Source organism: Cryptomeria japonica, chromosome 10 (genome assembly GCF_030272615.1).
Source record: "Cryptomeria japonica chromosome 10, Sugi_1.0, whole genome shotgun sequence".
Taxonomy (NCBI): domain Eukaryota; kingdom Viridiplantae; phylum Streptophyta; class Pinopsida; order Cupressales; family Cupressaceae; genus Cryptomeria; species Cryptomeria japonica.
In genome coordinates, this window is record NC_081414.1 from 852,515,757 (window position 1) to 852,659,935 (window position 144,179).

The following is a 144,179-nucleotide window of genomic DNA, read 5'->3' on the forward strand; positions in this document are numbered from 1 at the left end:
TCGTCAGTTACCCATCGCAACTTGGTGACTAACCGCTAGCGGCAAGCGGTAGAATGAGACAGTTAAGGCAAACAGTTGAAGTGAAACAGTCCTCAGGTACTAAGCTCATCAAACAAACTTGGGTTGTGATAGGTATCAAAAGAGACACACCAAAAGCAGTGGTTTCATCGACATGAGGTTCATTGAAGAAATTAGACAGGGTCCCATCGAAAATAAAAGGTATCGATGAAACTGTAGAATCGATAAGACCTGGGAACAATTCATCAATCAGGAAGTTTGGCTAAAAGATAAAGGGTGATCCGCCAATGAACCAGAAGAGGATACGTGGCACATATGGATGCACAGCAAAGGGGATAATTACTAAAAATAATAAAAGGGAAGTATATTCTCAGCTTTATGTTATTTAAAAGTGCATTTAAAAATAAAATTTATTTATATATAAATGAATGCCTTGAATATACATCTTAGGGTAAAGTATTGCTTTTTATATAAATGGATGTTATATTCATAGAATTATTTTCTTAAAATATAAATACTTTGGTTTTACTGGGCTATTTTAAACCAGTATTTATACGAAGATAATTGAATTTTCAAAATCTAAGGTGGAGTATACCTAATTTTCAAACCAAGGAATTTGATTGGCTTATCTTTGTGTGCAGAAAATAATGAGAAGATAATGAATACTTGCTAAGCAATTTTATCGAGGCAAAGAATACAAGACACATTATTAAAGCATCATTTAGTATTTTTTGGGTTCTCATTTGTAATTATTTACCAAATGGTGTGTCCTTTGGAAGAAAACTATCTGTAACTCCCTTATGTGTATGAAAGGGTGTGTCCTTTCGTATATGTCTTTTGATTTACATACTTATAGGGAGTCATTTTTTATTTAAAAAGGAGAAGTGATAAGAAGGACATAAAGTTGTAGGGATTGAATATCATTCTGTATCAGAGAAGTCTATGGGAAGAAGAAGTATCATTTTGTGTAAACAATCTGTAATGAAGTATTTACAAGTGTAGCTTATGTATGCAACTATTTCCTAAAGATTAATATAAAGGTTCATTGTCTCTTTTTCCAAATATTGTGTACACTTTTGTGTTGATGAGTTATCTTTGTCCTCTTGATAAATTTGTTCATAGATTTTCTATGATGTGAACCACATGTCATTGCATTAAATGAAAGATTGAGTTCTTATTGTTTGTTTAACGCATACTGAACTTTCATAGTTGATGAGAAATTGTCTCTTGAGTTGATAAGATATTTTGTCCATAGAGTGTCATATATATCCCCAAATAGAGGCACTGGTTTGTTATTGATCTTTTAAGGTTTTGATCTATATGCATTCAAGGTCCTTGATAAAGAAACATTCTTCCCAAATCCTATATGAACTAATCTATGTAGATTATATTTAAGTCCTGAAAGCAATCTCATTTTCAATATACATTCACAATCATTTCTTTTCAAAGCATTCAGTTAAAGCACATAATGAAGAATAGTTGCGAAACAATAATTTGCTAGTTGTGTAAACTTGCTAAAAGGTTTAAATCCACTATAAATAACCTCTTTTTGTGCTTAGGAGGAAAAGGAATACCCACCTACGTTCAGTGGAGCCTAAAGTGTAGAGGGATTTGGTCTTTGACCATCATTGTTCGTTGGCCAAGGCCGATTGGACTACTTAAGGATTTGGCAAGTCTTTTGGTTTTCAAATCTATGGTTTTGGGCACCAATAGATTGGTGACTTTGTTGGGGAGTTTTCATACATAGTTTGACATTCACTTAGAAGCTCTAGTGTTTTTTCATTGAAGATTTGATAAGTTTTGTTTTCCCCATCCGAGTCACACAATAGATTGGCGACTCTACTAGGGAGTTGTCATACATAGTTTGACATTCACCTAAAAGCTCTGGTATTTTTCATTGAAGATTTGATAAGTTTTGTTTTCCCCATCCGATTCACACAATAGATTGGTGACTCTGCTGGGGAACTATCACACAAAGTTTTCAAAATATTTGGTATTTTGTTTCAGAATCTACTGGAGGAGAGACCCCAGAAGATCAGTTAAGTTGGTACTATTTCATCATAGGAGGTGGCGACTCTACCTAATAAGAAGTTTTATTTCAATTGGTGACTATACTAAGGGAAGAGACCTAAAGGGAGATGAAAAATTTCCTTTTTGAAAATGTTTCAAAGAAAGCCTTTTATTCCAGATGGCATCAGGCCATTGGATCTCAGGGGATTTCAATGTATTCCAAACAAGTTGATCCCTAAGCTTTCACAACTTATACCAAAATTCCATGGGGAATATTATGAATCAACAATTGATCATTTTGATGTATTTTATGCATTTATAAAAGATTATGGGGTTTATGCAGAAGATTATGTGATGAAATTATTTGTCAGGACTTTGAAGGACAATTCAATAGAATCTTATTAATCACTTCCTACACATAGCATCTCATCATGGAGGGAGTTGGAGCAATAGTTTCTTAATGTGTTTTATGATGCGGGTGAAGAGGGAAGTATGAGCTATGAGCCAGAGGAGGACCAACAATACATAATAGAAGCAGAAGTCTATACTTCTCATTTGGATGAATTTATTGATATATAAAAATAGGAAGATGAATCTACAACACAATTATTTATGAGGATGTTCAATATATACACAAAATAACCTTCAAACATCAAGCCCCCATTTTCAAGAAAAATGCATGAGTTGGGGATTTATCATGATCCTTAGATAAGGCTTCTACTTGAGATTTTATATGAAAACATGTTAGAGAAAGAATCTGATGATAAAGAAGAAATTATGGATTTAAGCATGGAAGAATTCATATGTGTAGGTATAGACATAAATAATAAAGAGGAAACATTCCTCGGTCTAGAAGAAATTTTGTGTTTGTTAGATAAAGAATATGAACGATATGTTCAGAAGAATGATCCTAATTTTTTTCATAATAAGCACAGTAATGGATTAGGGCACATTCAGGGTCTAATTGATGAAGAAAATGATTATTCCCAAGAAAATAATACATCAGAGGAATACTTACACAGTGAGGAGTGTAATAGGAAATGTGTCCTTGAAAATCCTTTTGAAATTTTTTCAAATCCTCAATATCATGAAACTCCACATGAATGTAAGGAAATGATTTTTTGTGAATCATTTTTTAGTCCCTCTAGTGAAATTATTGACTATCCAAGAAGTGAAGGCAAAATAGATTTACATTCAGTATACAGACATGAAGAAACTTCAGCAAATAGCATTTATGAAGATATTGTTCCTGAAAATAAAACATGTGATGGACTCCAGGATGATAAAACATTTGAAGAGGATGTGATAATAATCTTAATGAAAAAATGTATGTAGTGGAAGGGACTTCACTGAATGACGACATTATTGAAGAGAATGATGACTCTCAGGAAAATTCCCATGAAGGTATACCAAACATTTCTGTGTTTTTGGGTCCATTATTTGAGAAGGATATAGGAGAAGGTATATCCCGAAGTAATGTTTCAGAGACTATGAGAGAAAAGGAAATAATATATGAGAAGGCAAATGTGATACCTCAGCACAACGTTGTTAAAAATGATATGTATCCAAAGTCTCTTTGTGAGAAGGGTAAAATATTTCCAAAGCATAGGGAAATAGAAAATATGTTTGAAGGTGATATTTGTTCAAGTTCTCATTTTGATAAAATCACATGTGATAAAGATTCCTTTGTGTGCCCTAATTTACCAATTAAGAAAAATGAAATATCTTTTCAAAGTAAGGAGGTGGTAAAAATGAACAATATGGGACATAATCTCAAAGGGATAAATAGTTTGAATTATTGTAACAGGGGTTGTGTTAATTCCAATATGGATATTGCATTGGGAGGCTCAAATATGTTTCAAGAAAGAACAAGTAGACTAAATTTTATTTTTCCTCCAAAGAATGTAGCTTATGTATGCAAATATTTCCTGAAGATTAATATACAACATTCATTGTCTCTTTTTCCAAATATTGTGTACACTTTTGTGTTGATGAGTTATCTTTGTCCTCTTGATAAATCTGTTCATAGATTTACTATGATGTGAATCACATGTCATTGCATTAAGTGAAAGATTGAGTTCTTATTGTTTGTGTAACACATACTGAACTTTCATAGTTGATGAGAAATTGTCTCTTGAGTTGATAAGATATTTTGTCCATAGAGTGTCATATATATCCCTGGATAGAGGCACTGCTCTATTATTGATCTTTTAAGGTTTTGATCTGTATGCATTAAAGGTCCTTGACAGAGAAACATTCTTCCCAAATCCTATATGAATTGATCTATGTAGATTATATTTAAGTCCTGAAAGCAATCTCATTTTCAATATACATTCACAATCATTTCTTTTCAGAGCATTCAGTTAAAGCACATAATAAAGCATAGTTGCAGAACAATAATTTGCCAGTTGTGTAAAATTTCTAAAAGGTTTAAATCCACTATAAATAACATCTTTTTGTTCTTGAGAGGAAAAGGAACACCCACCTAGGTTCAGTGGAGCCTAAAGTGCAGAAGGATTTGGTCTTTGACCATCCCTGTTCGTTGGCCAAGGCCAATTGGACTACTTAAGGATTCGGCAAGTCTTTTGGTTTCCTAATTTGTGGTTTCGGGCACCAACATATCATAGACAATCTCTCGATAAGAAATAAAGGCTAGACATGACCGACAAGATAGGGTGACAAGGTCATGCAGGGAAAAGACTGACTCAAGAGGAATCAAAAAAATCGTGTCTACGTCTTAAGAGGCCAAAATGGATAGTTTTGTGATGAACATATGCTATCAATTGGATAAGCTACTTAGAGGATTCACTCAAATAGGTTCCCTAGGGAAGACAAACTAGAAATAAGGCTAGAATTGACAATTCAGTGATAAACATACGTTGCCAATTGGATAAGCCATTGAGAGGATGTTGGCATTCTATAATCTTATGAGAATAGTTGATGTTGTCATTGATGGCAACCAACTGGCAACCCACCAATAGTTACTGACACTAGCAATAGACTTCTACATTCACTGACAGACACTTCACCGGCAATGGCAATAATGGATACCGGCACTCAAGCCAACATGGAATAAACTTTTGTTTACTGTTTTTATATTGTAATTATCTTTTGTAAAATCCAACATGGAATATTGTAAAAGACTCATATATATCTATGAGATCTTATAGGTCATTTTGTATGTAGTATATGAGAGAGGATGATACATGCTAGTCGATATTTTTGTATAAGGTGATATAGTTGACAACGAAGGTTTTGGTAATGGACTGAGCTTAAACCGGTACTGAACCTGGCATAGTTGATGCTGATCTTAAGCAGTACATTGTATTGGATTTTGATAATCCATTTTGTAAGTCAGTGAGACCTCTATTTTGTGATTGAGCAGTGAGCTCTAGGCTGCTATATTTATTCATTGGCTAGTGAGTGAATATTGTGGGTCACAAATCCCACCGAGGTTTTTCCCATACCGGGTTTCCTTGTTAAATATCTTGTGTTATGGTGTGTTTTCTATGATGTCTCTATTATTCTCATTTACTGTATTAATTCTTATTTAATGGTACATTGTTTTGGGATGCAAAGTTCTTAATAAGGTTAAACCTTCTGCTAACCGGTTAGAAACTGATTCACCCCCCCCCCCCTCTCAGTGTCTTTGGGACTATCATTGATTCTAACAATTGGTATCAGAGCTTGGTCCTCTATTTTCAAAATCCTAACAGCTTGAGGAAGATTCTTACACCGGTCCAAATGGAGAACTTAAGGAAACAATTGGAAGGAACTCTTGTAGATTATTATGTAGAAAAAGTGAAGAACATTAGTTTGGAGGAAGAACTTAAAACTACTCAAGAATTCCTTTTGGCACTTCAAAATAACCTGGTTATTGTAAAGAACAAAAGAAAAGAACTTCATATGCAAATGAAGAATGAGGATGATGAAAAAGAAACTCTTGGAGAACTTGCAAACAAGTTGAGACAAGAAAACAATACTATGAAGAATGAAATGCAAGATATGACTATAAGGTTTTGTAAAGACATTGAAGACAGAAAGAAAAATGAAGATGACTTGACTAGAAGACTCAATGATGCTAAAAATGAAAATCTAGAACTTAGTCCTGAAAATCATATGTTGAAGACAGATCTAATTCACATTCAATATGATAAAACTGAGCTTATGAGACAAAAGAAAATTCTAGAAAATGAGTTGGCTACTGCAAATCAACATAAAGAGAAATTCAAGAAAAGTTCAGAGGAACTTGATGACATGTTGAAAAGTCAGAAACCTAATGGAGATACAAATGGACTTGGATTTGAAGTTGGAGAAAGTTCTAGTACTGCAAACAATCTAGATCAGAACAAACTGGTAAGATAACCTAGTGCTTATAAGTTTAATGGTAAATGTTTCAATTGCAACAAATATGGTCATAAAGCAAATCAATGTAGATTTAGAAACAATTAGAATATTAATGCACCCACTATTCAATGTTCCAAATGCAACAAAGTTGGTCATAATTCCGAAAATTGCAGAATGAATGTGAAATGTTATGTTTGTGGAAGATATGGACACTTATCTAATCAATGCAGAACACAAACTGACATAGGATATGGAAAGCCTATTCAGAGGAATAATGTGACTTGTTATACTTGCAACAAAATTCAACATATTGCAAAATTTTTTGGAAGCAAGACCTCACCGGCGAATAATAAAGGATCTAGTTTGAAAGGCAAAGAAAAGGCAGATGAGATAAAGAAAGAATTTTCAAAATAGTGGGTTAGGAAGAGAGATCAGAATGTTGATGAGACTATCTCTATACTGGTAGCACAGAGTAAACCTCCACTAGTAGGAGAATCTTCATCCAACTAAGAAGTAACCCTTTGGGGGTATTGCAGCAAATTGAAAATCATGTAGATTACCCTCGGTCGATGGTGAGAAGATAGATTTCATCTTTACTGGCAGATGTGTTAAGTTTTCACTTAATTGATGAACATTTAATGTGGTTGGTAATAGAAAAATCATTATAAATCATCCTATTTCCCTCATTTTTGATTCACCGAGCATTCAAATTAGCAGAGAGTGCGAAAAAAGAGCGAAGGCATTCAAGGTGAAGGTGCAGAGTGATTTCTTTCAAGCATTCAAAATACTTTAAGGCAGCTAAAGATATTTTTCAATGGCTTCTTCTTTTGCTCCTAAATTTATTCAAAGCCCTACTATTGTGGAAAATGTGAAACACCCTAGGCCCATATTTAAAATAATTCCTGAAGTAGCTAAGCAAGATGATTCCATAGGATCATTTTCAAAAATTCCTAAAGGTGTAGCTTATGCTGAAGACCCTAGGATGTATATTCATTACAATATAGAAGAATTGGGTTCTGAAGAGTTGATGAAAATGTATACTAAGGTAATTTGTGATGAACATGGCATGGTTAAACCTGAGCACAAGATTGTAGAAACTCTAGGTTTTGTGGAAATATTGAACATTCCCCAATTTCTGGAAGAAATAGTGAGAATAGTTTTAAGTAGAGAACATGGAGAATTTCTATGGTTGGATTATGTCTGCAAAATAACCCAACAAGAAATTAGGGCAGTGACTGGTTTACCCTCAACTGGCAGTAGACCTGACAAAACAAAGAAAGTTCCTAACAAGAAAGTGATGACCCTAACAGGAGAAGCATCTGACAATAGATCACTAAGAGAATGATATCAAAGACATCAATGTGAGATTCATAAGTATGGTGCTAGGTTACAAGACTACACATGCAAACATGCTTAATTTAGTTTCTAGTCTTTGCATTAACAGTGCTTATGAGATGGTTAAAAAAAATGCAATGATAGATGTGTGTGAATGGCTCAAAGATGAACTCATTGATAATTTGAAAAAGATTAAAGGAGATAAGAAAGGGACATTCCTCTTTGGTAATCATTTGGTATGTTTAATATTGTATTTCACTAAGGAAATCCCTGTTACAAGACCTAAAGACTTTGGATATGACATACTGGTAGGAAAACAATTACAAAAAGATTTTACTGGTATGGGAACTATAAAGGACAATAACATAACTGAATACTTTAAAGCTTTCCAAGAAAAAAGGAAAGCTAGAGAAAGATTACCTCAGAGTGTAGTGGACAAATATGACAAAGAAATCTGTTTTGTTATCAAGAAGGGTGAGACATGAATGGAAGTTGTACTCCCTAGGACTGTATGGGTGACTGAAATGGGATATGAGGTAGATGCCAACATTATTGAGACTTATGCAAAAGCTTTGTTAGATGCATCGAGAGAACCATCTGAACAAGTTTTTGGTAGTGCTGAAACTATTAAAAGTGGTGTACAAATACTGAAGCAAAGAAAGAAAAGAGAAAAATATATTAGGGATGTGTCCAAGAAAGTACAGGAAATCAATGAAAATGTAATGAACATCAGTGGGATATTGGCTAGTGATCTTGAAGGACTACAACCGGAGGCACACATTTCACCGGTTGGCACATCTTCTAACAGTGAGAAAACAATAGAGTTAAAGAGAGTTGAGAAGAAGAGAAAATCTCCACCAGTACCCTCTCCTTCACCCAAGAGAACAAGGACTTTAAGGAAGAAACAACAGGCAGTAAGGGGACCACCAAAGAAGAAACAACAACTTGTTACTCTTTCCTTAGATAATTTATTGAGTGAAATAACTGATGATGGAAATTTGGCCAATGTACACCAACTGTATAACACATTCAATGATTTAGACAGGAAAAGCATTGAGAACATTATAATTTTACATCTAGATATGTACAAAAAGGTTTTAATTGAAGTAGTGGATGACTTACCCAATGATCTATATAGGAGATTGGAGGCAAAAAGAATTGCAGTGATGGAATTAAATAAGAAACTAAAAGTTGAAAAACTTCTAGTTGTACATCTAGTAAACTCAAAAGAGGAAATTGATGAATTAATCTCAAAGGCTAACCGATCTATTTTTGCCAGTGTTCACCAGTGAGTAAGTTTAATGGCAGGTAGAGTAAAAGAGATTGCAGATGAAACTGCTGATAACTGGGATATATTCTTTGTGGAGAAGGAAAAACAAGAGGAAATGAACCGGCCAAAGAAAACATTCAAAGTATATCAGAAGGATAAGGACAAGGGAAAAGATAAATTTGGTGGTATTCCAAACATCAAGATCAGTGACAATATACCGCCACCTTTGGATACTGAACCGGTACATACTAATGATCCATCAATTATTGACACTGAATGTGTCACACATGATGACACTAATCTTGAATCTGAGATACTATTCACCATGAATGTGGACACTCAGAAAAGTGAATATTATTGTGGACAAGGATAGTGTAGAGGTTAAGGATGACAATGTTGACTGTGGCAACATGGCTGAGAAACTGATAGAGACTATTGAGGTTGAGATCCCAACCCAAACAGAGCAATCATTAGAAACAAAGAAACCTACTGAAGGAACAGATGCTGGCACAAGGCCACTGGAGACTGAGATAGGGACAGTTGAGCATACAGAGAAACCTATTGAGGCAGAGGTACATACTATGGAAGAGAAAGCGACAGTCACTGTGACATCAAGGTAGTCTGAGAAACCCTTGTTAGTTGAGATGCAAACACAGACTGATCCATTGGAGGTAAACACAAGCAAAATAGTTACAACTGATAGAAGCACATAGGTATTAAAGTCAATTGGTCAGACATTCGACACATCATCAAGTGAATTCAGACCTACTAATGTAACAGAGGTACTCCTGGATTGAATAAAAAAGATAACGGATTGCAATGCTTTGGCCTACAAAGAAATTGATGACACTATACCAATTCTTAAATTGATTGCACCGAAATGTAACATAGATCATGTTAAGGATTCTTTAGGTAAGTTGGACACATTGTCCAAATTCATTGCTGATAATGTAATAACGGTTGATAAAGTGAATGAGGACATAATAAAGGATAGAGTTGAAAAGGAGAAGAACAAATATTTTTGATGACACCATAAAGAAGTGCACTGAACACCTGAATACATTATTACCGACACTGAACTCTACAATTTCGGAATACAAAGAACTGTATAGATAAACATGCAAACCACACATTCTGACAAAGGATATAGACAAGGAAATCAGTAAAATGCAGAAAGAAATTGAAGACATAGCTGATATTATAATTGGCTCATCTGGCCACATATCAGTTTTTGAGCAAGAAATGGCATGCTTTGAAGAAAAACTAGAGAAACTTGAGAAAGAAAAGGCAAGGATAAGGTCTCAATTCAAACAACTGAAAAATAAACTTGGTCCCAAGTTGGACAATCTTATATCTCAGGGAATGGAAATATCCAAGGCATTACTTCAAGGAGAACGATCACCGGAAGAGCACATGCATAATATTACCGGCATGATCCAATAGATTGAGGCAACCTTAAATGACAACAAAAGGCTTATGAAAAGTCTTAATTTGGTTTTAGTAGATATCTTTCAGATTGTAACCAACTGGTATAGACATTGAGGTGAAATTTTTTTTTTTGCACTCGTTTGACAATTTTTTGACAACCTTTGTCATTGATGTCAAAGGGTTAGTAGTTGAGAGAAAAATGATTATTCAGAGGAGATCATTTGCTCAAGGGGAGCACATCTTTTTGGAAACTTTTTGGACTTCATTTTTTGGAACAATTTTGGATTTTTCTCATGAGTGTTGCCACCAATGCCAAAGGGGGAGATTGTTGGCATTCTACACTCTTATGAGAATAGTTGATGTTGTCATTGATGCCAACCAACTGGCAACCAACTGGAAATCATCTGTCAACCCACCGGCAGTTACCGGAACTAGCAATAGACTTCTACATTCACTGGTAGGCACTTCACCGACAACGGCAATAATGGATACCGACACTCAAGCCAACATGGAATAAAATTTTGTTTACTGTTTTATATTGTAATTATCTTTTGTAAAATTTAACATGGCATATTGTAAAAGATTCATATATCTATGAGATCTTATAGGTCATTTTGTATCTAGTATATGAGAGAGGATGATACATGCTAGTCAATATTTTTGTATAAGGTGATATAGTTGACAACAAAGGTTTTGGTAATGGATTGAGCTTAAACCGGTACTGAACCTGGCATAGTTGATGCTAATCTTAAGTAGTGCATTGTATTGGATTTTGATAATCCATTTTGTAAGTCAGTGAGACTTCTGTTTTGTGATTGAGGAGTGAGCTCTAGGCTACTAGCCTTCCTGCATGTGCAGGCCCCTCATTGTAAGTAATATTTATTCATTGGCCAGTGAGTGAATATTGTGGGTCACAAATCCCACTGAGGTTTTTCCCACACTAGGTTTCCTCGTTAAATATCTTGTGTTATGGTGTGTTTTCTATGTTGTCTCTATTATTCCTGTTTATTGTATTAATTCTTATTTATAGATACACTGTTATGGGATGCAAAGTTCTTAATAAGGTTAAATCTTCTGCCAACTGATTAGACACTGATTCCCCCCCCCTCTCATTGTCTTTGGGACTCTCATTGATTCTAACAGAGGATTTACTCAATAGGTGCCCTAAAACAAGCAAGTTTGCTAAGCTAAGTATAGGATAAGTTGTCAAATTGATAAAATCCGGCGAGTGCTCTAGCAAGATAGGATATAGTGCAATGTGATAAACATATACACTAGGATGAAATGCCATGTGATAGACATAATCACTAGGATAGAGCTTGATGAGCAACACCATGTGATGGACATAGGTACCACTAGCCTAGGATAGGATAAAAAGTGACACTATGTGATGAACATGAGTACCACTAGTATTGACATGATTGATTTGATTGGATGTAGGAGTACTTTCCCTAGATTGAGTCTAGAGAGTGATTCCCTTTCACACAACAATTATGAACATATTTGACTATCGAGGACCATTCCATGATCAAGGCAATGTAATTGGGGCACATTATGCATATGCATAAGATTTGGGTAAACACAAGGTTGTTAACTGCTTTGGTAAAAAGATGGTGCCATGAGGTTTGCAGGAGGAGACAAATGAGATGATTCAAGGGTTGGTTCTTCAAGATCTCAGATTCCTTTGAGGCTAGCTAGCTCCAAGGGAGGGTCTTCATCATATCTCTTTTGGATCTCTTTTCGTATCAATTTTTGTCTGATGATGTAGACACCTTTGGGTGATTTTGTAGCCATATGAGATTTTGACATCATTGGATCATGACACTTAATACTTTTATATATATATATGAGATAACTCATTCATTGCAGAAGTTATATGCATGTGTTCCTATGTGATGAAATACAATGTGTTTTTGTTCTTTTCTATTTTTATAATGAAAATGTGAATGTATTAAATATAGATGAGTATATATGGTATGGTAATTTGTGGTGTATGCAGGATGTTATGTGGTTATGATTTCTATATTGTATGTATGAAACGAGATATGCTAACATATGATGATGCAGGTGCAAACTACATGAAATGTAGACATTTTTGGTGTGTCATTATACCCAGTCATGTGATAGTAGGCTACACAGACTCAGGGAAGGACAATGGAGGTCGATCACAAAAGGGGGATGGATAGAAGGTATCGAAGTGAAAGAGGTTATTGTGCTTTATCATCATTGAGCTTTATTATGGAAAATAGGTTATGACAATCTAGGTATAGGTTTGACCCAAAAAGTCATTGTACCCATTTGCATGGAGATGAGACAGTCACAAACAAGGAATACCCTAGTGCACACTAGACTCACAGTATCATCATATCCTTGGACAAGTCATAACATTACTAAGAGACAATCCACAGAGAACTAAACAATAGGTTAACATATCCCATCCTTTCCTTTCTAGTCAAATACATCTCGAAGATAAAATCCCTAGTTAGAGACATCCCAAAAAAGCTAAAGGACATGTCACCAAAAGATAAAATCAAAACAAAACAAGACTTGACACCAATTCACAATGAAATCTTCAAGTTTTTTGTGTTTCTTACCACATATGATAACATGTTTGATTTGGTCACAATATTGGCATCCTCATAAAGGAAAAATTATACTGAAAATCATGTTGCTGCCAAAGTTTGCTGAAAGATTTGATTTGTTGAAAGCCCACTATTGCTTGTGTCTCATCAAAAACTAACTGAATCCATGAAACTAATACTTTATTATGAAGAAGAATGGAACATTATTATGGATTGGTGATGCAAGTGATCTTTTATTGTGGATTGTGTGCGAAAAGGAGGAATGAAAAGATAATGCTCCTCAAAACATGCGATGTTCAGGGTACCACTTCCATCACTAGATTTTGGATTTTGCCCCAGTTATAGATTGGACTGGATTTATTATGGAAGGGAAGGGAAAAAAGGGAATAGATTATTATGAATAGATAATCAATCTTACGTAGATCAACAACAAGCCACGATGGGAATGGGTAAGTTTATTATGGAGGCGTAGGTTGTGAGTCTATGCAAGGCAAAAGGATGAAATTGAATCTTGAAGGAGGAAGAAGCAATGTCTCTATACATGGTGATAGACTTATAAAGCACTGAGAAGGGGGGGCTGAATCAGTGACAACACAAACAATGTTGGCTTGATGATGATTGAAATGTATTCATCACTTGTTGTCATTGATGAAACACACTCACACACACATATGATTACATTGACTACCGACGTAACTTCAATTGGGTTACAATGTCAACCAGTATGTTTAAGCTTATCTCTAACTTGTACTTTGTGTCAATCGGTATGTGATTAAGAGACAACCTGTCGTTACACTAAGTTAGCATCAAAATGAAGATAAAGATGAAAATGGAGATCAAGCGGAAGATTCCAGGACAACGGATCACATGTTTTGTTGCAACCAGTATTGATTGTTCTAACTTGTATCTGATTTTGTGAGGAGTTACTAGTACCGACTTCTTGACGATCATTTTTGTGATGAGTTATGATTACTTATCTAGATACACTGCACCTAGGAAATTATGTTTTGATTTCCTTAGGCCAACATAAGATTTGAATGTCTATTTAAAGACATCTTAGTGAATCATTTCAAACTGATAGAGAACGATGGTATGCGAATACTAATATGCATCAAGAGTGAAAGATTTTGTTCAAGAGTGATAGGTGTTAAGATGAAGAGTAGTGTTGAATTTACTCAGAAGGATATGATCAAGCAAATATTGTACTACTCAGAACAGATCAATATATTCTTCTTGTTTTCTAATCATTACAATAGAATCAAATCCCCTAATTGGGTAAGCTCTATCAGGCTTCATTATACAAATCCTCTAGCAAGGTGATCCATTAGTTTGGATTCTCAAATCCTCCAGTGAGGTTACTCCTAATAGGGTAGTACACTTAACAGGGTATAAGCTTCTAATGAAGCTTGGGATCTCTAACAAGATTTGCTCCTAGCAAAGCAGTTTGTAAGGCCTTAACCAGTCAGTTATCTATTACTGCAGATAGTTAACTTGTGAGTTCCATCTCACCATGGTTTTTACCTATTTGGGTTTTCCACATATAAAACACTTGTGTTATGGTGGATGCTTTACTTTTTGTGGATGTTGTTTTATTATTTTGGATAGCATGTATTTTGTTTAAATGCTTGGTTAAGTTCATCTACCGGTTAGTGTTTTAAGTAGTGTTTTATTTGGTGTCACTGATTCACCCCCCCCCCCCCCTCTTAGTACTTTTCAAGTCCATCAATTGGTATCAAAGTCAAACTTCTTTGAACCCTAACTACTTAGAAGGGAGTCTTGAAACTACCATGGGGGATAGGAGCTACTTTGAGATGGCTAGAGAGCTAGAAGCTAGTAGAAATGAAGTTGAATCCCTTATGGGCAAATTGAAAGCTTCTCAAGTCAAAAGGAGAGAGCTATCTGAAAAACTGTTAGAAATATCTGATAATAGTTCTTCAGATGAAGCCAACATTGAAGCTTTAGCAAAAGAAGTTGAAAAGGTGAATGGTGAGAAATTGAATTTAAGGAGAAGCTAGAAGGTCTCACTATCCGCATGAGTCAGAAACTGGAAGCTAGAAGAGCTATTGAAGATCTTGTCAAGGTAAGAGATCAAGATATTATAAAGATCAAACAGGAAAAAGACACTATGCATGAGAACTAGATTACTAAAACAGAAGAAAACGAGAACCTAAAGCTAGATCTTGAGTTGGCATCATCTCTGAAAGAGAACCTGTCTAAGCATAATGAAGATCTTGTCAAAAATATTACTGAAGCCAACGAGAAATTGGAAAAGTTCACTAGAAGTTCTACTATGCTGGAAGAATAAATTCAGTCATAGAGAATGAAGGGTGATATCTCTGGACTTGGTTTTCACACAACTAAAAAGGTGAATCCTCCGGTACAAAGAACAAAACTGCTCCCAAAGTCAATAAGACTACCGGTAAGAAGGTTTTTAAACCTATCTTCTTTGTTTGTCATAAGCCTGGTTATACTGCAAATGTCTATAGAGACAAACCTAACAAAAATGCAAATTACAATAATAATGCTAGGTATGTGTCTAGAAAGTTTGAAGGTCATTGCTACACATGTAGAATGTATGGGCATAGACATATTGAGTACAAATATGGAGCAAACAATGTTGTACCACACATGCATCCTAGACCAAATGGTGACTGGATAAGGAACTTTGATAACTGGTTAAACATGAACTAGTAGAGATCCTACAACAACTGGTTCAGTCCATTCGAAATGGAAAAGGTAACAAATGTTGTTTGCACATTCTGTAATAGCTTTGGTCATGTCGCTATGAGTTGTAGAAGAAGAATAGGAAGAGGAAATGCAAGACCTTGGAGATCATCCGATATGACCTGTTATCACTACAACAAATAGGGGCACTGAGCAAAGTTTTGTAGATCAAGAAATAGCAGACCGATCAACTCAAACAAGGATCAAAAAGGCAAGCAAAAAGTTGATGTTGAGGAAATCAGAGAAGATATGAACTGGAATTGGAAGAAGAAAAGTGATGATTTGCTTGGAGAAGAAACTATTCCTTCACCAAGTGAAGAGAACCCAACACCGATGACTTAAGCCTGTTTAACATGGATAAGGGGAGCTTAACGGTAAAACATCTCCAGACCCCTTGTAAAATGAGTGGGAAATAATTTTTGAATTTTGAATTTTGGTGACTTTTTGTTGACATGTTATCAACCGGTATTTCACTTAAGCGGTGAAATTAGATTTTGTAACCTAAAATGCGAGCATTTATTACAATTGGTAAAAAGGGATAAAAACAAGTTTTACTTTATCATTTTTACCCCAACTCTTTTGAGAAAAGAAATTTTAAGCGATTGTAGAGCCGAACAAGATTGTCTTGATGTCGATTGGTGAATTGCTTTGTGATTAGAGAAATTAAGTTGAATCAAAAGTTGCAGAGCGGTGAACGAGTGTGCATTTGGGAATTTCAACCAGGAAACAAAGCGACGTGCAAGAAATAAGGTATTTCTTTGAGTATACTACTTCAGAATTTTCTTATCTAGAATGGCATCTATGTCTAAGACTGTAGAGAGGTTGATGATTGTGAGATTTTGCCAAGATCAGGAGGCAATGGAAAGGACAAATAAGAGAGACAAAATAGATGATAGAAATAAACTGAATTCTATCAAGATGAAAATACTGATCAACTGGATCATCAATCGTTCAATTACATACAATGTAGACGAGCCTGCTCATATAGGCAAGGCTTATGGATATGTGAGCACACAAACATGACATGTGGCTCAATAAGAAACAAGGGTAGGTAGGAAATAGGTGTGGGTAGGTAGGAGAAACAATATAATATTCCACATGAGGTGGATCACCCACTGAATGTGGAGTGTAACAACAAGATCAACACCATAAAAGGTGGAAATTATCCTACACACACTATCCCAATGTGGCACAAACACCCAAGTGTCTCATACCCAAACTACTATGAAATGCATTTCCTAAGTAAACTTAAGTAAGTGTAATAATATCCAAGATGAATAATTATTTACACCAACACCCACCCTTAAGTGCAACTTAGGGGAATGCACGTAAGTCTATAATGCAACTAAGCAATACAAGATGTGTCCCGGCTATGAGGCCATGTTAGGTACCCATGTACAAATGAAAATGCATGAAAACCAATGCAATGAAATCTCTCACAAAGTGGGGAAAGAGAGAAAAACCCAATGGGAAAAAACCCTCTCCCAAAAGAGAGATGAAAACTATACAATAGAACTCTCATAGAAGAATGTGAGGAACAAAACCCCATGTGAGGAAAAAGTCCCCCCCATATGAGAGAAGAAGAAGAAGAGAGACTAGGAAGCCCCCCCTCAATGTGGAATCTGCACCAATGATAGAAGATCGATGTATGAAGAAACTACTCCATGAATGTCGAACCACATTGCTCCCCTTAGGAAGAAACAAAACCAAAGGTGTATCCAAAAAGTCTCCCCAACCATGAAGGAAAGATGAAGAAAAAATACTCATGATGAAAGGAATCTCTGAAAACTACTCAAGTGTTCCCATGTCGATGCTGAAAGATACCCCCTCAAAAGGTGGTAAACTATGCCACACTACTAAAAAAGGTACTCCAAGATCTAGTAGAGATGGATGTAGAACATGTCCCAAAGACTCACATGTCTCCTCAAAAGATAAAGAGACCTTCTCCAAGTGTTGTAAAAAAGTATCCACAATCATGTCAACCTCTAACGATTGATCATGTAGAGAATGCAAGAGAGGGCCAGAGTGATCCCTCGCAATAATCAAAGAAGGATCATCTTCATCAAAGAGAAGATGAATGTCATCAATGGTGTCTCCCAAATCTATAATGTAGGACTCCATAAACAAACCTGCAATGTCTGTCAAGTAGGCATCCCAATCAATTGAAGCTGGAAGACATGAAATATCCTGCTACACTGAATCATAAGAAGGCAAAACTGTCACACTAGCTGCATCATCAGGTGTAATAGGTGGTGTGATATCAATAGAAGGAGATGAAATGCAAGGCTCAAGAATGGGGTCACATGTGAGAATCCCCAAGTTCAAATGCCCAAAGTTCTCCTCAAAATATGAATCATCAACATAGGAAGAATCAACCTCATCAATAGGACCAAAATCTAAAAAAGAGTACAACCGAGATGAATAATCAACCACTCCAGTCGCAATGATGGCTCCACTCTCCAAGTCTCTAATGATAACTGAATCAGGTGTGAACTCCACAGTTTTCCTAGTTGCCCCATGTGTGATTTGATAGATGGAAAGAATATTATTTGTCAAGTGGGGTACACACAACACATCATTGAAGAAGTTATCCCCAATGAAAAAATATGCAATTTCAAAAAAAACGGCACCTGAAAAAGGAGTCCATATGAGCCCAAACGAAGCCTCCAAAGTTGTAAAAATCAGGATTTCATTATTTCTGAAGAACTTGTATTCAAAAATCAGAAAAATCCTACACCACTGTACAAATCACGAAATTCTACCCCAAAACAAAAAGAATTGCTTGAAAAAACGAGTCCGGATGAGTGAGATATCGCTATTTGAAAATTGCTTGGAAAATTATAATTTCTGGAAAATTTTCGTCATAGCGTCAAACTACAAATGCCTCTAGATTTGGCCTCTGAAGTCCGATTTGGATGAAACAAAAGGAAAAAATGACTTTCTTGGACCTCCTCAATCCAATGGTGACCTTATATTTGACCCATCAACCTTCAATAAAAACCTGCAATAGAAAACTCCAAAATGCAAACCCCAAATAGCATCAAATTTCTCTCAATTGGCAAACCAATGACACTCTAATGGCTCTGATACCATGTAAGATTTTGCCAAGATCAAGAGGCAATGGAAAGAAAAAACAAGAGAGACAAAATAGATGAGAGGAATAAACTATATTCTATCAAGATGCAAAATATGATCAACTAGATCATTGCATAGTTATCGCTATTTGAAAATTGCCTGCAAAATTATAATTTCTGGAAAATTTCCGCCCCAACATCAAACTTCAAATGCCTCTAGATTTGGCCTCCAAAGTCCGATTTGGATGAAACAAAAGGCAAAAATGACTTTCTTGGACCTCCTCAATCAAATGGTCACCTTAGATTTGACCCATCAAGCTTCAATAAAAAATTGCAATAGAAAGCTTCAAAATGCAAACCCCAAATTTCTCTCAATTAGCAAACCAATGACACTCTAATGGCTCTGATACCATGTGAGACATGGACCAGCTCTGATACCATGTGATATTTTTCCAAGATCAAGAGGTAATGGAAAGCACAAATAAGAGAGAACAAAATAGATGATAGAAATAAACTGTATTCTATCAAGATGAAAAATATGATCAACTGGATCATTAAGCATTCAATTACATACAATGTAGATGAGCCTGCTTATATAGGCAAGGCTTATGGATATGTGAACACACAAACATGAAATGTGGCTCAATAAGAAACAAGGGTAGGTAGGAAATATGTATGGGTAGGTAGGAGAAACAATATAATATTCCACATGAGGTGGATCACCCACTGAATGTGGAGTGTAACAACAAGATCAACACCATAAAAGGTGGAAATTCTCCTGCACACACTATCCCAATGTGGCACAAACACCCAAGTGTCTCATACTCAAACTACTATGAAATGCATTTCCTAAGTAAACTTAAGTGTAATAATATCCAAGATGAATAATTATTTACACCAACAATGATCAATGCTGAGCTTGAGGAATCTCTAAAGGTAGATGAAATTACATCTTATAATGCATTGTCGCAAGTCCCGACCGGTGTTGTAATTACGTCTTACAATTGCAAGCTAGAAGATTTAGGAACTCTACACATCTATACACAGCTGAAATCACTTTGTGATAAGAACAAAAAATTGAAACAAATTATGCTAGGATTTTAGAAAAAGGTTTTCATAATGCTGCCTACTTTCTTGAAGATTTTGAGGATGAACACATAAGAATCATTTTGAGTTGAGTCCATGGAGAGAACATGTATTTAGAAAGGACTCATACAATAACCAAGGAATCTATTAGAGCTGTAATAGCTTATTTCTCAACCGGTGAAATTCTTGTGATAAGAAGAATTTCAAAAGATACTGTCTTCAAATTAACCAGTTCTACATATGATAAGCATGCTTTTTCTATCAACAATATTAGAGACCCTGCAGTGAAGCTAGCAGCAATGGTGATAGGCTACCAGGTATTTTACTCCAATAGACTTAACAGTGTTCCATCTGCAATAATTCATACACCACATAAAATGATAATTTATAATGCAAATTATGATATCTGTGAAGCCATTAGAAGTCAATTATTTCAAATTTTGGAATCCATTACAAAGGATAACACTCAAAAGTTCAAATATGGTCAGCTATTACTAGGATTATTTTCCTATTTTCAGAACTTCCTACCGGGAATTGGGGATATTGAATAGTCCAAAGACCTACCGGTCAATGCACAGATAAAGAACAACATTAAGGCTATAAAGAATACTTTTTCAGCTACCTTGAATAAGTATTTTAATGAATTTCAAAAAAAGATGAACATGAGAATGAGGTTACCTGAAGATGTGATAAAACACTTTACAAAAGAAATAACCTTCATTGTTACCACTGACTTTTTCTTGATGCAAGCAATTGAGGCTAGAGAGGAAGAGATTGAAGATATGAGCTATAAGGTTAATCATGATTTACTGGTTGGCTGTGTTAATACCCTGTTAGCATCACCTAAAGATAAACAAAAGGCAAAATTGGACATTGTAGCAGTCCAAGGTGTACCATGAGAAACTGGTACTATACCTGCAACTAAGGAGAAAGGAAAGAAAAAGAAGTTTGATGAGAATTCTCCTATGAAAAAGACCACAAGGGTGACTCAGAGTGTCCTAACCAAGAAGGAACCAACACCTAAAGTATACGTAAAGAAGGAGAGTGCACCAAAGAAGAGAAATTGAAAATTGATTTTGCAACCAGAGTCTAAGGGTACAGATTCTGAAGAAGAACCAAACAAGGAAAAAGCAACTGGAAGAACACCCAAGAAGGTAAAGGTAGTGCCGAAGGCAACTACACCTATAGATATTGCTACCTACAAACTTGACACAGTTTTTGAGAGAACAATGAAGTCATTGGGAAGAAACAGGTTTGACAATGTCAAAGAATATTATGATTCTTTCACTGAAGATGAGCACAAGCAAGTAATCCAACTGGTAATAACTTATTTGGGTCATTACAATAGATTTCCGCATGACTTGGAAAAAGATATTTCAATCTCTTTGTATAATACTCTTTTAGATAAATGGGAAGAAGCTATTCAATTGGAAAAGCAGATTTTTGATTAAATATTTGTACAATATTTTTCCAACTTATCATCGAATGCAATACAAAGCATATTTTGATTTTAAAATGAGAAGATTGAAGCTTCTTAATGCAAAAAGGGAAGTTATTGTCTGAGACACATCACCTAGCCTATGTAATCAAACAGAGGGAATAATGCATCCACTCTGACTATAAGGATGATACTACAAATGACGTTCCTCGATCGGAAATGGATGAAGAGGAGATTGTTCAACCTAACATAGTCTATCCAATCAAGAAGAAGGATGATTTCATTATTCTTGTTGATGAAGATGTTCAGAACATAGTAGACCTATCTGAAGACACCACTACACTAGATATGGAGCCTCCTACAAATATTGAAGTATATGTTACATTACAAGTAGATCAACGGGCTACTCAACTAAAGAGGACAATGAACCAGAAACAAAACAACTGGAGAAACCCCAAACTCCACCGGTCATTGAAAATACTCAAAAGGAGTCTACTGAGAAATTTTTCACTTAGTTACCTATAGAGAGAACATAGCAGAACACAGAGAGAGCTATCATTTAAAGTGTACCTCCTGAACCCACGAAGCAGAAACTACTTGAAGATGATGATGATGACTCTAAGTATTTCAGGACCCATTGATATGAACACTTTGAGCGCATCTGAAATGATGAATATTGCTAATGTTATACAATTTCAAGCACACAAGAAGAGACTGAAAGAGCAAAGGATTGAAGAAGAGATAATCCAAAATGCAGTAGAAATTTTGTTTGGTTTACTACCAGAAACAACTGTTGCACATCTTCCTACACCCATTAGCAAACTTGGTTAGTTAGTTGCAGATGCATCTGATCAAATCAAGTCACTTGAAGATGTTGCTCAAATGTCTACTGAGAAGAGCCACAAGAAGAAATATGGAGATAAATTGGCAAAGAACATTGAAAGTGGCAAAATGGCTTTATCTAATAATGGAAGTCTGTTGAAGAAAGCTATTGAATCTGGAGGAAAGTATCTTGCCTCTACCTCCAATGTTTCTTTCTTTTACTCTGACATTTCTAAGAGTCAAGTTGAAACTGAGCAAGAAATGGAAAGAATATGCAAGGCATATGTCCCACTCCAGGACTCCATTCATGCCTTTAACCGGTCTGTAGATGATTTGCATGACAGATTGGATAGGAATGATATTGAGAAGGCTAAGAGACTCTGATCTATAAAAGAGCTCAAGAGTCTGCTCACCTCACAGGTCAACATTCTTCAGAGAGCCTACTCCAATGCAGAAGCTATGCTTGCTACTCCTGAAACTTGCATGCTAGACTCAATGGAAGAATTCCATTCCCAGTTGATGTCTACATTTGAGTATAATTCTAACATACTGGAATCATGGGAAAATTCTTTATCACAGATGAAGAAGAACTTCAATGATATTTTTATGAGATTAGGCAATGCATGAACTTTTCTTAAGTTTTAATATATGTTGAACACTTTGATACAAATTTTCTATATATATGTATATATTTTACTTTATCATTTTGGCATTATTGTCAAAGGGGGAGTAATAATATGTATGTGTGTTTTTGTCATAACCCTTAATTTTCCCCTATTTTGTTATTTGTAAATAAATTGAAAATATAAGTATATATTTTGTTATATGATTTTTTTCTTTAAAATAAATAAATAAATTTACTATGACTTGTTAGGAAAATAAAATGAGTATATTAAGTACTTGTTTATAATGTGCATGTTTAAAAATAAGATGTTGGAAAAAAATAAAATAAATTTAAAAAAAAATAATATTTCTTTTATTAATTTCTCATAATTATATAAATAAATCATTTTCGAAAATAAATTTTATTTATTTATAATTTAATTATTTTCTTTGAAAAATAAATATAAAATAAATAAATATATATATATATATATATATATATATATATATATATATATATATATATATATATATATATATATATATATATATATATATATATATATATATATATATATATTTTGATCAAGTGCTTTTGACTAGAGCTATGAACCAGTGAGATCACAAGGAGGACCTCATCTCCAAATCAAGGGCCAAGGCATCCTCTTTGAAGCACCCTACACAGCTCGAGAGCACAACTCTCAATTTTCTAGCCAACGAACGGAGAGTAATCGACCAACCAGCATCGAGGGGACCAAGAGCACACTCCAAATTTATCATTCACTCACTCCTCGGCGTGCACCACCAGCGAACAACCTCTCCGGCCAATTGTTGTCTCCAGCCAAAGAAGACTTATCTACCAAGTCAATAGACTGGTGTAGCGAGAGACAAACGGATGACGGGGGCAGAGAGGGGTCAAGCCCCATGCATTGAACTCACGACCTCCACCAGGGGAGGCTTGCAGCACTACCGCTGCACTATTGGGTGTACCACAAAATAAAATTATATATTGTTTTAATATATATATTTTAAACTAAATAATATATATATCTGATTTTATTTTAATAATGATATATTTTAAGTTGAAAAAAATGAAAATAAATAAATCTAAATATATAATGCATTTTTCTTTAAATAAAAGAAAAAGTATCTTTATTAATTGTATGCATGTTTTAAATAAAATAAAACCAAAATTTAGTAATATTGAAATAAGAGAATGTTTGTTTTTAAGAGAAAGAAATTATAAAAAAATAAAGTAAAACATGGCTGCCATATTTAGGCTTAATGCTTTTAAAGCACACAAAGCAAACAAAATAAAAAATGCATATCTTATCTAAACTGTCATGTAAGGATACCTCTTAAATCGACATTTTAAATGGCCAATAAACATTGAATATACACTATATTTGAATGATAGTGAAAAGGATTAAGTTAGTGGCTACTTTATAATTCCTCTTATATTAAACACTATAGTATTCAAACCTTATTAAGGAGAATTATAGAAAATTAAGAGTTTTTAAAGTCATTATGGATCATAATAAGGATTGATCTCATTAAGATTATGATGTGTTATTCAAGATTGTTCCTAGAACTTGAGTCAACTAGTAATAGATTCGATCATGTTATACACTTAGCTAGCTATGGAGTGTATGTGGGTAAAACCACATTGCTTTAAGATATGGAGATATTAATTAATCAATAAGTACTTATTAGAAATAAATGAAATATTGATATTATATGCTAGTATTTTTGTTATGATGATTGACTAATAGAGATGGAGACTTTAGATCAAGAATTGAAGTCTTAAGCTAGTATCTTTTAGCATTGATAAGATGTTAAATTTTGCCTCCCTTACTGATGACATTTGACTCACTAAATTTAGTCTATAATATCTTTTATTAAACAGTGTGATTGAATTAGATTTCAAATCTTTAAGGGGATATCAAGAAGATATTGTTGTTCATAATGCACCTGAATACCTTTGAGTGCTTTGTTTAGTTTATGTTTGAAGGTTTCTAGTTTGAAGAAAGATGAAACTAACATATTATTATGTGCGCAATATAAACTGTTGTTCACCAAAAGTGATAAACCAAGACACCTGCAAATCTATCTATGAGATAGTCGATCTCAATCAATGAAACACCTCAGGGCTTGGACAACATAACATAGGATCCTAATGATCCTCCTGCACTTCAGGTTCTGCTAGACCTAGGGGGGGACACCCTTTTGATGCACTGAATACAACAATCACAAACATAGGACTGCATCAACAATGAGCAGATAAACCATTCCACAAGCTCACCAAATTAGGAACACACTACAGATTGGCTAGATCTGTATAAATCATAAATAAAAATAGAGCTTGGAATGAGAAGAACACACCCCTAAACATAAAGGGAAATAGATTTATCTTTTAAATTGTTTGATCTGAAAGACATCCCCAAACTTGTAAGATTAGTGCCTTATCCAAGGGCAACAAAGTCACACATCAAACTATAAATGAAACCTTATACTACAAATCCATCTTCATTATTAAATATTCATGCATTTAATGCCTTGCATAAATGCATTACTTAGCTCACTCACAGAAAATATCAAATCCAGACACTATATTCCATTATTCATGATTTATTACAGAATTTAAATTCTTCCTTGAAGAATCCCTGCAAACAATCACAATTACCTCCTTGAGATAACAAATCTCATCCTCCTTGAGGATCTGATCTGAATATAATGAAAATACAAATCCAAAGACAACTTCTGTGTGAATTTGTGCATGCCTTACATACACAAGAACCTGCAGCTAAGAACACCTATAGAAAAGAATCGAACTCCATTACTGAAAGGATAACCCTTCTTTGTACAATCTGGAAGAATACTCAAAATTGGAAGCCATGAAAAAATGGAGCCATTCTCCAAATTTCTAGAACCCTTACAACTGAGAAGATTTGGGAATAAAAAGAGGAGGGAAGAAAATCAAATCTGCAACTAAAAATATCAAATATCTTCTCTCTAACTGAATTTTACTCCCAGCCAAACTGCTCCCAAAGTATCTCACATTTGTCAAAATTAACCTCATAATCGGATTCCTTATTCTGAGAGCTTTCCAAAAATATATAACACTTTATACCTTGGCCAAAAATTGAGTCCTGGGCGAATTAATTCCCCAATGTGCTCAATCATTTAAATTTTTCGAATTTAAATTTAGTCAGAACTATATCATTTATTCATTTTAAATTTGATTTTTGCCTCCATTTGGTCCTGACACTTTTGCCATGTGGCGGGGTTTGATTGGCTGATGGGGTAGACCAGATGCCACTTGGGATGACACCTCATCACTGCCACATCATCTACTTTGTCACTACCACTTAGCCACCACGCATACACCACCTCAGCGCCACGTCATCGCCACCTAGGTGCCACCTGTGTGCCATGTCACTGCCACCTCACCAGGACTCACCTGCTGGACCGCTGACTGTAACCGCCACTTGGCTTTCGCAACTTTGCGGGGTGTAACTCGTGTGCATCTTCCTTTCACGAAATAGCGCGAGCTGTTGATCTCTCTCGAACTTGCTCACTCGTTAACCCGACCTTCCTCTACAAAATTTTGCCTATCTGCCTTGGGAAGCATACATACGTTGGGTCCACCTGGTCACCACTCAGTCATCTCCTCCATCGCCTCGAGATGCGTGCTCACGCGTGGGCCCGCCTTGGGTGCCATCGGGCACCATCCATCAAAAGCCTTTATGGCTTTGACATATTACTACAGTAAGGATTTTCTTATAAACATTAAAATATCCCACTTCCCAGCGAATGTGGGATATTATGTTTTGCCTGTAGCTGCACTTTGAAGTTTTCTGCCTGGGTTTTAATGGCATCTACTTGTTTACTTGCCACATTTGAGGGAAGGAGGACTACTGAAGGATGCCAATGTGCCACGCTTTAACAGAGAGGGAGGACGTTGAGGATTAATTCCTTGCCATTTTCCATGTCCCTCCCCAATCTTCTACGCCTTCTTCAAAGCACCAATCCCAACAATCATTATGGTGTTTTCTTTATAGTTTTCGATTTGCACCCCCCCCTTTCTTCACCACGTGAACAGCAAAATCTTCTACAAACTACTTTAGCCACCATGTGAGCCTGAAGGATTGATTTCATAATATGTTGAAACACTTTCAAGATCTCCTTTATGCCACGTGAGGGAGGGAACTACTGCTGCAATTACCATTTTGTTGAATGGTTTTTATGACCTATATCACATGATCTTAAAATTCTTCTGGAACTCCTTTACCAATCCTCACGTGAGATGTTGGGAGGGCTGATTTCATCTTGTTTTGAAATATTTTCCATGGCCTCCTTTATGCCACGCACAGCTTGGAAATCTACTCCAATACACTCCTTCGAAGAGGTGAAATCTTTTCCCATTGGGAATGAATTCCATCATAAAAATCAGTTTTTTATGTATTCAATCTACAAAGAGCTCCCTTTGTAATGATTCTTTTGTCAAATGGATGCTTCATGTTTAGTCCATTAAAATGAATTGTGCTTTAAAAGTCATTGGTCCGCTAGAAGATAACATGGCTGGGAACGTTGGCACTAGACCTGCCAATTGCAAATCTGGAAAATGACTGTAAATTGTATTTGATGGGGTTTCAATGTCCTTTCAACATACTCCAATTCCATTTCCATGCAGGAAGAAGGAAATAGCGGTGGCTGCCATAAACATTTCCTTGAAATTTATCAAATTCCCTCATCATTGCCACACCAAAATGGGGAAATTTGGTTTACCCTTTTATATTGGCCACTTACCAGGAAAAGGAAATGGCACCAGACAGGTACATTTGTTGTTGATTTCCATTGCTAAAAGTATTTAAATTGCTGAAGGCTTTAAATGCTTTGCTTTCTTAGCCATGCCATGTGAGGGAGAATTGGTTGGGCATTTGCTTGGAAATTTCTGAGTTTTAAATTCATAGAGGCTGCTGGTTAAACATCACTCTTACACCAATTCCATTTTCTAATGTCTCTATGCTGCACTCCACTCAACCACGTGAGAGGGGATTCATTAATTGTTGGTATTTTAAACACCCACCAAATTTCATGTGAGAGGAGAAGGGTGTTGGCTAGGCCTTAAGCCTGTTGGTTGCTTTGGCTTGGGTTTTATTTTAATTCATTTAATCATTTTTCCACATGGAGAAAGGGGTCACTCCTGCTAATATCATTTATTTGCATATATTCCCTTTCTAACCCAAAACAGTGGATCCCCAAATTGCTCTCATTCAAAATTACAATAAAATAACTGATTGCTCATCTTGAATGAGCTTCCAGCAGCATCCTTGATATTAAAACCCTAATTTTCCATATTCAAATGTACATTTGGTGTTGGAGTCTCTCTTCTCTCTCACTATCCGATTGGCGAATTGCAATCGAGCCAATATGGATACACATATATTGCTAGGAAAAAAGAACATTTCACCATTAAAATTAAAGCACAGACATGAGCCAGGTCGGGCCCCAAAGTGGGTCCGACTAAAAAAAATTTCGTTTTCATGCAACTGACCCCTGGAATACTTCACGGACCTCAAACATACCTCTGGAAATGATCCGCATCTCTTTCGGATCATTAATCTGCATTTTACAACCTTCAGGCAATTACGCCACAATTTTTGCATTTAATCGCGAAGACGTAATTTTCAAACCTATCAAAACATCTTTCTGGAGCTCGCCATCTGATAGGGGTGTCCTCTGATATACAAGGATGACTTCTACCAAACGGTTTCTCAAGATGAGTCCCGAGCGAAGAGATAATAATTTCCAAAAATGCCCAACTGGCTTTGTCAACACTGCGGACCTGATGAAGTCAATGTCCTGGCAACACATGACGCCTTTCTCAAAAATATCAAATGACCTCCGTAGGCCCTCAAATTCAGAACATAGGTACCTTAAAGTACATATTAAATCTTTGAATCCTCAGTTCGATCACCAAATTGACAAGATGCAAATGGTGCACTCACCAAAATAGCTACATTAACTGATATAACACTGAAAGTACGAATAACTGCATTTGATGGCAAAATGAGTTCTTTTGAAAACCGATCAAACGGATTGGTAGAGGCTTGACATTTGAAACCTAGCTCATCATTTATACTGACACTAGCCCAGAATAAAATTTTTGACATGATGCTCACTGTGGCAACTTTTACACTTGTGTGAAACAGGGCTCCGACTAGCTGTTGAAACAGGGACTTGCCAAAACACACAAACTGCAAATGGAATTGGCTATGAAAATTGAACAAATGGATTCGTCAAGACTTGAAATTTTGCAAGCTGACTCACATTAATGCATAGAATTGAATCCACTTTGAATTTCTCCATGATGATCAATAGGGCAAAAGATGTAATCGCTCAAAGAAGGCTACTCAATAAAATCTACATTTGTGCCTAAAATGCACTTCCAGCTCACCCCTCAAAATGGGTACCTCATAAACTTATCCAAATTGAAATCTGAAAGTTTCACATCACTGAATAGGCCAAATGAAAGGCGTGGGACATGAATCCCGAGCCTTACCCTCTGAAAATCAACTGGCTCCATTTTACCCCCTTGCTAACTAGGCCATTCAAACTGACTTATTTTAATCATTCAAAAATGTAGAGCAAAATTTTGAAATGGGCCTATAAACTTGACTCAGTTTTAATCAGTCCCAACAATGGCTCTGACTGGGGATGGTTGATTGCGAGATCAACACAAGAATCCAAATATCTTTGGTTAAGTAGACCACCCAAAAATGGATCCTTCTTCCCTTCTCATCTCATTTCAAAAACAGGGCTTCCTTATTGTACCCAAACAGCAGGGCACTTTATTGAAAACCACATAATTGAAAGCAAAGAGACTGTACAAAATATACAAATTATAAATGGCCCAAGGCCATCAAAACTGAAATCAATTCTTACCTCTGTCAAAAACATGATTTTCTTTTCCACAAACCGGAGGTAAGTTGAGATCATCATTCCAATCTGCCTGATCAAAAACACTTCCACTTCTAATCAGCTGGTCATATAAAGCATAATCATCAACATGTTTATAATCATGATATCTCTGGAAATCATACACATGCTGAGAGGATTGGTCACTAGGTGACATAAGAGTGCCATACTCTTTACCATTCTTTCCCAACTGAAATGAAAAGTAGTCTAACTCATTCTGAAAGTTGAAAACATCAGGCACATCTATATTACTAGTTTGCACAAATGATGAACACTCCTCCACAATGATGGCTTGCAAACTAGAGAGGAAAACTTCCTCATAACATGACTGCACTTCAGCTTGTTGATCACAAAAACTATCAGCATTTTGCACACATGAAAGTACATGATTTTTACTTGCCAATGGTTCATTTCCTCCTTGCAAATCTAAGAAAAACACCCCAGATCTATCATGTCCTCTAAAAGGTAGATCCTCATAATGCATATCAAAGCTAGAATTCATATCAACATATGAACCTTCACTATCATACCTATCAACCATATATGCATTATCATTTTGTCTATCAAACATAGGAAAAGAATCAACATCATATGTATCATTTTTTACACCCTCAAAAACATCATCAGAATCAAAACATATACTGAGTGGGTATGAAAGATTGGGCACATTTTTGAATCCATGTCTCTGAAAATTAGCAGCTAAGAGTTCTGAAATTTGCTCACTACTTAGTGAACCTCCTTCTTCGTTTTCCTTAGCTTCATCCTCTGAGCTGCAAACATTGTCCCAATCTGATAAAGGTATTGGATCTGCAGTGTTCATGTCCCTATGCACATTTATTTCATCATCACAACAACTTGCATCTGCATCATATCCTTTATCACGCTACTCATAATGTGTTGCTACATGTTGCAACATAGTTTCATAACTGGGGTTGCAAACATATTGTGGATTGAAATCAACAACAAGGTGATCTACATCATTAGCATCTGAAACCTCAATGGGCTCATGATTAGTTGAACAATCACTGTTCTCACAAATTTCTTCTCGCTCTGAATACACATCTGAACTTTCATGATGAGAATAATCAGATTCAGCATCATAGAAGGTATATCCACTCACGGATTCATCTCCCTCATTATTTTTAATCTTGTGTATATTTTCAGATTGGTTACTTTCAATCATATCTATCCATTCTTTAATAGATTCAACACATTGTTCTCTAAAAGCAGTAGACCAATTAATTGAGTTAGGCTCATAAAGCTCTAAGAATATCTCAATTAAAACAGACTCAAGGGGTCTATTATCAGTTGAAAGCTCATTCAATGCAGCTAAAAATCTTTCATAAAAGACATATGATGATTCTCCTTTACTTCTTAGCCCTACTTTCCTTTTTAACAACCAGACAAATCTCTCTTGGATCATTTGAAGACATTTTTCAATTTCTATATTGATCTCTTTCAAATTTGACAAAGGATTCACGGATCTAGGAACTACATCTGGATCCATCAGGTTTTATAACAGTCACTGAACCATTATCATGACCATGCACCTTACTATTTTTTTTTTAATCTTTTCAAAAACCTTGCAGTCACTAATTTCAAAACTACATGCTTCTTTGATCATATAACTGAAATTTGTTTCAAAAACATGAAGTATGCATACTACAAATTTCTTTTCCTTTTAATGGTGACTTTTTCACCTCATAAGGAACATGAATTGTCTCATTAATACTTTGAGGAATACTTGGAGTAAATTTGTTGCTACTCTTCACTGCACTTCTGACTGGAAATTTGAAGAACTCGTCCAAATCTCAGGTTCGTTCTTACAGAGTCGCCATCTCCCTGAAGAGGAATAAAATCTAAACACTGATCTTCACTTTGAAACACTTTCAGATTTCTAGGTCTCACACACACAGCAGAGTCACATAATATTTTTCAAATGTCTTAGCAACAAGAATTTCTAGGGTAAACACTTCCAAATTTGAAAATGACTTTCAGATTTGTACACTTTTAAGACTCTTCCCCAAATGAATTTTAGCTAGACTCATGGGTTTGACTGCAATCAACAAGGTTACTAGAACTTTTCTCAACCTTACTGAATAATGCAATTATAAAACACTGTTACATCCCCAACAGAGTCGCCATTTTTGTTGTTCACCAAAAGTGATAACCCAAGACACCTGCAAATCTATCTATGAGATAGCTGATCTCAATCAATGAAACACCTCAGAGCTTGGGTAACATAACATAGGATCCTAATGATCCTCCTACACTTCAGGTTCTGCTACACCTAGGGGGGGACACCCTTTTGATGCACTGAATACAACAATCACAAACATAGGACTGCATCAACAATGAGCAGACAAACCATTCCACAAGATCACCAAATTAGGAACACACTACAGATTGGCTAGATCTATATAAATCATAAATGAAAACAGAGCTTGGAATGAGAAGACCACACCCCTAAACATAAAGGGAAATAGATTTATCTTTTAAATTTTTTGATCTAAAAGACATCCCCAAACTTGTAAGATCAGTGCCTTATCCAAGGGCAACAGAGTCACACATCAAACTATAAATGAAACCTTATACTGCAAATCCATCTTCATTATTAAATATTCATGCATTTAATGCCTTGCATAAATGCATTACTCATCTCACTCATAGAAAATACCAAATCCAGACACTATATTCCATTATTCATGATTTATTACAGAATTTAAATTCTTCCTTGAAGAATCCCTACAAACAATCACAATTACCTCCTTGAGATAACAAATCTCATCCTCCTTGAGGATCTGATCTAAATATAATGAATATACAAATCCAAAGACAACTTCTGTGTGAATTTGTGCATGCCTTACATACACAAGAACCTGCAGCTAAGAACACCTATAGCAAAGAATCGAACTCCATTACTGAAAGGATAACCCTTCTCTGTACAATCTGGAAGAATACTCAAAATTGGAAGCCATGAAAAAATGGAGTCATTCTCCAAATTTCTGGAACCCTTACAACTGAGAAGAATTGGGAATAAAAAGAGGAGGGAAGAAAATCAAATCTGCAACTGAAAATATCAAATATCTTCTCTCTAATTGAATTTTACTCCCAGCCAAACTACTTCCAAAAAATATGACATTTGTCAAAATTAACCTCATAATTGGATTCCTCATTCCGAGAGCTTTCCGAAAATATATAACACTTTATACCTTGGCCAAAAATTGAGTCTTAGGCGAATTAATTCCCCAATGTGCTCAATCATTTAAATTTTTCGAATTTTAATATAGTCAAAACTATATCATTTATTCATTTTAAATTTGATTTTTGCCTCCATTTGGTCCTGACGCTTTTGCCACGTGGTAGGGTCTAATTGGCTGATGGGGTTGACGGGACGCCACCTGGGATGATACCTCATCACTGCCACGTCATCTACTTTGTCACTGCCACTTGGCCACCATGCATACACCACCTCAGCACCACATCATCGACACCTAGGTGCCACCTGTGTGCCACATCACTGCCACCTCACCAGGTCCTGCTTGTTGGACCGCTGACTGTACCCACCACTTGCCTTTCGCAACTTCGCGGGGTGTAACTCGCGTGCATCTTCCTTTCACGAAATAGCGCGAGCCGTTGATCTCTCTCGAAATTGTGCTTTAAAAGTCGTTGGTCTGTTGGAAGATAACATGGCTCGGAATGTTGGCACTAGACCTGCCAATTGCAAATCTAGAAAATGACTGTAAATTGTATTTGATGGGGTTTGCATATATTCCCTTTCTAACCCAAAACAGTGGATCCCCAAATTGCTCTCATTAAAAATTACAATAAAATATCTGATTACTCATCTTGAATGAGCCTCCAGCAGCATCCTTGATATTAAAACCCTCTAATTTGCCATATTCAAATGTACATTTGGTGTTAAAGTCTCTCTTCTCTCTCATTGTCCGACTGGCGAATTTCAATCAAGCCAATATGGATACACATATATTGCCAGGAAAAAAGAACATTTCACCATTAAAATTAAAGCACAGGCATGAGCCAGGTTGGGCCCCAAAGTGGGTCCGACTAAAAAAAATTTCGTTTTCATGCAACTGACCCCTGGAATACTTCATGGACCTCAAACATACCTCTGGAAATGATCGGCATCGCTTTCGGATCATTAATTCGCATTTTACAACCGTCAGGCAATTACGCCACAATTTTCGCATTTAATCACGAAGACGTAATTTTCAAACCTGTCAAAACATCTTTTGGGAGCTCACCATCTGACAGGCGTGTACTCTGATTTACAAGGATGACTTCTACCAAACGGTTTCTCAAGACGAGTCCCAAGCGAAGAGATAATAATTTCTGAAAATGCCCAACTGGCTTTGTCGACACTGCGGACCTGATGAAGTCAATGTCCTAGCAACACATGACGCCTTTCTCAAAAATATCAAATGACCTCCGTAGGCCCTCAAATTCAGAACATAGGTACCTTAAAGTACATATTAAGTCTTTGAATCCTTAGTTCGATCACTAGACTGACAAGATGCAAATGGTGCACTCACCAAAATAGCTACATTAACTGATATAACACTGGAAGTATGGATAACTGCATTTGATGGCAAAATGAGCTCTTTTGAAAACCGATCAAACGGATTGGTAGAGGCTTAAAATTTGAAACATAGCTCATCATTTATAGAGACATTAGCCTGGAATAAAATTTTTGACATGACGCTCACTGTGGCAACTTTTACACTTGTGTGAAACAGGGCTCCGACTAGCTGTTGAAACAGGGACTTGCCAAAAGACAGAAACTGCAAATGGAATTGGCTATGAAAACTGAACAAATGGATCCGTCAAGACTTAAAATTTTGCAGGCTAACTCACATTAATGCATAGAATTGAATCCACTTTGAATTTCTCCATGACGATCAACAGGGCAAAAGATGTAATTGCTCAAAGAAGGCTACTCAATAAAATCTGCATTTGTGCCTAAAATGCATTTCCAGCTCACCCCTCAAAATGGGTACCTCATAAACTTATCCAAATTGAAATCTGAAAGTTGCACATCACTGAATAGGCCAAATGAAAGGCGTGGGACATGAATCCCGAGCCTTACCCTTTGAAAATCAACTGGCTCCATTTTACCCCCTTGCTAACTAGGCCATTCAAACTGACTTATTTTAGTCATTCGGAAATGCAGGGCAAAATTTTGAAATGGGCCTATAAACTTGACTCAGTTTTAATCAGTCCCAACATATACCAAAGTGTGATATTTTGTGAGCTTCTTATGATTGATTTAAAGGTATGTTTAACTTACTTATCAGAATCACTAGCCACGATGTTCTCTCCTTAAAAGACTCATGTAATTAATTAATATCTTAGAATGATGTGAGTGTATTGAATTTATGTGGCAGAAAATCATCAATTAGAAAATCATGGATGCATTGTTGTGATTCTTTGTGTTTGAGATGGAACTAAGATCTGGGAAATGATTTTGAATAGTTAAGAAACGATTGATGATCCTGTCTTTGTATGTGCACTATACGCTTCTTGTGAGTCATGACATTGTTACATTAGTGTAGAATATAGATATATCATGTTAGTCGCACAATTCCATTACTCTTTTCAGTATCACATTGTTAGTCTTCCTCATGCTGGGTTGGGTATCTTTCATGTCATGAAAGATTCCGGGGAAGTGTAACTACTTCATGGTAGGGTGGAAATGCACTCCGCCAATGTTCTCGTCCATGGGGTGCACGAGGGACATAAATGTTGGGAGTTCCTAATAGGGTGGTCATCATGATTTGTTTCTTACACATTTATTGTTTTTGACCTTGTGGTTTAGTGTAAAGGTATATATTTCCTTATGCTTATCTTGTTGTCAGCTTATATAATTTCGTATATCTAACTGTGTATATCTAGACACGTGGCAATGATATATTCTGAATTATGATTATTTTGTGAATTATATTATTTTGAAATTATGGTGTTCTTTACAGTTTTTGAAAATTTTGTATTTATCCATGCATTAAGGGGGAGCATTGCATTAGAGGGGAGTATGAGCACGTGTAAATATGTTGTGTATGCACTCTTAGCAGTATTGTATTACTCTAAAATTTTCTAAGTGTCGCCATCAATGCCAAAGGGGGAGATTGTTGGCTTGATGATGATTGTAATGTATTCATCACTTGTCATTGATGAAACACTGTCACACACACATATGATTACATTTACTACCAGTGTAACCTCAATTGGTTTACACTGTCAACGGGTATGTTTAAGGCTTGTCTCTAACGGGTACTTTGTGTCAACCAGTATGTGCTTAAGAGATAACTTGTGGTTACACTAAGTCAGCATCAAAATGAAGATAAAGATGAAGATGGAGATCAAGCGGAAGATTCCAAGACAATGGATCGCATGTTTTGTTCCAACTAGTATTGACTGTTCTAACCAGTATCTAATTTTGTGATGAGTTACTAGCACCGACTTCTTGACAGTAATTTTTGTGATGAGTTATGATTACTTGTCTAGATACACTGCACCGAGGAAATTGTGTTTTGATTTCCTTAGGCCGACATAAGATTTGAATGTCTATTTCAAGACATCTTAGTGAATCATTTGAAACTGATAGAGAATGATGGTATGCGAATACTAATATGCATCAAGAGTGAAAGCTTTTCTTGAAGAGTGATAAGTGTTAAGATGAAGAGCAGTGTTGAATGTACTTAGAAGGATCTGATCAAGCAAATATTGTGCTACTCAGAATAGATCAATTTATTCTTCTTGTTTTCTAATCATTACAATAGAATCAAATCCCCTAACCGGGTAAGCTCTAGCAAGCTTTGTTGTACAAATCCTCTAGCAAGGTGATCCATTAGTTTGGATTCTCAAATCCTCCAATGAGATTACTCCAAACAGGGTAGTACTCTTAACAGGGTATAAGCTTCTAATCAAGCTTGGGATCTGTAACAGGATTCGCTCCTAGCAGAGCACTTTCTAAGGCCTTAACTAGTTAGTTATCTATTCCTACAGATAGTTAACTTGTGAGTTCCATCTCACCAAGGTTTTTACCTATTTGGGTTTTCCATGTATAAAACACTTGTGTTATGGTGGATGCTTTACTTTTTGTGGATGTTGTTTTATCATTTTGGATAGCATGTATTTTGTTTAAATGTTTGGTTAAGTTCATCTACCGGTTAGTGTTTGAAGTAGTGTTTTATTTGGTGTCACTGATTCACTCCCCCCCCCTCTCAATACTTTTCAAGTCCATCAAACAATACCACTTTAAACACTGACTGGTAGAAATACTTAGGAAGTTTACTAAATACTATGCATGCAATCCAAAATGATATTAAAGCATCCACAATAAGTAAAACATACACCATAACACAAGTGTTTATATGTGGAAAACCCAAATGGGAAAAACCACGGTGAGATGGGACTCACAAGTTAACTATTTATAGTAATATGTAACTAATTGCTTAAAGTCTACAAAAGTGTTCTGCTAGGAGTGAATCTTGTTAAAGATCCCAATGCTTTGTTAGGAGCTATACCCTATTAAAGGTGGTACCCTGTTAGGAGTAACCTCAGTAGAGGATTTCTAAATCCAAACTAATGGATCACCTTGTTAAAGGATTTGTACAATGAATCTTATTAGAGCTTACCCGATTGGGGGATTTAACTGTTGTAGTGATTAGAAAATAATAAGTGGTGTGATCTAGAAGTATCACAACTTGGTTGAATAGATCCTCTTCTGCTCAATCAAAACTACATCATTAACATATTTTGCAATCCATTCAACAACTTAACACTTCTATCTTTGTATACACCATATCTCTAAAATAGTTCATCATAATGTCACTATATAGACATTGGATTTCATGTCGACTTAGAAATCCTATCAAATTTTCCTAGGTGCAGTGTATTTGGACAATCTGATATAACTCATCACAAATTGCTGCCAAATTTGTCAGTTAGGGGTAACTCATCATGACAGATGATAACTCATCACACAGTCAATGAATACCAGTTGCAACACCGATATTGGTTAAGAGTTAACCACTATCAACATGTAAACTGATTGTCCTTCGTTTGCTTCTTTGATGGTCTCCGTTGAATCTCCAAGTAGGTGTCAATTCATTTTAGCATATACTGGTTGTCAACATGTACTAGTTGGCATTCTCTAAACTATCATAAACTAAACTTCCAATAGTGATTGCATGTGAGGCCCTACCCCGACTCAGTTTGACATTTTTAGTTATTTGCATATTGAGACTATTATGGATGCTTTATTTTATGCTTTATGGATTTAGAACCTATATGATTCCATGATTTGGATCACATTGACATATGTTGATGCTTTATTTTATGCTTGATGATTATGAAACTTTATATGTTGCTAGAATAGAATTACTTTGAAATGGTGAATGTCATTATTGGAATTGCAGGACTTCATTTTGATGATAGGAAAATGATGCTTATTTTATGAATGGTTCAATTTTGAGAATTATGTTAATTGCTTATGTGGAATCGAATTTGAATGAATGAGATATTGAATTATTGTTGCCAAATGTATGAGTGTTTGATGTGCAATGAAATCCATGTATTTAATTATGTATAATTGTGATTATTTGGAACTACTAATGTGTTAATTGAGATGCGCAGGAAAATTATCCATGTGACCATGGAATTTATATGGAGAACCAAACCTAGACCAATGTACGTTTGTTAAGCCAGGGGTTGTCTATTTGGAGAGACAACACCCTGTTTGTAATGTATTTTATTTGTGAAAGTAAATGATGCATGTGTGTTAATTTGATTTTATGTAATTGTGTAAACCTACAAGAGACAAATTCCATGTGTGATTTTTATATTGTATTTTATTGTGTCACTTGACACATGTGATGATTAGTGTCATTGATTTTGACTTGTCTCTTGGAGGTTGTTTTGTTTCTACCAAAGCCATTCAAACAAATGAGTGTGGTCCCAAATTTGCCTTGGGTAGGGAGTCTTGGGAATGGTCAACTTAGGTTTGACCCGTAGGTTAACATCAGTTGGGTTTCTAAGGGGTTAAATGGACTCCTAGGGTCAGTTTTAGGGCTTTTCCAAAGGTCCAAAGGGTGTACCTATGGGTTAGGGGTATTTTGAAACATGTGACTACTCCCATGTGACTGTTTAGTCACCTCAAAAAGTGGTTTTTCCAAGGTGAGCGAAAATTCAACTTAGAAGGTTCCTCCTAGGATAGACAACCTTCCCTTTTGATGTCAAACTCTCTTCCCCATTCTCTCTCACCTTTTCCCTTTCCAGTTTTAGTAATATGTAAGAGGTTGGGAAGGGCAACCAATGGGAACTCTCACCTCACCCAAGGGGTTGGGAAGTGTTTGAGAGGCCTTCTTAGGCAAGGATTAGGGACTTAGTGAGTAATCACCCACTCTCCATTGTTGGAGATTATGCAATTTTTGAAATTTAGTTGTAGGATAGAATTTTGGTGAAGGGTTGGTGGAAAGTTTGTGTGGATTTGGGCAGCTCATCCCCAACTAAGTCTAACATACCTATTGGCAGATTAAGGTTGGTTTTATTTCCTTTTGTTTATGTTGTTTATGATGTTTTTTTTTGAAAGAAAGAAATGCTCGTTGAAAGAGATGGGTATATGTAATTTGTTGTAGGAGAAAAATGTAAGTTTTCATTTCTATGTTCTTGTTTATGTGCTCTTGTTTTGGGAGTGTCCAAGACCTCCTACTATTGGGAGAGTAGGATGGTCTTGGGGTGGAAGGAGTTTGACAGCCTTGGGTGAGAGGCTCTCCTTATGGAGAGTGATCTCAAGGGTGTCCTTTGTGACCCTTGTTGCATAGCCTTGTGTATGCATTTGGGGGTCATAAGGGGAGAATATATGGCTTTTATGCTTTTGGGGGGGCACAAGGTGTGGAGATGAATTTTTTGTTGTATTTTGTATTACCATGAGGTGTCTTAAGAAGTATTATGCTTGCAATCTCCCCAATGGTACTTGGTCCACTTCCACCAGTGGAAAGTTCATCACAAGTTGTGGTGAGAGAGTAGCTTGGGATGGGAAAATGCATGTTGAGTGTTTGCCTTATTTGTTGTGTTGGTTGTTTGTTTTGGTTGTTTGTTTGTAACCCGTCTAGTGCTTGGTTCTCCAAGCTTGGGGGTGGCTTCTAGTAAGCCTAGGCTGGGAGGTGAGCTCTCCATGGTCAAAGTTGTATTTTTATTATAGGTTGCTTGGGATGGAAAAGAAAGGAAAAGGGATTAGTTTCTGTTCTAAGTTGCAAAAATAGTTCAAAAAGAATGTATTTATTTATAGTAAGAAAAAGGAAAGAGAAAGAGAGTTATGCTGTATTTATTTTCAAAAAAAAAAAAAATGTATTTGTTTTATGCATATTCCTATGGAAGGGAAATATTAGATGGGTTTTCAAACCCACTTGTATTATTATTTACTTTGTATTTAAAATTGCTAAAGAAATATATTTTTCCTACTTTGGTTAGTTTTGCAAAAAAAAAAAAAAGGATGGAATATATGAACTTGTATTTAAATCTGCATTTTTAGAAAAGAAAAGGAAATGATGTTGTTGCATTTTTTTGTGTATTCTGCAAATAAAATTTAGTTTGTTATTACATGTTCTTTTACGTTTTTTTTTATGCTGCTGCAATAAAAATAAATCTGTCATTTAATTTCCCATTTAATGCAGAAAATAAATCTTATTGTACTGGCTTATTTTATCAAAAAAAAATAGCATTTAGTTTTAGTTTTAATTTGTTTACCAGAAAAGAAAAAATATTAAGCATATATTCCTTCAGCCTTTTGAAGAGGAGGATATTTTTCCCATTATTCAAACCATAAATAATATTGGGAAAATCTTTGTATGCATGTTAGAGATATACAAAATATCAAACTCATAAGATGCCTAAATGAGTTATTATTTATAAGCAAATATATATATATATATATATATATATATATATATATATATATATATATATATACACCACCTAGTTATTTAAATGCTTCATTTTGAAAATCTGTTTATTTAAAAAAAAAACAGTGATGTATTTACAGATTTAATAATACAAAAAAAAAGGAAAGAGAAAACTAATAAACTTGTTTAAATAAGTCATTCAAATATATATATATATATATATATATATATATATATATATAATTTATTCATTATATGTGAAGTCTGCATATTTCAAAAAAAAAAAAAAAACTATATATTTTCTTACCTTTATATATATATATATATATATAAAATTTAAAAAAAAAAGAGATTTAAAAAAAATGTTTGCAAGAGGAATGTGGGTCACAGCCTTGGGCGACGACACCCACAGTCTGCGGGAGCCTGTAGCTGTGGACGGTGACGTCCACAGACTGCGGGGGCCGCAGCTGTGGGCAGTGACGTCCATAGACTGTGGGAGCCCGCAGCTGTGGGCGGTGACGTCCCCAGGCTGGGGGTCACCGTAGCTGTGGGCAGCGCTGTCCGCAGCTCGCGGTAACCCCCGCACCGCCTCCCTTCCTCCGCCATGGAAAAAGCTTCCGGTTCGGCCCTGCACTCCCGCCATGGATAAAATAAAGAACGCCACTCCCTCCTTTGGCCGCCGACCTACATTCACACTCACACACACACTCACAAGCCCTAACCCAATTTTTTGGGTTAGGGCAAAATGCTAATAGATAAAGAATAAAAAAAAAGAAAATATGTGTGTATGTTATAACACACAAGCCCTAACCGTAGTTTCGGGTTAGGGCAAACACACATAGGTTTTAGATGAAATTATGTGTGGGGGTGGGTGTTTTAAAACAAATTAGGGATAGTCTATGACATTGGTTGAATTCTTTTATAAGTAAATAAATAAAATAAAGAAAAGAAAACCTTCCCCCCTTTTCATCTTGGAATATATATATATATATATATATATATATATATATATATATATATATATATATATATATATATATATATATATATATATATATATATATATATATATATATTCTTATAAATATATATATGTAATCAAATTTTATATTTATATGGAATCCAAATGGTTAATGGTAAATTAGATAATGCACCTTTAAATTATTAAATAAATGTAGGAGCTTTTTAATAAAAAGATTTTAAACTCCTTGGAAGGCTAAACCCTTGGGGAAATAAAATGGGGCATGTAGGGTCAAGTTGGTCCCTTTCTAAATTTTAAATTTAAAGGCATTTAATTTCTGGAGATTTTATTTAATAGGGTTGTTAAATAACTAGGACAATTTACTTAAGGCCCTAGGTAATTAAAGAATTGTAAGAGATTATTGGGCAATTAATTTTAGAGATTATATATTAAGTTTGAGATTAATCGCTAGGGAGTCTAATTATTTATTAATGGAAGATTAGTGATAACTCTTTCGGAGAGATATTAGCTTGCTGATAACTTAGATAATTTTATCACCAAATTAATTTAATTGTTTGATTCACTCAAAACATAGTTAAGACCAAACTAGTGTGCATTATTTTATTTAAGTTAGTCATACAAAGTTAAGTATTTATCAAAAAAAAATTATTCCGTTTGTGCCCAAAAGTTTGGGCATGACATTGCAATACAAGTAACTTTAGAAGCAATATCGGTTTGTCTAAGATTACAATGACAATGTGAACAACACATGAAGTCATTCATTACAATCATCATCAAGCCGACAATCTCCCCCTTTGGCATTGATGACAACACTTAAAATTTTTTACAACTTTACAACTAAGTGTGGAATTACAAAAAATGTACAACCATATTTCAACTCCCCCTTAAAAATACACAAAATTTTCACAACACACATACATATTTCTACTCCCCCTTTGACAACAATGCCAAATTGAAAAGTAAAATACATATATATATATAACAAAATTTGCATCAAGAGTTTACATATACAAAAACCTAAAAGTATGTATTAAGGAATGTTCACTTCAATTTTCAAAAAAATATTATGAAAAGTAAGCTTCATTTGAGAAAAATCATTTTCCCATGTTTCCATTAAGATTTTAGTAATCTCTATGGTTGTCATAACCTATGCTGAAAATTCTTCCATTGCATCAATTGTACTCATCTCTAGAGTAGCTAGAATTGCTTTTGCATTGTTATAAGCTCATTGCAGGATGTCCACCTTAGATCTCAATAATTTCTTTAACTCCTTCAGGGATCAGAGTCTCTTTTCCTATTAAAAATCATACAAAGCTAACCGATTTTGCAAATCATCCATTGATTTGCCAAAGGCTAAGACTGAATCCTGTAAAGGTATGTAGGGAGTACATATATTTTCTAGTTCTAGTTCTATCTCTTGTCGCCTCTTAACTAAATTAGTATAGAAAAATGAAATATTAGATGTGTAGGCTAGAATTCCACCTCCTGTCTCAATAACTTTTCTCAAAAGATCTTTATTTAGGGATAAAGCAATCTTCCCTATATAAATATCTTTCATTATATGTTCACCTCTTTTATTTTTGTAGTTTTTCTTTTATTTTTGTAGTTTTTCTCAGCCATAGTCTGAGCTGCTTCCTCAAGGGATTGAGTTGGTTAGAACAATCAGCAACCAATTGGCCAAGCTTGCCAATAGGAGTTGACAAGCTCCCTATAGCAGTCTTTGGTAGAAGACTTGACAAAATTTCTTCAGCAGTTTGGATGGTTTCTGCTTCCTTCCTTTGTTCTTTAAGCCTCTTCTTCTAAGCTCCAGATTGAATCACAGTTGCAATCTCCAATAATTCTGATGCACTCATATTGTCAACATCTATAGGCCCTTGAAAATTGCCCATTAATAGAACATTTCATCATGCCTCCTGCTGTTGCCCTAAGGCCGACTGCTACTGCCGTCCAACCTCCTCTTTGCCTAACTACTACATCCCCTGGCATGGTTGTTGTGTGTGTTGTAAATGGGGCCTCTATGGAGGTTTCTGTCCATGCCTTGGTGAGGGGTCCGAGGGTTCTTTGCCTCTCACCTTGGTTGCTCGTGTACCTGTTGATATTATGGAGGACGACGAGCATCTGACGCCCTCTAATATAGATTGGGATGCCTGTGGCTTGGGGCTTGTGGCTATTACCATGTGCAAACCCTTGGTTTTTAGGGTGTCTGCTGATACTGAAAAAGGAGATCATCCACAACTCCTCCGTGTTTGGATCTCATGGTCTGATTTGCAAGTTTCAGGGCTTTTGGCCAAGCTTTCCTCATCTGCACACTTGGATTTACCAAAGCTGGGAACCAATCTTAAAAGGTTTAGTTAACATTTTTCCTTCAACCAAGGGCTTTTTCATTGCTAAATTTGAACATACAGTGGATAGATCGAAAATTTTATGTATTAATCCTTTCAGTTGGGAGGACAAATTCATTTTGATGGTTAAATCCTAGTTCTTGGGTTTTAACCCATCTATTGATTCATTTAATGAGATTCCTATTTGGGTTAGGCTCCCTAACCTTCCCCTTCATCTATGGATGGACTCTCTGCTAGAGGAAGTGGGGGAGGCTTTAGGTGAATTCCTAATGATTGATAATGATTCTTACCAAATTTATCATTCTACTTATGCTCAGATTTTGGTTAACATTGATGTTTCTAAAGGGCTTCTAGTTGAGATAGAGATTGAATCTTCCTTGGGATCTTGGGTCCAACCGCTCGACTTTGAGGGTATCCACTTTAGATGTCGAAAGTGCTTCCAGACTAGATGTATGGTGTGAAATAGATAAAAATAAAAAAATATATGCTTCTTGGTGGAAGGGTGCCTCCTCTGAACACTATTTTGTTAAAAAGAAAAGCTTCTCCTAGATGGTTGCACAGGTTCCTCAGGTCGATGGTATTGTGCCTCTGGTTGCTGCCTCTGTTTCTGGTGTAAATTTGCCACAGGAGTGTGTGGATGCTTGTGGTGGCATCCCAACTGGTTTGAAAAATGTTGGATCTTCTCCTTCAGTGGATGACCTTCTTGCTTCCCAAATTGCTAATGGATCTTTGTCTGATTCTCCAATTTCTGTTGTCCCTGCCTCTCTAGATGCTGGCTCTATTTCTCTTGGTGATGGGAGGTCCTTTATTCTAGACCCATCCTCTTGGAAAAAGGCTATGGCTAGGGTTGAGGAGGGATGGATTACAGTTAAAAGTAAAAAATCTAAATTGTCCCAATCCTCTTTTGATATGACCCTTCATTCCCACAAGGGTAGGTCAAATTATTGATCCATCCTCGTTGGGTTGGGGCTGTTGGTCTTTTGTAGCCCACTGGTTTTTGGTGGGGGTCCTTCTTATGTTGTTCCCCTTCTTTTGTTTGGTTGTGTCGAGTCTCATTTGTGTTCTGTTTCTTTGAGTGGACTTTCAAGTTTATCTTTCTGTTCGGGTTGCAGGTCCTTCTAAAACTTGTCTTGTATAGGGTTTCTGGTCCCTTAAAAACTTTTTTTCCTTAATCAAAAGAATCTATAGGCCCTTTGATGCCTAATGAGTCATCATCATCATCATTCTAGTGCTTGACTAATGCCTTTTCTAGTTCAGTAGATTTCTCCTTCTTAGTTTTCTCTTGATCTTTCTCCTTTTCTTGTTAAGAGGACTTTTCTGCAACTCTTTCAATGGTTTTCTCTTGGGTAGCTTGTGAAACCGGTGGTAGTTGTGTTTTCAATTGTTGATCTTTTACCAGTGGGGGTGGAATATCCACACTTGGTTGAGTTTCTGGTATATCCATTGCATTAACCTGTGAAACAATAATAATTGGTGACTGCTTATCTGGTTCAATAATATTCCTAGACAGATCAATGGTATCCAATACATCATCAACAAAAATTATTGGTTGAGAAGTAGTGTCATCCTTCTTTTTGATAGGATAGACAATATCAACTTGTAATATTTCTTCCTCATCCATTTCTGGACTCTCCACAGTATATTGTTCATTAGCCCGTTGGGACTCTATCTGCTTATGCATTATCTGAATGTCCCTTTCTATCTGATGAGTCTCAAATTCAATAGATTGCATCTTTCCACTTATTAAGCTTAATCTCCTTGTCTTAAAAGGAAATTGTGTTTTTTTGTTATCAAGCAATGCAATTAACTCATCTTTAGACAAATCAAGAAAATATTGAATAAACACATTATCAATAATTTATTTTTCTTTGTTCACAACTTCTTCCCATTTATTCAAAAGAATAGAATATAAACAATCAGAAATTTCATTCTTAAGATCATGAGGTAATCAATTGTAATGACACAAATGGTTGATTACCTGTTGAACAATGTGTTTCTACTGTTCTTTATCAAATGAATCAAAATATTCTTTAACATTATCAGGCCTATTCCTTCCTAATGTCTTCGCCATTCTCTCAAAATTAGTCATAGGCTTGTAAGACAAAGCACTAATGGGAATACCTTGCTGAGAGATGGCTTCGACTGGTTTGTCCTTCTTTTTATTTGCCTTCACTTTCTTTGGCTCCTCCTCAATGTCAATATCAATAGATTTTGCTTGAAGAATCAGTTACCGACCTCTCTTCTTCATTGCAGTCTACTTCTTTAAGTATACCTTAGGTGTCGGCTCCTTTTTAACTTGGACACTTCGTGTCACTCTCGTACTCGTTGACATTGGAGGTATTGTCTCAACCTTCTTCTTTTTCCCTTTACCACTACTAGGTGGAGCACTACTGGTTTTAGCTTTTGCAGTTTGCTCCTCAGCAGTATCCAGTCTTTTCTTCTTCTTGTCCACTAGAGATGCCAACAGGTTATTGGCATAACCAATCGATAAGTCATAATTGACTTCATAGCTCATGTCTTCCATTTCATCTTCTATGGGTTTAATAGCTTCCATCAGACATAAATCAGTGATGACTATGAAAATGATGTCCTTAGCAAAGTTTTTCACCACATCTTCAGGTAGCCTAACCCTCATACTCATTTTCTTTTGAAATGCATTTAAGCCCCTATTCATTGCAATAGAGAAAGTATTCTTAACAACCTTAATATCGTTATTGATCTGAGTAGTTAGTAGTAGTTCTTTAGACCATTCAATATCACCAATTCCTGGTAGGAAATTCTCAAAGTAAAAGAATAAAGCAATCAATAACTGACCAAATTTGAACTTCTGACTATTGTCCTTCTCAATTGATTGTAGATTAAATATTATTTGAATCCTTATGGCCTCACATAGGTCATAATCTATGTTCTCAACAATCATTCTATAGGCTGTATGCACTGTTGCAAATGGCACACTATTCATTCTATTGGAATAGAATATCCTGTAACCTATAACCATAGTAGCCAGTTTAATTGTTGGGTCCTTAATGTTATTAATAGAAAATGCACGCCCATCAGAGGTTAACAAGGTTAAAGTGGTTACAGTCTCTTTAGACATTCGCCTCAGCTTGGGAACTTCACCAGTTGACCACACTAGTACATTCGGAGCTGATTTCTGATGGCCGTTTATCTGATTTGTGATGAATTTTCATCGAAGTGCCAACAAAATCCACCATCGAAAAATCGGCATCGGATTGGTCGACAATACCATGCCCGTCAGAAATTTGACAATCCAATGGACTCTACCGATAGTCAAAGAAGTCGTCATTTGAAAGCTTGGTATTCATCGTAATTCCGACGATGATAATTTTTATTAAAAAAAAAAATTATCATCGATATAAAAGAGCCATCGAAGGAAGGAAACGCCGATGAATTCCAGAAAGGACTCACCAAAGATAATAACTTCATTGACAAAAGATATCGAAGAAAGTAGAGAGGGTCTTCATCGATGGGAAAAGTTATCGAGGAAATAATACTATCGGTGCAACATAAAAAGGACCCACCGAAAGGAGCATTTTCATCGAAGGAAAAATATCGATCAGACAAAAGGAAGCTACATCGATAAAAGATATTGATGAGGATATAGGTTTCGACGAGGTTAAACTCCATCGACAAAAGATATCGAAGAAAGTAGAGAGGGTCTTCATCGATGGGAAAAGTTATCGAGGAAATAATACTATCGGTGCAACATAAAAAGGACCCACCGAAAGGAGAGTTTTCATCAAAAGAATAATATTGATCAAGCTACATTGATAAAAGATATCGATGAGAATATAGGTTTCAAGGAGGTTAAAAGGCATGTTCTTGATAAGTATGGTTTTGCTGATGTAACTTTAACGGTGAAGAATGATAAGGGAAAATAAAGAAAAGCTTTGGTGAGATAATAGACTCATTCATCGACGGGGCATAGTGATATCGATGAAAGAAGTATTTCGATGGAAAAATAAAGGAGGACACCGAAGCCCAAGGTTTCTTCGATATAAGACCCGATGGATATCAAATATGTTTCGATGAGGAGACATGCATACTGACCGAATACAATATTTTGATGAAGGGAAAAAATACTTGATTGAAGTAATATTCGAAACAAAAGTATTGTTGATATAAACAAAGAGATCGATGGACTAAAGAAATAAATGATCGAAAGACATATCCTCATCAAAATGATTATTTATTGCCACGAAAATATAAACAAATCCCAGGGAAGGTCACATTGCCATTAAATTCAAACGTGTGCTCGAGTGACCATTGTCCAAATTTCTATTACTAACTGATTAAATACGCCATAAGTAGTGGATCAACCATCAAAGGACACAACATTAAGGAATTCATAGGAGACAAACATAAAGCTCAGTAATTCCAAGTAAGTTGTTTGCACATAGACCTCTTTTTTAAAATTCAAATGGAATCATCATCTAAAACTAATAAGACCAGAAAGGGAAAAGAACCTATCACTATAGAAGAAAAACCTAAAAGATAGAAAAGGGAAGGGAGTTCTTTGGCCCAGGACTTGATTGACCAGTGGCCATCATCTAGTTTGAGGTCCAAGAAGATTAGAGCCAATGAGGAAGGCCTGGAGGACCGGTTTGAGGATCTTGGAGACATATGGACAGAGTTGACAGGGTATGAATTATTCATATATGGGTACAATAGAAGAGTTGCCCCTCAACCTATCAACTATTTATGGTGATTGAACTTAGGAAGGTTAGATGTGGCTAATGTATTCATGAATGTGGAGCTCATGAAGGCATTGGCAAACAATTATGACCCTAAAACCAAGACCATATATAACTACATGGGTGAGCCAATTCTTGCAATCACAAAGGAGGTTATTGACACCGTGTTCGAGCTGGATTGGGGATTTGAAGAATTGATTGACCTCAAGAAGTTAACAAGTGAATATTTTAACCTAGAGCACATTTACAAAACATGGAGACTCCCTATACATAGACCTAGGAATGCAGGGTCCTTAGTGTCACTAGGTCAGGATGACAAAGCTCTCTATGATGTCAACTCTTTCCATCCATATTTCAAGTATACCTATTACTATGTTGCCCAAGTTCTAGGGATAAAAGCCCATCCTTTGATGGATATTGCAACCATGGTCATTTGTGTCGATTTGCAGTCTAAGGACCCCCACTTCTTTGATTTTTCTTCTTATTTTGTTGAGGTTTTGAATCATGGGTTAGAAAAGTTAAAGGGGGATGTCATCAATGTTCATTTCAAGCATTATTCCTTACTTATGCATATTCTATTGTATGTGGGCCAAGATGAAGGGTTATGGCCAGAAGAGTTATGTGTCACGACATATGACAATGCTGGGATGAGAAAACTAGTGCAACTATGGGTGTCTTCATGGGAACAGAGGTATGTGAATAATCAATATTGGCATTTTAAGGAGTTCTTTGTCAAGCCATTATATAGATTGTTGGGATGCCCGTGCGATCATGCCCTTGCACCAGAGGTTCAAAGATTCCTAAGACCAAAAGATTTCACTGAAGATCCCTCAATTGAACACAATTGGGGAGATTGGTATTGTTTTTCAGACTGCACATAAGTTAGGTTATACGGGTTCAAAGGGAGACCATACTTACTACCACTTACAATCCCTAATAGAGTGGACTGTCTAGAAATTGTGAGGCAACTATCAATAGTGAGTTCAAAACATCTGACAAGCCATAAAAAACAATCAATTGTACCTAGGTTGTTAGTATTTTCAGATTTTATTGTGAAAAGTTCAAAGAGTTATGGCCTACTGCAGACAAAATTGGATTATTATGGCATGGATATGGGGGATCCAAGGCCCAATTTTGATCCTGAAGGATACATAAGGATAGCCCAGTCATCAGAAAAGCTGAAGGCTAGAGAGCATAAATCTTACCTACCAGATGACCTCATTAAGAACATTGGTAGAGAAGAGGCTAGAGTGAAGCGAATAAAGTTTGAGAAAGCAATGCAGGCTTATTAATGGAAGCTTTTTAGAAGGAAAATGGATGAGAACGTTCTACAAAAGATTGAAGACCCCTTGGAGTTGGCCAACAAAGTTATGGAGTATGAATTGGAAATACTTGAGGGAGTCATGCCTCATGTTTTTAGGGATTACATTGATACTATTAGGAATACAGAGCCTTTGGATCATATGTCTCCTTCTTCCACATTTGGCATCATTCCATTCACTCCTCGAGAGGATTACTCTCTTGGTTATGCAAAGGATACACCGATAGACTTGGCAACAGGACAACTGAATGTCTGAGAAGTGGCTGACATTAGATTCCTAGAGCATGAGGATTTCATTGCCGATAGTGACTTCATTGCTTCCAAGGAGTTCACCACATTCCTCTATCAACATAAAGGATCTCAAATTAGGAATAACATGAGAAATAATGAAGAAGAGCAGTAGCTTCAAAAGTTACAAGAGGAGATGGATCTTGTGATGAGAGAAATGACACTTGAGAAGGGAAGATAGTTGCTTAAGGAAGTTGGTGTGCTATTATACTCTAGATGGAACATGAACTCTACCTTGTTGTTTGATGGATTCCTTAAGAAATAGCACCCAAGTAAGCAAATGATGCCGAAAGAGATTGATAAACTCTTTAGAGGATGAGGATATGATCTAGATCAGAAGGCTCTTCTACAGTGGGCTATCTATCCCAAAGATAAAAGACCTATATTGGTTGATACAGAAGAAGATTTTGGACATTTGATGGTGTAGTAGGTTGGGAAGACTGACCCTAGAGCAACTGCCAAACTAAATTTGGATGTCACTAAACTGAACCAAGATTAGATAGAGTTTCTAGTCTGAGAAAATTCTACATACAAAAGCCTATATGAGAAAACCGATGAAGAAAAATAGAGGCTACAAGCAAGATTGCTTCAGATTGATACAGGTACCAGTCAAATAGGGATGACATACGGTGTTGATAGAGATGCCATGGATGCCTTAACAAACACTATGTATTGGAGGAACAGGGCCAAAAAGACATCTCGGCAACTAAAAAAGGGACAACAAAAGATGGATAAGTTAGTTCTTGAGGTCATTGAGCATAGATTCAAAAGTATGATGCAGGTTGCCGAAATCTATTAGAAGACATACATTGGAACAGTCAAAGCTTTGAAAGAGCATGAAAGGCTCAGGTCTCAGTTGGAAGGATTGATGAATGATAACTGTCTGATGAATCCAGGTGAGAAAATTGAAGTCGAGGCTCACTTGAAGTCCCATGATGAATTGGAAAATCAGTTAAGGAAAGAGCTTCAGAGGCTGGACAATGGGAATATCCCTAGGGTGCCCTCTGTTTACAATAATGGTGAGTTAGTATCGTTGGAATAGTGAAAACAAGAGTTTAGTGATGAGAAGAATCGAGCAGTAGCAGAGTTGGATCGGGACAAAGAATTGTCACTTTGTGTTAACAATATTCTATCCAATCATTTCTAGATAGAAAGCAACATGAGGACACTAAACAATGACGTTCTAATGTATAAAAATGATAAGTACATTGAACACATAGGAATGCTGAACTTGTTTATCTTCTAGTTTGTTAACAAAAGTGCTAATTAATAGTTATGTGCTGAAAAGCCACGATGCTTGGTGACAATGCATACCCTCATATAAATGAGGGAACTTTTGTAACAATAAGGATCATTAGAGAAGAAGTAGAATATAGCCTCAGGCTTACTATTGTACCATTTTGTGAACATACATAATATAATCAGTAATCAGTCATCTTTCCTTTGTGTATATGTTGTGGATTACTGCATCTTTCTATAGGAAGTTGCTTGTGATATTATCTAAAGGAGATAAGGTTACTTGTGTTATTCCAATAAAACTCTGTGTTTCATATTTTGGATTTGAATAAAAGATTTACTTGCGAATATAGTTTTGTATATAGTGCGCATGCATATTATCTCAACCATGGTGCGCCTGCATATGTATATAGTTTTTTTTATAGGTGGAAAGCCTGAGGTTCAATGTCGAACATGGCTTCTCTGATACCATATGTAATATTCCATTAATTCTTTACTTAAAGAAAATAAATTGTGATCTATATTAAGATAAAAGATTGAGCATTTCAAAATAAAACATAACTACTTCAGTTGAAGGAGAAAACTAACTAAATATTCTTCAACATAATAGGAATCTAACTAATTTATCTAAAAGGAAGGTAATCTTCTAACGATAAAAAATATTGAACAAATATTATTAAGCTAATCAATATGCAAAAGGAATTCAAATGGCAAGTTTCATTTTTGAGGGAAGAGATAAAGGTTCAGAGGTTACAATTCATTTAACTTTCCAACTAAAACTTTTTGCATCAAGCCTCGACATAGTTTGGAATAGGGAGAGCATCATCAAGGGCTTCTCCATTCAATCATAGACTTTCCAGTCTCCCATGCCCCTTCCAATTGGAAGAGACCCAACCCTTCATGAGGGTGCATTCTAAGGATTGGGTCTCTTTTACATCTAGCCATCTGATCTTGGTGTTCAAAACCTACATGCAACTAGTCAGTCACACACTATAGGTAACCCCTAACTACTATGACCATCTGACTAGTAGGTGTATCTAGTTCATGTGATCTAACAATCACTTAGATAAAGCATCACCATATTGGCCAAGGTTTTAACATTGCAAGCACCAATGCATTGCTAGTGTTCACCTCCCTTGCTCGACTTGTACATCCAATTCTTGAGCTCAACAAACTCACTAGTTACCAACCATCTAAACAAGCTATCTGCTTAATGTGTACTAACAATAATGGTTATTAACAACCATCATATGATAAATAGCATACACTTGAGCCAACTAACTCATTGGTTTACTAACCAACTATCTAGCAAACTGCTTAATGTATACTAAGAATAATGGTCATAAATGACCATCATAAGATAATTAACATACACTTGAGTCAGTTGATTCATTGGTTACAGAACTTCTAGGTTTAGTTGATCCAATTCATTACATAATAGTCTCATGTCTACTAACATTAACAGTTTACAAGGACCTTCATGGGATTGTGACATAACCTAACAAGACAACTGCTACAAATCCCCTATCTCTAACAAGCTTCAACTGTCATCATGGAATTAAACCTAATACCACATTGGCTCCCTTATTTAGCTAAATTAACACATCATATTATGACAAATAAAAATTCGATTCTAATATATTTTTTTTTCTTTCTATATTCCCAAAAGTATGCATCTAATTGATGATAAGAATCCTTCTTCAAGTCTTGCAACCATGGAGACTGGTTATAATCTAATTATAACCTATGTGCATTCATTCCAAGATGAACCATATTCGGTTGAACTATGAGTAAAGAGTGGAAAACAAATAAACATAGAATAGCTACAAATTATAGCAAGGTATTGTGACTATAAGATAGAAACCATCCTAGGAGCCTCCAATATATCAAAAGTTGAGAAAGTAGCAAGCTTACTATACAAAGACAATGATCACTATAAAGTTGTAGTCAAGTTCTAAGCATTGATTTGTGGGAACAAAGGGTTTCATATGGGGATAGAGCGGTCTCATGAAATATCATGACATTCATAATCATAATCTAAAGAGTAGTCAAATCTTCAAGATAGATTAGTGATAGTGCAGTCATTCTGTTGAGCATCAAATCTGAATTAAGTAAAATAACTTGATTTGAGAAATTAAATCATAGAAGCCATTTCTCTTTGGAAGAAATCATCATTTTCATTGATACAGTAATAACCCATAAGTTATCGAACAAGTGTAGAAGCATTCTATCGAAGTATCTAGGATTCAAACAGTATCGATGAGACCCAGTGATGTCTCATCGATATAAAAGGGGCATCGAAGAAAGAAAATGCCAATGAACTTCAAAAAGGACTCATCGAAGACAGTAACTCCATCGATAAAAAATATCGAGGAAAGTGGAGATGGTTCTCATCGACAAGAAAAGCTCTTCAAGGATATAACACTATCAGTGCAAAAAGACTCACCGAAAGAGATGATCCCACCAACAAAAGGTATCGAAGAAAGTAGAGGTGGCCCCCACCGATGAGAAAAGGCTTTCGAAGAAACAATATCATCGATGCAACATAAAGAAGATTCACTGAAAGAAGCATTCTCATCAAAAAAGTGATATCGATAAAACAGAAGAAAACTACATCAATGAATGATATCGATAAGGATATGAGTTTCAATGGGAGGACAAAAGAAGTCACCGAAGTCCAAACTCTCTTCGAAATGAAACCCAGTGGACAGTAAAAAGATTTGGATGAGAATATGAGTTTTGAGGAGACTAACAGGCATGTCTCCAATACACATGGTTTCATTGATAGAAGCCATCTCTCTTTGGAAGAAATCATCATTTTCATTGATACCGTAATAATCTATAAGTTATCTAACAAGTCTAAAAGCATTTTATCAAAGTATCTAAGATTCAAATAGTATCGATGAGACCTAGTGATGTCTCATCGATATAAAAGGGGCATCGAAGAAAGAAAATGCTGATGAACTTCAGAAAGGACTCATCGAAGACAGTAACTCCATCAATAAAAGATATCGAGGAAAGTGGAGATGGTTCTCATCGACAAGAAAAGGTCTTCAAGGATATAACACTATCGGTGCAAAAAGACTCACCGAAAGAGATGGTCCCACCAACAAAAGGTATCAAAGAAAGCAGAGGTGGCCCCCACCAACGAGAAAAGGCTTTCGAAGAAACAATATCATTGATGCAAGATAAAGAAGATTCACCTAAAGAAGCATTCTCATCAAAAAAGTGATATCGATAAAATAGAAGAAAACTACATCAATGAATGATATCGATAAGGATATGAGTTTCGATGGGAGGACAAAAGAAGTCACCAAAGTCCAAAGTCTCTTCGATATGAAACCCGGCGGACAGCAAAAAGATTTCGATGAGAATATGAGTTTCGAGGAGACTAAAAGGCATGTCTCTGATACACATGGTTTAATCGATAGAAGCCATCTCTCTTTCGAAGAAATCATCATTTTCATTGATACCGTAATAACCCATAAGTTATCACACAAGTCTAAAAGCATTCTATCGAAGTATCTAAGATTCAAGTAGTATCAATGAGACCCAGCGATGTCTCAACGATATAAAAGGGGCATCGAAGAAAGCAAATGCCGATGAACTTCAGAAAGGACTCAATTAAGATAATAACTCCATCGATAAAAGATATTGAGGAAAGTGGAGATGGTTCTCATCGACAAGAAAAGCTCTTCGAGGATATAACACTATTGGTACAAAAAGACTCACCGAAGGGGATGGTCCCACCAACAAAAGGTATCGAAGAAAGAAGAGGTGGTCCCCACCGATAAGAAAAGGTTTTCAAAGAAACAATATCATCGATGCAAGATAAAGAAGATTCACCAAAAGAAGCATTCTCATCGAAAAAGTGATATTGATAAAACAGAAGAAAACTACATTGATGAATGATATCGATAAGGATATGAGTTTCGATGGGAGGACAAAAGAATTCACCGAAGTCCAAAGTCTCTTCGACATGAAACCCGATGGACAGCAAAAAGATTTCGATGAGAATATGAGTTTTGAGGAGACTAAAAGGCATGTCTTTGATACACATGGTTTCATCGATACAACTTTATTGGTGGAAGATGACAAAGAGAGGATAAAATGGGCTTGAGTGAGACAACAGACCCATTCATCGAAGGAGCATAGTGATATCAGTGGAAAACTATTTGAAGTCACCGAAGCCCAGGGTTTCTTTGACATAAAAAGGGACTGATGGATACCAGATAGGTATCGATTAGGAGATGGTAATACTCAATTTGTTTATCTTCCAGTTTGTTAAACAAAAAATGTTTGTTATCAGTTATATGCCAAAAAGCCACAGCGCTTGGTAATAATGTATACTCTCATATAAAGGGGGGAACTTTTGTAACATGAAAGAGAATTAGAGAAGGAATAGATTATAGCCTCAAGTGGTTTACAATATAGAGGATTATTAAATTCATTCAAGTGGTTTAGTACAATATAGACATTGAAGTAGAGCTCATAAGAAACAGTAATTGACAGACTCATCGAGAGGTGGTGGGTTTAAAAATTGTCTCATAAGTTTACACAATAAGTCCTAAAGAAATATAAAGACTCTATAGCCCAAATAGTGAAGAAAGGCACTGGTCATCTATAGAATACAATTCATCAGTTCACATTTCATTTTAAAGCAAAAGGAGTAGCTGAGTAGGAAATATAGAGTAGACTAGAAATAGTGTATATACATAAATTTCAAGCATAGAAATTGAATAATTTCTACAACAACAATCTTGAACTCATCTACTATATCTCCATCCTGGGAATTTATGCCATTCCGAGATAGGAGGAAATCATATCAAGATACTTAATCTACTATAAAAAGCATTAGTCATTGAAAACAACTAGTGAGTACATACCCGCCTAGGTCCTGCAGAGTCTAAAGTGAGAGAGTTAGTAACCAAGTAGGTTCACTCTATAAGTTGGCCAAGTCAATTGGAGGGTTTGATCATAGGAGTTGGAATTTCCTTAGAACCTATCCAATCTATTGATTTGAGACCCAACACATTCATTAATTGTTTTGGACATTTCAAGCTATGTTTTCCTAATAGATGGTCAAGTATAGAACAACAACACTCAGAAAATATAGTCTAGAGAGATTATAGTCTACAGTAAAGCTAGTAGGTAGTCATATGGCCTAGTACCAAATAAAATGACAATAATCAAGTCTACTGAGTGAAAAAGAGCAGGGTATAAGTTTCTAAAAGGTCTTTACAAACCTTAACAACAAATAACACATTATTGTTGCAGCATTGTCAAAACTTGACAAGAACAACACCTTATTACCTCAAGAGGCATAGCAGTCATAGGGAAACTCATGTCAAATGTGCAAATAAATACAATAAATAATCTTAGTTTATAGCCCTATAGCATCATAATGCAGTCCTTGACCAAGTATGCATACAAGAAACATCTAATTATATTAAGGCACAAGCATCAAAGTCAGAGGTTATGACAACTAGTCGAAAACATCAAGTACAAAAAGTTTAGTCTCAGCACTAGAACACAATTTGCAACATGCATTAGGAGTTGTCCTCCTTACAAATAGTGCAGCATTAAAAAGGTATTATCAAAGCTACAACCACAATTCAAAGAGGAAGCTTACGAAGATAGGACAAAGCTAGGTACAGTCATAAGTCAAGGCAAATACATAGTTGAAACTCAGTCCAAAATAGTGAAGAAGTGCAACAAATGACATGAGAAGTCTAAAGAAGTATTATAGAAATCATGAGTCAAGGATTAATGAAGAGATTTTTTGCATCCATGATACAATCTCAAACACACTTTTTACCGTTCTCTTGGTGATTGTGCCCAATTGTGTATGTCTTGCTTATATATGAAAATGGCATTTTGTAGCTTTCCACCGACCATGTATTTGAGATGTCTTTGATCTAGATATGGCATGAGCTTAGTCATAGAGTGAGACTAGGGAGTTGGACCATGTCAACCATGGTGCACCTGCATGTGTATATAGTTTTGTGTATTCATTAAAGATTTTCATTTAATTTTAATCAACTAAAGAGCAATATTCATGACTTACAAGTAATAAAAAAACTTACAAGGATGAGGCATATTCATTACTTACAAGTAATAAAAAAACTTACAAGGATGAGGCATATTCATAACTTTTGCAGTCCCACCTTGGATATCAACACTAGAAGCAACTCATATTGTTCGTGTACAGACAAGACAATATGGGAGTTCATTATACCTAGCAACTTGTGGTGTTGTTGTTCGTGTTGGCTCTATTGGACCCTGCAATTAAGATTCAATATACATTATTCAATAAGATTAACTGTGCAACATAATGAAATATTGAAAAGTGTGTTACCTTGTTGAGCTTCGCTTGGTTTCAAGAATAGTTTAATATTCTCTACTTAACAGGGCCAACAACATGAAGGTAGAAGCTCATTTGGCCCCTCCCCCCCCCCAACATCACTCTAAATTCCTTGTTAACATCTTATAACATTCATTCATTCATTCTTTCTACCATTAATAAAATATAGCATTCATTCATTAATATCACATAACATTCATTAACACATAACATTGATTAACAATTATTAACATGCAACATTCATCAATATTAATTAACACATATCATCCATAACCATCAATTAGCACATAATTACATTGACTAACACATAAAAATCAGTCATTATCAAATAAGTTAGATTACAATCATTTATTTCTTTGTTTTTTATTTGAAGCTATGAAAAGACTAAGTGGAACATCGGTTTCTTCATCATTTCCCCCCTCTGTAGATGTTCCACCAACTGCTCATGATCTCAATGTATGCCTAGTCCTATACTGAGGACGAGGACGCTGAAGCGAAGGGGGGTCCTTTGCAATAACAAAGAAAAGGGTTAAATTCAAAAAACAAATTATTATTGTTACAAGTATTTCATTAATCTAGAGAACATAATTGTTGTGCTCTTTACCTGATGGGGCCACATCATTTTGTGTAGCCTCAACCTCAACATGCTGAACACCCTCTAGATCATCTAGAGTTGAAATACTAAAGGTTACATTAATGTTGAACACCAATTGCAATTATATTTGTTTAAAGCAATAACAGTGGTCCTCTTTACCTAAGTGGGTAACATCACATTCTTGATGTTGTGTACCCAGATCATGCTCCACTTGCTCACCACCGACTACATGCTCTAAAATATTAATAAAAAAGGTTACATTAATTACTACTCTAATTACAAATTAAGATGTTTAATTGTATTACTAGCTAAATAAATAACTTTGAATAGCAAATGAATGCCTCCACTACTAGGATGCACATCCAGACCTTCATGTGCAGGTGGTGTTTCACAATTAGCAAGCTGCATTCCAATGACATGCACATTGTTATCATTGCTTGCTTATTTAAAACAAATATAGTCACTTTATGTTGGAACTCAACATCAATTAGATTATTGGTAAAGTATTCAATTTGAAACAACTTCCATTTAGCATATTTACCTATGTGATTGATGCACTCGAATGTTGTGTATGCCCACTCAATTCTTGTAGCCAATCAGCCATGATTGAATAGCCTTGCTGGTAGGCAATTCTCTTGTCATCTTCTATGGGTGCTCTATTGAATTCAGAGCCTTGCATTTTTGCTTGGTACCGTGATTTTTTGCTTGCATTGTTTGATAAAAAAAAAACGTTTACAATTTATTAATATTTTGATGCAATATTTCGTTTACATGAGATACTTACAATTCGTGCAGCAAGTTTCATGTAACCACTAGAGCCGAGTTTGTGTTGCCCGTGCTTTTCTTGCCTTGTCTTGGTTTCCTGTGACGTGTCACTCAATCTATAAAAAGTTTGAAATATGTTAGATTATATAAATATAAAGAGTAATTAATTAGTACATAATTACATTCTTAATAGTATCCCATACCTTCTTCTGGCATCTAGTGGTGTATTTCCTTTTTTCCTTTCAATTCTCTCCTTGGCATCCAAAATCAGGTCCTTCCACTCCCTCTCTGGAATCATGGGGCGATGCTCGTACTTTAGGTTCCTCTCCAAATGGGTCCTGTATTGGTCCGTCGCATACTTTAGATATGTGCCAGCTTTTTCAAGGAGCTTGGTTTTGTCAAAGGTGTCATTTCCAAACCACTCAACCATTTGGTTTGTCAATTCATCTTTTAACCTTTTTTCTTGTTCATTCCACCTTTTAATTCAAAAACAAACCTGTTAGATTTAGAAATGAATTGAAGCTACATTTATTACACTTCAAGAAATGGATCAAAGGAAAAGTATTCTAGCAATAATATGTAATCAAAAGTTGATTAGGGTTAGTTAACATATGATGTACCACCTTTTACGTATGGTGAGCCCAAATATCTATAATGCAGTGTCACTAAGATGTTTATAGAAAATATCATTGCGTGCAAAAAATTCATGGGATCATTAGTCCAAAATGAGTGATCATAAAGTAAATTACAATTAGAGTATATATAATAATAATTTTAAAGTACCTAGAACCTTTTGTATCTTTAAGGGAAGCATTTCTTCGTTGCTCACCACCAATGTGGCCTGCAACGTTCCCATACTAGCAATACAAGAAGATCCAAGAAATGATGGTATGTTATCAGTAGTAGTCACCTCTAGCACATCCTCATGTGCATCTCCTCCTACAAAAAATGAATCCACTATGAAATGGCATTAGAATTCAAGAAAGAACACTTGAAGGGGAATAAACACATGACAGAAGATAGAGCAAAAGAGGGATCTACCAATAGTGGGCGGGCCAATATGACGTGCACTAGAGGATGTCTGCATGCTACGTGTTGCTGACATTGCAGTCGGCAATACAGGTGAGGGTAACCTCTGATGAAACATTTGTAGAGTAACATTGACAGCACCTAAAGAATAATACATTAAATATATCAAACATTAAATATATGAAAAGTGCAAGAATTGTAAACAAGGATGAACCTTTATTTTGAAAATTGACAGTATCAAGTATGATGTGTTTTGGGTACTCAGAGTGATAAGCCAAGCAAGTGATAATACAAGAAAATCATCATCACCTGAAGATCCTGCAACACCCTGATCGTGGGAACGACTTTCATGAGGGTGGATAAATTTCTGTAAAAACAATACATACATATTTTAGTTAATGACATAAAAGAGAATAAAATATAAATCATTATTGAACTTTTGTTATAATTAAATCTTTCATTACTGCTTACTTGCAAGTTTTCTGCTACCTGAAACAATAATTCCACCCTTTGTTGTATCTCATCAGTGGTAGGATGCATGACTGCCAAAGCAACAATCTCTTTTCTAATTTTTATAAGAGGCATTTTAAAGAATTTCACAAGGTTTGTGAGATCTTCAGGGTCATCATTGCTTAATCCTAATGATTCCACATCCCTAGAAAGGTGCTCAGGTATTGCAACTCCCTTTCCCTTTCCCCAAACATCCGTTTGTATCAAGAGTATCATTAACAATTACAAAATTAGTATAAATCACTAAAAAAAGAACATAATAATGTAACAGTTTGCTTCTATCTAATTTGTACAATTACAATGAGGTTTACCTGCTCAGTAGAAGTGTTGCAAGGTACATCTCTGTCTGCGATATGTGATGGATCCATGTCAGTCTGTGACAAAGAAAAAATATAAAAAACGTTAGCGAAATTACAGAGTACACAACATGAACAACATGAACTTTGTAGACAAAAAGAGTATTAAATAATAAAAAGATGTCACCAAAATCATTGTAAATTTTTTAATTCCTTACCTCTACTTTATGTAGACTATGCAGGATCCTCAACTAAATGGTCACATAAATAGTCACACTCCCTATCTCCATATCCATATTAAAAGGTGCATCATGAATTAATTATGTAATGGCATTAGAATTCAAAACATAATGAATTAATTATGTAAAAAAAAATCTATCAAGAAGTCAATATTAAATAGATAATATACTAATCGCATACCTCATACATTTCATTCTTCATCATCATGAACATCAAGGTCATCATCACCAACATAATCATCATCATCGTCATCATCATCATCATCATCATCATCATCATCATCGTCGTCGTCGTCGTCGTCATCATCATCATCATAATTGTCTTTGCCATCATCATCACCATCATCACCATCACCATCACTACCATCACCATCACCATCACCGTCACCATCACCATCACCATCACCATCACCATCACCATCATCATCATCATCATCTTCTTCTTCTTCTTCTTCTTCATCGTCATTGAGAAACTGTCGATCGTGATCATCATCCACTTCATCTTCTACTTCTTCAGTATTTTCTTCTTCGGTATCTTCTTCTTCGGTATCTTCTTCTTCCATCACATTATACTTTATCGGCCTTCCTCTTGGATCATGTCTAACAACAAATGACCAACCCAGTTTATGTGGAACCTCTGAGTAAAATACTTGCTCACATTGGCTTGGAAGAACATAGGGCTCATCCCCAACTGGTTCAAATGACCTTGTATTTAGCATTATAAAACCATTATCATGTTCAATAACAGTTCTATTAGGATCATTTTTATTCAATTGCAGCTTGTACCATTTGACAATGAACAAAACTAATTTGAAGGAATTAAACTCACACTCAAGTATATCATCCAAAATGCCATAGTATCGATTTTGAGACTATTGAGGATGAATGTCATTTCTCGATGAAATATTTGTCACCTTTGCCAAAATCAGAAGTTTTCTTCCTATCATCCAACTTTTTTATGCGAAATTTATGACCATTGCAGCACATAGCATTGTGGTGTTTGACCTGTGATATGTCAAACATGTAAAATTTATTGCATTGTGAGTTGATAAACATATGGGTGATTAATAAATTTATACGTACCTGTTTATCTCTTAAACCATATGCTAAATCAATTTCCCTTTGCATAACATTGGAATCTCCATTACGATGTGCTTGTTTAACCAATGAAGCCACACCTTCCCATGTTAATGTGTGTCCAGAATGTTGACAATGTTCAATCCATACCGTCATCCAATCAAGATTTTTTGCAATATACAAATGTAGTGCATCCCACTCTCGACCAACTGTACAAAAAATAAATAGATGTCTTACAATCGATTTATTTTGAAGATTAAGAATTAATTAACTACAATAACATCTTATAATTACCTCTCACTTTCCTCAATCTACCTTTCCCCGTCAAGTACTCCCCTTTGAATTTGTTAATGGTATTGGGATCCCAAATGCGATCCACATGGATCTTTGCTGCAAACTTAGGAAGATATTCAGAAATGTACACCATAGTCTGGTATACCATATATCCCTCCACCATAGAACCCTCAGGATGTGCTCTTTGTCGAACCAAAGCCTTAAAAAATTTCAAGTGCCTCTCAACCATCCACATTGACCTAGTGTGTACAGGTCCACACAATTCAATCTCCTCAACTTGGTGTATGAGGTAGTGTTCTTGTGCATTGAAAGAGCTAGAGGTAGACACAATTGCATTTCACACATTAAATGAGGATGTTTTCTCTTCCAAAATTTTATATCATCTTTATGGATTTCTTTACATGACAACCACCTACAAGGTATTCAAGATGCAAAAAAATATATTACATAAGAAGTAAAACAAATCGCAAATATAATATCTATACAACAAACTAAACAAATATCACTACTTACCTCATGTATTTTCCAAGATCATATATGACTTGCTTGACATTATTGTCAAAGTTGTCTAGGAGAGATAGAGGTAGAACGTACTGCAACAATTATAAAATTATATTTTCATTTTTTTATAACATAATGAAAAGTACATGTACGCACAGTACTTAAATACATACTAAAAACACAAGAACATGAATTACCTTAATGAAGGTATGCCAATCATGTGTTTTCATCCCTGGCCCAAATTCACTTATCTTTGATATGAGATTGTTTATGTTCGTAGCAAATCCTGTGGGAAATCAAATTTTTCATATGACTTATTTTATAGCATTGCTTTGGTAGTCCGTTAATAACCAAGGAAGATCACTTATATTAATTTGGTCTCCATGGCTATTTGATTGAATGACATTTATCATTGCATGATTGGAATCTTGAATGTCACTACATATTTTGACAATTTTTTCTTTGTCACGCCTTCCATCCAATATTTTCCATAATGTCTCGGTTATATTCTTTCCAATATGCATACTATCAAACAAATGAACAATTTGTAACTGCTCGTAGTAGGACAACCTACTAAATTGTTGGGGATAACTTTTTATTCCCTTAGGAAGGTGGTCATTTATGCCTTCACAACCTTCATGATCATCAATCACATCATCCGTAAACAAAACAAAATAGAAAAGATGTTTTATGACAAACCAATAGATGGAATGTCATTACCTTGACGATTAATTTTATTATATTCCAACTTCCACTGGTGAGGTGTCATTCTTTGTGGCTTTGATGTATTCTCTTCTTTCCCATTGAAAAGATGTTTTTCAGTATTTTGATACTTATGATTTTTGTGGAGAAAGTGCCTATACTCATCAAACACCTACTTTCCTAAACTTTTTGAATGACAAGATTTCATCTTTGGACCACAAACAGGACATGCAAATTTTCCCTTTGTTTGAAGAACTACAAGATAATGTATAATTGGATTAAATATGATAATTTTTTGAATTATAATGTTCATGCACAACTTAAACACTATAACATACCACAAAAATGTGTTAGCCCTAGGGCATCGTGTATTGTCCATAGAAGCATCACATGGAATTGAAATTGTCTTTGTCCTATTGGTCTAGAGACATCATACATAGTGACACCATTCCATAACTCCAGCAACTCATTGATAAGAGGCTTGATATATACATTCATATCTTTAACTTGGTACTTACCTAATCGAATGAACAAAAACATTACATAATTATTATGACCATTTTACTGCAATATTTATAATTAAATTTAGATGACTATATTTAAATGATAAAATACCAGGAATAATCATTGCCAACATTATGTGCTCCCTCTTTATTGACATCCATGGAGGAATGTTATTGTTGATAACAAAAATAGGCCACACTGAGTAAACAAATATCATCTCTCCAAATGGATTGACACCGTCTGCTGCCAATGAAAGCCTGAGATTACGAGGTTCTTCTTTAAAGTGTGGCCACTTTTCCTCTATGTCCATAAATGCTGAACCATCCGCAAGCATTCGAATAATGTCATCTCAACTTCTATTGTGTGCATGGTAATCCATAAATTTTGCCAAGCTAGTACACTTGAATAATCATTGCATATGTGGAATAGTGGGAATATAGCGAAGAACCTTGCGAGGAACCCTTTTTGTTATTTGATCTATTCGATATCTACTAATATGACATTCAGGGCATTCAATTCAAAATTCATGTTGTTTGTGATATATAATATGATCATTGGGACAAGCATCTATTGCTTGATACTCCATTCCAATATATTTCATAACGACAGATAATTCTCAGTATGAGCGAGGTAGAATATTTGATGGTGGTAACAAAAACTTACCTATCAATCTACAACAAAAAAATATAATCTGTTATAATAAAGAATATTAATGGTACAACATGATTCACAGTTTATTATGACATATATGACATACCTTAACATACGTGACATTGTTATGTTGGATAAACCATTCATAACCTTCAAGTTCACCAACAATAATACAACAGAGAGAAGAGTTGCCTGCGAGCCTTTGTCAAGGGCCACAGATGCCTTCTCAAGTAGAGGGACATCATGAACAACATCAAGGTCATCTTCATCATCATGATCAGCTGCGCAAGTACTAAATGAGTCATGGATCAATGTATTTGTACCATCATCTTCAATTGTGTTTTCTGGCTCATGATCGTCATCTTCCATGGGATCATTATCTTTAGCTTCGATATTCACACCTCCATGTTCGTCCACTTCGAAAACCATATTCTCAAGGTTGTGTTGATCCATACCATGTGCTCCAAGGTGCTCAATCTATATAAAATTGATATACATAAATAAACCGTGATCATGATCTCATCATCACGTGATTTATTATATATATAAATTGTCAAAATGATATAATGAAAAATTTACCAATGGATGATAATCATGTCCACCTTCAATGTGACCATGCAGCCTACAATGTTTCTTCGTTGTTTTGATTAGAAGTCTTCTAGTCTTTAACCCCTTACAAATTTTGCACAGACAATAACATTTTCCATCACCTTTTCTTTTCAAGTTAGACCACAATCTAGCAATTGTCTCCTTATTTTGTTGTTCGTTGATATTGTCTGACATGGTCTTTCTTCACGGACAAGAAAATAGAAATTATCATCATTGAACAAAGCATCTTATTGAATTTAGATTTCTAGTTTGCTTATGGTACATCACATAGTGTGGAAAACAAGAAATACTCAATAAATAATAGGATTCGTTGATCTACTATTATCACAATCTGCACTTGGCCTTCAATATTTTCTCCTCCTAACACTGTTTATCCATTACCTGTCAAGTATAGAACTCTAAAACCCGTGGCTATTAAAATACATAAGACAACATTGTAGCATCTTATAATCATCTATTATAAAACCAAAGCACTTGGGAGTGACTCTTTTGTTTGTCACAGTCCAGGAAAATGGTGTCTACTGGAGCCTTGAATAACTGACTAGAAAGATTTTTAATTCCTTTTCTTTTTCCTTATGATTTTTTCACTGTCACTTCCATCCTCCGAGTCAGATGCCCTCGCACTTTTCTTTCTTCTTATTTTTTCATACTCATTGTCATGCTTTGAATTATTTTTCTTTCTTGGTGACTCTTTACTGCTCTCACTGTCAGTTTCAGTCTCAGAATCTGAGTCTAATGTATCAGAATCTGATGAACCTGATGAACTAGAAGAATCATCATTAGAGGTAGATTCATCTGACTCAGGAATAGGCTTTTGCTGCTGCATTACAAGCCTTGGCATATACTTCAAATACTCATGTAAACTCTCAGTGATACCACCAAGACCAACAGAAGTAAAGAAATTGATAGCAAACTGTGAATTTTTGGGATTGTCCTTTGGAGAAATTGAATCAAAAGACTCCTGCATTGTTGGATCGTTCAACCTTTCATTAGGCAACAATATACCAAGCTACTCTGCCAGCTCCTACAAGAGAATCTTTATAAAAATATGGGTAGAGGAAGTAGTATCTTCCTCTGTCTCACGTATATAAGCAAGACAATGCCATGGAAGAGCATCTGTGCCACGTAAGTGGGCAAAAAAACTTTGCAACATTACATAGTTTATTTGTTTCTAGTCTACGTGTCATAGAATACTATTGTACAAAACACTTATCAAAAAATTCCTAATAAATTTTATTGATCATACAAAATCTTTGCCCAAGAAGACCATAATAATGAAGGTATGTTCTCTCTTGACCAGGTTCAAGCTTGATCTTTAGTAGCTTATGACTAGCTTCCTCAAAATCAACACTTGACATGATTGTCAAATAAATTATATGTCTTAAATTGACCAAGTTTGTCTCTGTCTCATCCTGTATTCTCAGTGCTTCATCACCTTCCTCTTCATCATCATCATCATCATCATCTAAATCATCACCTGAATCTTCTCCCCTTCTACTTCATCTGAAGAACCATCTCCAAGGATATCTTTCTTTAGTTTTTCATAGGTTGCCTCATGCTCTAAGATATCAGGATTTGGCTTGAAAACATCCAAACCAGCTTCTTGATCAAGTTCACCTTCTAGGAAAACTTCATGTGTTAACTAATCTGGACGCACAGCTAGATGACCCTCGAACTTAGCTTTGCGAATTGCAAAAAGGCCTTCAATTAAAAACTGTACTCGTTTGTCAATTTCCCCCTCATGGAGAATACCTCTAAATCTTTCAAAAATCCCATAGAGACCTTTGGGTGAAAGGTCTTGCAAAGAACCACATTCTTTCATGAACCCAATAGCAACCTCTACACTGTCATCTGTGGGGTTCTCTAGTAAAAGGGTGAGAAGCTCCAAGGCAATGATCTCATGTGCAATTTGTTGATTCATTAAATGAGCTATGAATTTAGCTACTGCTATCAACATGTGCTTGTCATTGCATTTGTATGCCCTCTTAAGCTGCAAAATAATTCTTTGCAAAAGAAGATTGCCAACTTCAGGAAATTTTATATTTACCACAGCAACCAATGCAGCAAAAACATCTATAAATACAGGGGATGCCATTTGGGATTTCATACAACACCTACAAAATAGACCCCTCCCACGGATGAGATTCTTTGCAAACAACTCTAGAATGATGTTCTTGATGTTAGATGTATTTACCTTGTTTACTAACCCATTGATACTCTTCCGAAGGGCATCCCATGTCATGCGCTGGTATTCCACACTGCTCTTGTCTTCCACATATTTTATCATTTGAGATAGCTTAAATGGGGGAATGTAAACACCCCCACTTCTTCCAACACCCTTCTCAGTTCCTCTTACATCACCTTCACCATTCCCATTCTGAAATGAAGCAGACACAACACCATAAGTTTTCACTTCCATTGCCTCTTTGTCCCTCTTGTTTCCAAAAGCCCCTTTACCACTTAATTCGTGCTTATTTTTGTACATAAACCCATCAGGAAGCATGAGTTTTTGCATATAAGCTCGCCCAAATATTTGATAGTTATTTTTTATCAAGATTCCCTCAGGAGCTGGCAAATCTTGCTTCCATACTTTAATTTTGTTTTTTCAAAGGACAATCCTAAAAATCCATGCATTGCAGACAACTTTTTATACCTTTGTTGGTTGTGGTGGCATCATAGAGACTTTACATCAATAAATGAAGAACATGTCAATGCTTTTAATGCAGTAGTAGAAGTCTATCTCTTATTCAATATCTCTAGTGAAACCCCCATCATCTTTTGTTGGAGTAGAATTTGTTATATTCTAGAAAGGTTCTTGTCCTTTGTTGATGGGATACTCATCTACCTCAAGAAATAACTATTCTTTTCTCCAACAAGAAGTGGAACTAAATGAAGATCTAGCACCATGAAATGAATCCTCTAAAAGATTACTATAGTTAGTTTTGGTAGATAATGATCTGGGTGAAATACTAGTGTGGCTTTAGGAAACATTATGTACTAGCTTAGCATACTCTAACAACTTTGGTGTGACATGCTACATCCAATTAGGTCTCCATCAATATCTCTGTTGTGTTTATGGATTGGGATTCAATGTACTCTTTTTATACACAGATTTTACTTTCAACTGAGGAGGTTTGTATGTACTTACTTGTCTTTCAATTGTATCCCTATTTCAAGAATTTCTTCTATCAACAAATCATTCGTTGTAAGTTGTACAAGTGGAAGCTTAAACATGCCTTCCATGCTAGCCTTGTTGATACGTTCAACACCATCTTGTGAAACAAATCTTTAGAACTCCATTTTTCCGAATTGAAGAGTGAGTAGTAGGGACAATCTAGGACACTTATAGAGGTTTTGCAAGAGAGATAAATAGACCTAAATATTAAGGCTTAATAATGATCAATAGGTAAACAGATAAGAAACTCTCAATATCAAAATGACTTTCTCAATTACCTTTACTAGAAATGGATAGATCTGCTAATAATGGCTTTATGACTGTATGTCAACTTTAGACTCAATCCAAGAAGAGCTAGAACTAATATGCAATATCTAGATTAATGATCTCTATAATATAACAATCCCATAATTATGTTTCCATGCATCTATACCACAACACAAACATCATGCTAGTGTCCAGCCGTAGCAATTGATATCCTAATTATAGAATGTGAAATATGCACATAACTATGAGTAAAGATTAAGAAAAAAAAAAAAAGATGCTTATTGCAAACATAAATGACTAATGGACAAGAATTGAATTTATTGTAGATAGTTTCAAATATCAAATTCACTTATTTTTGTGCATTTAGTAACTCATGTACTTGTGGCCAACCATTTATCTCTTTCATAAATTAAACACTTATTAATAACATTAAATGGCTGAGTAATTATGTTTTAGTTGAAATTGAAAATAAAATATTTTATTTCAGGACACCTCACACTATTCCCTATCATATTATAGACTCTCGGTTTTGTTAGTAGTGGTTTGATGTCTTTGGAGCTGATCATTGCATTTTTTTAGTTATGTTTGCCAGCCTACTCCCAGCCTGTGCCAAAATGGGAGCTTTGGAACAGGGTATGGACATCCATCAAAGCATAAAAGATAGAGAAATTTTGTCAGATGTAGTTGCAACTACTCTGTTAGCATGTATGCAAAATGTGGAAGCATAGACAAGGCATGGGAACTGTTTGACAGATTGCCTCAAAGAAATGTGGTTTCCTAGACTGCAATGATTGTCAGATATGCACAAAATGGATTTGTTGAGAAGGCTTTAGAAACTTTCAAGCAAATGCAATTAGCAGGTGTAAAGACAAATTCCATGACCATTGCTACTATCCTCCCTGCCTGTGCCAGAATGGGAGATTTGGAATAGGGTATGGACATTCATCAAAGCATAAAGGATAGAGGAATTTTGTCAGATGTTGTAGTTGAAACTGCCCTGGTAGACATGTATGCAAAATGTGGAAGCATAGAGAAGGCACGTGAACTGTTTGATAGAATGCTTGAAAGAAATGTTGTCTCATGGATTGCAATGATTGTTGGATATGCACAAAATGGATTTGTCGAAAAGGCTTTAGACACTTTCAAGCAAATGAAATTGGAAGACATAAAGACAAATTCAACAACCTTTGCTAGCATCCTCCCTGGCTGTGAAAAAATGGGAGCTTTGGAACCGGGTATGGACATCCATCAAAGCATAACGGATAGAGGAATTTTGTTAGGTGTTTTACTTGCAAATGCCCTACTTGACATGAATGCAAAATGTGGAAACATGGACAAGGCTCATGAATTCTTTGATACGATTCTGCAAAGAGATGTATATTTTTTGCAACACGAAATTAAAATCTAGGGCAATTTGAATCTACCTCCTGCACGGGATTGCAAGTAATGCCCCAAATGCCTTGGACGTGGGTTTGATGTTCTTGGGGGTTGAAGTCGCCACGAATGCCTACGCGGGATTACAATGTTCACAAATGAATTTCCCTCTTCTTTTTTCTTTTAAGTAATGGCCCTTGAAAAAATGAAAATTCTCCTTGCTAATGCCTTCTTCGTCGAAACCAAATGGGAAATTTCCATCGAAATTACGACAAACACAGCCATTTTTTCAAAAAAAATCAAATTTGGCCACAATATACCTCTTCTTTCCGAAACCTCAGTCAGAAATCTAGTCCAAATGTATTAGTGCCAAAAACCAGTCACAACATGGATCACTTCCTTGGTTACGATGATATGATGAAAGAATAAGGATCTGGTACAATACTGAGAGGGGGGGTGAATCAATATACTCAAAAATCGATAATAAACTTTCAATCTCAAAATAAACTTATCAACAAATAACTCTATCAAGATAATGTCTCAAAGATTACCAACATCAATCAATCATCAACCGGTTTGACTGTTATACCAACTTAATAGTAAACAACTTCAATCCTGTAAACATCAACAATTCTTAATCAAATATCAACATATTCATCTCTCATGCTTCCAGTTATCATACTGTAGCGTCGTAAATTGTACGCACTTGCTAGGGTGGTACAATTTCACACCTAGTTTAGCACCCACCTTGGCGCATTTTGCATCTTGCATTGCATTTCCCTTTTAGCACTTAATTAATCAAATTAATTAGGTCTAAGGTCCTATTTCATCATCTTCCACATTATAAAATTGGGCCCTTTTCATTAAAGTGTGCCCCTTTCATTTTAATCTTCCAATACATCATTTAATCAAAAACCCTAATTAGGTCCTATTTTGAACTTGGGGGCTTGATTTCGGGGGTCAAAACATCTCGAAATCACTTGTAACTTCGGGATTCTCTCTAAAATCATCATATCCGACAGTCCTGAAAATTTGGTGAAAAGTTGTCGTGACCATGGCGCTCGGAGTGCAACATGGTCCCGGACATTTTTCCCGAAATTTTAGGAGCGCGATCCAATCATAAAATAAAGCTTAACCCCAAGAAATTGGTAGGATATTCAATCTCTAGGTCGGCCAAAAGATGAAATTAAGATCTAGGGTTTCATATATAAGAGCTCTCTTTCTTCATTTGAAAGGATCCGAATTTTGGTTTTCAGGACCTCATATGTAGTGAAAGGGTAGATCTTTGAAGACTTCAACAATATTCAACATCCTTCTATCAAGCATTTATCAATTTCATTCATCCATTTTAGGGCTTGGAAGACATTGAAGAACAATAGGAGATTACCAATTGAAGATTGGCTTGTACTCCTCCCTTGAGGGTTGGGTATGATTTCATGTTGTTTTCATGTCTTTGCATAAGCTTAAATATATCCTTTATTCATGCTTTACATCACTTTGCATCTTGATTTAGAGCATTTACATTATCATTTACAAGCAATTAGGGTTTACTTTCTAGGTTGCTCTAGTTTGCTTTCTTGCATTTAAGGACCTTGCACACACACTAGGTCTGCACACACAATACATTTTACAATACAACTTGGCTATTTGTGGAGGTGGAAATCACCGAAGTGGGGGTGTGACTAAGGCAAAACCCTATATAGCCGCCCAAACACCTTTTCAGATATAAGTGCAGGTTTCAGGACTCGGACGACGTTGCAGGTCGCAAATCCGGGAGAAGCAGACAGAGACAGAACAACACACCAAGTTTCAGCCCAGAAGACCAGGACAGGGGCATGGAGCACCTTGGTCCTGCCAGGACAGGGGCGCTGGGTGCCCTGGTCCCTGGGACAGGGGTGCTAGGTGCCCTGGTCCTCCTGACAGACAACATTTTCAGCATTTTTGACAGCTTTTCCAGAGTGCAAAAACAGCAGTTTTCGGAGCCGTTTCAGGGGCAGAATCAGGACAGTGGTGCCCGCGCCCCCATCCCAAACATTTTCAGTCAGATTTTAACTCCGGGTATGCATTTACATTCTTGTCTTGTCCTTGTGTTTACAGCTTTCCATTGTTTAAGTTCAATTCTGCAATCTTGTCATTAGTTCATACTTGCATTTTGGGGTTAGGAATTGAACTTGCATCATTTTATCTTTCAATTACAACAAAGGAATAGAAATCCTAATAGGTAGCCCGTGGCTCTCTCTTCCACAAGAAGAAGTAGCCAATTGTGTGATACCTCTAGGCTCTTTCGTATTCCACAAGTGTGTGGTTGAAAGTGAGATTAGGGCATGTTTGCTTAGTGTCACTTTTTCTCCCACACATTTTGGTGAACCCGACGTGAACTCCAATCTTCTCTAATTCTGATTTATGTTTTCAAATTTGAGTGTTTATGCTATTTCAAATTCAAATTTGTATTTACAAGTCTTAATTTCTTGCAAGATTCAAAAATTTAGAGGAAATTTTTCAATTCAAAGTTGAACTTGTGGATAGCTTAATTGGGATCAATAATTTCAAATCTGATTTAGGAACTCATTTGAATCATAAATTTCATTTTCTAAATCTACATTCTAAGTGCTTGCATTGGTTAAAATTAAACATTTCCTTCTATTTTGCATGTGTTATCATTTGAAAGGGAAAAATTGTTGTCATGATGCATTCATTTCATAGATGTGATAATGGGTTAGCTTCCCTTGTTTCAATTTTTCCTTCTCCTAAAGAACCTCCCCCCATCTATAACAACATTTTAGTGCCTAAAAGAGTTTCTTATGATCCCTTTGAGACTCTCCCATGCTCTACGGATGAAGACTTTAAGAGTGATCTTGACAATTCTCCTAAAATGTGCCCTTCCTATTTAGCTATCCTAGAGGAAGAGAATGATATCATAAACACCTTTCTTAATGTTACTTCACCTTCCCTACATGATGCCTCTTTAAGTGAAAAGGTATTGATGGACATTGACTTATTTTCTCCTAAAGTTGGTCCTTCCAATGGGGGCACGTTAGTGCAACAAGAGGTTATGAACACTTCTTTCAAAGATCTCCTTCCTAAGCATGAATCTTTGGAGAAATATGTTCATGTTCCTCCTAAAAAACACTCCCTTCATGAGGATCCTTTTGTGCAAGAAGATGATATTATCCCTACATTTCCTATTGATGGCATTTCCTTTTCTAACAAAATTCCCACTAGAGATGATGAATTAATGATAAATGCTTACCCTTCTCCTAAAGTTTGTCTTACCCATAAGCATCCCTTAGAGAAATAAGATGAAATAATAAGCACTTTCCTTAACTCTCTCTCCCCTAAAGATCATATTGAACATATTTTGAGGAAAGAGGATGAGTTTAACACATCTATTGATGCCCTCCCTTCTAAGGATGAGGAATTAATAAACAATGTTATCTCCTCTCCCGAAATTGACAATACTTCAAACATTCCTTTCAAAAACTTCACTATTTGGGATGAACCATTGGAAGAAGGTGTAGATTATTCTCTACCCCGTGAGAGAACCCTAGCCAAAGGGGATGAAATCAAGATTGAAAACTCCCTTGATAGTTTCTCACCTTCCTTGAATCTTAATTATTCTCCCTCTAAAAATAAAGCATCTCCCTCTCCTCAATTTGGTTCTACTCATAAGGAAACCCTAGTTCAAAGCAAGATGGTTAACATTTCTTTCAGAGATCTCCCTCTCAAAGGTGAGACTTTAGAGAGTAATGTTGATCCTTCTCCTAGAGAGTTTATTCCCCATGTAGATCATTTGATGATAGAGGACGATATGACCTTTCCTCTTCCTACTAGAACATCAATGCCTACCCCTTGTCTCTCTCCTAAAATTGATTTAATCCGTGATGAGATTTTGGTGCAAGAGAAGACCATCAACAATTCTTCCAACACTTTTTTTCATTCCTCTAAACCATCCTCAATCAATTTGATACATGTGAATGAAACACCTAACAAACCTCTCTTCACTGTCCAAGGTGCTTGTCCTTCTCAAAATTCTCAACCTTTAAATAAGCCTATCTTAGTGGTTCAAGGTGGTTATGCTAATGATTCTTTTTGCACTCCTAAGAAACCTATTATTACTGTGCAAGGAGGTTATTCTTCTAAGAGCCCTTATGAGTATGCTAAACAACTAACTAGAGAGAGTTATCATGCGGTTGCTCATACCTATAACACAAGAAACAATAGGCAACCCAATCCTCCTCCAGTTATCCCCACTTCGCTTCCTCCTTCCCAACCTATTCTTCCTCAAGCTCCTCGTATTTCACAAGTTCTTGGTAAGGAATATGATCTCATAGAACAACTTAAAGCTACCCCTGCTAAGATATCCCTTTGGGATTTGATCCAAACTTCTTCTGTTCATCATGGAATGTTACAAGATGCCTTGAAAGATTTGAATGTTCCTCCACCTAATACATCTAGTAATATGGTGTCTTTGGTTAACTCTGTGATGAATCCTAAAGCTCAAATTGTGTTTACTCAAGATGAGTTGCCTACTAGTGAAATTCAACATCAATATGATCCCTTGATGATTGTGGTTATCATAAATGACACGGCTATAAGATGAACACTGGTAGATAATGGCTCTGGCCTTAATGTGTGTAGCATTAATCTATTGCATAAGATGAATGTAGATACATCCCTTATTGAGCCTGACTCTCGTCCCATTCGAGGCTTTGATAATGTGGCTAAGTCTTCATTAGGTATTATCACCCTACCCATCACAGTGGGACCTGTTACTTTGCCTACTCCTATCCATGTTATGTCGGGAAATCTAACATACAACTTGTTATTAGGGAGACCTTGGATTCACAATATGCAAGCTGTCCCTTCTACATTGCATAGACAAGTTAAATTTATTTATAACAATAAGACATATACCTTGATAGGTGATACTAATCTTCAAGCTTGTTTGCAAACATCTAAGCCTTCCTCTTCTAGTAATGACTCTTTGAACAAGATACCTATGGATGAATCATCACCCTCTAATAATCAAAATTCTTTGGATGAGTCTAAAGCTCCTGAAGAAGATCCTTCTCGACTTGAGTTTACACATGAAAAGGCTTTTGATCCTGAGAAGGCTCTCGCAGAAGACGATTGGGGATCCCTTGATTTTAATCCCACCTTTGTAGGTGAATATAGGGTTCCTCCTAGAGATCTTAAAGGTAAAAAGAAGGAAGAAACTAGAGATCAATCAGTCTTACTTGAACCTATGAGCAATAATTTTGTGGCCGCTTCTCAAACTTCTTCTCCTCACACTTCTAATGCTGAAGGATTTGATTCTTTGTCTTATGAAAAACCACCTTCTCTTCTTGAAATGGTTGATCGTTATGGTCGTGGTTTTTTCATTTTTGCTAAGCATGGGTATCATGGAAATGGTTGTGGTGCTCATGAACAAGGGATAAAAGTTCCTCTAGAGACTAATTTTCACAATTATGCCTTTGGACTCGGCTATAATCCCTGCAGACGTACCAAAGCATCTAAAAGACCATCTCTCAATGTGAATGCTATATTTAGTAGTGATGATGATCTCACTTCAACTAAATCATCTTCTACTTCTATCAACTCTCATTCCCCTCATAAGGAAATCTTGGCGATGAACAAATCTCTTTATGACTCCCCTCAAATTTCTAAATCCACTTATGAATCTTTATCTCCTATTCATCATAAAGTCCTTTCCTCTAGGGATAAGGCTCTAATAAATTACACTCATCCCTCTTCTAAGATTTCTTGTGACTTTTCTTCTTCAATTTTTATCACTTTATACATGTTTTTGATCTCACTTATAGTTGAGCATTTAGCATGTCATATTCAAATACCTCATTCAATCCATCATGTCTTTAAATAACATTAATGGCTATTATGTTGCTCATCATTATGTGACATTGGTAGCTCATTTACTGGGGGCTCATTGTCATTCATGATGGTACAATTTCAAGTGCAATCATATTTTTGAAGCAACATAATAGCCTAATTTTCTTATTCCTATGGGGACAAGAGTGATTTCATACATCTCTTCTTTTGCTTATGTCCAAATCTCTCCCTAGAAGATTGTGTAAGTCCTTCTCATTTTCCTTACCCTTGGGGAGGCAATAATCTTTCCTTATTTTTATCTAAGGATCCACTTTTTCCTATTTTGTGGATGGTGTGGACTTTATTACTAGATGTTATGCCTTGTACGCATTTGTTGTTGTTTGTTCAAGGATTCTCTCTTACAAGAGGTGTAAGTCCTTGACTACAACCTCTTTTGAACTTGGTAAACTACATCCATAATGAATTCACTCTCCCAATTGGGTTAAAAAGAGCGTCATCCTTCATTAAGAATTACTTTCACCTCGCAAAAGAAGGAATTATTGCATTCTTATTCTCTTCTTTGTCTTATTCTAGAAGATGTTATATTTGTCTAAGACAATTCCTCTCGGGGATAGGTGTCTTTTGTACAAAGATCTCTTCTCCTCTAAGGATCTCCTTTACACATACTACAAGATATCCCTTTTCATCTATCTTATCCTTGCTTAAAGAGTGCAAAACTCTCTTGCTTGGATCTATGACATGGTTGCATTTTTGGGGTATCTTCTTTTGTGATGAAGGTAGGTATCCTTGTTCTACTTTGCCTATGACATAAACATTACACTTTTTGAGCAATGGGTCATTCTCGGAACCAGAGCACAGACTCTTAGAGCGAGATGTCTCCATTTTTCTTTTATACAAGGTGATTATTCTCGGAACCAGAGCATAGACTCTTAGAGCGAGATGTCACGCTTTTGTACTATACATATACAGGTTGTAGCATACTCGGGCATAGACTCCTATGAGGTGCTTCTAACCTCACTTACACACACATGCACGAGGTTGAGTAGCGGCATAAGGCTAGACTTTCTCACTCTCCTCCCTTACATGGATCACCTAGACAGACTCTAGGGGCTAGTTTTCCATGTCCTTTTTCCCATGGATCACCTAGACAAGATCTAGGGGCGAGAAGTCCATGTTTTCTCTCTCACTATTCTTCTCATGGATCACCAATGTGTGTATTCATGCTTTTTTCCTTTCTTTTCTTCTCTTTGCATTTTGTTTCCATTCACATCCTTCATCTTGTGTTAGAGATCTCTCAAATCCTCACACTCTTTGTTGTGTTGAAATTGAGATTTAGTCCTCTTTCTTACCAAATGATTCTCCATTAGTTTTTGATCTCATATCAAATCTTCTTGTGAGCATTTGTCATCAATATTCTTTAACAATTCGAAGTGGTAAACATGATACCCTGTTTCAACTCACTTAAATTAGCAAGCCGAAATAGGGGGGGGCATATAGCTACCCTCAAATTTTCATCACCTTCCTTAGTAAGCATTAGGTGATTTTGTGATCTAACATGTGTGTTTTGTAGGGTGCGGTTCCTAACTGTGTACTGCAGATACCGCTGGGGGCTTCGTTCGACAGACTTATGGATATATCCTTTTTCAAATAATGTTTACATTTCTGTACTTTAGCTTGCATATGCACGTAGTGTTCATATGACCGCTAAAGTGGGGGCTAAATGTAGCGTCGTAAATTGTACGCACTTGCTAGGGTGGTACAATTTCACACCTAGTTTAGCACCCGCCTTGGCGCATTTTGCATCTTGCATTGCATTTCCCTTTTAGCACTTAATTAATCAAATTAATTAGGTCTAAGGTCCTATTTCATCACCTTCCACATTATAAAATTGGGCCCTTTTCATTAAAGTGTGCCCCTTTCATTTTATTCTTCCAATACATCATTTAATCAAAAACCCTAATTAGGTCCTATTTTGAACTTGGGGGCTTGATTTCGGGGGTCAAAACATCTCGAAATCACCTGTAACTTCGGGATTCTCTCTAAAATCATCATATCCGACAGTCCTGAAAATTTGGTGAAAAGTTGTCGGGACCATGGCGCCCGGAGTGCAACATGGTCCCAGACATTTTTCCCAAAATTTTAGGAGCATGATCCAATCATAAAATAAAGCTTAACCCCAAGAAATTGGCGGGATATTCAATCTCTAGGTCGGCCAAAAGACGAAATTAAGACCTAGGGTTTCATATATAAGAGCTCTCTTTCTTCATTTGAAAGGATCCGAATTTTGGTTTTCAGGACCTCATATGCAGTGAAAGGGCAGATCTTTGAAGACTTCAACAATATTCAACATCCTTCTATCAAGCATTTATCAATTTCATTCATCCATTTTAGGGCTTGGAAGACATTGAAGAACAATAGGAGATTACCGACTGAAGATTGGCTTGTACTCCTCCCTTGAGGGTTGGGTATGATTTCATGTTGTTTTCATGTCTTTGCATAAGCTTCAATATATCCTTTATTCATGCTTTAGATCACTTTGCATCTTGATTTAGAGCATTTACATTATCATTTACAAGCAATTAGGGTTTACTTTCTAGGTTGCTCTAGTTTGCTTTCTTGCATTTAAGGACCTTTCACACACACTAGGTCTGCACACACAATATATTTTACAATACAACTTGGCTATTCGTGGAGGTGGAAATCACCGAAGTGGGGGTTTGACTAAGGAAAAACCCTATATAGCCACCCAAACACCTTTTCAGATATAAGTGCAGGTTTCAGGACTCGGACGACGCCGCAGGTCGCAAATCCGGGAGAAGCAGATAGAGATAGAACAACACACCAAGTTTCAGCCCAGAAGACCAGGACAGGGGCGTGGAGCACCCTGGTCCTACCAGGACAGGGGCGCTGGGCACCCTGGTCCTTGGGACAGGGGCGCTAGGTGCCCTGGTCTTCCTGACAGACAGCATTTTCAGCATTTTTGACAGCTTTTCCAGAGTGCAAAAACAACAGTTTTCGGAGCCGTTTCAGGGGCAGAATCAGGACAGTGGCGCCCGCGCCCCCGTCCCGAACATTTTCAGTCAGATTTTAACTCTGGGTATGCATTTACATTCTTGTCTTGTCCTTGTGTTTACAGCTTTCCATTGTTTAAGTTCAATTCTGCAATCTTGTCATTAGTTCATACTTGCATTTTGGGGTTAGGAATTGAACTTGCATCATTTTATCTTTCAATTACAACAAAGGAATAGAAATCCTAATAGGTAGCCCATGGCTCTCTCTTCCACAAGAAGAAGTAGCCAATTGTGTGATACCTCTAGGCTCTTTCGTATTCCACAAGTGTGTGGTTGAAAGTGAGATTAGGGCATGTTTGCTTAGTGTCACTTTTTCTCCCACACACATACCTTATCAAAATAGTTAAGTAGTTAATCAAATCAACAAATAAGATCATAACCACAAAAGCATTCACCACTAGACACAAATATTTATAAGTGGAAATCCCAAATAGGTAAAAACCACAGTTAGATGAGACTCACAAGGATAGCTATCTAAACTCTTCCGAAGTTTTCCTTGTTAGGTGGCAAGCCTGTTAAAGCTTTACAATAAGTCCTGTTAAGAACTAATTCTGGTTAATAATCACTCGGTTAAAGGATTTACAAATATGCCTTGATGAAAAGAACAATACCTTGTTAGGAGTAACTTCGCTGGAGGATTTGAGAATCCAAACTAATGGACCACCTTGTTAGAGGATTTAATAAGTAACCAAGCTTGTTAGAGCTTACCTAGTTAGGGGATTTTGATTTCTGTTTTAATTGTTAAAAACAACAAGTTTTCTTGATTTGTCTGAATAACACTACATCTGCTTGATCAGATCCTTCTTAAGCTTCAATCTACCTTTATACAAACTACAAATCCATCCATCAGTTTGGCAACCACACACTTAGCTAATTTTTGCCAACTTTGCCAACACTTTTTACAAACAACTTCATCGACCTTAAAAACAAATCAACTAGGTTGGTAACACAACAAAAAACCTAATTCTCATCATCGAGATTACAAACAAGTCGGTACAATCTTGACCATTATAAATCATAACAATCTCTTCACATTTATCAAGAAAATTCCAACCGCTCCATGATCACCATTTCATCGGACTTGTAACTCATCACACACTATGCATTTGATGCAATCCAGTTTGCTCCTTTCCAAGATAACAAACGCGCCAAATCAGTCTAAACTTATCCTCATACAATGATCACATGTGTCTCCATCATTACCAATCAACATAAACCAACAAACTTGATCGGTTGGGGTTTAACACAAAACACCTGGTAGGGTTTACCAGTTTACATGACATAGAAATGTTTAACCTTATACACCGGTATAGCTTAAAAACTACCATATACTTGTTTACAAAATCTTCCACAAAGTTTATCATACTGGTTACAAGACAAAAGAAATATCAATAGTAACATTAGCAATATTATGAATATGATTCACCGGTTCAATTGACATCAATGACAACATATCATTAATCCAATCTATATGCAAAATGCCAATAATCTCCCGCTTTGGCATTGATGGCAATATAAATATCAATGCCTCTGATTGTTGATGTGATTGGTGAATAGGAATCCTTGTTTACATTACCAAGTATTCACCATGCTCTATTTGTCTTCAGTCTGTCACTGATTTACCAAATCAGACACATAATTCTTCTCCTCAATCACATAATTCTTCTCCCCCTATGACAACAATGCCAGAAAGAAAAGTAAAATATGTAATATCAAAATCTCACTATGCATCAACATACTGCAACTTGATGCTCCCCCTGTGGAATACATCCACTCCTTCATCAATCCATGTAAAATTCTGCAAGTGGTTCAGGGACTGATGCAATCAACATCATCCTCAACTAACTTCATGAAGAGGGACAACCCCCAACTGACTTCTAAGATACTCAAAAGTGGTCTTAGGTAGAGGTTTGGTAAAGATATCTACAAGTTGCTCCTGGGTAGAGACATGCTCTAAGATAACATCTTTACTTTGAACTTTCTCACTCAAAAAGCGATACTTCAATTCAATGTGCTTAGTCCTAGTGTGCAAAACAGGATTCTTAGAAATATTAACTGCACTCGTATTATCACACAAAATCTTGATAGGTTCTTAGATCTTCATCTTAAAACCTTCCAAAATGTGTCTCATCCAAATAGCTTGTGTGCAATTTATATAAGCTGCTAAATACTTAGCTTCAACAGTAGATTGTGAAGTACAACTCTTGTTTTTACTACTCCATGAAACTAGCCTTCCTCCTAACAAGAATGCTCCACTGGTAGTACTTTTCTGGTCATCAATATTTCCTATCCAATCAGCATCAATGTATGCCTTCAAATCAAATTTTCCACCATATGGATACCATAACCCATAGTCAACTGTTCCTTTCAGATATCTAAAGATTCTCTTGGTTGCTATTAGATGTGCTTCCCTTGGATTTTTTTGAAATCTAGCAACAATACCAACTGCGTGAGCAATATCTGGTCAACTATGAACAACATAATGTAATTTTCCAATCATTGACCTGTACTCCTTCTCATCTATAGACTTAGATGCATCTTCCTTGGACAATTTACAACCTGTAATCATTGGAGTTCTAACAGGTTTACAATCACTCATGCCAAAAGTCTTCAAAACTTCTTTCACATACTTGGATTGAGTAATGAAAATACCATTCTTCATCTGTTGTATTTGCAAGCCTATGAAATTTTTTATTTCCCCTACTAATGAAATTTCAAACTCATTCTTCATTTCATTTGCAAATTTGTTGCTCATGACATCATTACCTCCAAATATAATGTCATCAACAAATACTTCACAAACCAGTATTTTATCTCCTTCAGACTTGAGATAAATGTTTCTGCCATCACTGGTTCTTGCAAAGCCTATCTTCATCAAATGTGTATGAAGCCTTTCATACCATGCTCTAGGTGCCTTATTTAATCCATAGAAAGCTTTATGCAATTTTCATACCATGTCTTCTTTTGTCTGTCAATGCATAACCATCAAGTTGTTCTATATATACCTCTTCTTCCAATATCCCATTTAGAAATATAGACTTGACATCCATCTGGTATACCTTGAACTTCTTGTGAGCTGCAAATGCAAGTAATGTTCTTAGTCCTTCCAGTCTTACTACTCGTTCAAAAGTTTCTCCATAATCATCTCCTTCTTCTTGCACATAACCTTTGCATACTAATCTTGCCTTATTGCGAACTACAACACCATCCTCATTTAACTTGTTTCTGAACAACCATTTAGTACCTATGGCATTCTTATTTACAGGTCGGGATACCAAGGTCCAAGTGTAGTTTCTCTCAATCTGATCCAATTCCTTTTCCATTGCTTTCACCCAATGATCATCACTAAATGCCTCCTTAGCACTTCTAGGTTCAAAGGTGGAGATCATGCAAGAGTTATCTCTAACTCTTCTTCTATTAAGTACTCCAACATCCTTATCCCCAATAATCTGCTTAGGACTATGATTCAGTCTCAAATATCTAGGAATAACATGATCATTCTCTGTAGGTTCAGCTTCTTCATCATCTTTTTCCTCTGAAATTATCTATTTTGGTTGAACAAGTACCTCAGGATTTTCCTTACTGATTTTATATTTAACTCTTTTAGGTTCTAAAAGCAAAATGCAAGGATCTTCATTCTTTCTCTTTGAACTGGCTACTTGTGAAACTTCAGGACATTCATCTACACGAACATCAACACTCTCAACAATTTTTTGAGTCCGGTTATTGAAATATTCGTAGGCCTTACTCTTGGTGGAATAGCCAAGAAATATGCCTTCATCAATCTTAGCTTCAAACTTTTCAATGTAATCACCTCTTTTGATAAAACATTTACTACCAAATATCTTGAAATAACTAACATTAGGTGACCTTCCATACCAATACTCATAAGGTGTCTTTTCCTTACCTTTTTTTACTAGAACCCGGCTCATTGTGTAGACTGTTTTACTTATAGCTTCTCTCCAAAAAAATTTTGCCACACCTCCTTGTATGAACATAGTTCTAGCTACTTCAACCACTGATTGGTTGTTTCTTTCTGCCATACCATTCTATTGTGGTATTCTTGGTGTAGAAAGTTGTTTCTTGATACGATTATCATCACAGTGCTTAGTGAGCTCCACAGAAGTGAATTCACCACCTTGATCTATTCTCAAACATTTAATCTTTTTGCCACTCTCTTTCTCTAGTAAGGCCCTGAATGCCTTGAATTTACCAAAAGCTTCAGTCTTATCTTTCAAGAATGTGACCCACATCATCCTTGAATAGTCATCAGTGAAGATCATGAAATATCTATCACCTAAAATGCTTCTAGTTCTTATTGGTCCACATAGATCTGTATGAACCAAATCTAACAAGTGCTATACTGAGAAAGACTTTCTCTTGAAGGTAGAATAAGTCATCTTCCCTAACTAACATTCTTTACAAAGAGCATTAACCAGTTTGTCTATCTGAGGTAGACCTCTTACTATATTAGACTTACTCACTGTAACAATATTGTCAAAATTTATGTGACAAAATCTTCTATGCCAAAGCTAGCTATCATCTATTTTTGCAATCAAATAGTTGCTAACTTTTGGATTAAGATGAAATAGATTACCTCTGGTTTGTTTACCAGTTGCAATCAATTCATCTTTGTTGTCAAGGATTTTACACATGTCATTTCTAAATTCCAGTGGGTATCCTTTGTCATTTAGTTGTGCTATGCTCAGAAGATTATGCTTAAGACCTTCAACCCAATAGACATCGTCAGCAATTCTCTTCCCATTAAGAGAAATAACTCCTTTACCTTTAACCATACAAGGTGAGTCATTGCCAAATCTGACAACACCACCATCAAATTCCTTCAAGGAAAGAAATTTTCTTCGATCACCAGTCATGTGATGTGAACAACCACTATCAATGATCCAATCATCAGAGTTATCCATCCTGGATACTAGAGCCTTCTAATTAGATGTTTCTTCCTTAATAGCCACAAACATAATATCTTCACTAGCATCATCATGAGATTCATCATCAATAATACCACTGTTAATAGCTACAAGACAATCTCTCTTGCCTTTGCCCTTATACTTCTTAAATTTGTCTCTCTTGTATTCATTTTCACTATTAGGGCAATTAGTTGCTATATGACCAATCTTATTGCAAGAAAAACATTTCAATTATAGCTTACCTCTATATTTACCAGTGCTTTGAGGCACTCATTTTGCCAACAATGCTTCAAGTTCCACTAAATTGTCTTCATCATCACCATCTCTGCTAGATCTAGATTCATAGCTATGGCCAATATATCTACTTCTTCTCACAGATGGGTTAGAGACAGAAGCTCTAAATGCAAATTTTGATTTTTGTACACTACCATCATAGCCATTTATCTCAAAAGTAGTAATTTTTTCAATAATAGAGTCAAGAGTTAACTTAGTCTTGTCAATGGATTTCAGCTCCTAAATAGTTGCAACTTGAATAGCATAGACCAATAGCAGAGTTCTTAGTACTTTACTGACAACTCTGGCAACTTCCACTTTCCCTCTTGCACTTTTTATTTCACCAACTACCTCTTTAATCCTCTGACCATACTGTTGGATATTTTTGCCTTCAGACATTGTCATTTCATCAAACTTTCCTCTTAAACTCTCTTCTTTAGAAATCTTTACATGTTCATCACTGCTATAAATCTCTTCAAGTTTTTTCCACACTTCATATGCAGTTTCAAGACCATGAGCATCTACATATTCAGCATCAGACAAGGAATTGATTATATCCTCTAATGCTTGTTGATTCTCTTATTGTTCTTTCTTCTGAGCATTAGTTAGAGTACCAGTAGGTGCAACATATAGAGTTTCTATGTGCTCCCAATATTGATTACCAAGACTTTTAATGTAAATCTTCATTCTATCACTCCATATCCTATAGTTATCTTTGTTCAACTTAGGACCTTCTTTCTTCATCATGATCTATAGGATCTTTTCCTCAAGCTATTAGGCTTAGAGATCTAAGAGTACTTGAGATGCTCTAATACCAATTCATGATATGATGAAAGAATAAGGATTCAGTAGAATACTAAGAGTGGGGGGTGAATCAGTATACTCAAAAACTGATAATAAACAACCAATATAAAAATAAACTTATCAACAAATAACTCTGTCAAGATAATGTCTCAAAGATTACCAACATCAATCAACCATCAACCGGTTTGACTATTATACCAACTTAACAGTAATTAACTTCAATCTTGTAAACATCAACAATGCTTAATCAAATATCAACATATTCATCTCTCATGCTTCTAGTTATCATGCCTTATCAAAATAGTCTAGTAGTTAATCAAATCAACAAATAAGATGATAACCACAAAAGAATTCACCACTAGACACAAATATTTATACATGGAAAACCCAAATAGGTAAAAACTATGGTGAGATGAGACTCACAAGGATAGCTATCTGAACTCTTCTGAAGTTCTCCCTGTTAGGAGACAAGCTTGTTAAAGATTTACAATAAGTCCTTTTAAGAACTAATTCTAGTTAGAAATCACCTAGTTAAGGGATTTACAAATATGCCTTGATGAAAAGAACAATACCCTGTTAGGAGTAACCTTGCTAGAGGATTTGAGAATCCAAACTAATGGACCACCTTGTTAGAGGATTTAATAAGTAACCAAGCTTGTTAGAGCTTACCCAGTTAGGGGATTTTGATTTCTGTTGTAATTGTTAGAAAACAACAAGTTTACTGGATTTGTCTAAATAGCACTACATCTACTTGATCAGATGCTTCTTAAGCTTCAATTTGTCCTTAGACAAACTACAAATCCATCCATCAGTTTGGCAAGCACACACTCAACTAATTTCTGCTAACTTTGCAAACACTTTTTACAAACAACTTCATCGACCTTAAATACAAATCAACTAGGTCAACAACATAACATAAAACCCAACTCTCATCATCGAGATTACAAAAAATTTGATACAATCTTGACCATTAGAAATCATAACAATCTCTTCACATTAACCAAGAAAATTTTAACTGCTCCATGATCACTATTTCATCGAACTTGTAACTCATCATGTGCTATGCATTTTATGCAATCCACTTTGCTCCTTTCCAACATAACAAATGCACCAAATTAGTCTAAACTTATCCTCATACAATGATCAGACATGCCTCCATCCTTACCACTCAGCATAAACCAACAAACTTGATCGGTTAAGGTTTAACATAAAACAACTGGTAGGGTTTACCGGTTTACATAACATAGAAATGTTTAACCTTATACATCGGTTCAACTTCCAAACTACCATATACCAGTTTACATCTTCCATAAAGTTTATCATACCAGTTACAAGACAAAAGAAATATCAATAGTAACATCAACAATATTATGAATATCATTCACTGGTTTAATTGACATCAATGACAAGATATCATTAATGCAATATATATGCAAAATGCCAAAAATCTAAAAATACCAATAGGCTATAGAGTGTATTATTTCTAGATACATGCTTTCACCATGAACACGACTTAGGATGACTCTGATATGTTCTTCTTCAAAATCCTCAAGAATATAAGCTGTATTATGAAAACCCTTCTCATAAACCCTAATAAATTTGGGTTGGATCTTTCCGCTCTTATCACACAAGGATTTCAATTGACAATAAATTGATAGTGATCCTAAATCTTCAATTTTGCAATCAATTTAACTAGACAAATCACCTTTTACAATAACACCTTCAAGAACTTGAGATAAAGTAGTGTAAGACACCATTTGTTCTAATTCCACAACCTTCATAGGTTCTGATGTGATCATTAGCCTCTCTACTTGCTTAGATGATGAAGCCATTCAAATAAACTTGATTCAAAAATGGATTTACAAAGAAATACCTTAATTCTCGCATGCTACCTCGGTTACCGATTGATTACTCAAATGCACACTAGTTCCACCTTCACTAATCTTCGAATTAGCTTCAATCACGTAGTTTACAGCACAAATTTGTCTAAGACCAGCTAGAAAATATCTCTTCACTCTACAAGTGCTCAAGAATTCTCTTTCGATTGCATTTAGGGTAAAAATAACATAGTAAAACTTGCTTTAATCCTTTTTACCTACTACATTAATTGCTCGACCGCTTAGGGTTACAAACCCTAATACACCACTTAATGATACATACAATATTAACACGTGTAAAACCTATTGACAAAAGATATCAAGGTCTCTCACAGAATGACTCAAAAATAGAAGCTTTCTTACCACTCATCTTTCAAGGGGTCCAGAAGTAGATTTACCACTATGCTCCCCTTAGCCCGATTGAAAGGCTCAATTCACAGGTGCAGGATTCTCCACACTGGGTGAAGGATTAGATTCTTTTGTAGGAATATCATCACTCTTAGTTTTCTAGATTCGATTCATCTCTTCTCTAGTTTCCTGAACATTTACCTTCTTCTTACCTTTCTGATCTACATAATGATTAACTAGTTTGTTCTTTCTAGTTCTACAAAACTTCACCATGTGTCCTAGTTTGTGACAATGATAGCAAGCCATTCCAGATGATCTCCAAGGTCCTACATTGCCTCTTCCATTTCCCCTTCTACAATTCATAGCCATATGGCCATAATTGTTACAAATGGTGCAAATGACATTAGTTACCTTTTCCATCTCAAATGGACTAAGCCAGTTGACATAGGGTTTATGCCAATTCAAGTTACCCCAGTTGTCATAGGTTTTTCTCCAGTTACCATTAGGTCTTAGATTCATGTGAGGTACTAGATTATTTGCTCCTGTAGACACCTAAAAATGGTCAACGCTTGCGGAGTCATACTTTAACATTTGCGCATTGCCTCATTTTAGGTTTTTGCGTTGCATTAATATTTCTCCTATGATTTGTACTTGGTTTTTATCATTTGCGAACATCGAGTCTTTCTTCTACATTCTTCCTTTATCTCGCTCTCGAATTTGGTCTTGTCGACAACAATCTCCAGTCATGATTTTAATCAATCTTATCCTATTGCATCAATGTGCGTGCTTATTTATCATCATTTTGGACATCGTCAATCCTAATTAGGGTTTTGTCCTCCTGTCAATCTTGTGATCGATTTGTCATCGATCGTTGTCCTCTTGTCAATCTTGTCCTCTGGCGATCGATTTATCATCAATCCTTATCATTTTCAATCTTGTCGTTTGATGATTGATTTGTCATCGGTCGTTGTCATGTTCGATTTTGTCATTTTGTGATCGATTTGTCATCAATTGTGGTCATTTTTGTTGTCTTGCAATCTATTTTGTCATCAATCCTTGTCCTCTTGTCAATTTTGTCATCTTGCGATAAATTTATCATCGATCGTTGTCTGTCTCAATTATGTCAATTTGGATCAATTAGTCATTGTTCCTCGTCAATTGGCGCATTTGATCAGCCAAATCATTTATCATATTGGTCATTTATCAATCCAAAATCAAATCAAATCGAGTCAATTATCTTTCAAGACCTAATTCATCTTCTAGGGTTTTGTGATTTAATCATTTAACCTTGTGTGCGTCATTTTTTCCTTTAGGATTAATAAATTGTTTATTTATTCTAAGTCTTCTCATTGCAATTAAATGTTCATTTAATTGGCTAATTATTCCTCTTTGTGAATTAATTAATAAATGACAAATTATTAATTAATTTACCTAATTTCATTATTTCCTAATTCCTAATTTCCACCTATTTTCTAATTTCCTAATTTTAATTTCCACCTAATTAACTTGTCTTTAGTGCTCCCTATTTTTGTGCTTCATGCGTCATACTCTTGGCATAGCAAGATGTCATAGGGTTCTAGTCCTCTAAGCTTTGCATTGGCAATATGTCATAATTCATGACATAGAAGGTGTCATAACCTTCTTCTTTCCACTCAATTGTGCCATTTTTGAAATTAATTGCTTCCAATATCCATTTCATGCTAATTTGTCTTTTCTCCAATTTTTCTATAAATTGGATGATCTTCATCAATCAAGGCTAATTGGTAATCACTTTTGCAATGACATAATCATAGAATCAAATAATGAGAAATAATCACTTCTTCTAGTATTCTTGTCCCAATATCAATCTTGCTTTCACATTAGGTTTGTGCACTTGAAGGTGAGATCCACAAACAAAGGCTATTTGGAGAAGAAAGAAGGACAATGGAGCCGCATGAAGAAGCATTCAAGTCTACCATTGGTTTGCATATGTCTTTAATTTTGAATGTTTTGATTTCATGTCTCTATTGAGTGTGTTTAGGATAGATTCATTGCATTCTAGCTTTTTGTGATTAGGCTAAATTAGTATTATGTTTATATTGTTTGTGATGATTTCCTATTTCCTAACGTACATTAATTGGTGAACCCGACGTGAACACTAACCTTCTAACCTCTTTATGGTGTTTTGAGTGCTCTCAAGTTGATTTGCAGGCCAAAAAAACCAAAAACAAGGTCGTGCAGGGTTTTCTGGAGACTTTTGCGTCTGTGTCCTGCATTCTGCGCCTATGTTGAGCATTCTGCGCCTGTGTTGAAGACATTCTGTGCTTGTGTCCTGCATTCTGCACCTGTGTCATGGGTTCTGCGCCTGTGTAAAGTCCAGAACAGAGGTAAAAAATGCAGTGTTTACTTGAAATTTGTTGTGCTTTTGCATTCTATTTTCTGTGCTTTGGATTTTGGTACTAATTATCTGTGTAGAATCTTGGCATACACATGGCAAAGACAATAAATCAAACTACTAACATGCTTTGTGCAGATTCGAAAGTCAAAGAATAAGCGTATCAAACTTCTAACTTGGGTTTTTGCAGGTTGCCTTGGAGAAACAATCAAACTTTGTGTTTGTATTTAATTTTTAGGCACCTAGTGATTTCTAAATAGGTTGGAATGAACATTTGTTTGCTTTGATTGTTGAGTATGAAATTGGAGTAGGAGAGTATGCTCTCATCCTTCTTAGGGTGATCAGAAATCCAGATCTTCGATACCATGCTCGTGTCTTTGATTGTGTGTCTCCTTTAGAGGGCCTACCTTCTCGACCACTTTGCTTTTGCAAGCAAGTGATAATCGTGAGAAGGGAACAACCCAAAGTGAGTACGGCTAGAATTCCTTGGCATTCTAACTCACTATAAAAAAATACCCGATGAGCGAAAGCTTTGAAGGAAGTATTACGTGGGAATTGCAGTTACTTGGGAAGTGATGACCCTTGGACTCTTTCTCATATCAACATCTAAGTAGGGCCTCTTGGTCTAAATCGTGCTTGCATGACTAAATTTGTTTGGTATCTTGATGGGCTTAATGTCTCAATCACGCTTGCGTGACATCAAGGAGTAATGCTTAACAGAAATCCTTACTAAACACCTTGTTTTTAGAGGCCAAAAAAACCCTTCTAGTTTCTTGAGAAGGACAAATTCGGATACTTGGAAGAGATACTAAGTTCGCCATGGGGAGATTTCCATGGGGACTGATGCTTGGCTGCCCTGAGAAGTGAGTGCCGTGGAGGGGAGCCCGTGGGGTCAAGCATCTATGTATTCTCCTTGAATCTCATAATGAGTCTACCTCTCAAGTACCTAATGTCTTTGCCTACCATAAGAAATGTGGAAATGAGCATGATTGTCTTGAGTCTAAGTTGTAATATCTTGTATTCTTTGCTTGTCAAAAGTTGAATTGCATCCCATTTCAAAAAGCAAAACAAATTGATCCAACGTAAGTTTAAACACAAGAGACATTCATCCAACAAAAGTTCAACAAGATTCAAAACTCACCTTCAAACATGGTTGTCAAACATTTTTCAAAATCTTATCTCAACAAGCATGTCACTTACATTTAGGTTCATCCTAGGTTGCATTTTGCAAAGTTCATTGTCAAGTACCAAGGTTAGGTTTCATCTAGGTCATACTCCTTTGCATATCAATAAGAGTCATACATTTGCATATGTTCTCTTGCATTAAAGTCATATCATTGTCATACATTTACATTGCTTACCCTAGGTCTCTTCATCAAGCTTAGGTCATTATCATATCATATTAAGGTCACTTGCATAGTAATGTCCCTTTGCATATAGTGCCAAAATTAGGTTTTGTCATACTTGAGTAATCCTAATCTTTGATGCAACCCTAAGTCATTGTTAAGAAGTCTAGACCTTATCGAATCTTTTGTCCTTTTGTCATCAATATCATTTTGGTCAAACCTAGCTTAGTATCCAAGCATATAGGGGAGACTTTGTCATTTATCCTTTTGTCCTTTGAGGTCTAGACATCATTTCAATTTCCTAAGGGTCTCGTTTTAGATTTGTATTCCAAAAAGTTTGTCAAAATATTCAAAAAACAACCAAAAACATAGATTGCATTTTCGTCTATCTAGTTTGCATTTAGATGCATATCATACATTATCTTTGAAAATTCCAAAAACATTGCACTTGCACAAGTGACATGCCTATTGAGACAAGATCAAAATCTAAAAAGATGGGTGAACCAATGTATCAACCCATGGACAACATAGCAAATTCGCAATTTCAAACTAGTCAAACAACACAAATTGAAGGTTCATCAAACACATCTCTACCACCATATGGAACGGTTCAACTTGGACCACCTCCATTATATGAACCGGTGTTTGTACCTATTAAACTAGGACATGGGAGTGTTCCACCAACTCCAAGAGGAAGTGCGCCTTTCAATTTGAATCAATCACACCTGCATCATGACATTCAAAATCAAACATTATATGAAGAACAAACTCTCTCACAAGGATTTGGTTCAGATCAAGGCATTCAACAAGAAAGGAATCCAAATGTCCAACCAGATTCTTCATCTGATTCCGATACTTCTGATGATGTTGACATGTTCCTTCAAGATCCGAAGATAATAAAAAAGATGGATAAGTTCTTGAACAAAGTCTTTAAGATGTTTCCACAAAAGTATCTTAACATGATGAGTAATGTGACATCTTCAAGTGACCAAATCAATGTGCAAGAACAACAAGGTGGTGAGTTGTTAAGTTTTTCCCTGCATCCAAATGAAGAAAATACACAACAAGCAACTCAACCTACATTGATGAGTAAACGTGCTTCAAAGGCATTGACAGTGACTATTCCTCAAAAGTCACCATTTGAAATGATAAATAATCCACTATTCAACACAACACCTGTAACGCAAGATCAAATGAAGAACACGCAAATATTGACAGCTGTCCCTCAACAAGAAGTGGTTCCTTACATGCATAAAGTGGGATCAAAATCTAAGATGCAGGAAAGCTTCACAACTGGAATGCCTAATGTCACCAATGTCCAAAATAATTCCACGATGCAACAAAGTTCTTATGTCCCGTTAAGTTCAATATATTTGCCAAACACTATTGGGACCAATCCTTTGATAATGGCGACACAAAGAGCTACGGATAGTGGTTTGCACCAACAACAATTGTTGCAACAATTGAGTAATATACAAAAGGTACAATCGAATGTGCAAATAAGTAATGTGCAACAACAACAATTTCGCATTCAACAACAAATTGCAGTGCCTTCGGCACCATTACAAGTTAATGCAAACTTGCAACCATCACAATGGATTGGACAAGCAACACAGCAAGTTAATGCAAGTGCTATAACCCATCCTAAGGAGAAACAACAAAAAGCACCTAAACAAAGTTTTTTACAAATGATGGGATATACACCACGATGACAATTGGAACAAAGTCAACAAATTCCGATCTGTCAGCCTCCACACCAACATGTGCCAAGGCAAACAAGCTATCCTACTTTACAACCGCAATAGGCGCCTGTGCAATATCAACAACCTACTCAATTGCAATATCAACCTAGGCTCCAAGAAGCACAACAACAAGGTCAATATCAAGGCATAGCACAACCACAGCAACAAGCGATGTACCAAGAACTTTATATGCCGGAAACACCAAAAACGGCCATTTCAGAATACCAACAACCGATTGGAAACATGATGTATCGACAAAGAATACCCACTGGGATTAATGATGGACCTCTAAATTCTGATACAATTGCACAACAACTTGAGAAGTTGCAACAAAAAGTTGACGCATTAGAAACTAAAGGAACCAAGAAGTTGTATACAGATCAAGATTTATGTCCTAATCCATTTGACAAGAGTGTACACATGCCTCCATTCCCTAAGAATTTTGAGGCACCTAATTTTGAGAAATATAAAGGGAATGGCAATCCAAAAGATCACATTCGAGCATTTTTCATGGCATGTACTGAGGTAAGCTATGAAGAGACGTATTTAATGCGCTTATTTGCACGAAGTCTCATGGGACAAGCCATGGATTGGTATTCACATCTGCCAGGAAATATAAAGACTTGGTCTGAATTGGCTCAAAAGTTTTTATCTCATTTTGCGTTCAACATCGACAGTGATGTGACCATGTCAGATTTATGCAACACCAAGCAAAAGCAAGGTGAATCATTAGTGACTTTCTTGCAATGATGGCGAAGCTTGTATAGTCGTTCTTCTCTTGATATACCCGAAGAACAACAAGTGAATCTGTTTATCCAGAATTTGGTCCCAGAAATGATGTATCAGCTAAAGTTGAAAAGTCCCAGTACTATAGAGAAACTCATTAAGAAGGGAATGAGCATTGAAATGGCTCTGGTAGCTAAAGGAATTATCAAGCTCAATAAGGACAATGACAACACCAATTATTCGGGGGATAGAAACAGATTTGGGTATAAGAACAAGAAGGTCACTAATGATGGAGTTGTTGATGCGAGAGCAGTGAATGCAAATCAACCCCCATTCACGATCAATAAATTGAGTGTTCCTAATATGTCAACTATGGAACAAAATCAAGCACCAATGAGCAATGTTACTCAATAGCAGCAATACCAACAACATGCTCAACAACAGCAGACTCAACAATATAACCAACAACAAGGCCAACAACAAAACCAGCAGCGCAAACCCTTCCGATCGCGGGATGGGCCTCCTCGACAATTTACGCCATTTTGAGAGCCTATTGAATCAGTAATGAGACAATTGATACAAGCAAAATTTATTAAGCTACCAGATATCAAGGCAGAACCAGCGGTAAAACCGCATTGGTGGAATGACAATGCGTACTGTGAATATCATCAGTCCAAAGGACACAAAACTGCATCCTGTTTTCAATTGAAACACATGATTCAAGATTTATTAGAGCAAGGAGTAATTGAGGTAGATCCACCCCATCTGACCTCTAACACTGATCATACTATTTTCAAAACTCCTTTGCTTGATCATGACAAGGGTAAAGCATCTTCTTCCAATTCTGCCCAAACGGCTAATTATGCAAGTTCTGGTTATAATAATGTCATTAATTGTTTTCACGCATCAAATGAGTATGTTTCTACCTTGAGAATAAAGGGACAAGATCCTTCTTGTGCAGTTACCACTTGTCGATCCAAGATAGTCCTGAAAGGAGCTCTTGCAGCTCCTCCCAAACCAACTCCTGCAAGCCAGTTTAATTTTTTGGATCATCTAGGAAAGACACCTGCCCAAATATCAATCCTTGAGTTACTGAAAATGTCTCCCATGCATCGTGTAGTCCTGGATAAGGCTTTAATTGAGTCCACTGTTCCAACAGATATTGATGTTGGCTAGTTTCAAGCCCGGATTGGACATTTAGCCATTTCCCAAAATGTCGCATTTTCTGACAATGATATCTCACCTGATAAGCTCCCTCACAATGATCCTTTACACCTTGAAGTCTTTGTTCATAACTACAAAATTTGATGAGTCTTGATAGATGGCGGAGCAGGGCTTAATATTTGTACCTTGAGAGTGGTCATTGGCCTTGGATATACAGAAAATAACATTGATGCTTCTAAAAGAATAACAATTAAAGCATATGATGATGCTAAGCGCCCATCCAAAGGGATAATTACATTGCCTATCAAAGTTGGTCCAGTGACAGAAAACACTTTCCTACAAGTCCTAGACCTTGATCTCCCTTATAATATGATTCTTGGCCGTCCATGGATCCATGCAATGAAAGCAGTTCCATCCACCTATCATCAATGTTTAAAATATCCTTACAATGGAACTGAGATAACAATTCCGGGAGATCCTAATCCATTTCAATTTTGTGCTACTCTAAAGGATACCCCTTAGCAGCAAGTCCCAGTTAATAGAGAGGCCAAGTCACATAGTTATGTGGATCCTAATGAATTGTTAGATGCTGTCAAAGGGAAATTGAAGATACAGGACCAAGGGTGTGGAGAATATTCAATGGATTAAACATTCCTCATCGGGAATTTACCAATATCTCCAAAATCATATGGCAAACCACATTTATTGCTAAAAGAACCTAAGGTCATTATTCAATATCAGCCTCCCACTACATTTACAAGATGGGGTGAACTTGACAAAGAAACTGTAGATGATGATGTCATAGATTGGCTTTATAAAGATCCAACTGAGACCCCACCTGTCAGATTGCCAGTGGAACGATATGGCAAAGGATTTACCATGCTACAAAAGAAAGGATATGATGGCTGCAGTGGTTTGGGCCTGAATAACAATGGAAGGCTAGAACCTGTTATACCCAAGAGACGACCTCCAACTTTAGGGTTAGGTTTTGTACCGTTGCGAATTGGATCCACATCTACCAAAGTGCCCACGTGTAGAAAAGGGCGTGATTCTGACGATGATATAACACCTGAGGATACCCGACCCGAAATTGATTCTAATGAATGGGAGTGGAGTTCTTTTTCTTCTAGCTCCTATTTCCTCGATAATATTTTCATTGACCCTGATAATTTTCCTATGGAAGACAAACAGGAAATAACTCCTCTTCCTAAAGCCTGTCCTCATGCTTGGATAGAGACATTCTGGGATCCAAGCTCCGAATCCGATACAAGCAGTTCGGATAGTGACACTACAGATGTTCATATCTTTACCATATCAGCCCTCTCTCTCCTTACAACTGATGATGACATTCCCCTCATCTATCCCCATCTTATCCAATATGACCAACAAGAACCGCTCACATTGGACTATTTTCAAAATGACAAAGCAATTGCAGAATTCCTTGGACTACGGGAAGGCATACCACAAGGTGATCATAAGGTAGGATTTGCTATTGACCTAGATTCCATGGCATATTTTGGGGAGTCAACTCCCTCTTCTAGTCATCAAAATGAAAAAAGAAAAGAAATAGTAAAAAATCAAAAGAATAGATCTTTGGGTGAAAACCGTAAGGCACTCTCTGATCATACAAAAGTCAAAATAAAAGACGTACTTGCAGGTGAAAACCTCTCTGAGGCGCCCAAAGGTGGAAGAGTGGACATACCCCTATCAAGTCAAGACAAATCAACATTGCTTGTGGAAATGACCGAGGAAATCAATTTGGGTACACCTGACAACCCTAAGGTCATTCATTTTGCCACTTCTCTCTCACACTAGGAAAAAATAGATTTTGTCAATTTCTTTCTTGAGAAGAATATCAGCTTTGCATGGTCCTATGCAGATATGCCTGGCCTCGATCCAGAATTGGTTCTTCATCATTTGCCACTAAAAGCAGATGCCAAGCCTGTCAAACAGAAACTTAGAAAGATGCATCCTTAGGTGGCTCTTTTGGTCAAAGTGGAACTAAAAAAATTACTAGATGTGGGCTTCATTAGACCCATTGATTATGCAGACTGGATGTAAAATTTAGTACCAGTTAACAAAGTAACTGGGGGCATCAGAATCTGCACAGATTTTAGGGATCTCAATAAAGCATGCCCTAAAGATGATTTTCCATTGCCAAACATAGACATCATAGTGGACATGACGGCTGGGTATGAGATGCTTTCATTGATGGATGGTTTCTCCGGCTATAACCAAATTCGCATTGCTCCTAAAGATCAGCATAAGATAGCATTCACCTATGCTTGGGGTACCTACTGTTGGAATGTGATGCCCTTCGGTCTTAAAAATGTAGGTGCAACATATCAAAGAGCAATGACGACAATTTTTCATGATTTCATGCACACTCTGATGGAGGACTATGTTGATGACTTGTTATGCAAATCTGTCACTAGAGATAGTCATCTGGCCATCCTGGACCCAATCTTTGACCGACTGGAGACCTATAAACTTAGGCTCAATCCAAAGAAGTGTGTCTTTGGTGTCACAGCTGGCAAGTTACTAGGATACAGTGTTTCTCACCGAGGCATTGAGGTCGATCCTGCTAAAGTCAAAGCAATAATGGATATGCCTCCACCTTCAAATCTTTAGCAATTAAGAAGTCTACAAGGGAAGCTCCAGTCAATCCGCTGCTTCATAGCTCAGTTGGCCGACAAATGTCATCCATTCCAACATCTATTGCATAAAGGTGTCGCTTTCAAATGGACTGAGCAATGGCAAACAACTTTTCAAGCTCTTAAAGAATATTTGTTGTCGCCACCTATTCTAATGCCTCTGATAGATGGAAAGCCATTTTTATTATATATTTCTACCACTGAAACGGCATTAGGAGTTCTCTTGGCCCAACAAGATGAGAAGGGCAAAGAGTGAGCCATTTACTATATCAGCCGGACACTGCTAGGTTATGAGATAAATTATTCAACTATTGAAAGGGCATGCTTAGCAGTGGTATTTGCAACATAGAAACTCCGACATTATATGCTGAGCCACCAAACATTGTTGGTTACAAAAGTTGATCCCTTAAAGTATTTGCTTAGCCGAGCAGCTTTGACGGGTCGTCTAGCAAAATGGGTCATGATTCTCAGTGAATTTGACATTGAGTATATGGAGCGAAAGGCCATAAAAGGACAAGTCATAGCAGATCAACTTGCAGAGGCTCCTATTTTTGATGATCATCCCATGTTGACTGATTTTCCAGATGAGTCAGTCTTTGCTCTCACATCCTCTACTGAATGGAAGTTATACTTTGATGGGTCCCATACTAAGTTTGGATCCGGAGCCGGCATCTTGTTTGTCACCCCTCAAGGTGACGCTATTCCAAAGTCTTACAGAATAACTTTCCACTATACCAATAACATTGCAGAGTATGAAGCACTGGTTACAGGACTCCGAGTAGCAGTACACTGGAACATCAAGCATTTTCAAGTCTATGGAGATTCTCAATTAGTCATCCAACAAGTAAATGATGACTATGAAACAAAAGATGAAAAGCTTATTCCCTATAAGCATATGGTAGATTTCTTCAAGACCAAATTCACAGCTATCCATTTCAGTCAAGTTCCAAGAATGCAAAACAAGTCGGCAGATGCAATGGCTATGATTGCCTCCATGTTAAATATGCCAAACAATATGGACAAATGTGAATTTTTAGTTGAACAATTGCTGGTTCCTTCTTTTGACATTCCGACGGCGGATGTGATGTACGTTCTTGTTGGTCCCAACTCCCCATGGTACAATGACGTATATCAATATTTGAAATCCCAAACCTTACCACCCAACCTTTCCGCTAACCAACGTCGAGACTTTATCCGACATACAACCAAATATGTCATCATCGCCGACACCCTTTACCGCCGTTCCTCTGACCATACCCTCCTCAGGTGTTTGGAATCTGACGAAGCACAAACGGCTTTACACGAGGTTCATGATGGTATATGTGGGGGCCATTTCAATGATCTAAGCTTAGCCAGAAAGTTGATTCGTGCTAGGTATTATTGGCCCACTCTGGAAAAAGATGTTCATGATTTTGTTAAGAAGTGCTACAAATGCCAGATTCATGGAAACTACATTCATGCACCAGCCCAAGAGCTTCATTCTGTCGTATCTCTCTGGCCTTTTTCTCAATGGGGATTGGATCTTATTGGCAAGATTCACCCGACCTCTACAAATGGACACAAGTTCATCATTACAGCCACAAAGTATTTTACAAAATGGATTGAGGCTATCCCCATGACCTATATCACGGGTGTCCAAATTTCAAAATTCTTGCTGAATTATATCATATGCCAGTATGGGGTTCCCCTTGCCATAGTCACAGATAATAGTCGTCCCTTCAAGAATAAAGATGTCAAAGAACTTTGTGAAAAATTTCATATCCAACACCATTTCTCTAGTCCATATTATCCACAGGGGAATGGTCAAGCCGAGGCATCCAATAAAACCATTATCAAGATCCTGAAAAAGGTTGTCAATGATGCTGGTCGCGATTGGCATGTTCAGTTGAATCTAGCACTATGGGCCTATCGCACTTCTATCCGCACACCTACTGGCGCAACACCTTATTCTTTGGTGTATGGTGCGGAAGCTATTTTACCCTTGGAAGTGGAGATTCCTTCCTTGTGTGTTTCCTTGCAACATCTGATTGATGACGAGACACACAGAGTCTCTTGGCTGCATCAGCTTGAGATGTTAGATGAGAAACGTCAGACAGCTCTGACACATTTGCAAGCATATCAAAACCGTCTCTGTCGCTCTTATAATAAGAAGGTCAAAGGGCGACACTTCGAAGTGGGAGACCTAGTTTTAAAGGCAAACCCTAAGAATGCATAGTCTACTGACATCATCAAAGGTAAATTTGAACCTAATTGGGTTGGTCCTTTCATAGTAACTGCAACATATGGCTCGGGGGCATATCAGCTTGCTACCCCAGAAGGTGAACCTCTGTCCGATCCTATAAACAGCATGCATCTTCGCAAGTACTGGGCATAAATTTTCTATCAGTCCTTTTTAAAATATGATCTTGCAAAAATACAAAAAAAAGTGAAAAAAAATGAAAAATACAAAAAAAAGTGAAAAAGAGAAAAAAGAAAAAGAGCAAAAAAGTAAAGAAAAATGATTCGCCCTCTAGTGAAAACCTGGCAAACAGGCGCTTGGGGCAAGTACCTTGGTGAAAACCTGGCAAACAAGCACCATGTGTAAAATGAGATCGTTGCTCTGTCATCTATCATGACCTCTAAGCTATGCTTTTTCTCGGCTGGTTTCTCACATCTATCTTTGTCTTAACCCAATGTCCTATTCCAGGCCTATTATTGGTCAACATCATTGTCTTACATACCTCGGTTCCTTGTCCATATGTTTTGGTCCTGGTCTATGTATGTCCTTCAGATGCGCATTGGGTGTGTTTCCCTTGTCATGATTGATCACTGGAAACTTAAACATTTAAAATGTCCTAAAATAATTCAAAAAAACAAAAAAACATTCAAAAATGTCCTAAAAAAAAAAAACATTCAAAAATGTCCTGAAAAAAAATCTTCAAAAAAAATCGAAAATGTCCTGAAAAAATATCTAAAAATTGAAAAATGAAAATCCCTAAAAATCATAAAAAGTCCTGAAAAAATAAACACAAAAACATTTCAAAATTTTAAAATCCAAAAACAAGCATTTTGCAATAAATCATCCCTTTGTGAATAAGACAGATCCCTGAGCATACATCCAATGACAATCAATCAAACATTGTGCTTTAATGAAATCACACCTTAATAGATAAACTTTTCTAATCAAACCAGACATTCAAACTGATCACAATTGTCTTCTCAATCGAACATCAACATCACTATCATTTGTCCTTGTCTCTACTATCATGGGTCTTATACAAGGTGTGGTATACTTGAAACCAGACTGTGTCCTATCTTAGACGAGGTACCACATGTCCTAAAACCAGACAGCATGATCGCCCTATCAGCACGTTCAACTTTTGACAACGAAGATCAAGGTGTTTGTTTGATTTGTTGGAATTTGTGCATCTTATCTTTCTATTGATTTATCTTCGATCATGTTCCTATGTTTCTCAATGATGTCACTAAGTGATTTAGAGTGACCGGGATGGTTCATGATCCTTTTATTTTTTTGATTGTGATTGTTGCTTGTCTATGATGTGTTTGTCTTTCGCAAATAGGGTTGCATTTCAGCTCTGGCCTTCAATGCCATGATGCTACGCATCCATTTTGCTACATAAAAATAAAGGTTCTCACCTACAAAGTGCATTACTGAAAGCAAGTTTTCTTCATCTTTAACTGTCTTCTGTCTCATTTTCTTCTTACTAACATTTCTTCCGTCAGTTCGGATAGTCAGTTCAGTTTAGTGCTCCGATTTCCCCACACATATGCTGCATCCTACATCCATTTGGTTAGTACATTTGCATTACATCGAGCATCACATCAAGCATTTTATCCATTTCTTATTCTAAATGCATCAAAAACGCATACGCAAAAAAAAATATATACATCCATACATATTCCACAAAGGTCCATAAACAGTGCATGAGCCATCCATACAGGGAAAATCACATAAGTCATTTACATCTCATCATATCAATGCATATCATATCATATATCATCATAATATGGGAGTACAAAATCAGACTGTCTGTCCTAAGTCTGGCCCGCAGGCTGACTACAAAATGTCAAACTACATAATGTCCACTATCTATCCTAAGGAGCACATGCCTCTGTCATTGGGTGCTCCCTCTGTCCTCCTCATCCCTGCCATGTCTTGTGGATGATGTCTCTCCTGGTCCTGGCTATGGTGGTCTCATAGGTCCACTCACCCCCATGCTGCTCAATGACCTCCGAGAGCATGCCCTGCTCTCTGTCCTCGATTGTGCCCGATATGAAGGTGCTCTCTACTCTAGTGGAACTGCACTCTCATATAGTGTCCTCCAATGGCGTATCTCCTCTCCGGTCTCTACCAGCATTTGTCCTAGCTCCCGTACACTGGCATCCCGGATCGACCCAATATACTCAATGACTCTCTATCCTTCTCACTGTGCCTGCGCTACTGCTGTGTCTCAAGCCACTATGAGTCTGGCTATCTCTACTCTGAACTGCTCATGCTCTATCTCTAAAGTCGCAATGTGATCCTGCTGACTCGCTATGATAGCCCTGCACATCTCCATCTCCTCTGTCCTAGCTATCTCTGGCTCTATGGGTATATCCTGTAATGCCTCCTGCTCACCATCCTCATTATCCTCGCCATCCTCATCTCATCCTCATCTCTATCCTCATCCTCATCCCTATCCTCATCCTCCTCGTCCTCATCATCTCCCTCCTCCTCTCCTGTGAGTGGGAAGTCCTCTTGTCGCCTTGGTACTGGAATATCCGGATATGTCAATGGCACTGGCCACGATCATGCAAACCATCTATCATACTCCTCTGTCGTCCCATCATCCACCACATCTGATCCCCAATCCCACTGTCTCTGCTGTAGCTATGAAAAATCAGTATATGCTATGTGTGGCTAAATCATACTCCCCCACTGACTCGTCTCTCTGTGAGATCGGGAAAAGTGTGCAGTCCTCCTAGGTACATCCTGCCTCTCTCCAAACTGTCGTCTGACTCTCTCTGGTAGGTACAACTCAATTACTCTCTGGCGATTCACTAGTCACCCAATCAGGTACCTCTCCTGTCTACAATACGGTAGCTCCTCATTGTCATCTTACCATCCAGGGCAATCACGATATGGTCTCCATGTGAACTCTCTCAGTCTATCTAGCTCATGTCGCCAGTACAATATGTATCCAAAAGGACCCTGTCTCAGTGCTCCTCCATAGCAATACACATATGGTTGATGTGGTACTACCTGTCTATCTTTAATCGGTCGACATATGGCTATGTGCTCAAATGCCCATACCTGTAGCAATGTAACTCCACAGTTCAAAGTCTGCACTCCCTGATATGCTATCCGATGCAGCTGAAAATAGAGCATAGCCAGTACACATGGTCCCCATGCGTACACTATCCCCTCTGTCGCCATCTGCTCTAGTACTCTTCCCCATCCAATAGGGAATCCATGTCCTCGTCTATCTCCTGCTAGTAGACATGCTATCACCATGGCTATCACCACATACCGTTGATCATACTCCAATGCCATGGTCTCCCAGCCAATCTCTCTCTCGACGATATCCAGATCATCTGCATCGCACTCAAATAGTCTGCACAATGCATCTCTCCCTGTCACTGGGTCATACTCTATCATCTCTCCATGAATCGGAATGTGGAGGATACGCCATACATCCTCCAATGTCACCGTCGCCTCTCTAGTTGCCAGATGGAAGGAGGAAGTCTCTGAATGCCATCGCTCTACCAATGCGGTAAGTAGTCCTATGTTTGCCCTAATCTCGGGCATGAATGTGACATAGTATATCCCAAGTCCTACTAAGGTATCTCTCTCTATGCTCCTGAGTCTATGTCGTAGCATAAAGCAATCTGGTCGGTTCTCTCATGTGATCAACGGATACTATCGACTCTGCAACATAATTGGGGCAAATTTTGTCAGTTTTAGGGTTTGCTTCTACGGGTTGCATTTCCTCATTTTCATGTCTAATTAGGGTGTTTTTCATCTAATTTGACCTATTCTACCCTTGTCCCCTTTTTTCGGATCATTGGCATATCATTTTGACCAAAATTAGGGTTTGCATTGCACAATTGCGCCTGTGTTAGGTAACCTGTGCCTGTGTCAGGTAACCTGCGCTTGTGTCTCCCCACACAAGCGCAGAAGACCCCACACAAGCACAGGATTTGCCCTACACAAGCGCAGGAGTCCTCTTCTGCATCCCCAGTGGGCCCCACAATGTCCCGTAAGCACTCAAAATTCATCAAATTGAAAACATGGGTATTTGAGATCCATACTGCTGCTCCTGCATCGTCCAGTCATCTGAATGTGCATACACGTTCACCGAGGTGATCCGCCATTGGAATGTTCGCCATCTATCTGCAAGTGTCCTTTTCCAGAGCAACAAATCCTTCTCTTTGTCTAGTGCAAATGAGCAAATTGTCACTTTCTTGGTCTCATTTATAGATCTTTGTCAGTGCATAGATGGACGTGCACCCTCTCTATCTTATGTTGGTCGCGGTCTTTTGCATCTTCAATTGCTTGTCCTTCATGCATCCGGTATCCGATTGTCAGTCTGTTCGATCCTATCCTTTTTATCGATCAATTGGCCTCTTTTCTGCATGTTTCCGGCCAATTCCTCGAGGGGGCATGCATATGTCATCATTATTGTCTAGGGCATTTTTATTATTGTTCTTTGAAACAACACTTAAAATCGCATTGTCTCAAAGAGGGGCAAAATGTAGACACCTAAAAATGGTCAACGCTTGCGGAGTCATACTTTAACATTTGCGCATTGCCTCATTTTAGGTTTTTGCATCGCATTAATATTTCTCCTATGATTCGTACTTGGTTTTTATCATTTGCGAACATCGAGTCTTTCTTCTACATTCTTCCTTTATCTCGCTCTTGAATTTGGTCTTGTCGACAACAATCTCTAGTCATGATTTTAATCAATCTTATCCTATTGCATCAATGTGCGTGCTTATTTGTCATCATTTTGGACATCGTCAATCCTAATTAGGGTTTTGTCCTCCTGTCAATCTTGCGATCGATTTGTCATCGATCGTTGTCCTCTTTTCAATCTTGTCCTCTGGCGATCGATTTATCATCAATCCTTATCATTTTCAATCTTGTCGTTTGACGATCGATTTGTCATCGGTCGTTGTCATGTTTGATTTTGTCATTTTGTGATCGATTTGTCATCAATTGTGGTCATTTTTGTTGTCTTGCAATCTATTTTGTCATCAATCCTTGTCCTCTTGTCAATTTTGTCATCTTGTGATAAATTTATCATCGATCGTTGTCTATCTCAATTATGTCAATTTGGATCAATTAGTCATTGTTCCTCGTTAATTGGCGCATTTGATCAACCAAATCATTTATCATATTGGTCATTTATCAATCCAAAATCAAATCGAATCGAGTCAATTATCTTTCAAGACCTAATTCCTCTTCTAGGGTTTTGTGATTTAATCATTTAACCTTGTGTGTGTCATTTCTTCCTTTAGGACTAATAAATTGTTTATTTATTCTAAGTCTTCGCATTGCAATTAAATGTTCATTTAATTGGCTAATTATTCCTCTTTGTGAATTAATTAATAAATGACAAATTATTAATTAATCTACCTAATTTCATTATTTCCTAATTCCTAATTTCCACCTATTTTCTAATTTCCTAATTTTAATTTCCACCTAATTAACTTGTCTTTAGTGCTCCCTATTTTTGTGCTTCATGCGTCATACTCTTGGCATAGCAAGATGTCATAGGGTTCTAGTCCTCTAAGCTTTGCATTGGCAATATGTCATAATTCATGACATAGAAGGTGTCATAACCTTCTTCTTTCCACTCAATTGTGCCATTTTTGAAATTAATTGCTTCCAATATCCATTTCATGCTAATTTGTCTTTTCTCCAATTTTTCTATAAATTGGATGATCTTCATCAATCAATGCTAATTGGTAATCACTTTTGCAATCACATAATCATAGAATCAAATAATGAGAAATAATCACTTCTTCTAGTATTCTTGTGCCAATATCAATCTTGCTTTCACATTAGGTTTGTGCACTTGAAGGTGAGATCCACAAACAAAGGCTATTTGGAGAAGAAAGAAGGACAATGGAGCCGCATGAAGAAGCATTCAAGTCTACCATTGGTTTGCATATGTCTTTAATTTTGAATGTTTTGATTTCATGTCTCTATTGAGTGTGTTTAGGATAGATTCATTGCATTCTATCTTTTTGTGATTAGGCTAAATTAGTATTATGTTTATATTGTTTGTGATGATTTCCTATTTCCTAACGTACAGCTCCACATCTACATTCAACTCATCTATGTCCATACATGTTGCATGTAAAACAATGACCTTCAAACCTCATAGATACATACCTAACATTTGCATCGTAGCCTATATTCTCATTGGGTCTGTTTCTACACACATTTGCAGTATGTCCAGTTTTATGACAGACAAAGCAAATAGGTTTAAAAACTCTCTTACCGGTAGGCTTGTTAGCCTTAGGATCAGTTTTGTCCTTGTGAATGTTTCTCTTTGTACTAGAAGACTCTCCTTTCTCTGATGTGTTAAAGCATAGTCCAGATGTATCACCTTTTATCCTCTAAGATTGGATCTGCTCATCCAACATAGAATAATTTTTATTGAACTTTTCCAACTTTCCATTAGCCTCAGTGAAGTCCTTGTAAGATCTTCATTATGTTTTTTAAGAGTCTCTCTTAGGGATGATGCCATTCAAGATCTAGCTGCAAAGCCTCTTTTTCTTCTTTCTCTTCATGCCAATGTTCATGCAAAGTTGCATTCTCTTGTTTGATCTTAGCAATCTCATGATCTCTTGCTTTGACAAGATCTTCAGTCGCCCTCCTAGCTTCCAGCTCTTGCCTCATGTGGATAGTTAGGGCTTCTAACTGTCTTCTTAGATTTAACTTCTCACCATTCAGATTTTCAACTTCTTTAGCTAATGCATCAATGTTAGCTTCATCTGAAGAACTATTATTAGATATTTCCAATATTTGTTCAGTCATCTCTCTCCTTTTTACTTGTGAAGCTTTAAATTTGACCATTAGAGTTTCGAGCTCTTCCTTGGTAGCTTCAAGAACTCTAGCCATCTCAAAGTATCTCACATCCCACTTGGTGGCTTTATGGTTTCCTTCCAAGCGATTAAGCCTTAATGAAGTTAGGATCTGAAACCAATTGATAGACTTAAAAAGAACTGAGAGGTGGGGTGAATCAGTGACAGCAAAAACAATACCACTTTAAACACTGACCAATAGAGATACTTAACAAGTTTACTAAACACTATGCATGCAATTCAAAATGATATTAAAGAAGTCACAATAGGTAAAACATCCATCATAACACAATTTTTTATACATGGAAAATCCAAATGGGAAAAACCACAGTGAGCTGGGACTCACAAGTTAACTATCTGTAGTATTAGGTAACTGGACGGTTAAGGTCTACAAAAATACTCTGCTAGGAGCGAATCCTGTTAAAGATCCCAAAGCTCTGTTAGGAGCTATACCCTGTTAAAGGTAGTACCCTGTTAGGAGTAACCTTAGTAGAGGATTTTTGAATTGAAACTAATGGATCACCTTGTTAAAGGATTTGAAAAATGAAGCTTGTTAGAGCTTACCCAGTTAGGTGATTTGACTATTTTAGTGATTAGAAAACAACAGGTGGTGTGATCTAGAAGTAGCACAACTTGCTTGACTAAATCCTATTCTACTCAATCAAAACTGCATCACCAACATATTCTGCAATCCCTTTAACAAATTAACACTTCTATCTTTGCATACATCATATCTCTAAAATAGTTCATCATAATGTCATTATATAGACATTAGATTTCATGTCAGCTTAGAAATCATATCACAACTTCCTAGGTGCAGTGCATCTGGACAATCTAACATAACTCATTAGAAATTGCTGCCAAATTTTTCGATTAGGGGTAACTCATCATGATCGATGATAACTCATCACACAATTAATGAATAATAGTTGGAACATTGATACTGGTTAAGAGTTAACCACTATCAACATGTAAATTGATTATTCTCCATTTTCTTCTTTGATGGTCTCCGTTGAATCTCTAAGTAGGGGTCAATTCATTCGAGCATATATTAGTTGTCAACATGTAGTGGTTGACATTCTCTAAACCATTATAAACTAAACTTCCAATACCAGTTGCAATACAGGTAACTTTTGGAGCAATATCAATTTTCTCTAAGATTACAATGACAATGTGAACATATATCTATGTGTACATGTTCCATCAATGACAACACTTGAAGTCATTCATTACAATCATCATCAAGCTAGCACATGGTGCCTGATACCTGGTTTTCACCATGGTACTTTCGCACAGTGCCACCAAAGTGGTTTTCACCATTGGACAAATTTATTTCTTTTTACTTTTTTTTCGATTTTTCTTTTTCTTTTTTTTTTTGGTTTTATTATATTTTTTTTATATTTTTGATATTAGGATATTTTGAAGAGCTATGTGTAAAACCTATGAAGGTGTATTCTATTGATAGGATCCTCAAAAGGTTCTCCATATGGTGTTGAGAGCTGATATGCACCAGATCCATAGATTGTTAAGATGACAAAAGGAACAAGCCAATTGGACTCAAATTTTCCCCTCTTTTCTTAGTCCTGTTGATTATTAGGACTCTCTATCAATACTAAGTAACCCACCTCAAATGTGCAAGGCTTTACCTTGTGATTATATCTGCAACTCATTCTTTGTTGATAAGCCTTAAGATGATTAAAAGTAGTTTGTCATCGCTCATCCAATAGTTCTAGTTTGTATAAGTGGGAGACCCTATAGTCTTCGTCCGTGATTATATTGTGCAAAGAGACTCGTAAGGATAGTAACTCAACCTCAATAGGAAAGATAGCTTTGACACCATAGAGAAGCAAATAAGGGGTAGCTCCAGTAGGTGTGCAAACACTTGTGTGATAAGCCCAAAGTGTGGGGTTAAGTTGGATGTGCCAATTTCGGCTAGTATCATCGACTATCTTTTTCGGGATTCTAAGAATGGTTTTATTAGATGCCTCAACTTAACAATTACCTTGGTGGTATTATAGAAGCAATCACAAAGTTCATAAATATCTTGGTTCTTGAAGGGATGTTCATCATCTGTGATGGTGGAAAGGGGAACACCATAGCGACAGATAATATAGTTGAGGATGAATGTAGAAATGTATTTTCTAGTGACTTGGGTGAGAGGAACGACTTAAATCAATTTTGTGAAATATTTTGTAGTAGTGATAATGAATTTATGATCATTGGAAGAAGAAGGATGAATCTTTCCTATGAGATTGAGTCCCCATTGACAAAAGGGCCAAGGAGTCACGATCGGTTGAAGTTCTTGAGTTGGCACATGAATAAGATCTCCTTGAATTTGACATTTCTTATATTTCTTGACAAATTGATATGAATGTTTTTCCATAGTGGGCCAGTAGCATCCACTCTTAATAAGTTTCTTGGCTAAGCTAAAGCCACTGGAGTGGGAACCACATATACCTTCATGAACTTCTCATAATTCAATCTTATCTTCACCCCTTTCTAAACATCTAAGAAGAGTGCCATCTAGACCTCAATTGTAAAGGGTATTGGATAAAATGACATAGCGAGAAGATTGGCAAATGAAAGTATGACAATGATTGCTGGATAGGTCAGGGGAAGGGTATTGTTGTGAAGGTATGTAAAAATAGAACCGTAGCAAGGGAAATCGAGACCAACAAAATATATCATCTCGATAGGAGTGATCTCATATGAGTGGACCAAAAGGTTGTCCACCAAAAACTAATAGTAGGTTTCATTATGCAGTAGATAAATCAATGAGGCAATAGTAGCCATGGCATCTGTAGCTCGATTGTTTTCCCTTGGAATCTACTCAAAGATTATCTTTGTGAATTATTGTTTGAATTAATCTACCATCTTCTTATAAGGAAATGATTTTTAATCTTTTTTTTGGTACTCATCATTTTCTTGGCGAATTACAAGTTGAGAGTCCCCAAAAACATGAAGTTCCTGGATCTTCCACTGAACTGCAATTCGTAAACCCGTTATTAATGCCTCATATTCTGCTATGCTATTGGTGCAAGAAAATTATAGTCAATAGGATTTAGGAATGGAATCCCCTTGAGATTTGATAAAAAGGATGCCTGTTTCTCCATCATGTTGTGTGTATGAACCATCAAAGTACAATTGCCAAGCCTTTGTGTCTGTCATCGTCAAAATGGATTCATGTGGGAACTCTGAAGTCATAGGAGTATCATCAACCATGGGTGTGTCTGCCAATTGATTTGAAATAGCTTGTCCTTTAATTGATTTTCTATCCACATATTTGATGTCAAATTTACTTAGGATCATAACCCATTTAGCTAATCTTCTAGTGAGTGTTGCCTTATTGAGAAGATATTTTAGTGTATTTATCATTGCATCAAGCTTGGTTTTATGAGTTACCATGTAATGTCATAATTTTTGCGTGGAAAAAACTACACCAAGACATGCATGCTCACTCGGTGTGTAGTTAAGCTCATAGCCAACCAAAGTGCAACTAATGTAATATGCTACTCTTTCTTTGCCTTCATTGTCCTGATGTGCCAAGAGTGCCCCTAGTTTTGTTTGTGTAGCTAATATGTATAGTAACAAGGGTTTTCCTAGAATTGGCTGCATCAGAACTAGTGGATTTAGGAGATTATCTTTAAGTATCTAAAAAGCCTGCTAACATTTTGTTAGTATTGTATTGTCATTGATTTCATCCGGTATGAAAGTTGATGTTACCGGTATGCAAGTAGCAGTATTGGAGGTTCTTGGCATGTTGATGTCAATCTATAAGTATGTCAATCGGTAAACAAGAAAAGAGACAAATTGAAGGACTCGCTCCAAATGGAGTTTTAGCATAATGGTTGATGCCAAGGTTGAAGGGAAGATAGACAGAACTGGAGGAAGACATATTGGATGGTTGTTAGATCATAGATTGAAGATGTGAGTATAGCACCAGGAGAAAAGTGTGTGACTCAGATAAGAAGATGAAAGGATATTAAGTCTTTTTCACTTTGGAAAAATGGTTGAGGGCTATCACCAGTAAATGATAAAGATTTCTGACAGTGGCTTAACCCAGGTATGTTTCGTGGTTTGGCAAGTGTGGTCCAGGATAACATGTCCTAACAGACAGAATAGAGAAGTGCATCATATGAAGGTTAACCAGTTTGTGTATACCGGTAGTATGTTTGAACTGACACAATCAAGTGAGTTGGATGTCAACATAGATGACATGTGGATTCCAAGTAGTGAACATGTAGTGGTACATGAGTAGTGCATTGATGAGGTAGTTGTCGATTAGGTCGATATTAAATGAAGACTACAGAAATCACAGATTGATTACATAGGATTTCGGCCCAAAGAAGATCAAAGGTAGAGTTTTTTTGTGTTATGATCGAAACATGACATCTGATCATCTTGTTGATCTAGAGAAGGAAACAACTAGATCATTTATTGTGACCAACAAAATCAAGGCCGATGAACAGGGTCTAGTTTGCTAAATAGAGTAAACGGGCATTGGAAGAATATAGAGGACAAAGATTTGTTTTGATCTATTGCACGTTTTTGATTCAAGAAGATGAGATCCAATTTAATACAAATCATGGTCGATGAAGAAAACCCTAGGTGCGTAAAGTTTGAAAAAAAATTTGGCAGGAAAGCATGTGTATAAATGTGCATATCAAAGACTTAAGTTGTGTGATGAAAAGTGTGATGATGCTAGATGAGAGTTGATCAGTCTAAGCATTGCTAGCAAAATATTGAAGTGACTGAGTATTAGAAGAAGAACCGGCAAGGTTTAAGGTAAACGGTAAATAGTTACAAATAATAACTATCTATCATACTGGCAGGGATAGTACTGACAAGGTGTTGGCAATTGGAGGAATTGATTATGTGTTGCATTGATGTTTTGGCATTTATGGAAACACTATTTGTTTTTGTTGTTTACCGGCTTCCGATAGGTTTTGATAGAGTGGTTGGTTTATGATATTGATCTGGTATGCTCTGGTATGCTTGGTCTTGTGGAGTTGGTTTAGATCTATCATTCATGCTATTCTGATGGGTATCATGATTAGTTGGTTTGGTATTTGATGACTCAGGAGCTATCACTTGTTCTAGTAAGCCTTTTGGTCACCGGTAAGGGTTCTACCAATAGATCTTTGTTGAAGACCTTCTGATGCATGTAATAAGTAGTGTTGGTATGGCTTCTAGATGGCTTTCAAGATGCTATTGGTTATCTTGTTCATGTTCCTATTGATTGGTGGTGTTGGATTTTGGGTCCAGACCTGATGCTATCTTATTTAGATAGGTTATAGACCGATTTATGTAACGTGTTGGTAGATGATCCCGATGCATTATCAGTTGGGTTTATTGATTGGATTATGTTGTTTTGGTCTCAGGTCAGCTTGGTTGATCATTAGATTAGGGTTTAATTTATGAATTTATTGTATTATGTTTTAGGTGGCTGACCAAATTTTTTAGGTCCTCGGTTGGTATAAATGTGATGTAAGATGTCTTTGTAGATCATGGGATTAATGGGATTATGGTTATGGGATTATCTATGTGTGAATAAAGTTGTAATCATATGTAGAGGTTTTTGGTCGATCATAGGTGATCAAATTGGGTTGGTGAAAGAGGGTTAAGACCTCTAATACCAAGCTTAACCGGAATACTACTCAGGCATAGGAGATGCTATTTTTGTAGTTCATTCTTCTTTCGGATTGTAGTCTAGATTCATTTTGAAGTCGGTGAGGCTCCTTTTGTGATGAGTAGTGTGCTCTAGGCTATTTGCCTTCCTCAATGTGCATGCCCCTCTTATTGTAATCACATACTTACTGCAAAAGTATTATCTGACTATGGGTAGGCTTCCCACCATGCTTTTTCCCTTTTTCGAGTTTTCCACGTATAAATCTTGGTGTTATCTTTTGTGGATGGTTGGTAAATGTTCTATGGTTTATATTTGTGCTTAGCTATTATATCTGCTATTTCATTATTTGGTTTATATATTCTAGTAATAAGGATTTAGTGATTAAAGTTCTATAGTCCGTTGATGATTGATTCACCCCCCCCTCTCATTTATCCTCTAATTAACACAAGGAAGAGTGTGCGAGAGAGGAGACCGAACAAGAAAGAAGCTAAGAAGTGAATTGTTTGCAGGGGTTACAAAACTCATTTGTAACAAGGTGCTTATCATTGTATTGTTTTTATATCTCATTGTATTTCACTAAGTGGGTGCTTAGTGTAGGGGTTGTTTCTCCTTAAGTTGTTTCTCAAAATAGAATAGGGATTGGTTCTCCTTCGGGTAGGTTCCCATAAATTGTTATGGGTTGGTGCTCCTTGGTTTGGTGTCCTAAACATTGTAATATGACTATTTCATTGTGAGGATGGATTGGAGTAGTAGACTCCAACAACATTTCTCACAAAGGGTTTTCTCACATTGGGTTTTCCTCGTATATCCAGTGTTGTGTGACATATTTATTTTGTGTTTGTTATTCAGTATTTTAATTATTCTACTAGTTAGCACACATAGATTGAAATTGTTTAATATCACTGATTCACCCTCCCTCTCAGTGATATCTTGTGTTCTACATTTGGTATTAGAGCATTAGGTTCCCTGTTGGTCAAAGCTTTCTCTATCTTGGGTAGATTCTGGTTTAAGAGCACAATGCCAAGGAATGAATCCTCCTCCCCCAAATTTCCCATTTTTGGTAGTGCCAACTATGCCTTTTGGAGAAGAAGAATGGAAACCTATCTATCCTCCCTAGGTTTTGATATTTGGATGTCTGTGAAGAATGGGTATACTACCCCTAATGTTCCCCCTACAGTTCTGTATGCTAAGAAGGAGTATGAAAACAATGCCATGGCCAAACATTCTATTCTCAGTGGATTGTCTGATAATGATTTTGTTAAGGCTATGCATTGTTCGCCCCCCAAGAAAACTTGGGATAAGTTGAAGATATTATTTGAAAGAGATTTCAAGGTCAAGGAGGATAAACTACAAATACTAAGAGCTCATCTAGAAGCCTTGAAAATGAAAGATGAAGAAAATATTGTTGATTATCTTCAAAGAGTTCATGAAACAATAAAATACTATTAGAGGTTTTGGAGAGTATATATCTGATGAAGTTGTTGTCAAGAAGGTACTTAGACCACTCACATATAAGTATGATACAAAGGTCTCTAAAATAGAAGTAGCTAGGGATCTAGAAACCTTTTCAATGGATGAGTTATTTGGGTCCCTAACTGCTTATGAGATGAGAACAACCGGTGAAGAAAATTCAACGAAAGAGGCTGCTTTAAACTCCATCAAAAAGGGTAAGGAAGAAATTTCTCATAGAGAAATTAGTGAAGACTCAGATAAAGTGGTAGCAATATTTGTAAGGAACCTTAAAAGAGGATCTGACAAGTAAAAAGGAAAATTGCCTTTCAAATATTTTAACTATGGTAAAATAGGACACTTTGCTTCAAAATGTCCCTATGGTGAGAATGGTGGAGAGGAGCAACAAAGCACCAGTAGACCTTCGAGTAAGGATAAAGAGAAGAAAGCCTACCGACAATAAACAAGAAGCTACCGGAAGTTGAACAACCTATATACTTTTGAATATGATGCTACAGATGAAGAAAGTGCCTCAAAAGATGATTGTTGTGAGGATGAAAGTGAAATTAATCTCTTTATGGCACAAGATTAACCGATTGATGGAGCTAATGAAGGTGAAGACATTGAAGCTGAAGTGGACTTGGAAGGTGATCTCATAAGTGCTTTTGAGGAGTTGAGAGAAACAAGAAGGGAACATAAGAATTTTAAGTACGTTGTTGCAGAAGAACAAGATCATTTAGATCAATCTATGGAGGAGTCCAAGAAAACAATTTATGATCTGTAACTCTAGTTGGAAGAAGCTAAAAGGATATGTAAAGTTACATGCTCTAATTTAATAAAGAAGGAGAAGAAGCATCAGAATTTGGGAGACGAAATTGTAAGGCTTAGAAAGTAGCTTGACAAGAGAAAGAATGAATTGAAGATGAGGAGCAAATATGAGAGAAACATTGAAGCCTTGGATAAGATGTTGAGTAATCAGAAGTACTCAAAGGATAGTGGAGGTATAGGATTTGAAGAGGGACAAAGTTCCAACAACAAAGACTCATCCTATAAGGAGATGCAGTTTACTTCTTCAAGTGAAAACAAAGAAAACCAAAACTTTGCAGTCAGCAAAGCTACTGAGAAGAAGACCTATGTTGCAGCTACAATAAATCAGCTTGTGAATCGAAATGCTCAAACCTGGACCCAGAAGGATCACTCATTGTACCAGAATGCAGATCCTAAAGGCAAGGCAAAGGTTAATAATGAAGGATTCACTAAAGTCAATAACGTGAGAAGAAGACACCCAGTGAGACAAAGGGTTGTTGGTCCAAAGAGACAAGAGTGGTATGTACCCAAATTCCATGATTACTGTTATCCGTATAATAAGTTTGGACATATAATTGCTGATTGTAGTTTGATGCATAATCCCCCTACTAGTTTTGTAAGTAAAAATCCATTTGTTGCACTTTAGGATATGAATATTTTTTGTTATTAGTGCTGAATATTTTTTGTTATTAGTGCAGTAAGTATGGTCATAGGAGTTATGAATGTCAAAGAAATATGTCGGTACCTTACAATAATTTTTCAAATTCATCATTTAATGCAAATATAAAATGTTGTCATTGTAAAAGTTTTGGTCACATTGCAAAACATTGCAAGACCAGAAAATCTAAGAAAAAGAAGGGAGTACTAGGTCAAAAATTGGAAGAAAAACCAGAGCAGAAAGGTGTTGCAAGAAAGGAGAAGGAAGCCAAATAGTTTTGGGTAGAAAAGGATAAGAATAATGCTAAGTCAAGTCTGATTGTCTAGACTGCCCTGCATGCAAAAGAAGAAATTTATGGGTAGTTGACACTGGTTGTTCAAATCACATGGATGGAGACAAAAAGAAGTTCATCAAGTTTGAGGATTGGAATGGATGTTTGGTGAGGTTTAGAGATAACTCTTCCATCAAGATAAGACGAAAATTAACCCTAAACATAGACGAAAAATTTAAAGAATATGATGCTTACTATGTGGAAGGCCTAAAATGTAATTTGTTGAGTGTGAGTCAAATGTGTGACAAAGGATACAACTTCACTTTTGACTCTACTAGTTGTCAGATAAGAAAGGAGAGTACAAGATAGATTGTTGCAGAAGGAAAAAGGATAGATGGAAATGTATACAACCTCAAAGAATACTTTGAATTCCAATGCATTACAGGACAAGTGTATGAGAGTTAGTTGTGGCATAGAAGATTAGGCCATATAAACTTTGATAATATGGTTAAAGTGAGCAAGAAAGGCTATGTGAGACATATACCATAGATCATAAACCGGCAAGCACCTTTTTTGATAAATGTCTAAGAGGTAAGAAAACTAAAGTGACCTTCAAGAGAAAAGAACATAATACCTCAAGGCCCTTAGAACTTGTGCATACTGATTTGTGTGGCCCAACTAGAAGAAGAGCTTTAGCTTGTGAAAGATACTTTATGTTGCTCATTGATGATTTTTCAAGAATGACATGGGTCACCTTTCTACATTACAAACCACAAGCATATGAGAGGTTCAAAATATTTTGGAAGATGATTAAGAAGGAAAGTGGATGCAAGATGAAGTGTCTGAGATTTGATCGGGGTGTTGAGTTCACATGAAATGAGTTTGAAAACTACTGTGAGAGACATGGAATCAAAAGACAATATTCAGCCCCATGGACACCACAACAAAATGGTGTTGTAGAAAGGAAAAATTGGACTATCAAGGAGATGGAAAGAACAATGTTAAATGAGGCAAACATACCGGATATATACTGTAAGGAAGCTGTTCATATTATTGTATATACATTTAACTAGGTTCAGTTGAGAGTAAATAGCAGAATGACATGTTATGAATTATGGTATGACCAGAATCCATTAGTAAAACATTTCAAAGTGTTTTGAAGTAAATGCTTCATCAAGAGAGATGAATATGGTTTAGGTGGTTTAGGTGATTTTGATTCTAGGAGTGATGAAGGTATTTTATTGGGCTACTCAACTCACATCAAGGCCTATAATTTCTACAACAAAAGACTAAGAAGAGTCATTGAGAGTGTGCATGTTAGAGTTGATGAAGACTTGCATAAAGGTAGACAAACACAAGTAAATCAGTATGATAACTCATGTGATGAAGATGAAGTGTAGTCAGAAATTGAACAGGAAGAGGCACCCAATAAGACCCCTAATAGATATTTGCCAAAAAATCACTCGGAAGAGTAGATTATAGGAAATAAAAATGACAATGTGCAGACTGGAACAAGAATTGCATGGAACAATGAACAAGTGAATTTTTGCCTCATGACTGAAATAAAACCCAAAAAATTTAATGAGGCTAGAAAAAGTGAGAAATGGATGGATGCAATGGAAGAAGAGCTCCACAAGATTGAAAAGAACAAGACTTGGGAGTTAGTTCCTAGACCAGCAGAGAAGAATGTCATTGGTACTAAATGGGTCTACCGGAACAAGATGAATGAAGAAGGTAAGATTGTCAAGCATAAAACAAGATTAGTGTTCAAAGGGTATTCTCAAGTAGAAGGAATTGATTTTGAAGAAACATTTGCACCTATTGAAAGACTTGAGGCTATTGGAATGTTCTTAGCATTCTTTGCCTACAAAGGATACAAGGTATATCAAATGGATGTTAAATCTGCCTTCTTGAATGGTAATTTGGAAGAAGAAGTCTACATAGAACAATCAGAAGGTTTTTTGCTGCATGATGATGAAATTTTTGCGTGCTGATTGAAGGAGGAATTGTATGGTTTGAAGTAGGCTCCCAGAGCATGGTAGTCAAGGTTAGATAAGTATATTCAGGAGCAAGATTTAAGAAAGGGAAATGCAGATAGTAATTTGTACATCAAAGTACATGGACATCACATGAATATTGTTGTTGTGTATGTGGATGATATAATATTTGGAGGCAACAAGGATAACTTGTGTAAAGAGTTTGTTGATTAGATGCAATCAGAGTTTGAGATGTCAATCCTTGGAGAGCTGTCATATTTTCTTGGTTTGTAGATTTCACAGCAAGATAAAGGAATATTTATCTCTCAAACCAAGTATGCCAGAGATATGTTGAAGAAGTTTGAGATGGAGGATAATAAATCGGTAAGTACCCCCATGGTGACTAGATGCAAGTTGAGCAAGGTTGATGAGTCACCAGAAGTGGATTAGACCCTATATAGATCCATGATTGGTAGTCTGTTATATCTTACTACCTCAAGACTGGATATAGTAAAGGTAGTATGTATGGTGGAAAATTTTCAAGATGCACTTAAACAGTCACATGTGAATACAGTTAGAAGGATCTTAAAGTACCTAGAAGAAACACTTAATTATGGCTTATGGTATCCAAAGCTAGGAGATTTCACTTTACATGGCTACATTGATGTTGATTGGGGAGGCTGCATTGATGACCAAAAGAGAACAACTTGTGGAGCATTATTTTTGGGTCATTGGTTGGTTTCATGACACAATGAGAATCAGGATTCAGTCTCCTTATCTAGTGCTAAGGCAGATTATATTTCTACTGCTACATGTTGTTCTAAAGTGTTATGGATGAAGCAGACCCTCAAGGACATTAATGGAGAAATATGTGACCCTATTCCTATCCGGTGTGATAACTCAAGTGCAATTAGTATTTCAAATAATTTGGTTATTCACTCAAGGACAAAGAATATTGCCATCAAATACCATTTTCTCAGGGAGAAGGTTGCAAAGAAAGAATTAAAGGTAGAATATGTCCCTACAAGTGAACAAGTTGCTGATATCTTCACAAAACCTCTATCAATAAACATATTTGAGTATCTAAGACACAAGTTAGGAGTTGTCCCACCACCTTTCTGCACTTAAATGTGTATGGAGATTTGTAGTTCAGGGGGAGTTCACAACTATACATCTTTTGACTCTTGGACCATACACTGTACACAGGGGGATATCAAATGTTTGTGTTACAGTGATAGCAGGTGTAGGATTGGATGTGAAGATGGGTGTTAATTCTAGAGGTTTTGCTACTTGAATTCAGTATCACACATAAAGGGAGAGTATGCACCTCTAGCAAGTTTGAGATTTGGAGAAGTTGTCTATTCAATTTGTCTATCTACAAAAGTTGTAATCAGCTTGTCAGGAAGAGTAAATTCAAAGAGGGAGAACTCGATCATCAGTCATTATCTACAAGACAACATTGTGATTTTTATAGTTGTCTATTCAATTTGTCTATCTTCAAAGGTAGCAACCAGCTTGAAAAAAATGGGAGAGTGTATTGATGTTTGGAAAGGAGAGTGAACTAGAGTGAAGTTGGTGATTGAGCCCTTTGTATTGTTGTCAAAGGGGGAGAGAGAGTCCCATTGTGAATAAAATGTGTGTTGACATCAATACCAAAGGGGGAGATTGTTGGAATTGTGTTGTCGTTGATGTCAATTATTCAAGTTGATGTTACTAGTATGCAAGTAGGAGTATTGGAGGTTGTTGGCATGTTGATGTCAACTGGTAACTATGTCAACCGACAAAATAGCAAAGAGACAAATTGAAGGACTCCCTCTGGATAGAGATGTAGCATAATGTTTGATGCCAAGTTTGAAGGGAAGACAAACAAAACTAGAGGAAGACAAATAGGATGGCTGTTGGATTATGTATTGAAGATGTCAGTACAACATCGGGAGAAAAGTGTGTGACCCAGATATGAAGATGAAAGGATGTGAAGTGTTTTCCACTTTGGAAAAATGGTTGAGGACTATCATCGGTAAATGATGAATATTTCTAACAATGGCTTACCTCGAGTATTTTTAATGGTTTGGCAAGTGCGGTCTGAGATAACATGTCCTTACTAGCAGAACAGAGAAGTGCATGATATGAAGGTTAACTAGTTGGTGTATATCGGTAGTATGTTTGGTCGGTGATTGAGTTTGAACCGATACAATAAAGTGAGTTGGATGCCAATAGAGATGACACATGGATTTCATGTGGTGAACATGTAGTGGTAGGTGAGTAGTGCCTTGATGAGGTAGTTGTTGATTAGGTCGATATTAAATGAAGACTACAGAAATCATGGGATTGCAGAGGATTGCGGCCTGAAGTAGATCAAAAGGAAGATATTTTTTCATGTTATGATCAAAGCACGACATCTAATTATCTTGTTGATCAGGAGAAGGAAACAAATAGATCTTTAATTGTGATCGACAAAATCAAGGCCGATGAATAGGGTCTAGTTTGCTAAATAGAGTAAACGTGCATTGGAAGAATAAAAGGGATAGATATTTTTGTTGATCTGTTATAGGTTGTCAATTCAAGAAGATGATATGTAATTCAATATGGATCGTGGTCAGTGAATAAAACCCTAGGTGCATAAATTTTGAATTTTGGTTTTGGCAGGAAAGCATGTGTATAAATATGCATATCAAAGACTTAAGTTGTGTCATGAAAAAGTGTGATGATTCTAGATGAGAGTTGATTAGTCTAAGCATTAATAGAAAAATATTGAAGTGACTGAGTGTTAGAAGAAGAACTGGCAAGAGGGATTTAATTGACAAGGTTTAAGGTAACTGGTAAATAGTTACCGAGAATGATTGTCTATCATACCGACAGGGATAGTACCCGCAAGGAAGAGTTAGTGAGAGAGAAGAACCTGCAAGGCAGAAGCTAAGAAGTGAATTGTTTGCAGGGGTTACAAAAATCATTTCTAACAAGCTTCTTATCATTGTATTATTTTTATATCTCATTGTCTTTCACTGAGTGGGTGCTTAGTGTAGGGGTTGGTGCTCCTTGAGTTGGTTCTCTAAATATATTAGGGATTGGTGCTCCTTTGGGTAGGTGCCCATAAATTGTTAGGGGTTGGTTCTCCTTGGGTTGGTGCCCTAAACATTGTAATATGGTTATTTCATTGTGAGGTTGGATAGGAGCGGTAGATTCCAACAACCGTTCTCACCGAGGTTTTTCCCACATTGGCTTTTCCTCGTATATCTAGTGTTATGTGGCATATTTTTTTTTTCTGTTTGCAATTTAGTGTTAGCACACATAGATTGAAATTGTTTAAGATCACTGATTCACTCCTCCTCTTAGTGATATCTTGTGTTTTAGATATTTATCATCCCATTTGAATTTGATGTTTTTTCGGAGGAGTTGAAAAGGATGACATTTATCTATAAGTTGAGATATGAATCTTCCTAGAGACTACAATCTTCCCTATAGAGACTGAAGTTGGTTGATGTTATTTGGTGGTGGCATTTCTAATGTAGCTCTGACTTTTGTTGGGTGGGATTCAATTCCTCTCTTTGAGACAATGTATCCAAGGAGTTTCCCAAAAGTTACTCCAAAGACACACTTCTTAGGATTTAATCTTACTTTGTATTTCTTTAACCAATCAAAGATTACTGAAAGAATGTCCAAATGTGTTTCTCTTTTTAATTATTTTCCTAGGAGACCATCAACATAATCTTCCATGATAACATGAATAATATCATCAAAGATGGTAGTCATCTCTTTGGTATATTGCACCCATGTTCGTTAGTTCGCACGACATAACATTCTAGCAAAAGGTTCCCCAAGGAGAAGTAAATGTTGTTTTGTGCTGATCTTTGGGTGTGATTTTTATCTAGTTGTAGCTAGAAAATCCATCCATCAAAGATAAAATTGCATGACCAGCTGTAAGATCCACTATCAAGTCAATATTTGGCAACAAAAAGTCATCTTTATGATAATCTTTGTTGATGTCTTTGAAATCTGTACATATTCTGATGTTGCAATCTAACTTGCTGACAGGTACTAAGTTAGAAATCCACTCAAGGTAATGAATTGGTCTTATGAATCCAACATCCAACCGTTTCGTAAGTTCTTCCAATACTAAGAGTGCCACTTGTGGATGCATTTTCCTTAATTCTTGTTTCACTGGTTTTGCTCCTAGTGTAACTATCAAATGGTGCATTACTAGATTAGGGTCTAGTCCAGGCATATCCACATATCACCATGCAAAATTGATTTTTTGTTCTATGAAGAAACTTACGAACTTTGATCTTTCTTTGTCTATTAGGGATTGTGCTAAGAATATGTTTCGTGGAATCTCTTTTATGCCAATATTTGTTTTGATAGTTTCCTCCACCAACATAGATGATTTCTCTTCATATCATGCCATCAAGAGAATGTCAAGCCTTCCATCTTTAGGCACCTCAAAGAGGTTTTCACCCTCAGGTACATCCTTTCTTTTTACTTCTTTTGAGTCATACAATACCACAGTGTGGTTTTCACCATAAAACCCATGATTTATTTTTATTTTTATATTTTTTTGACTAGAAGGCCCAACACCCTCACCGAAGTATGGCACACTATTGAGCTCTATAGTGTACCCAACTTTATGGTCCCCAAGTGGAAGATTGTCTTGTATGCCCAATTAGTCTATGAAAGCATCATCATTTTGAAATATGTCTAGTTGTAAAGGTCCTTTGTGGTGCCAATCAATAAGTTGTGGGTAAACAAGGGGAAGGCCATCAATGTTTTCAAAGTCAGTGGGATTAAGGGTAAAGACACAATTCTCTTTAGGTATATCAGGGTAATTGTTGAAGTCATCACTAGCACTCTCCTCAACTTTCTTGACCATAAATGAATCCAAATTTGCATCACTAAAAGGACATTTAGGAAAGATAGTCCTTAATCTTCATGATTTTGACATAGAACCTAGAAACTAAGATTGTTTGGGATCCTCGAGACTTTTTCCTTTATTATCCTCTTTTTGAGCTGTAGACTCCGAAGTAGTTTGACCAACTCTGAATTTTCTATTGAACTCTTCTTTCTTTGTAGGTTCACCTAGTTCTCTGAATGTTTCAGTGAGCTCATAATCATTACACGATTTGTCTAAACCCCATTCCCACTCATTAGAATTGGTGGAATAACGTTTCTCTTTTTTCTCATTAGAGTCTATGATTTGCAATGCTTATTTAAATTTGTATGTACCTAACCTGAAAGGTATGAAACCAAGTCCTTTGGAGTGTTGATTCTTGAATGTCAATTCTGGTGGTAAAGGTTGAGTGACACCCTCTTTTCTTAAGCCAAGATGGCTCTTTTCATCATACCCAAATTTTTGCAAGTTCTTGAATCCTTTGCCATACTTTTCACATGGTATCTTGATGTAATCTTGTGTATCTTCTTCAGGTTCTTTATAACGCATTTTGTATAAGTCCTCCTATTCCGTTCATCCCACTTTTGGAATATAGTAGGATCCCATTTTAGTGTAATGATAGATACCCTTTTAGAATGATGTGGTCATCCATAGTCTTTTGGAGAATACATTACTTGTCTTAGGTATATAGTTTCATTTAGAGTGTACTCGTGCATGCCTTTATCCCGATATTTCCCTTTAAGCTCACCTTGTTTCAATGTTGACGGTTTTAGTGATTCAGGATCAATATATGTGGATGATAGAGTTGCCTCTCTATTTATTAGTATTATTTTATTGAATTTTGATTGCAATTTGTTGCAATATATGAATGGATCAGATCACCATTAATGGTGACTTCAATTCCATTGTGTGGGAACTTGATACATTGATGATATGTAGAAGGAACAACTTTCATTTCATGAATCCATGGGCATCTCAAGATTATGTTGTATGTGAGCTCTAAATCAAGGACTTGACACATCACATCCTTCATAATTGGCCAGACTCTGAGAGGGAAGGTGATTGTACCCTTGGATGTGCACTCTTCATCATCATATGTTTATATGGAGATAGCATATGTAGAATTTGGAACCTTTTAAAAATATCCCAATTGTTTTATAGTGTTCAATGTACAAATGTTAAGACCTTCTCCTCCATCTATTAGGACTCATTTTATTTGATTTTCATAGATAAAGGCTTCAATATGTAGAGGTGCATTATGCGATTGGGTAATGGATGCATCATCTGCTTTTGTGAATGTGAGGGTATATAGAATGGAAAGGTATCCCACCATGGCTTGAAACTTGTCCAAATTCAGATTAGTGGGTACAGAGGTCTCCCTCAAAGTCTTATCAAGGATGGCCTTATGTGTGGGGGATAAGAGTAAAATATCAAGGATGTAGATGATGGTGGGTATCTTCCCTAACTGATCTACAAGGTCATACTCATTCTTGGTGGATAATGAGGTTGTGCGCTTAGATGGAATGCCTTGGAAAAGGTGACTTTACCTCAACAGGTTGTGACATTACATTCAGAGGTTTCATCTTTAGAAGATGAGAAAGATGATCTAATACCTTTTAGAACAACCTTACTCCTTTGGGTAGAACCTTTGGGAGTTTTGTCCTTTATGATGATGGTTGAAAATGTTAGCATTTACATGAATATTTCATTAATGATATGTTATGTTGTCATTGATGTCAATTAATTGGTAATGATATTGTTGATATTTTTGTAATATTATTTTGTAACCGATAGGAAGAATTTGTGGAGTGAACTGGTATTTCTATATATTGGAGAGTTGAACCGGTAACCGGTAAAACCCTACCTATTTTTTTTTATAAACCCTAACCGATTAAGTTTGGTGAGTTAGTTATATTAGTTTATGATCTGATGATGAGCGACAATGATTATGACACATATGATTATTGTATAAAGACAATTTGAAAATATTTTGGCGATTTGTTGTAATGGTTTTTTGTCTAGGGAATGAGAAAATGTATTTCATCTAATGCAAAGTGTGTGATGAGTTACTAAGCTTGACGAAGCGATGATCAAGGAGCGATCATGGTTTTCTTGATTGATGTGAAAATATTTCTATGTAATCCAACAGTCATACTTGAAGTGTTTGTTTGTAATATCTATGAGAATTAGGTTTTTGTTGTGTTACCGACTTGATTGATTTATATTTAAGGTCGATGAAGTTGTTTAGTTTAATGAGTTGGAAAAGAGTGAACACAAATTAGTTGAGTGTGTGGTTGCTGAACTGGATGATGTATCTGCAATTTGAGTAAAGGTAGATAGGAGCTTGAAATGGATCTAAACAAGCAAGTGTAATGTTATTCAAAGAGATCAGCAAACTCCTATTGTTTTCTAACAATTACAGCAGAATTAAAATCCCCTAACTGGGTAAGCTCTAACAAGCTTGGAGTTATTCAAATCCTCTAACAAGGTGATCCATTATCTTGGATTTTCAAATCCTTTACCAAGGTTACTCCTTACAGGGTATTGCCTCTAACAAGGCATTTGTAGTCAATCCCTTAACCGGGTGATTCCTAATAGGCTCAGTTCTTAACAGGACTTTTAAAAATCTTTAACAGGTTAGGCTCCTAACATGGATAACTTCAAAAGAGTTTAGATAGTTATCTTATGAGTCTCATCTCACCATGTTTTTTACCTATTTGGGTTTCCACGTCAACAATATTTCTATCAAGTGGTGAATGTTTCTATGGTTATATTTCTTATGGTTGATTTACTTAACTACTTTGATAAGTCATGATAACAGGAAGAATTGAGAATTAAAGAAGTTGTTTTCTATTAATTTGTTGTAACAGTCAACCGGTTTATCTTATGAGTTTTTATCTTGACAAAGGTATTACATTGTTAGTTGTAAGTTTACTTTCAGAGATTGATTTTTGAGATTGGTGAAGTTTGTATAAGTTTTTCTATCTACTGATTCACCCCCCCTCTTAGTAGTTGATCGGATACTTATTCTTTCATCATACAATCAAATGGTATCAGAGCTTATCAGGTCCTCTAAGGTCTAAGCCTAACAGGTTAAGGTAAAGATCTTGCAGATCATGATGAAGAAGCAAGGTCATGTTTGAAGTTTAATAGAGAGAACTATAGGATACGGACTGACAGAATGAAAATTTATATCAAGAGTCTAAGAAGCCATTATTAGGAACATGTCGATACTAAATATGTTGCACCTACTAGGATGTTCACTGATGATCAGAAGAAAGAGCAACAAGAAAATCATCAAGCATTGGAGGATATTATCAGTTCTTTGTCTGATGCAGAGTATGTAGATGTTCATGGTCTTGAAACTGCATATGAGGTATGTAAAAAACTTGAAGAGATTTATATTGGTGATGAATATCTTAAGATTGCTAAAGAAGAGAGTCTAAGAGGAAAGTTTGATAACATGCAGATGGCTGAAGGTGAGAATATCTAGTAGTATGGTCAAAGGATAAAGGAGATAGTTGCTAAAATTAAGAGTGTAGGAGGTAAAGTGGAAGATTCTAAAATGATCAATAAGGTACTGAGAACCTTGCTACCAGTCTATGGTATCCGAGTTGCAGCTATTCAAGAGCTAAATTCCATTGACAAAACTAAGGTAACTCTTGACTCCATCATTGGCAAGATTAGTTCTTTTGAATTAAATGGTTATGCTGGTAGTGTATAGAAATCTGAGTCTACATTTAGAGCTTCTATTTCTAACCCATCTGTGAGGAAAAGTAGAGATACCAGTCACAGTTATGAATCTAGATCCCGTAAAGAAGCTGATGATGAAGACAATTTAGGTGAGCTTCAAGCATTGTTGGCTAAGCGGTTGCCTAGAGGTATGGGTAAATATAGAGTTAAATTACCTCTAAAATGTTTTGTATGCAATAAGATTGGACACATAGCTACTAACTGTCCTAATGGTGATAATGAGAACAAACGAGAGAAATTCAAGAAGTACAAGGCTAAAGGGAAAAGGGATTTTCCTATTGTTGTTGATGATTGTATCACTGACAAAGATTCTGATGGTGATGCTAATGAAGATATTGTGTTTGTAGCTATTAAAGAAGAGATATCATACCAGAAGGCATTAGTATCCATTATGGATAACTCTAATGATTGGATCACTGATAGTGGTTGTTTACATCACAAGATTGGTGATCGGAGAAAATTTATTTCTTTGAAGTAATTTGATGGCGGAGTTGGAAGATTTGGTAATTGCTCACCCTGCATGGTTAAAGGTAAGGGAACTATTTCTCTTAATGGAAAGAGTAGTACATATGTTGTCTACTGGGTTGAAGGTCTAAAGAATAATCTTTTGAGTGTGGCACAACACAATGACAAAGGATACCCATTGGAGTTTTAAAATGGTATGTACAAAATCTATGGCAGCAAAGCTGAACTGATTGCAACTGGAAAGAAAACTAAAGGAAAATTGTTTCACCTTAATCCTAGAGTCAACAATTGTTTAATTGCAAAAATAGATGATAGTTGACTTTGGCATAGGATATTTTGTCATATAAACTTGGATAACATTGTTAAAGTGAGTAACTCCAAGACAATGAGAGGTTTTCCTCGCTTTGATAAATTAGTTAATGCTCTATAGAAAGAATGTCAGTTGGGAAAGATGACATCCTCAACTTTCAAAAGAAAATATTTTTTAGCAAAACATTTGTTAGATTTGGTTCATACAGATCTTTGTGGACAAATAAGAAAAAATATTATTCAAGGTGACACATATTTTATGATCTTCACTGCTGATTTCTCAAGGATGATGTGGGTCACATTCTTGAAGTATAAGACTAAAGCTTTTGGTAAGTTCAAAGCATTTAGGGCCTTAGCTGAGAAGGAGAGCGGTAAGAAGATAAAGTGTCTGAGGATAGATCAAGGCAGTGAATTTACTTAAGGCAGTGAATTTACTTCTAAGGAATTCACAAGGTATTGTGAAGTAAATGGTATCGAATGACAACTTTCTACACCAAGGACACCACAACAGAATGGTATCACAGATAAAAATAACTGGTCAATTGTTGAAGCTGCTAGGATGATGTTGATACAAGGAGGTGTAGTGAAATATTTCTAGAGAGAACTTGTTAGCACAACTATCTACACTATGAACCAGATTCTAGTAAAAAGAGGAAAGGACAAGACTCCTTATGAATATTGGTATGGAAGATGACCTGATGTTAGTTATTTCAAGATATTTGGAAGGAAATTTTTTATTAAGAGAGGTGATTATATTAGCAAATTTGGGGCTAAAAGTGATGAAGGTATATTTCTTGGCTATTCCACCAAGAGTAAGGCCTACAAGTGTTTTAACAACCACACACAGAGAATTATTGAGAGTACTGATGTTCAAGTGGATGGATATCCTGACATCTCAGAGGAAACCAGTTAAGAGAAAAAGGATGAAGATCATTGCATTTTGTTTTTGGAACCAAGATTGTGAAAATTGAAACCGGCAGAGCAAATACTGATGTACCAGTTCATCCAAAACAGATAATTTTAGAAGAAGATGATGATAATGAAGAAGCTAAACCTAAAGATAATGATCATGTTATTCCAAGATATGTGAGACTGAATCACAATCCTGAAGAGATTATTGGGGATAAGGATGCTGGAGTACTAACTAGAAAAATAATCAGAGAGAATTCTTGCATGATCTCCACTATTGAACCAAGAACCGCTAAGGAAGCATTTAGTGATAATCATTATGTTAAAGCTATGGAGGAGGAACTTGATCAAATTGAGAAGAACAACACGTGGACCCTAGTACCTCGACCAATAAATAAAAATGTGATAGGTACTAAGTGGGTATTCAGGAACAAGTTAAATGAAGATGGTGTTGTAGTTTGCAACAAAGCTAGGTTGGTTTGCAAAGGTTATGTGCAAGATGAAGGAGAAGACTATGGTGAGACTTTTGCACCAGTGGCAAGACTAGAAGGTGTCAGAACTTTACTTGCATTTGTAGCACATAAGAAATTCAAGGTATACCAGATGGATGTTAAGTCAGCAGTTTTGAATGGGATACTAGAAGAAGAAGTATACATTGAGCAACCAGATGGTTATGCTTTGACTAATGAGAGAAACATGGTATGCAGATTGCATCAGGATTTATATGGATTAAAGAAAGATCCAAGAGCATGGTATGAAAGGCTTCATACACATTTGATGAAGATAGAATTTTTGAGAACCACTGATGATAGTAACATATATCTCAAATTTGATAGTAACATATACTACTCAATGAAGTATTTGTTGATGATATCATATTTGGAGATAGTGATCACATGAGCAAAAATTTTGTAGATGAGATGAAAAATGAGTTTGAAATGTCTTTAGTTGGAGAAATAAACATTTTCATAGGCATGCAAATACAACAAATGAAGAATGGTATTTTCATCACACAGTCTAAGTATGTGAAAGAGGTTTTGAAGACATTTGGCATGAGTGACTGTAAACCAGTTGGGACACCTATGGTTATAGGTTGTAAGTTTTCTAAGGAAGATAAGTCCAAATCTATTGATGAGAAGGAATACAGGTCAATGATTGGAAAATTGCACAATGTTTTTCACAGCAGACCAGACATAGCTCATGTAGTTGGCATAGTTGCTAGATTCCAGAAGAATCCTAAGGAAACACATTTGATAGCAACCAAGAGGATTTTTAGGTACTTGAAAGGTACTGTTGATTATGGGTTATGGTATCTATATGGAGGGAACTTTGACTTGAAGGTATACACAGATGCAGATTGGGCAAGAAATGTTGATGATCGGAAAAGCAGTACCAATGGAACATTTTCTCTTGGAGGAAGACTACTTTCATGGAGTAGTTAGAAGCAGAGTTGTACATCATAGTGTACTGCTGAAGCTGAGTATGTTGCAACTTACATGAATTGTACATAGGCTATATGGATGAGGCATATTTTGGAAGGTTTTTAGATGAAAATTTGAGAACCTGTAAATATTTTATGTGATAATACAAGTGCCATAAATATTTCCAAGAACCCTGTTTTGCACGCATGAACCAAGCATATCGAATTGAAGTATTATTTCTTGAAGGAAAAAGTACAGAGTAAATATGTTATCTTGGAGCATATTTCTACCAAGGAACAACCTACATATATTTTTAATAAACCTCTACCTAAGACTACTTTTGAGTATCTTACAAGTGAGCTAGGGGTTGTCCCTCTTCATGAGGTCAGTTAAGCATGATGTAGATTGAATCAGTCTCAGAGCTACTTGCAGAATTTTATAGGAGGATTGGTGTAGAAGTGGATTTATTCCAAAGGGGGAGCATCAAGTTGTAGATTATTGATGATGCACAATGAAATTCAAAATTACATGTTTTACTTTCAATTTGGCATTTTTGTCAAAGGGGGAGAAGAATTATGTGATTATGGGAAGGAGAACTAGTGACAAGCTGAAGACATGGAGAGCATGGTGAATACTTGCTAATGTAAACCAGGATTCCTATTCACAATCACACAACAATCAATGCTAAAGGGGGAGATTGTTGGCATTTGCATGAAGATTGCATTAATGATATGTTATGTTGTGATTGATGTAAATTAACCGGTAATGATAGTGTTGGTATTGTTGTAATATTGTTTTGTAACTGGTAGGAAGAATTTGTGGAGTGAATCGATATTGCTATATATTGGAGAGTTGAACTGGTAACTGGTAAACCCTACCTATTTTTGATAAACCCTAATCGATTACGTTTGGTGAATTGGTTATATTGGTTTATGATCTGATGACGAGAGGCAATGATTATGACACGTATGATTATTGTAAGAACACAATTTGAAAATATTTTGGCAAGTTGCTGTAATGGTTTTTTGTCTAGGGAATGAGAAAATATATTGCATCTAATGCAAAGCACGTGATGAGTTACTAAGATCAATGAAGTGGTGATCAAGGAGCGATCAAGGTTTTCTTGATTGATGTGTAGAGTTTGCTATGTAATTCAATGGTCATACTTGAACCGATTTATTTGTAATCTCTATGAGAATTAGGTTTTTGTTGTGTTACTGAGTTGATTGATTTGTATTTAAGATTGATGAAGTTGTTTTGCTTAATGAGTTGGGAAAGAGTGAGCACATATTAGTTGAGTGTGTGGTTTCCGAACTGGATGATGTATCTGTACTTTGAGTAAAGGCAGATAGGAGCATGAAATGGATTTGACCAAGCAAGTGTAATGCTATTCAAATAGATCAGTGACCTCCTATTTTTTTCTAACAATTACAGTAGAATTGAAATCCCCTAACTGGGTAGGCTCTAACAAGCTTGGTGTTATTCAAATCCTCTAACAAGGTGATCCATTAGCTTGTATTTTCAAATCCTCTACCAAGGTTACTCCTTATAGTGTATTGCTTCTCACAAGGCATTTGTAGTCAATCCCTTAACCGGGTGATTCCTAACAAGATCGGTTCTTAACAGGAGTTCTATAAAGCTTTAATAGGCTAGGCTCTTAATAGGGTGAAACTAGAGAAGAGTTAAAATAGTTATCTTGTGAGTCTCATCTCACCGTGGTTTTTACCTATTTGGGTTTCCACGTCAAAAATATTTGTGTCAAGTGGTGAATATTTCTATGGTTATGTTTCTTATGGTTGATTTACTTAACTACTTAACTACTTTGATAAGTCATGATAACTGGAGGAATTGAGAAATGAAGAAGTTGTTTACTGTTAATTGGTTGTAACATTCAACTGGTTTATCTTATCAATTTTTATTTTGACAGAGATATTACATTGTTAGTTCTAAGTTTACTTTGAGAGATTGATTTTAAAGATTGGTGAAGTTTGTATCAGTTCTTCTATCTACTGATTTAGCCCACCCCCTCTCAGTAGTTGACCAGATACTTATTCTTTCATCATACCATCAATTGGTATCAGAGCTTATCAGGTCCTCTAAGGTCTAAGACTAACAATTTGAGGTAAAGGTCTTGTAGATCATGATGAAGAAGGAAGGTCTGAAGTTTAATAGAGAGAACTATAGGATATGGAGTGACATAACGAAAATTTATATCAAGATTCTTGGAAGCCAGTATTGGGAAGGTGTTGATACTAAATATGTGGCAGCTATTGGGATGTTGAAAGATGATCAGAAGAAAGAGCAACAAGAAAATCATCAAGCATTGGAGGCTATTATTAGTTCTTTGTCTGATGAAGAGTATGTAGATTTTCATGGTCTTGAAACTGCATATGAGGTATGGAAAAAAATTGAAGAGATTTATAGCGGTGATGAACATGTTAAGATTGTTAAAGAAGAGATTCTAAGAGGAAACTTTGATGACATGCAGATGGATGATGGTGAGAATATCCAGCAGTATGGTCAAAGGATAAAGGAGATAGTTGGTGGAATTAAGAGTGAAGGAGGTAAAGTGGAAGATTACCTAGTGATCAGTAAGGTACTAAGAACCTTGCTACTGGTCTATGCTATCCAATTCGAAGCTATTCATGAGCTAAAGTCCATTGACAAAACTAAGGTAACTCTTGACCCCATCACTGGCAAGCTCACTGCTTTTGAATTAAGTGATTATGATGGTAGTCTACAGAAATCTGAATCTACATTTAGAGCTTCTGTTTCTAACCCATCTGTGAGGAAACTAGAGATGCCAGTCACAGTTATGAATCTAGATCTAGCAAAGAAGCTGATGATGAAGACTATTTAGTTGACATTGAAGCATTGTTGGCCAAGTGTTTTCCTAGAGGTGCAGGTAAATATAGAGGTAAATTACCTTTGAAGTGTTTTGCATGCAACAAGATTGGACACATAGTTGCTAATTGTCCTAATGGTGATAATGAGAAAAAACAAGAGAAATTCAAGAAGTACAAGGGTTAGGTAAAATATATTATCTTATTGTTGTTGATGGTGGTATCACCGATGAAGAATCTGATGGTGATGCTAATGAACATATTGTGTTTGTAGCAATTAAAGAAGAGATATCAGACCAGAAGGTATTGGTATCTAGGATGGATAACTCTGATGGTTGGATCATTGATAGTGGTTGTTCACATCACATGACTGGTGATCAGAGCAAATTTGTTTCTCTGAAGGAATTTGATGGTGGAGTTGTAAGATTTGGTAATGACTCACTCTGTATGTTTAAAGGTAAGGGAACTATTTCTCTTAATGGAAAGAGAAGTGTAGATGATGTCTATTGGGTTGAAGGTCTAAAGCACAATCTTTTGAGTGTGGCACAACTCAATGACAGAGGATACCCATTGGATTTTAAAAATGGTATGTGCAAAATCTATGGCAGCAAAGGTGAACTGATTATAACTGGAAAGAAAACTAAAGGTATCTTGTTTCACCTTAATCCTAAAGTCAACAACTGTTTAATTGCAAAGATATATGATAATTGGCTTTGTCATAGGAGATTTTGTCACATAAAATTTGATAACATTTTAAAAGTAAGTCCAAGATAGTGAAAGGCTTGCCTCAGTTAGACAAATTGGTTAATTCTCTATGCAAAGAATGTCATTTGGGAAAGATGACATTCTCAATTTTCAAGAGAAAATCTTTTTCAGCAGAACATTTTTTAGATTTGGTTCATATAGATCTTTGTGGACCAATAAGAACAAAAAGTATTGAAGGTGACAGATTATTATGATCTTTACTGATGATTGCTCAAGGATGATGTGGGTGTTAGGACCTGGGAGGCAACTGAGTGGGGGGCTGAATCAGTTGTCTATTAATTTCAACCCAAATATAACTTAATTAAACTTGATGCATAATACTAGTAAACCAAACTTAATGGTGGTTGATAGATTAGCAATTAATATTAATACTAGTGAAACTTAATGCATGAAATAGAAAGAGAAACAATATCCACAACTCATAACACAGAGATTCGTACGTGGAAACCCTGTAAGGAGAAAAACCATGGTGGGAAACCTTACCCACAATCAGATGATACTACTGCAGATAGTATGTGTACATAAATGGGGTTTGCACATGCAAAAAGGCCAACCACCTAGAGCTCACTACTCAATCACAAAATATGAGTCACACTGACTACAATTGGATGGTTAAATCCAATGATAATGTACTGCTCAAAGTAGCATCTTCAATGGTGGATTCAGTATCGGTTAAGCTTTGATAATCACCTTCAAAAATTCCTTCAACCTTCTCTTATGGTCTTCTCATATGATCTTCAATATTCACACATACCATGTTATAAAACCATATACCATATACCTATTACATGTTGCACATTTATCTCACAAATGAGATCTTGCATATATACCAAAACCTAAGACCAAAGGTGTAGGTCAGCTTACTAAGAATAAGATAAGATGTGATGCATCATGTTAGCTTAATACATTTACAACAATAACCAATCAATAAATCATCTCCATAATGTGTCATGCTGATCTGGAATAGATAACGTGTGATGGTGCATAGCCTAGACCAATTTTTCGGTAATAACAAATATATTCATATGTGCTCTTTCTGTCATCTGCATCTCTTACCCAATTTGCATCAGTGTATGCACATAAATCAAAATTTTCATCTTTAGAATACCATAAACCAAGATTTGTTGTGCCTTGTAGATACCAGAAAATCCTTTTTACTTTTGATTCATGATTTTCTTTAAGATTACTCTGAAATATTGAAACAATACATATTGCATTCATTATATCAGGTCTTGTTTGTGTCAAATACAATAAACCTCCAATCATAGACTTATATCTTGTCAGATTAACAGGAGCTGAATCATCTTTCAATGTTAATTTATCAGTTGTAGTCATTGGAGTAATTACCAGTTGAAAATTTTCCATACCAAATTTCTTGAATAGTTCCTTCAAGTATTTTGTTTGACATATGAATATACCTTTATCAGTATGTGAAATCTACAATCCTAAAAAGAATTTTATCTCCCCAATCATAGACATTTCAAATTCTTCCTACATCTTATTAGCAAAGTCTTTACACAATCCATTTTCTCCTCCAAAAATGATATCATCAACAAAAACTTCAATAACCAAGATGTCATCATTAGTTACTTTCAAATATAAGTTGTTGTCAGCATTACCTTTAGTGTAACCAAGCTTCAAAAGATATTTATCCAATCTAGCATACCAAGCTCTAGGAGCTTGCTTCAATCCATACAAAGCTTTCCTTAACTTGCATACCATATCTTCATCATTTGTCAATGAAAATCCATCAGGTTGTTCAACGTAAACTTCTTCTTCAAGATCACCATTTAGAAATGCACATTTTACATCCATCTAATATACTTTATAGTTCTTGTATACTGCAAATGCAAGAAATAATCTGTCTGCCTCAATTCTGGCTACCGGTGCAAAGGTTTCATTGTAATCAATTCCTACTTTCTGTGAATATCCTTTACACACTAATCTTTCTTTGTTTCTGTTTACCTTACCATCTTCATTAAGTTTATTTCTAAATACCTATTTATTTCCAATTACATTTTTGTCTTTAGGCTGGGGAACCAATGTCCATTTATTATTCTTTTCAATTTGATCTAATTCATCTTCCATTGCTTTAATCCAATGTTTATCTTCACATGCCTCAATAATAGATGCTGGTTGAATTTGAGAAATTAAACATACCTCTTCATTTTCTAGTCTTCCTCTTGTCATAACTCCTTGATACTTATTCCCAATTATCTGACTTTTAGAGTGATTTAATCTTACATACCTAGGTTTGCTCACTTGTTGCTATTCTTCAGTCACTGTGAAATTCTCTGATGATGCCGATGTGACTGGATTAATATTTTGTACCAGTGTACTCTATATAGGTTCATTTATAATAATCTCAACTATCGGTTCATAATCTATAGACCTTGAATTTACTCTAAAGTGTTCATCTATCTTCACATTTGCACTCTCAATGATCTTCTGTAATCTTTTATTAAAAAATCTATATGCCTTGCTCTTAGATGAATAACCAGGAAATATTCCTTCATCACTTCTAGGATCAAATTTACCAACATACTCATCTCTCCTAATATAACATTTGCTTCCAAATATTTTGAAGTATTTAAGAGTAGAAGTATAACCAAACCATAGTTCATAAGGGGTCTTACCAGTTTCACCTTTGATGTGAACTCTATTGAAAGTGTAAATGACTGTATTCACTTCTTCTCTCCAGTACACATGAGGTAGATTTTCTTTCAATATCATGCTTCTCACTGCATCTAGAATAGTTATGTTTTTCCTTTCCACAATTCCATTTTGTTGAGGTGTCGGACGTGCTGATAGTTGTCTTTTGATTCCATTCACTTCACAAAATGTATTAAACTCCTTAGATGTAAATTCTCCTCCTTGATCTGATCTTAGACATTTGATTTTCTTACCGGTTTCATTCTCTACCAATGCCTTGAATAACTTGAATTTCCCAAAAGCTTTTGATTTCTCCCTGAGAATAGTAAACCAACACATTTTAGAATAATTATCAATAATTAGCATAAAGTATCTATCTCCCTATCGACTTCTAGTTCTTGCTGGACCACACAAGTCAGTATGAATTAAATCAAGGACATTATTGGATTTCTCAGAAATACTCTTAAAAGTTGTTCTCACTTTCTTTCCCATTTGACATTCGTTACATACCGAATTATGAGGTTTTACAATCTTAGATAAATCCCTTACTACTTTAGTAGTACTAATCTTCACAATGCAATCAAAATTTACATGACAAAGTCTCTTATGCCATAACCAACTTTCATCAATATCTGCAATCAAGCATGTCTTTTCACTATTATTCAAATGAAAAATATTACCTCTAGTTTGATTACCGGTTACGAATCTCTAAACCAGTTCTATTCATGATTTTGCATTTACCATTCTTGAATTGTACTGAAATCCCTTTTCAACTAATTGACCAACACTCAAAAGATTATGCTTCAAGCCTTCAACATAATAAACGCTGTCAGTATTGTGCTTACCATTAAAAGATATAGTGCCTTTTCCTCTGATTAAACAAGATTTATCATCCCCAAATCTTTCTAGACCTCCATTGTATTCCTGAAAAGATAAGATTTACTTTTATCACTAGTCACATGATGTGAACATCCAGAATCTATAATCCATTCATCCTTTTCTTCAATTTTAGCTACCAGGGCCTGCTCTACCGGTGGAACAATAGGTGTCGATTGATCTTTTGTTATTGCAACAAAAGCCCATCCATTGTCTATCGGTTCTTCATCAAAATCATCAATCACTCCTTCATCAACATAGTAACATGACTTATCTTTGTTCTTCTTAAATCTGTATCTTTGATATTTACGGTTAGGCTTATATGTCCTTTTAGCTTCTTCTCTGAATCTTACATGTCTATCAAGACATCTAGATTCCATATGACCAACTTTATTGTAGTTAAAACATTTAAATGGTGCTTTCACTTCATACTTACTTCCAATAGGACATGTAGGCGTTTTCCTTGCAAATAGTGCTTCAAGGTCTTTTAGTTCTTCATTTTCCTTTATGATATCTTCAAGTTCTTTTGCATAAAGTGATTTCCAATCAGATTTTCCATATGATGATGATAATGCTATAGATGATGATTCTTTGAAGGCTAAATCCATCTTAATAGTAGCAACAGTGGGTCACATTCTTGAAGGATAAGACTGAAGCTTTTGGTAAGTTCAAGGAATTTAGGGCCTTAGCTAAGAAGGAGAGCGGTAAGAAGATAAAGTGTCCGAGGACAGATCAAGGCGGTGAATTTACTTCTGAGGAATTCACAAGGTATTGTGAAGTAAATGGTATCAAATGGTAGCTTTTTGCACCAAGGACACCACAACAGAATGATATTGCAGAGAGAAACAATTGGTTAGTTGTTGAAGCTTCTAGGATGATGTTGATACAAGGAGGTGTAGCGAAAACTTTCTGAACAGAAGCTATCAGCATAGCTGTCTACACTATGAATTAGATTCTAGTAAAAAGAGGTAAGGACAAGACTCCTTATGAATATTGGTATGGAAGATCACCTAATGTTAGTTATTTCAAGATATTTGGAAGCAAATTTTTTATTAAGAGAGGTGATTATATTAGCAAATTTGAGGCTAAAAGTGATGAAGGTATTTTTTTGGACTATTCCACCAAGAGTAAGGCCTACACGTGTTTTAACAATTAGACACAAAGAATTATTAAGAGTGTTGATGTTTGAGTGGGTGAATATCCTGAAGTCTCAGAGGAAACCAGTTCAGAGAAAAAGGATGAAGATCCTTGCATTTTATTTTTGGAACTAGAGATTGTGAAATTTGAAACCAACAGAGCAAATACTGATGTACCAGTTCAATCAAAAGAGATAAATTTAGAAGAAGATGATGATAATGAAGAAGCTGAACCTGAAGATAATGATCATGTTATTCCAAGATATGTGAGACTGAATCACAATCCTAAATAGATTATTGGGGATAAGGATGCTGGAGTACTAACCAGAAGAAGAATCAGAGATAATTCTTGCATGATCTCCACTATTGAACCAAGAACTACTAAGGAAGTGTTTGGTGATGATCATTGGGTTAAAGCTATGGAGGAGGAACTTGATCAAATTGAGAAGAACAACACATGGACCCTAGTACCCCGACTAGTAAATAAAAATTTCACAGGTACTAGGTGGGTATTCAGGAACAAGTTGAATGAAGATGGTGTTGTAGTTCGCAACAAAGCTAGGTTGGTTTGCAAAGGTTATGCACAAGAGTAAGGAGAAAAGGAAACTGACATAAATGACAAAAAGTTTATTCACTCAATTCTCACAATAGATAATTAAGAAAAATGAGCAGAGTTCCCTTTTAGATTATATGAATACTTTCAGACTCAAAGTTCTCATAATAATCACACTCAAAACCTAATATGATAGACAAAAAGTATCGAGAATGGTTGTAGATCACAAAGTATATGACAATCAAAGAAAACTTAATATAATGCAAATATTTATAAATTTCCTTTATTTTCTTAACACATTCCAAGAATTCAAAGACTCTACATCTATACATAAAGATTATGCTTCCAAAGAAAAACACACTACCATCTCTCCATTACAAAGCTAGAACAAAAATGCTTCCTTCTAATCGAGTCTCACTCATATGAAAAAGCATAAGGGGGATTAGAATTTGCCCCTTCCATAATCTATTAATTACATATTTAAAGACTCTCCAATCAGCCTTTTTAGTTTTTGTAACTGCTTCTTTTAAAAGAATGAAAGAACCTTTTCACATTCACATGATATCTTCTCTCAAAATAATTTAAAACATCTTAAAATGTTTTAAATAATTTTAGATAAACTATAGAGAAATTGAGAAATCTTTAATTCTCCTACAACTACTGTTGAGTAAATTTACTATAGGTTAGCTAAGCATCTTTGTGTCATGAGAAGTTATGATAATTAAAATAAAACATGGGTTTATTAAGCATTTTTAAATAGCTCATGAAATTGAGGCACTTCCTTTGTAAACTAGCCCTACCAACCATATCACTTTGTAGAGAAAATATTAAAATAGTATATCATATGATCTTTTATGGCCACAAAATTAAAACTAGTGACATCTGAGACCAAAATATTAGGTGGGCTGTCTTTAGATTTAATTAATTTCCAACTTTTTTTGGATACATTTTCAGACTTGTGAATCAATGAAATCAAGAAATTGGGGAATCAAGGAATTTTGGAACATTGGAACCCTTTGAAGTTGACGAATTGGCCATTTTACGAACTCTGGAACTATCAAGAAATCAAAGATTTTAGGAACTCTGGAACTTAAAAACTTGGAAAAGGTCAACTATGAACTAGGACTTAAAAGTTTAAATTTGGTCAAGTTAAAAAATGGACCAATACAATGATTAAAAATTCAATTATTGTAAGGTACCTCAAGTTACAAATGAATTTTTATCTCACTGAAATAGATTATTATGTGTGTCTTGTTGTTGTGTTATGTTGACACTCTAATATCTGATCTCCTCTGCCCTCTGATCTCTGCTATCCAGCCCTGTCTTCTCCTTATATCTACGTCACACTATCTGATCTCTACTTGATAGAGTGCTTTCTGTCTATCACACTATGTGTGACTAGCCTTTTATATTATTTGTCTCTACACTCTATTCGCTAGTCTCTGGTCTCTACTCTTCGCACAGCTATCTCCTTTCTACACTTGTTTCTTCACCTCATGCACTACTATCTTTCAACACTTCAATGCTCACTTTTTCATACACACTCGTATGTTCGTATTGAGCATAGCAACAATAAAAAACAAAACTTTCCCACCAAAAACTTAATTTGAATGATGTAAAGGCTAATTTGATCTCTTGGTGGCTAGCATAATTAAATACATCCATCTATCTTCAAAATTTGTTTCGTGTTTAGATTACTATCTTTTGTAATATTCACCTACTCATCAATCTGATATCTTGTCAAAAAAAGATAGTTGATCTTCTTGAGCCACTCAACTGGTCTTCATTAAATGGGATCGCCTCTCTTCTTCATCTTTACGATCTAATTTGATTGGACTACAAATCATTGCTTACTATGTGTCCATACCATCATTCCTCACCTACAATTTGAATTTCCTTATTGGATAGAGGAATTGGATTTTCTTTGTATGAACTACGTCTTTAACTTCTCCTTTGTTATCAGGTTGTGCTTGGTCAATGTCCATGTGGACAATTTTTTGTTGACATCATCATACTCTTGAATAATATTTGTGTGCTATGTGCATCCCCTTGCATTTACAACAATCTATCTAATACAACACATTATGCACACTGCAGTTTGGTAGGTGGCATGGCAGTCCTTTGACCGTTGACTATGGAGTTATGAAAGCCATCTTCCATACCACTCAATAGTTGTAAACTTGACTGATGTGAGGTCCACTTGTTTCTTCGTTACCACACAAGTTGTCGACTATGGGACTACTTCCATAAGAGAGTCAGGATATTGGGCACCTCTAAAAACATTGAACAAGAAAAATATGAGTGCATAAAAATCCCAAAAGTGCGATTGGCGAATATGGGACTTGTGAGCACCCCTTTGACATGACACTATTGCAGATTGGGGATTAGGCGGAACAAGACTCAATGACTACAAAAACTAGTTGCTACATTTCCATCAGAGACATTAACCGATAAAGAAAGGGTGGGGTCCACAAGTTGTGCAGGGTGGGGCAACCATACCCCTTATTTTACAAGTCCGTAGGTGACCTGACCGTAAAGGAGAGTTGAAATTTTGAGCGACATGGTGATGAACAATGCTAGCAGGAGTTACAAGTTTCTGATTAAGGAAAATCAAGTTTTAAGGGACCCAAAACCCACTTACACATGAAAAGGTAAAGCAATAGAGAAACTAGAAAAGATAGAACAAAGAGAGAAGGATGCAAAAGAGCATCACAGAAGACAACATCCAAAGAAAAGGATAGCAAAAGGCCAGCGAGAGACTGGCACACCTAAAACAAAATTACATTCAGGTGAAAATCTTTATAGTCTCTTCCGCATCCTTGACCAACATCATCATCGCATTTGCTTCCTCTTTCAGGTCTTTATTTTCCTGCATTTGTTGATGGCCTTTGGTCTTCAACTCCAACTCACTTGCATTTTGCCTGGTTATGCGTCTGGAGGAGTGTTGAATAGAACTAGAATCTAGCTCGTCATCGATAATCATAGTTTCTTTATTCTGCTTATCCTTCTCCATGCGAACAACTAGCGCATTCATGTTTTGAGAGGACACCTTCAACATGGCCAAACTATGCTCCATGAATTTCCTCAAAGAATTCTCAGTTTTTTGAATCTGATTGTTTATTAGATCATTATCAGACTCACCCTTATCTTTGTGAATCATCACCACATCCTCCAGGTGCTTCAAATATCCCTTTATAATCTCACTATCCAACCAATCCGAAATTTCTTTTTCATCCTCTACAACAATACTATCCTCCGCATTATCCTCTTTATCTTTAATGTTGATATCCTTAACCAAACTTTCAATTTTAAAATCTAGCTCTCTCTATTTTTCCTATATTCTAGTGATGTTATCAACCACCCACTTCTAGAAATTGAACATTTCTAGATTGTTGTTTCTAGCAACATTTAGAATGAAATCTGCATCCTCCATTTCCAGGGTAGAATCCTCAGACCTAGGGTTTCCCTCCTCCATGGTATGTTGATCATCATCCCTAATATCTAAACAATAGGGAATATCCTTCACCTCTGACTCTTCAACATCCTCTTCTCTCTACTCATTAACTTTGAACCCTTCCTCACCCTCAACTTCCTTCACCTGCTCATTCTCTACCTCTTCTTCCACCTCCATCTCGTGCTCCTGCTCAAAACCAACACTCTTCAGTGTCTTCTTTAGCTATTTAACTAATCCTCGATTTCTTTTTAGGAGGAAGAGTAGAATAATCCTCATCAGAGTCAGAGCCATCATAATCCTCAGAAATATGGGCATTCTCCACAAAGGGATCATCCTTATTAACCTTAGCTTTACCCTTAAGATGCTCATATATTAATAAAATAAGGCCTTGGTGAGCAATGGGGTAGGAATTAGGATTTTTAGCATGGTCAGCTAGACTATCATTAAGGGAGGAGGCCAAGTAGAAGGGAAAAGATATCTTAGAGTCATGGCGAAAGTGGTTAAGGATCACAAAATGGTAATTGTAGACTTTTGAAAACCTACCATCAACCGTAAGTTACTCCATTAACACTTTCAACATTTTCTGTGAGAAAGATTTTACCTAGTTAGGGAGATAATAGGAAGCATTATCCTTTTTGGCGAGCCAAGCCCTTTCTTCTTCATTTTTGGGGAGATTATTGATGGCTTCCACCAAAAACTTGTGGTCTCTGTAAAACTTGAAGCCATCCTTCTGCAAACAAGTAACCTCAGCCACCAAGTCTTCATCCACTTTCTAGGTCTGACCGAACAAAGTAACTTTGTTATTTTTCTAACCCTTGCAAAAACAACAGGAAATGGACTTCTTGCTCCCATGCAATTTCTCCATATAATCGGTGAAGCCATATTTGTGCAACCTCCAAATTTTCCTTTCACCCTTCTAGCTATCATAGCTAGTAGGCTCATTATGGTTGATATTTCCTCCCATAATGTGATAGCTATTGAAGTCAAAACCCTCAAAGGAGCGCGAACTGAACAAGTACTAAAGAATAGAGATGCTGGAATCGAAAAACAAGGTGATTTTCTTGTTTTTCAAGTAGTCTTTTAAATCATGCAAATTAACCCAGTACTTAATATGATAAGGCCCTTCACATCGATACTCATTTTTGCAATGCCTTAGACAGGTAATCAACTAACAATCCACCTCACTCCAAAATCTATCATTGAAGTCCGAACCCAGAAAGGTAATGAAGAAATTAATATGTACCATGTATTCTATCATAAAATAATTGCTCTCAGACTTTGTTCGTACATGATGACTCTCTGATATAACTAGCATCCTCCACTAAAATGACCCCCTCATTGGCTAACAAATCAGCTACCGTATTACCTTCCCTAAAGGTATGGGTAATAATCACACTATCATAGGCGTCTAACAAATATTTTGCATTATCAATGTGTTAGCCCAATTTTAATGATATTTTGGATATTTGAAGAAGGAGGACTAATACCTTTAATAGCCTGAATTATATTAAGGGAATCCAACTCCATCCATATTCTTTTAAAATTAAATCTCTGAGAAAGATGAAGACATTGTAACATTGCCAGTGCTTCTGCCACATGGTTGTTTTGAACTCCAAAGGGAGAGGAAATCACAGCAACACAAAATCCATAAGATTTTTTGATGACCCCTCCCCCTCCAGCATTCCCTGGATTTCCTTTAGATGCACCATCAAAGTTAACATTAACCCAATCATGAGGAGGGGACCTACACACAACATTATCTCTTTTACTCTTCATATCAGACTTCCAGACCTTGTGTATCAAATTCCATTCAGTTAGAATGCTTTTCTCATTATCAGTCATGTCAATATAACTACACTGCTTGTTACATTTGTGAATGGTACTGATGTTTTCTTTAATAGCCCTACAAATATTTTCAAAACCACCCGAGAAGAACACTTAGTCTCCTAAAAAATTCTATTGTTTCTCTCCTTCCAAATGTGCAACCAAGTCATTGGAAGGACAAAGAACCAGAGGATCTTAATCATGGGAAGTTTGGTAGGGAAAATCCAGTGCCAAAGGACTTCCTTGAAACTATTCTATATAACCCAATCAAATTTCCATTGTGTCCAAACTTTACCCTAGATTTCCGAAGTAAGAGAATAGTTAATGAATAGATGATCCACAGACTCAGCCTCTTTCTGACATAACTCACACCTATTAGGAATCATGAATCCTCTTCAAACTAGGTTATCAATGGTAAGTATCTTGTTGTGAGTTGCCAGCCAAAAGCACATATTAACTTTAGGAATGAGGACTCTATTCCAAACCTTAGTCCAAATAGGGTTGTAGGCTTTAGTAGCTATTTTTTTAATAAGAAGAGGCATCAGTAAAATTACCCCTAGGATTACTCTTCCATAAGAAGACATCATCAAAATATTTGCTGACAGAAAAGGATAGCAAATCATGCTGGAGAAAAGAAAATTCAGCATAAACTACATCAATTCTAACCCATTTATTCTCCTCCCAATAATTATAGACCATATTACCAAACCTCCTTTTATAGTCTTCAATGAAATTGCTGCAATCCTGATTAAAAAGAGGCTCATCTTTGATCCAGGCATCCTCCCAGAATCTAATTTTGTTACCTTTTCCAAGGACCCATCCAACTCCAACTTTATAAA